Source organism: Coffea arabica, chromosome 7e (genome assembly GCF_036785885.1).
Source record: "Coffea arabica cultivar ET-39 chromosome 7e, Coffea Arabica ET-39 HiFi, whole genome shotgun sequence".
NCBI classification, from domain to species: domain Eukaryota; kingdom Viridiplantae; phylum Streptophyta; class Magnoliopsida; order Gentianales; family Rubiaceae; genus Coffea; species Coffea arabica.
In genome coordinates this window covers 4,798,532-4,938,573 of record NC_092323.1, presented here as the reverse complement: position 1 = coordinate 4,938,573, position 140,042 = coordinate 4,798,532, and the positions used below count along the sequence as shown (strand labels likewise).

General features: G+C 37.0%; 17 protein-coding genes and 1 non-coding gene across 28 annotated transcripts; 9 read left to right on the top strand and 9 right to left on the bottom strand.

Annotated features, from left to right (window-relative positions):
- Positions 1-5,527: 5,527 nt before the first annotated feature.
- Positions 5,528-8,007, bottom strand: LOC140011486 (lysM domain receptor-like kinase 4). The gene has a single exon (XM_072060462.1). The coding sequence runs from the start codon at positions 7,677-7,679 to the stop codon at positions 5,745-5,747; it is 1,935 nt and encodes a 644-aa protein (XP_071916563.1). The 5' UTR covers positions 7,680-8,007; the 3' UTR covers positions 5,528-5,744.
- A 2,960-nt stretch (positions 8,008-10,967) lies between these two features.
- On the bottom strand, positions 10,968-12,195 carry LOC113701597 (probable calcium-binding protein CML41). Its single transcript, XM_027222331.2, has one exon. It carries the CDS (start codon positions 11,853-11,855, stop codon positions 11,268-11,270), a length of 588 nt encoding a protein of 195 aa, XP_027078132.1. The 5' UTR covers positions 11,856-12,195; the 3' UTR covers positions 10,968-11,267.
- A 1,398-nt stretch (positions 12,196-13,593) lies between these two features.
- On the top strand, positions 13,594-17,904 carry LOC113701018 (uncharacterized). Of its 3 annotated transcripts, none has more exons than XM_027221458.2 (9): positions 13,594-13,848; positions 13,948-14,040; positions 14,424-14,502; positions 14,605-14,683; positions 14,822-14,861; positions 14,957-15,091; positions 15,236-15,373; positions 15,928-16,260; positions 16,779-17,904. In XM_027221458.2, the coding sequence occupies exons 1-8, from the start codon at positions 13,643-13,645 to the stop codon at positions 16,217-16,219; spliced, it is 1,062 nt and encodes a 353-aa protein (XP_027077259.1). In that variant the 5' UTR covers positions 13,594-13,642; the 3' UTR covers positions 16,220-16,260; positions 16,779-17,904. The 3 variants fall into 3 exon arrangements, with proteins under 3 accessions (XP_027077259.1, XP_027077258.1, XP_071916558.1); XM_027221457.2 differs by having other exon boundaries at positions 16,596-17,904; XM_072060457.1 differs by lacking the exon at positions 16,779-17,904 and having other exon boundaries at positions 15,928-16,546.
- A 517-nt stretch (positions 17,905-18,421) lies between these two features.
- Positions 18,422-22,267, top strand: LOC113701017 (vacuolar lysine transporter YPQ1-like). 3 transcript variants are annotated; one of them, XM_027221455.2, is made up of 12 exons: positions 18,423-18,975; positions 19,122-19,164; positions 19,382-19,408; positions 19,903-20,004; positions 20,178-20,299; positions 20,492-20,648; positions 21,002-21,103; positions 21,220-21,315; positions 21,434-21,454; positions 21,555-21,613; positions 21,764-21,854; positions 21,972-22,267. In XM_027221455.2, the coding sequence occupies exons 1-12, from the start codon at positions 18,734-18,736 to the stop codon at positions 22,056-22,058; spliced, it is 1,149 nt and encodes a 382-aa protein (XP_027077256.1). In that variant the 5' UTR covers positions 18,423-18,733; the 3' UTR covers positions 22,059-22,267. The 3 variants fall into 3 exon arrangements, with proteins under 3 accessions (XP_071914568.1, XP_027077256.1, XP_027077257.1); XM_072058467.1 differs by lacking the exon at positions 21,434-21,454 and having other exon boundaries at positions 18,422-18,975; XM_027221456.2 differs by lacking the exon at positions 19,382-19,408 and having other exon boundaries at positions 18,424-18,975.
- Positions 22,268-25,395: 3,128 nt separating this feature from the next.
- LOC113701405 (probable galacturonosyltransferase-like 1) lies at positions 25,396-27,031 on the bottom strand. The gene is made up of 2 exons (XM_027222038.2): positions 25,821-27,031; positions 25,396-25,691 (listed from the first exon to the last, which is right to left on the bottom strand). Exon 1 carries the CDS (start codon positions 26,878-26,880, stop codon positions 25,822-25,824), a length of 1,059 nt encoding a protein of 352 aa, XP_027077839.1. The 5' UTR covers positions 26,881-27,031; the 3' UTR covers positions 25,396-25,691; position 25,821.
- Positions 27,032-34,998: 7,967 nt separating this feature from the next.
- Positions 34,999-36,592, bottom strand: LOC113701030 (uncharacterized). 3 transcript variants are annotated; one of them, XM_027221478.2, is made up of 3 exons: positions 36,326-36,592; positions 36,007-36,085; positions 34,999-35,875 (listed from the first exon to the last, which is right to left on the bottom strand). In XM_027221478.2, the coding sequence occupies exon 3, from the start codon at positions 35,824-35,826 to the stop codon at positions 35,122-35,124; it is 705 nt and encodes a 234-aa protein (XP_027077279.1). In that variant the 5' UTR covers positions 35,827-35,875; positions 36,007-36,085; positions 36,326-36,592; the 3' UTR covers positions 34,999-35,121. The 3 variants fall into 3 exon arrangements, with proteins under 3 accessions (XP_027077279.1, XP_027077280.1, XP_027077278.1); XM_027221479.2 differs by lacking the exon at positions 36,007-36,085 and having other exon boundaries at positions 34,999-35,945; XM_027221477.2 differs by lacking the exon at positions 36,007-36,085 and having other exon boundaries at positions 36,326-36,591.
- Positions 36,593-46,435: 9,843 nt separating this feature from the next.
- Positions 46,436-48,281, top strand: LOC113700993 (fatty acid elongase 3-like). Its single transcript, XM_027221423.2, has one exon. The coding sequence runs from the start codon at positions 46,948-46,950 to the stop codon at positions 47,878-47,880; it is 933 nt and encodes a 310-aa protein (XP_027077224.1). The 5' UTR covers positions 46,436-46,947; the 3' UTR covers positions 47,881-48,281.
- A 6,104-nt stretch (positions 48,282-54,385) lies between these two features.
- On the bottom strand, positions 54,386-56,734 carry LOC113701334 (calcium uniporter protein 2, mitochondrial-like). Its single transcript, XM_027221934.2, has 2 exons — positions 55,862-56,734; positions 54,386-55,112 (listed from the first exon to the last, which is right to left on the bottom strand). The coding sequence occupies exons 1-2, from the start codon at positions 56,429-56,431 to the stop codon at positions 54,600-54,602; spliced, it is 1,083 nt and encodes a 360-aa protein (XP_027077735.1). The 5' UTR covers positions 56,432-56,734; the 3' UTR covers positions 54,386-54,599.
- Positions 56,735-61,828: 5,094 nt separating this feature from the next.
- On the bottom strand, positions 61,829-64,994 carry LOC113701442 (pentatricopeptide repeat-containing protein At2g01390-like). The gene is made up of 2 exons (XM_027222101.2): positions 63,530-64,994; positions 61,829-62,925 (listed from the first exon to the last, which is right to left on the bottom strand). Exons 1-2 carry the CDS (start codon positions 64,299-64,301, stop codon positions 61,922-61,924), a joined length of 1,776 nt encoding a protein of 591 aa, XP_027077902.1. The 5' UTR covers positions 64,302-64,994; the 3' UTR covers positions 61,829-61,921.
- Positions 64,995-73,328: 8,334 nt separating this feature from the next.
- LOC113701932 (UPF0496 protein 1-like) lies at positions 73,329-74,886 on the bottom strand. The gene has a single exon (XM_027222844.2). The coding sequence runs from the start codon at positions 74,695-74,697 to the stop codon at positions 73,462-73,464; it is 1,236 nt and encodes a 411-aa protein (XP_027078645.1). The 5' UTR covers positions 74,698-74,886; the 3' UTR covers positions 73,329-73,461.
- Positions 74,887-77,862: 2,976 nt separating this feature from the next.
- TRNAD-GUC (transfer RNA aspartic acid (anticodon GUC)) lies at positions 77,863-77,934 on the top strand. The gene has a single exon. It is a non-coding gene; the product is annotated as a tRNA-Asp (tRNA).
- Positions 77,935-80,165: 2,231 nt separating this feature from the next.
- On the top strand, positions 80,166-80,687 carry LOC113702371 (small polypeptide DEVIL 4-like). The gene has a single exon (XM_027223549.2). The coding sequence runs from the start codon at positions 80,302-80,304 to the stop codon at positions 80,452-80,454; it is 153 nt and encodes a 50-aa protein (XP_027079350.1). The 5' UTR covers positions 80,166-80,301; the 3' UTR covers positions 80,455-80,687.
- Positions 80,688-95,554: 14,867 nt separating this feature from the next.
- On the top strand, positions 95,555-99,230 carry LOC113701936 (uncharacterized). Of its 2 annotated transcripts, none has more exons than XM_072059945.1 (3): positions 95,555-96,817; positions 96,925-97,006; positions 98,893-99,230. In XM_072059945.1, the coding sequence occupies exons 1-3, from the start codon at positions 95,671-95,673 to the stop codon at positions 98,897-98,899; spliced, it is 1,236 nt and encodes a 411-aa protein (XP_071916046.1). In that variant the 5' UTR covers positions 95,555-95,670; the 3' UTR covers positions 98,900-99,230. The 2 variants fall into 2 exon arrangements, with proteins under 2 accessions (XP_071916046.1, XP_071916047.1); XM_072059946.1 differs by lacking the exon at positions 98,893-99,230 and adding an exon at positions 98,568-98,710.
- Positions 99,231-104,173: 4,943 nt separating this feature from the next.
- On the top strand, positions 104,174-106,561 carry LOC140004043 (cyclin-B1-2-like). Its single transcript, XM_027221516.2, has 4 exons — positions 104,174-104,396; positions 104,537-104,637; positions 105,909-106,009; positions 106,283-106,561. The coding sequence occupies exons 1-4, from the start codon at positions 104,268-104,270 to the stop codon at positions 106,381-106,383; spliced, it is 432 nt and encodes a 143-aa protein (XP_027077317.1). The 5' UTR covers positions 104,174-104,267; the 3' UTR covers positions 106,384-106,561.
- Positions 106,562-106,703: 142 nt separating this feature from the next.
- Positions 106,704-111,210, top strand: LOC113701057 (uncharacterized). Of its 2 annotated transcripts, XR_003450798.2 has the most exons (8): positions 106,704-107,782; positions 107,955-108,104; positions 108,759-109,123; positions 109,391-109,891; positions 109,986-110,135; positions 110,238-110,334; positions 110,459-110,513; positions 110,855-111,210. XR_003450798.2 is itself a non-coding variant. In XM_027221515.2 (7 exons), exons 1-7 carry the CDS (start codon positions 107,287-107,289, stop codon positions 110,915-110,917), a joined length of 1,971 nt encoding a protein of 656 aa, XP_027077316.1. In that variant the 5' UTR covers positions 106,704-107,286; the 3' UTR covers positions 110,918-111,210. The 2 variants fall into 2 exon arrangements, 1 of the variants encoding a protein (XP_027077316.1); XM_027221515.2 differs by having other exon boundaries at positions 109,391-110,135.
- Positions 111,211-111,789: 579 nt separating this feature from the next.
- LOC113701058 (transmembrane ascorbate ferrireductase 2-like) lies at positions 111,790-114,399 on the bottom strand. Its single transcript, XM_027221518.2, has 4 exons — positions 113,942-114,399; positions 113,644-113,692; positions 112,424-112,623; positions 111,790-112,255 (listed from the first exon to the last, which is right to left on the bottom strand). Exons 1-4 carry the CDS (start codon positions 114,083-114,085, stop codon positions 111,950-111,952), a joined length of 699 nt encoding a protein of 232 aa, XP_027077319.1. The 5' UTR covers positions 114,086-114,399; the 3' UTR covers positions 111,790-111,949.
- Positions 114,400-117,115: 2,716 nt separating this feature from the next.
- LOC113701919 (nuclear matrix constituent protein 1) lies at positions 117,116-123,513 on the top strand. 2 transcript variants are annotated; one of them, XM_027222825.2, is made up of 8 exons: positions 117,116-117,706; positions 118,235-118,444; positions 118,728-118,981; positions 119,125-119,395; positions 119,476-119,559; positions 120,014-122,061; positions 122,330-122,594; positions 123,034-123,513. In XM_027222825.2, exons 1-8 carry the CDS (start codon positions 117,461-117,463, stop codon positions 123,256-123,258), a joined length of 3,603 nt encoding a protein of 1,200 aa, XP_027078626.1. In that variant the 5' UTR covers positions 117,116-117,460; the 3' UTR covers positions 123,259-123,513. The 2 variants fall into 2 exon arrangements, with proteins under 2 accessions (XP_027078626.1, XP_027078627.1); XM_027222826.2 differs by lacking the exon at positions 123,034-123,513 and having other exon boundaries at positions 122,335-122,597.
- Positions 123,514-125,492: 1,979 nt separating this feature from the next.
- LOC113701918 (histone acetyltransferase HAC1) lies at positions 125,493-136,093 on the bottom strand. Of its 2 annotated transcripts, XM_027222823.2 has the most exons (16): positions 135,968-136,093; positions 135,357-135,551; positions 134,796-135,036; positions 134,310-134,705; positions 132,500-133,863; positions 131,956-132,258; positions 131,587-131,859; positions 130,841-130,969; positions 130,214-130,414; positions 129,961-130,103; positions 129,219-129,516; positions 128,236-128,375; positions 127,378-127,456; positions 126,863-127,234; positions 126,232-126,455; positions 125,493-126,138 (listed from the first exon to the last, which is right to left on the bottom strand). In XM_027222823.2, exons 2-16 carry the CDS (start codon positions 135,402-135,404, stop codon positions 126,036-126,038), a joined length of 4,314 nt encoding a protein of 1,437 aa, XP_027078624.2. In that variant the 5' UTR covers positions 135,405-135,551; positions 135,968-136,093; the 3' UTR covers positions 125,493-126,035. The 2 variants fall into 2 exon arrangements, with proteins under 2 accessions (XP_027078624.2, XP_027078625.2); XM_027222824.2 differs by lacking the exon at positions 135,357-135,551 and having other exon boundaries at positions 135,968-136,087.
- Between the last annotated feature and the right edge of the window lie 3,949 nt (positions 136,094-140,042).

Below are 140,042 nucleotides of genomic sequence, written 5' to 3'. Positions count from 1 at the left end.
AGGAGATGATCCCTCTTCAGAGCCCTTGGCCTTTTTTCCAATGGGGAATCGACCTGTTGGGTCCATTTCCCCGAGCTCCAGGGGGCTATGAGCATGTGGTTGTGGCTGTAGACTATTTCACCAAATGGGTGGAGGCCGAGCCCCTTATCACCATTAGCAGCAGGTCGGTGCAGAAGTTCCTCTGGAAAAACATCGTTTGCCGATTTGGTATACCCCATGTCCTGGTCTCGGACAATGGACGCCAGTTCGCTGACGTTGCTCTTCAAGGTTGGTGCACGGAGCTCGGAATCCGGCAGCACTTCACCTCGGTAGGCCACCCTCAGGCAAACGGCCAGGTCGAAAACGTCAACAGGACCATACTGCACGGCTTAAAGACACGGATGGAGTCCGCCCGAACTGGGTGGTTGGACGAACTGCCGACCATATTGTGGGCTTACCGAACCACTCCCCGAACTGCTACGCAGGAGACTCCTTTCGTGCTGACCTATGGAGCGGAGGCGGTGATCTCGGCGGAGATAGGTGTTCCTTCGAACAGAGTTCAGAACTTCATAGCTCGGGACAATGAAGAGGAGCTGCGTCTTAACCTGGACTTGCTGGAAGGGAGGAGAGAAGAAGCAGCTATACGCATGGCCAAGTATAAGGGACAGATCGCGCGACACTACAATGCTAGGGTAAAGCCTCTGGCTTTTAAGCAAGGGGACCTGGTCCTGAGGAAGAACAGCGTAAGTCGGCTTCAGGGCACTGGTAAGCTGGGTCCAAATTGGGAAGGACCCTATGTGGTGAAAGAAGCAGACCGTGCTGGATACTGCAGGTTAGCTCACCTCAGCGGGGAAGAGGTCCCTCGTACTTGGCACAATTCCAACCTGAGGATTTTTCGTTAGGCTCGCACACGACAGTTCGTCTCAAGGTCAAGACTTTGATTAATGCTAGTGTATTTGACTAATAAGCTGTTTTCATCTTAGGGAATAGCTCACTTATGTCGGCATAAGGCCGAACTGATATGTCTTGTTGTGAGAAACTTTGCAAATGCGATTAAGTATAAGACAAAAGGAAGGCTGTTCATTTCATTCAATAAAAACTGTACAATGAAGAGCAGAGTTCATACAAAACGAACTACCGATAGTTCGGGTTCTACCCTAAGCCCTATTCTAGTTTTCACCCTCCTCCTCCTCCTGCTCGGATTCAGGAGTGGTCACTGGCAGCAGGGGGTCGGCAACCAGGTCGACCAGCTTCCGCCCGTGCATATAGCCCTCCACCAGGCGGTCGAGCTGCTCCACAGCTAGGGGATTGTAGCTGGGAAAGTTTCCCAGGTCAAACCCGGGTAGCCCTAGCCCCTGCACTTCCTGCAGGGCCTGGGAATACCCGTGCTGCAGAACGGGGGTATTCAGGATGGCCAGGTCGCCCCTGAACTCCTCGGACCTCAGGAAGGTCCGCACACCCTCCTGGCTTCCCTCAGCCCTAGCTGCCTCTGCCTGAGCAGACAACCCAGCTGCCTTTTTCTGTTCCTCTTTCAGCTGTGAGGTTAGATCGGCGTTTTTCTTCAGTTCTAGCTCGAAGTTTGTGTGGACTTGCGCGAGCTGCTTCTTCAGGCCTTCAGCTTCGGCCACAGCTGCTGCGTTCTGGCTGAGCAACTTCTCGTTGGCCGCCTTCGTTTCAGTCAGCAGGGGGAGCAGGCCCTCGTAACGCTTGGCCAGTTCGGGCCCGACCACGTTCATCTGTCAGGACAAGTGTGGAGGCGTCAAAATCATGACAAGAGTAACCTCCTACCTATAGCAAAGAAATGGGAGAATACCGACCTGTGCTGCTCCCGTGTAATAGTAATTGAGGAGATCGGACGAATCCATGGTCTTGACTAGGTTGAAGTCGCGTGGAAGGATGGCGCCCTGGATAAGCTCCCGAGCTGCGTCTGGGAACTGAGCTCGGTCGTTTATGGATAGCTTCCACTGGGGGCAGAAGTGCATAGGGTGTTGGTGCGTCGTCAGCTGCGTCTGGGGGTCGAAGAGCAGGGAGCTTTGGCGTTGCCACAGGTTTGGAGGAGCTTCAGCGCGGGCTTGCTCTTCGACGGTGTTCACGCCGTAGTGGCCGCTTTGGGCGGGCTCGGGTGTTGGCCTCTCCTCCCGAGCTGGGGACGAGGGCGTTTCCACCCTGGCTCTCTTAGCAGTGGTTTTCTTTTTCTTTTTCTTCCCAGCCTCAACCGCCTTGGAGGATTGGGCGGGAGCTGGCTGAGGTACGGGAGCAGGCACCGAGCTGGCTGGGATGGCCGACGGAGTCTGAGTAGCGGCGCCCGAGTTGCTGCTACCGCCAATGGATAGAAGTGAGGAAAACCGTTTCACTGCACAAACAGAAGGCCAAGAGGTCAGCGGTTCAAAAAAAAAAAATATATATATATATAATGATGATGATGGAGGGGCAGGATAGTTACAGGCGTCCAGCTCGTCTGTCGAGAGTGGCCTATCCTCTAAGGAAGGATCCGAGGAGCTAGCTCGGATCAGCCCCGCCGCCCAAAGCTGGCCATTGCTGAACTCCTTCACGTCCAGCTTCGTGTCCGAGCTGAGTAGGCGGCTCAGCTCGGACACGGGGAGCGGGGACGGAATGGGATCTGAGACTTGAGTCTCTGCTCTCCAGGTAAGGGGAGGAAAACCTAGGTTCTTCACAAAGAAGAACTGAGGCTTCCAGTCCTTGATGGAGGAAGGTGCCCCCGTAAACACCTCGCGGGTGGAGGTTTTCGTTCCACTTCGTCGGGCGAAATAGAACCACCCAGGCACCTTCCCGCTGACCTTCATCTGGAAGAAGGCTCGAAATAGGTCAAGAGAAAAAGGGATTTCGAGTGCTCGGCAGAGGATGAAAAAGCCTATGATAGAGCGAACAGCGTTGGGGATGACCTGGGTTATGCGAATACCCCAGAAGGTAAGAATGAAGAAGAGGAAGTTGGGGATGGGCAGACGGAGGCCAGCCATCAGTTGGTCCCTGTAGATCGCCACGAAGCCAGGGGGAGGTCGGCTGGCGACCTCCCCTGGACGGGCGGCCCTGGGCTCGAACTGGGCCGGAATTTCGTATTTTTCCGCCAGCTCGTCAACATCTTTTTGAGCCAGGGCTGGGGGAATAGTGTCGACCTCTCCAAAGTCGCCCCTCAGCGCCCCTGAGGTCCCTGCTGCCATCTGATCCGGAGCAGCCTGTTCGGCTGCTCCTACTATAGGCTGGGCAGGTCGCTCAGCTGGGCTCATTACTCTAACTGGGGACAGGTTAGGCGAGGCTACTGGTCTCGGTCCAAATGAAATAGAAGGAGAAGAGCTAAAGGAATCGGAAGAGCTGCTATCTAAGAGTATGGGGCTGGCTGCTCTGTGCCTATGGGCTGAACTGGTAACGTCAGAACTATCCGAACTGTAAGAAGACATAAAAGGAAAGGGGGACTTACTGGTGAAAGGATGATCTAAGGATTGCCCGGGCTGACTCTGGGCTCTTAAGGCGGGGCGACCCGATGTGTTCTTGAAGAGAAAGGAATGAAGCAGCGAACTGGGGAGTGAAGGAGCGAACTGAAGAAATGAGAGGAGGAGAGTGAAAATGACGCTTGGAGGACCCTATTTATAGGCAGCGACAGCGCGGGAAAACGAAGAGGCGCGCATTTATTAAAGCAGTTATGGGGAACCGTTCCTAACCGCCATAATTGGCCGAGGCGACGATTGAGGTGACCGACGCGAACTGACGCGACGGTTGCTTGCACCACTCTCTGACGGCGGGTCCCACAAGGAGCTGACATGACCTCCTAGAATTCGGCCTAGATTCACGCGCACGATCGATGACTCTAGACTTGAGGGGGGGCTAGTGTAGTGGGGCCCACGAACACGTCGGCCTGGCCCATAAGCTCGGCTGGTAGGAGGTTCCCGGCCCAGCAGGTCGGCTTGGATGGGCCGCGCGGGCTGCAGAGCCCAAGCACGCCCTAACTAAGCTATGGAGCCCTAGGGAGAGTTATGCTCCCATAAGGACTCCCTGTTCTACTAGGAGACTACTACCTGTGACTCTATAAATACCATGCGTGGGGGAAAACACAAGGTACGCTATTCATAGCACAATCTCTACTCTTTCACTTACAAATCTTCCTCTGACTTGATCGTCGGAGTTGCTACAGGGGACCCAGCCCCGCAGCTCGCCCGCGCGCAGGTCGGACGACTCCGCTCGCTCCCTAGGCACCCGGTCAGGTCGGACCTTCACTTCAGCAGTCGCATCAGTACCTATTGACTAGAACTTTTAGAAGTCGAGCGGATGAAAACTGGTAAGGGACCAGTTGAACATCTTGCAGGTGGGGAGTTTATACTCTGAAAGGAAAAGCTATTACTACTATTTGGTATCATTTTCTACGGCAACTCAAACATGATTAAACAACATGATAGAGCGCATTTACTCGCAAGGCAACTCGATTTTAGCGCACAAAAGTGACCTTTTGAAGTTTAAATCAACTAGTGTATTTGAAGACATAAGCATTTGATTCACCAGATGCAACTGGTTATCACACACACCTTCTTGACATGAAAAAGACCTTCCTACTTAAAAATCAGAGGAATGTTTCAAAGTATTCATTCGTGCAATAACAACATTGGCTAATGGTTTTCTGACACCAGCTGTTGAGCCATGTTATTCAAACTTCAGAGCAGGGGAAGGAAATGGTTATGGACTGAATTACCAAAAGGAAAGGAACAAAACAAGAAAATAATTATATAAAAAGAAATGCTTTTGACACTGGCTTATTAATTAGTGTAAACGAGCTTTCAAACACCATGCAATCTCAAAGTTGTTGTGTTGTATCACGCGGTTGCATATTTAACGGACGTGACTTGTTTCTTCAACCTTTGCCTGGTGTGGAAGCTATTCAAGTTTCCATTCATCTGTTGAAAGAAATTTGAATGGTCACTTTTTTATACCACACGTTGTCATTAACAAATTAAATAATCAGTCTGCGATCAAGGTCTAATCTTTGTGTTGCTTGCTACCGTGGTTGTGTGGGTATTTTATGAGATCCTTCTCTAATCTTCTTGTGCACCCCAAACACAGAAAAAGGGCTGGAAAGATATTAGTAAGGGATGTTCTGCCTTTCTCACATGTTGAGCAACTAATGGTTGCAAAATCATTTCTTGCTTAAGTGGTAGAGTTCTGAATATTTCAAGCTATTCTGTATATGCTCCAACGTCCTTGCTAATTCTTGTCAGCAGGTCAGGTCTCCAAGTTCCTTCCTACTCCTAGCTTGCCTGGATGCACATAATTATATGGCCCCTTTCAAAGCCCTCTTGCTGCAAATTTATGCAGAAAGTTTACTGGTCGGTAGGTTCACGAAAATTTGAAATGCCTACCAGCCGACCCATATTTGTTTAATGAGGGCTGCTCAAGGGTGGTTCTTATTTTATTATTCCTCATTCTGGCCCATGAACACGAGAATATCTGGTAGTCTGATTTGAATTGGAGAAAAACCAGAGTAATGCCAAATAGATATTGCTGGCATGTGTGAAAGGAAATTTGTGTCAACAAGCATAAACAATTGTGGAATTAAAACGTTTCACATTATGGAGTAAAAAGAGGATCAGCACTCAGCAGTGACAGAAACAATAATCTTGAATCCATCAAGTGGGAATGATCTATGGCTCTCTCTATCAGTACAAATATTTCTTGAATCAATATGTACAGATCAGGAATAATAGACAAAAAGATGAAGCTACAAAACTCCAAAACAACTCATGTATCCGAAGGCATATGCTTTAGGCACTTTGTTTGGAATGCCAAGATGTTGTGGCAGTGACGGATGTGGACAGAGTCTGGACAATCTCATGCATGGTTGGGCGGGCAGATGGATCTTTCTTTAAGCAACTAGCAATCAATCTGATGAGCAAAATTGCAAGTTCGGAAGGATAATTTCCTCCGAGAGAAGAATCCATGATCTGGCTCAAGTTCTCGATCCCGTCTTTCTCGTCAAGCACAGGGCTCAGAATCTCTGCCAAGTTCACATTCACAGCTTCATACAAGACAGCGACTTCTTTGCCAGTGAAAATCTCCAGCAGGAGAACCCCAAATGAATAAACATCAAGCATTGTGGATACCAGACCATTCTCCAAATACTCAGGAGCCATGAAACCTTTCGTCCCAATAATGTGCCTGGTCAAGGCAAACTGGCCTCCTTGCCCATCTGCTGATCTTGCTAGCCCAAAATTACTGATCTTCGCCCTGAAATCAGCATCAAGAAGAACATTGCTGCTTTTTAGATTTTTGTGCACGTGGGGAGGGGAAGTGTAGCTATGAAGATAATTAAGCCCCGTGGCCACATCCAAGCAAATCTGTAATCTCTGCTTCCAATCCAAACACTTTTTCTTTTGTGTGCCCTGGTTTTCATAGAGCCAATCACTCAATGCTCCATTGGCAGCATACTCGTAAACAAGATACCAATACCCATCGCTGAAACAAACCCCGGAAAGCCGGATAAGATTCAAATGGCTGATCTTGTTCAGTAGATTAATTTCCTCAGACACATCTCCGCTCATTTTCTTAACGGCAGCATAATCCCCTTTGATCGTACCACGGTAAACCGATCCACCAATCAAACTACTAGGACTAAAATTCTGTGTTGCCAATTTAATTTCTTCATAGGTGTATAGTTGAAGAGAATGAGCAAAACTAGGTAAACTATCCCAGAAATTCTGAGACATGTCTTCTTCCTCCAACTTCTTCCTCTTCTCGAGTGGTTTCTCGATTGATTCAAAGCTTTCTGATGCAATAAATGAATCCTTTTCTTTCTTCTTTCTTTTAGCAAAACGAAACCAGAATATAAGCAGCCCAAATACGGCTATTAGAGCTAACCCGCCAAGAGTTCCAACGAGAGCATATACCCAGGTTTTTCTTGAGCTACTGTTTGGAGGAGGGGCAATTAAAGTTGGCGGTGACTGCTGCGACGGTGGCGGAGGCGGCTCCACAGTTTGGGAACTGGATGGCGAGTTCTGAAGCGGAACTAAGAGAGTCGTAAAGGGATAAATATTAAAATTTTGTTCAGACAATCCATTGGCTTGGAGAGTTTTCCCAGTATCCACTCCAAACATTGAGCTAATCGCAGAAACGTATTGACCCCAAGTGACTAAATAACTCAACAGATATTTGACGCCGTCGTCGGCTTGATTCTTAGTCGGGCAAGCACATCTTAGCGGAACTCTAATCCTGGTACCCACAATCAAGTTCCCAGTACTAAGATTGGCATTTTGTGCTTGTAGAGCTTGACAGGTGGACAAGCCTTGGAAAGTGCTATTGGCAATTGAGAAGTAGGTGTTGCCGTGCTGAATAACGTAAGATGTGTTGAATTGATAGTGCGAACCTGAACAGGAGCAGTTGACGGGAACAAGCACGGTCCTGTTAGTCTCGAATGTTGCGTCTTGAGAAACTTTGTTGAGCTGGGAGAGGTGGGATGGATCAGCTGCTAAGAGGGATGAGATGGAAGAAACGGAGTTGAAAGGTGGTAGAGATCTGAAGGTGAGATAGGCTTGGCAACTTTGGGTCACGCCATTGCAACTATAGCCCAGAACAGATGTGGAATTATCGGCGCTGTCGCATCTGTTTGTGGCCTTTCCGATGTACGGCTGCTGGGATTCGATCAAAGAACAGTTACAGATTAGAAAGATGAAAAGAGCCAAATGAAGATGCAAACGATCCATATTTCATCACAGGTTCCAACTATTACTGGCGCAAAAATTTTGCGTCTGAGAAATGTGATGCGGTCAGCGTATTATGAGAGTATTTGTTTTTTGGGGAGGGAGGCGGCGGAACGCGCACAGAATTGGCTTATCTCTAGAAAGTAAGAAAGAAGACGCAGTCCAAAAGCATCAATTCTGATCGTCTCCCCCTCCATAGTTGGCTTTGGGAGTTTCTTTGACTTGAAAGGTTTTCTGAGTTTCCGCGAATTTGATCCAATTTTAAAAATTATGAAGAGTAGCAGGTCCACCGCCCGCCAACTAAAACGGAGTCCTATCAATTTCGTTGGCCATGTGTGAGCAAGCCTTATAAATGAACAGCTGCTCCATTGACTCCATTCATTCAAAGAAAAATTTTTTTAAAAATTTTATTTTTGGGTTTTTGGGGTTTGGGATGTAACCGGTCTAATTAATTTTTTTTTGCGTTGAAATTTTAAGAAACACAAAAAGGAGAATTTCTATAACTAATTGATGCATGGAAGCATCAATTGTATCATACCAATGCCAACACTTTGATAAAAGGAAAATTTGTACGTTCATTATAATACATGTGTATGGTCTATTATTATTAACCCATCAATCAAATAGGAAGCGTTGCACTGTCCGGGTTTGTTTGAATAGGGTATTATTTGGAATAATTAATGTAGCATTTTTTTGTGATGTGACGTATGTAAGATAAAAAGTTGGTTGAAAATATAAAAAAATAAATTGAAAAATGTGTTTATGATACAAGCGAAATATTATTTGAGATAAGTTCACTGTCCAAATTATTTGAACAAATAATTCTTTTCACGGGCTTGAGCCCTCGTGGTACAAATGTGATCTTACATATTTCTCGCTTTTCCATCTTTGGTTGTGCCGTCCACAACGAGATTCATAAAAGGAACAAGTATGTAACACAAAAAAGATGAACTAATTCATGATCCGAGAAAGTCGGAAAACGACCAGGTCAAAGTTTGACCAACTCATCGCGGCTTTGGACAGGGTTGGCTGCTACTTGCTAGTTATCACCGACCCCCGCCCCTCCCGGCCGCCAACTTCCCGCCAGCAAAGTCCAAAGCGGAATAACGTTCGAGTTCAAAGGCCCGGCGAATATCATAGTAGCGTCATCCAATAGAATTGAGGATCCGCTCTGTAATTCTGCATTCCCACAATGAGACGGAGAAACGAGGAGTAGGACTGTAGATGAATTGAGGATCTATCTTTCTTTTTAAAGTTATCGATTGATTTGATTCAAGCGTGTTTGGATGAGAGATTATTTGGGGTAATTTCTTTGAAAAAAAAGTGATAAAAATGAAATTAAAAAAATATATATAATGCAAGTAAATAAATTTGTGTAACTAATTTGCTATCCAAACACAAAAATTTCACTCAACTTTGAATTTGTATTTGAATACTATACAAGTTTAAAATTTAAGATCGAGATTGATTTGATTTAATCTCTAATAGGTTTGACCTAGATTTGAAAGTTCATAAGTTTTTTTTTATTGTTTTAATGTTTATAATGTTTGTTTTTAATAATACATATAAATTTTAGGGGTAATTTTAGAAACCTCTCTTGAGGTTTCTAACCATTTCACTTAGCTCTCTTGATATTTTAAAAATTACATTTACCTTTCTTGATTTGATATTTTGGTAACCAAACCTTAAAATGGGGTCAAATTTTTAATGAATATCCTAAAATACCCTTATGTTATAAAGTTTAATTTGTTTTTGTAAAAAATTATAAAGTAATTTGACACACACACACACACATATAAAGAGTGTTAAGTTTTTCATGCCAATATCTATTATTTGATAATCAACTATAACAATTAATCTTTTGCTATTTTTCATAATGCTTTATTGGGGATATTGATTTTTTCTAAGATAAAGAAGAAAGTGTTATCTTATTTTTCTTAAAGTTTATGAACTAGTTTACTGATGGAATTACTATAGTTTGGTAGTGATTTTGGGTCATTTGTTTATAATTATTTTTTTATTTATTCTTGATCTTGATACCAAAAAAAAGTTACAAAAAAATTGGATGATATTGAAAGTTATTAAAAAATATTATTAGTTTAACATTTGATCTGGATAGATATTAGCGACAACATTAATGGTTCTTCTATACTTCTATAAGAGAAATGAATAAAAAGAAAAAAATATATAAAATCCATCTTTTGTATAAACATGGTAGCAAGGGAGTTTTATTAAAATATAAATGTTACTATTGTCATTTCAAATGGGTAAGGGAGGTGGGTGTAATTTTTGTAACCTTAGGGGAGCTAAGTGAATTTATGAGAAATCTCAGGGGTGGTTTCTTAAAATTATCCCTAAATTTTATACAATAAATAATAATATCTAATTTCTCAACTATTAGTACATATATAAAAAACATAAAAGAGTATTCCAACCTTAACGAACCGCATTGTTACAAGTTCAAATCTAATTCCATAGTTTAATTGAATCTTCATTTTTATCCAAATTTGAGTACGCGCGAACACAATAAAGTCTTAATAAATCAAGCCCAAACTATTTATTAAGGTTCCCTTCGTATAAAACACCAGCATTAGGGTGAAGGGGGAAAATATTACAAGTTATTTTTTCCCATGCATCCCCGATAAGGTACCAAGTCGAATAATTGACGTTGTCCCCAGGTGCTAGTCGACTACTATAGCATGGAAAGAAAGGGAAAGTGAAGCCTTGTTCTTCAGCTACAAGAACAGTAAAGTTTATCAAAATCTTAGACGGATCCTAGAGTACTTTATCATCGTTCTTTTGTTTATTTATTTATTTTTAACTCTATGGACTCAATCTAATTTTAGTGTTAGCACAAAACAGCCATGCAATGAAAGTAAATACATCATCTCTAAATTAGATCATGAATAATTGATAAATCAATAAACAAACTCACAATTAATCAATCAAGCGAATGAACTTTGATTAGTCACAAAAACATGGAGCAAAAGAGTTAAGAGTGATTCTACACGGTTGATGATCATAAAAGCAAGAACGAAGGTATGGGGGAATTGGAGAATACTAAACTGTCTTGTAGATATGCCTTGGTAATGATTAAGAATCGAAGAAATGGAGGAAAAAAAAGTTAGTACAATTAGTTACTGTCGAAGCCTGTCTGGAATTGATTTACATTCCCAGAAGAAGTAAACGTAGGTTCGCAGCTCTTGCTCTTCGGCGAATTAATTTCGTAAATTGCATTGCTCGATGAAACTTAGCCAACATATGTAAAACAAGAATACGGGAAAATCCAGATTCGACCAAACCTCTTTATCAACGCAGCAGGAGTATATATATATATAGCATGACCCGACAAACTTAAAAAGTGCAATCAGCACTGAAACAGCAATCACATTACATTTGGAGTTTTGTTCGAGTTTCTAGCTAGCTAGATTCGTGTTTTGCACATGATTCGATTTTTTTTTTTTTTTGGGGCGTTCATTGTTTTATTTCTTAGATCGCGATTCAGGACACCCCGTCCCTGAACCAGCATGTTTTGTGGAGAATAAAGAACTAGGGGGGACTTGAAGCCAAAAAGATCAAAGATGATTGAAGTTAAGCCATCATCATTTGCTGGAACTCCTGAAAATGGAGTTCGCCCTTGCCATCAGTGTCATGAACTTCGATCATTTCAACACACTCGTCGTAGGATTTGGCATCCCCTAAGCGACTCAATACTTTCTGCAAGCTCTTGGGCGTTATCCTCCCAGACCCTTTCTGGAATTCAAACATTTCGAAGGCCGCCTTCAAGTCCTCATCCTCTGAACCTTCCTTCTTCATCAACCTCAGAAAATCTTGAAAGTCGATGAGGCTGTCTCCATCGGTGTCCGCATCACGGATCACGGTTTCAGCATCCTCGTGGGACATGTACTCTCCCACCGAACCAAAATAAGCCCTCAACTCCACTGCTGAGATTCTTCCATCGTTGTCGTTGTCGAAACGGCGAAAAACTTCTCGATACTCGTCTTCCTTGGACTGCGTACTGGAACTGGTGCTTTTGCGTGGGGTGACGGAGGGTGATTTGGGAGTTCTTGGGCTGGAGGTCGAGCTGGAGGCAGACTTGGATCTGGACCGGCTTAAGCTCAACTTGAGATTTCGGTGCGGAAGACAACCAAAAGATTTGGGAACTCTTTCGGGTTCCATATTGATTTTGATGCTGAAATTTTATTAGGGGGACGGATTGATAATTGATAACGAAAAAGGGTCTGAAGGAGACGAATTACTCGTTACACTTTATAGAGTGGTTTGCAAGAGTGCGAATTTTTTAAATTTTTACTGGGGAAGGGCGGAGCAAAGGAATAAACTAGTAGCTTGTTTGATACATGTCCGGGGGAAGTTAGAAGAAGAGAGGTGGTGTTGAGCTTGAACTGCGAAGGGGAGTTAGTTTAGTCATTAGTGATTGATTACGTGAAGTTTTGGTGGGAGGAACCTGCATGGCAGCTTCCTTCGGGCCCGAAAGAATTGACGCTAAAACTTTTAGTTGTTGGCATAGTATTATGCTTGCCCCCAGCCAACGTACAGAGGCGTGGAATAAAAGCATTCTTTTTCATGGGTATCTATCTATGAGGTTTGCTCCCTAACGAATCTAAACGGGAAGCTTTAATACTACCACTTCAAAAATTATTAGTTTCTCCATTTCTAATTTCATATTGGGCATAAGACGTACACATGCAGACAGTTTGGCTGCATTTGTTAATTTGACGTTCGTGTTCATCTCTTGAAAGTATAGTGGCTGAATTTTTCTAACCCCCAAAAAACGCAAACCAAAAAGAAAGAAAGAAAAGAGACGACCATGATGTTAATGTTTGGTGGTAGTTTATATTGACTTTTGGTGAAAATCGTCAACTATTAAATATCAAATCATTATGGCCGGCGATTATTAAGAAATAAATTAACAGCAAATTGCGAAAGCGTACTTGAATTCATATTGACAAACTGATACTTGAATTTCTAAAGATTTTACGAGCGCGGTTGGATTACAAATTTACTTTTGGTCAGCCAAAGTGAGAAAAAACAATTTGCAACCAAACTACCAGCACTTACATTACATGGGCTTTGTGGCTTTGGGGAGCTTTAATTAAATTAAAGGCCAATGTAACATTGCCTAACACGGTCCTGGGTAGCAGCTTCCGTGAAGAATGCACTCACCATAAAAAAAAAAAAAAAAAAAAAAACATACCAAAACTAATAATACTAACAATAAGACTAACAAATTAAAAGAACGCACTGTTTCACGTTTGTGTGCGCGTGTGTTTTTTCAGCTTCGTCACCTCACCCGTGACATGGATTGGTTGGGCGGAAGGAACCGACCATGCCAAATTGCCAAATAGCCAAATAGCCAATTGCCAATTGATTGACATCAGCAGCACTCCATTCCAAAGTCGATGATGCAATACAATTGCATTTCTCTTTATTATTGTGGTGGTGGCGCAATTGTTATCTCTATTCATTCTGGATTAAAACGTTGGCTCCTCCTCCTTCTACCTTTGAGCTTAAATTGTGATATGAAATATATGTAGCTGGTGTAATAACAAATCGATCATGTGGCGATTTGTTTACTAATATTTTGCTTAACAACGAGGCAAACTTGTTCTGCTAGCCAACAAGCTGATTGATTTTCCTTGACCCAATTCTTCCCACCCCAACCTGCCAAATTACTTCAACATACGCTTCTTTTTTTTTTTTTTTTTAAATGAAATTTGCACTTGCAATTACGGATCATTTACCTCAATAATAAATAAAGGGCTTGTGTGAAGATAAAATACATATATTTTTCCAGCGGGATAATAACGGTGGGCCTCCTGAAATTCAAAGGGTGTTGCAGTCCAATAAAGTTGACGAAGCCCAATTGGAACAGGCTTACAGAGTTAAAAGACAGAACTTCCAGCTGCTGAGGCCCTTTCAACTTCAACGTCGAGTGCAGTAGTGGCATGGCCCTGGCGCGGTCGCCGGCAATTTCCCCCCGCTTTGCTCACACAATCTCGACTCCGACGGCTTCGTCTTACCTCCGTCTGAGATGCAATCTGCAGGATAACTCCGGAAGTCCTATACCAAATTCCCAGAATCTGCAGATGTTTATTCTGGGCATGGGTTTCGTGGGACAATTCTTTGCTGCTGATTTGAAGAACAAAGGATGGTAATATCACTTGTAAATTTGGAACCAAAGCTTCCTGTTTGTGGGGCATTTTATTTGAAGTTTTTCATTTCATTTCTGCTAGTATATAACTGTACGCAGGGTGGTGAGTGGGACCTGTACCAGCATTCCTAAGAAAACGAAACTCGAACAAATGGGATTTGATGCCTACATCTTTGACGCAAATGACCCTGAGTAAGTTAGTAGTAGTAGTAGTAGTAGTAAGTAACTTTCTATTGGATTTGTATACCTTTTATGAATCTCCTTGAAATTTATCACAAATAACTGCTTTAGACATTGAAGCCTGTACGGACATGTTAATTGATATGCTCAGGAACAATGCTGATGTACTATGCTGTTCCTGTTAGTTATTGTTACCTGGGTCTTGTCAAGTATTTGTTAGTTAAAATTTTGCAACTATCTGGAATTTAACGTTATCATGTTTCCGTAAAGAGTTTTGTTTATTTTTCACAATTAAATGTTAATCTTGGAAATAATCCTTTTACATTTTTTGAACACCCGTTGCTTAAGCCAAAAAAAAAACTTGAAGAGTTGTTTCTTCTTTGCTGTATTTGCAGCCCGGAAGTTCTTGATGTCATACAACATCACAGTCATCTCGTTATATCAATTCCTCCTGTTGCGGGTCTTGGTGATCCTGTGAGTATATGCTAAATTGGACAGTCAAAGGAATAATGCTTCTGAAAACATTTTGTTTTACTTGTATCTCTGCCTCCATTAATTGTCTTACCATTATTGCAGATGCTTCATCATAAAGGGCTATTGAAAAGTAAACTAAAACAAGGCAATGTTAGGTGGCTTAGTTACTTGTCATCAACTCGTAAGTTCTCTTATCATAAAATGCTATCTGTTTGCACGTATGCGATGACCTAGCATACATGAACATGACTGCCCTTACAACTTTTGGGGTCAATTCTGTGTCTGACTGATATCTGAAATTCTGGGATTTGACATGCAGGTGTATATGGAGATAGTTGTGGTGCATGGGTGGATGAAGAGTAAGTTTGCATTGACCAACGACTTTGTTTTTAACAATATTGAATGATATTTGAATAGCTGGCAGGCTCACAAGCAATGCATTTTTCCCTGCCAGTCATCCGATCATTCCCACTAATGAGTTGGCTAGAGCTAGATTAGCTGCTGAGGAAGGATGGTTAAGGTTTGGTCGTGATCTGGACGTGGCAGTACAAATATTTCGACTCGGAGGTATCTATGGCCCTGGCAGAAGGTTATAGTGTCTGATCGATCTCCTAAATATAATTGCCACATTGTTATCTCTCAATCTCCATAAGTCTGCCATCTGAATATGCATTCATTTGTCGCAAGCTTATTTCCATCAGCTTGATTTTCTGTTAATGTTTTTGCTACGCAGTGCCATTGATACCATAATTAAGCAGGAGCCACTGTCCACAAGTCAGAGAATGCGATCATCGAGGCGTTACACATCCAGGATCCATGTTGCTGACATCTGCCAAGCACTCAATGCCAGCATAGAGAAGCCATCTGGAGGGTAAACTGAATTTCATAGATCTTTTTGCCTGCATGGCCCAGACCATGAGGTTTTATATTATGAAAGAGAGAATGAAAATATAGAACCGTGAATTTCTTATTTTAACATTTTAAAGTGCGAATTAGGGATGATTCGATTTCTTCTAATGTATAACCTTTGGTGTCCTGAAGCTTTGTATTGGTTCAGCTACCTGTTTAATGCAGGATGAATCCTTTTCTCAAAATTCTCGATTTCTAGTTTGAAATGTTTTGCGTTGTGAGTACAATGCGTTTGTGATGCGATAGAAATGGTTTCAGATGATTCAGTGTTGGTTCAAGGCTGCAAGCATGTTAGAGTCAAAAAAGCCTAATTGCGAACAATTGATGTGCATACTGGGAAATATCACTGGGACATTTAATGGGTGAATGCATCTGAGTGGCTCGGTGCTGCTGTTCTAAGATGGACGAACACGCTTATAATGCATTATAGTTCTGTGCTTAAATGACCTCTGAAATGTTGTATTAATTATTCTTCTTTTATTTTCTTTTTGTCATTTCCGTATGGTTCTCTGTCAGGAAAATATACAACATTGTTGATGATGACCCTGCCCCACGAGTGGAAGTCTTTACATTTGCACAGAATTTGGTGAAGAGCAAGTGGCCAGACCATGGACAACCACTCATCAATCCTCTAATAACAGACTCCCTCATCCCAGAGGGGGGCTACAGTGAGGAGAAGCGAGTCTCAAATAGCCGTATGAAGGAAGAGCTGGGAGTGAAGCTGCTTCATCCTACTTATAGGTCTGGATTGCAGGATATAATTCGCCATGTTGAGAGTCCATTCGTCCACAATCCGCCAAGTCCATGAGATTCTGTTGTTAATAGCTGAAGAGATTTGGCAGAGGCCAGGTAATATTCATACAACTTCTGTACTGCTAACTTGCAAATGGATTAGAATACCAGGAGCACTTGTTGCCGATGCAACTGGAGCTGCTTTTAACAAGAGTATTCTATGCCATTGTATGAGAAGAACAAAAACTTCTCTTGCTTGCAGCTGACAGAGCTTGATCCAATTTCAAGAATGTTTTGATTAGTTCATGATCATGTGTCACATGAGTTTGATGCAAGAAATTTCACTAATTTTCATCGCTAAATTAAGGCTAGGTTGGAGCCCATTTATGGTTGACCCGCATAATATATTTTTAGTTGCTTGCTTAAAACTTTACTACCATCCAACCATGCAGCTGCAGGTAATTGAATAGATGGTGACTTTTAAATAGCGTACTGCATTTCCATTGAACATGCTGACTAGCTTAGTAGTCCCTAGAGCTGGCATTGATGCATTTGGGGAGGCCGATATGATGACTGAGGACTGGGAAGGATAACCTGAAATGGCGTAAACATGTTTGAAAATCCAACTTGTGCAGGGCATTGGTTTGTGGTAATAGAACCAACTGGCGTTGAGAGGTAGTTAGGAAGCTGCAAAAAGCGACGATAGAAAGCGATGGAAAAGAGGTGCGGCGGGCAGCTTCCAGAACCGCTAAACGGAATAATGGCCAATGGCGTGCCCGACAAAAGCACAGGAATGGAGAACATGGACGAGTTTCGACGGCTTCTGAGTTCTCAGGATAATCTTCCTTTGTTTTGCTGACAAGTGTTTACAAATGAGTACACGTGTACCACATTCTCCTCCAGCTTGCAGCGCACCGTCGCTGCTTAGAAACGGCAAAAGTGTAGCACGAGCCGTCTATAAAACCGTGAGTCCGTGACAGCAAGAAGAGAACTGGAAGTGACCTCTAGAACCTTTCCATCCTTATCCTCGCTGTTAATGAAAACTCATTTCTATCCACAAAAAGAAACACTAGGGACATGCTCGATGGGAATAGAATATTGGACGAGGATTGTGCAAATGTAGTGAGCTCCTCCCGGGATTGAATGCGGATTACCGTCCGGGTCAAATTCCAACAACTTGATGCCTAACCCACCCCCGATGTTTTCTTCCTCTATTGATTTGCCTAATATTCTTGAACGTGGCCTATCTTGTTTAGCTGTTTCTGTCCATACTCCATACTCAACTCTGTCAAATGATGCTGTCTCCAGTTTTGTTTCTTCATTATGTTTAATGGATGGGAATGTCAGGAGTAGGACCCGGTAATTAGCAGTAATAGGACAAACGTTCTGCGTAAGAAAACATACATTTACTCCAAAGAATAGTCCAGTCGCATAGCCCCTCGGGGTCAGCCGGTGAGGCCATGGGGTAATTCTCACGGTGGCACAAGTTCGAGTCTGACTTCACATACCGCTTGGGTGCTCTTGGAGGCGGGGTACTTCAGGCGCAGGGGATTAGTCGGGCCCCGTAAGGATTGACCCGAACATCCCTGTGTTGACAAAAAAAAAAAAAATAGTCCAGTCACATGATTTGTCAAATCTAAGAGATGTCATATATAGACACACCCCACCAAGGAGATTGTGTGTTTTTGGCTTGATTCTTCCCGGTTGATTCGAACTTGGAGGCGCCAATTCCTCAACTATAAAAGTAGGCGATTTTCCCCCCCTTCTTTTTTCCTTGTATTTTTGTCCTCTTCCCTGCTGTTTGAAGATGCTGATCGTAGGCTGATGAATTTCTAAAACTCTTGAACATCTAAATCTGAAGTTAATGAGATGATTCTCGTATGATGAAATATGAATATGTAAATTGAACGAAAATCATACGCACTTTATGGCTTTCCAATTCTTGAATTTTCCAAAAAAGAGAGACTACAAGATCTTCGATGATTGATTCAATATCCATATTCTCCAACGTATCCTCAGTTTTAGAATAATAAATCACTCGAATTTGACGGACTAACTGACGCAAAATAAAAAAGTATATTTGATATTGTAGAGACCCATTGTGGATTTGTCCACCGCGGCAACCCCGTCACCTCGGCAACCGTCTTGGGGAGCAGGAACGACCTGGACTCCCTGGTGGTCAAGAGGGTGTTGGGATGTACCGGGAGGGGCCTCCCCAGGGATTCGAACCCTTGACCTGGAGGCTCCTCCCGGTACATCCCAACACCCTCTTGACCACCAGGGAGTCCAGGTCGTTCCTGCTCCCCAAGAAGGTTGCCGAGGTGACGGGGTTGCCGCGGTGGACAAATCCACAATGGGTCTCTACAGATATGATGCCATGTATAGTTATTAGGTTAAAAAGAGGGAGGAGGAGTTTGGAGTTTGGACGGGCACGGTCTAGGGTAGAAGGGTCAAAACACTGATATCTCAGCAGCATTTGCCCTGCGATTTAAGGTGAACGAGATGGGAGTCCTTATTTAGTCCTGCCTGCTACATGCCGTTCTCATCATATCACTCGACAACAAACACTAACGAGATATAGGAGAAAAATATGAAGGGTTTAGTGCAGAAATCAATTTCTTACTGTGTAAAAGAGCAAAAACCATGCGTTGGATGGGTTAACAGGTACTTCAAGGATTGCCTATGCAACTTCAGAGATGATTCGTCTTTCGCATTGGGTCTTGTTAGCCTCCTCTGTTGGGGAGTGGCCGAAATCCCTCAAATCGTCACCAACTTCCGCACCAAGTCCAGCCATGGCATTTCTCCATTGTTTCTTTTCACATGGGTTGCCGGGTATGTATCATTGTCTTCCGTTTTGAATCAGACATGATCGAGCTTCTTCACGTATTGGTGGAGATTTTCACTTCAAAGACGGCGATCTGAATCGTTAAAATCGATGCCCGTATAACCATTCTGTATTTTTTTCTTTCTTGATGCAGTGACATATTTAATCTATTCGGATGCCTTCTCGAACCTGCAACGGTAAGGCTCTTGTTTGCCCTTGCTTTTAGGACTACTATTTATTACTCCATGTAGTATAATTTTTTATATGATAAAATATAAAAACAAAGACCAAGAAGAAAGAAAACTGGGGTGCGGTTCTTATACAGCAAAGATCAGCATTTATGTCTCTGGTTGAGAATCGTATCTGTCGTCTCTCTCCCTCACTCGCTGACCATTCATTTTCTTGATGGCGCAGTTGCCAACACAATTTTACACCGCTCTGGTAAGTAGTGTTAAATGTACAGATTGGTTATTATATACTCCCTCCCTTTTTTTATAACTGACGTTTAAGGTTTTGCACACCAATTAAGAAAAGTTTTTCATTGTTTAAATCTATACACTACTTTCCTTTTGTACCCTCATTAATTGTCGAATTCATCCATGTTTTTTCTCACTAGAGTACTAAATGGTGCTGTTTTACTAGGCCAAAAGCAATGCAAACTAACTAGGAGTAGTAATTAAGAACCCTGTATTGAAAAAGAGAGATAAAAGGGTAAAATTGTGAAAAAATAATTAATGCTGCATGGGGATAGTAAAACGACAGATAAAAGTACTTAAGAGTAAATTTCTTAAACGTCAGTTATAAAAAAAGGGAGGGAGTATATATCACATTGATTAGTGTTTATATGTGTGCCGTCACAGCTCACCACCATCTTGAAGTTGAACTGATTAGATACTCTCTTTTTTTTTTTTTGTCGTCAAAATTGCTGGGGGCAGCTTTATTCGACGACTACTGTGCTATTAGTATTGCAGAGCTTGTACTATGATCACATATACGGGTGGTGGAAATCTCGAAGGAACAGTACCTCTAGACAAGAGGTACCTTATATCCAATTGGTTTTTTTTCTCCTAATGGAACAGTACTTCTGAGCAACTGTACCAGCTTGTGCTGCATATTTATACTTGCTTCTTCTTCTTCTTTTTTTTTCCAATACTACAACGTGATATATGATTTACTGCATTAATATTTAGTATTTCTCATGGTGTATCAGAGTCATGAAGACTTGAAAAAGCCTCTGAGGCCGCATAAGCAGAGACAGAGGTCGACCGATTCAGGAATTCCGATACCTACCGCCGCTACCAAAACTCCTCAGCGTAGAGATTACTACTACACGTGCGTATTTGTCTTCTTCTGAATGCATTTGATTTATTTATTTCTTTATCCTTTTGACAAGGTTTGTATGATACCCAGTAGTAGTAATTGATAGCTAGCTTCTGTGATGAAAACAAATTAACTCTATATATATTAAAACAAAAATGGTAGATGCAATTGTGCACTTATACGTATTCGACGGAGGTTCTGCAGGTCAGCCAGATCTTTGGCCGGCAGCGCCACTCCTCCCATTCGTTCGTCGATATGGCCAGTGAGAAGTGGTCCTTCAGCTATCGGCCTGGAGGATGGCTCTTCGTCAGAGGATGAGGCAACCCAGAGCGCTACGAGCAGACCCATCCTCCCCCGATCCGTAAGTGTCTCGTCGTAAATGATAAAGCACGCACTCACTCTTCCTGGAATGTTCTCTTCATTCATTGTTAGTGCGAAATGACATCCTATCTTGATTAATGCTTTTACCAGATTTCTCCTTTCCTTTGACTTTGTTTGAACTCACTCGCAATCTGCCACTAAAACTTGAAACTGGGTGACCATGAAAACGGCTCGGTTTGGAACGAAAATAATTTTAAAAGCGCAAATAACCTCCTCAACAAAGGGGATAAAAGGCATATTACCTCGAGATTAGCACATAACCATTCAGAAATTGTTGTGTTACTTAACACTAACGCCAAATTTGTTTGACTGCAAAACATGACTTATTCGCAGGCTGGTTATGGTGCTTTTGTAGCGACGTCGATGAGCATGCCTACACAAACCAAGGCTATGATGCAAGCATCCATTGGATTCAGTGGGAGGAAACTATTACAAGTACTCTATGATTTTTTTTAGCTGAAATTTCAACTCCTCCTCCTTGCTTGGAGTTCACATGCTTTGTTTCGTTTCGTGATAAGAAGAGTTGATGAAGTTATGTATGGCAACAACAGGAGCACGGAATGGGAAGCAATGCAGTTGGGCAATGGTTGGGATGGATGATGGCTGCCATATACATGGGCGGTCGACTTCCTCAAATATGGTTAAACGTAAGTTCTTCTCTGCCCAGATGATTACTATCGGGTTTAAAATGAGTTCTTGCGCCTTCCATGACGGTTTTCTTCTGAGTATTGGTTTTGTTTTTTTTCCTTTGTTCTGCTTTATCAGATCAAAAGAGGAAGCGTGGAGGTATGGCACTAAAAACCTTTTCTGACTCCATTTTTAAGTCTTTACACTTTTTTCAATAGCTTCCCTCAATCATAAGATGTCTTCTTTTCAAACTTTACAGGGCCTAAATCCTTTGATGTTTATCTTTGCGCTGATTGCAAATGCCGCTTATGTGGGCAGGTATGCATATGTAAAGTGTGTAAATAATTGAAATAATTGTTAATGAGGAGCAAATCTGCACTCCTCACAAACGAAAAATACTGATAATAATAATAAACACAAAGGACTTTTAATTACTGGTCGGATTTGTTTACTAATTAATGGATGCAGTATTCTGGTGAGAAACACGGAGTGGGACAAAATTAAGGCCAACATGCCGTGGTTGCTAGATGCCGTTGCCTGTGTGTTGCTGGACTTATTTGTATCCTTATCTCAAATATTTTTTTTTTAAAAAAAAAAAAAAAATCCTTTTTACTTCTAGTCCTCTTTCCATGGTATCAATCATTTGGATGCTTCGCCTTAATGGACGTAACCGCAGATAATATTACAGTACGTATACTACAAATATTTGCGCAACAGAGACGACAGAGGTCATGACTACTTGGTGGAGGCAAACAAGGAATGAGCACCATCTTCATCAAGTTTGAAGCTTTAACGAGCTAGAGATGACAGAATTGCGTTCTCCGGTTAGTGCGCGGTTTTGAAGTGTGATCGAATTAATGTAAGTTCTTTTAATGTTGAGAGCTGACTCTTGTTTTGGAGGAACTTTTGCAAGTTCATTTTTTTCCCCCACTTTGGAGGTTTGATTATTTAGATGTTGAACCGATTTTTTTATCCCCTCATTTTGTCCCTTGTGGAGGTTTGATCCTGCAAAAGCTCGACCCACTATTTTCCCTTGATCTGACATCAATAGGGATGGCAACGGGGCGGGTTCCCCCGCCCCCGCCCCCGCCCCATTGCCTATTAGTTTCGCCCGTCCCTCGTTTCCCGCTCCCCCCGCCTCCGCCCCGCCTTGCCTCGCTTTCCCCGTGGGATTAATAAAATTTTATTATAATTACATTTTAATAAATAATCAAGTACCTAAAATATCAACACATCACCAAATTATTATTCATTGTAATTTTACAATTGAAACTCATAAAAACAATCAAACAGAAGTTATTTGAATACAATCCAATATGATGAAATAAATATAACTAAAATAGTCAAGTTTTCACTTTTAGTACAAATGCAATCACTAATTCTTTATTGTGTTTGTACTTTTTTTTGAAAAAAAAGTGTTATTCTATTAAGTGTAATTAGAAATTTAGTATAAATGTATTAGTAAATTTAGTATAACTAATTAATAAATTCTATTAGTAGACATGCATAATTATTCATATAATTGATAATATCAATTATATTACATAAACTAATATACATTATATAATACATCTAACTAATAATATCATTATCATAAGTTTATAACTAATTAACTTACATATTATATATATTTATATATATATTTTTTTTTTTTTTTTGTTTTGCGGGTGACGGGGCGTGGGTATACTTCCCCACCCCCCGCCCCGAGAGCCCCCCGTGGGGCGGGTGCCCCCATTGCCATCCCTAGACATCAATCAAACAGATTCTATTTGGCAAAATTGATTTGGGTGGGTCCTGGGTACAATCTTGGATTGAGTTTTGCGCAAGATTGTCTGCTCACTGCAGGCCCATGCAACATCTGTCCATTTCATATTTCGTCGTGAAATGTCTTCTGTCGTATCCGATACCCATTCACGGCCCAATTCTAGCCCTGATCTTTCTCAATGTCTTATCTACAAGGAGCGTTTTTTCTGAGTGATTAAAACAACTGGTGATTTGGATCTTAAACCATATTGGTCTTCAAATTGGACTTTGTAATACCCCTACAAAAATTGAGGTATTTAATAATTAAAATATCAGAAAGTTGAAACCTCATATTGGAATACCAGAAAAGAAGTCATTTATTGGATGAAGCAGATATTTACTTTTTTTTTTTTTTTTTTAAAAAAGGTAGTATTAATTTCAAGCGTAATATATATGGAGAAAAAAAGTATCATGAGCTGTTACATCTTAGTGATTAAAGGTGTTAATTTCAAAATTTGAGGTGTTTAGCAATTAAAATCTGAGAGATTTAAGGCTTAGAAAGTTGATTAATCAAAAACCTCAAATGAGTCCATAATATTCAGCTACATGAATTGAAAGGAACGTAATAGTACTAACACTTTTGATTCAAAAAGGAAAGAAAAAGGAAAAAATGACCTAGCATACATTTCCAGTCCAATTTTCTGGGTTGTAAACGTTATCTTTTTTTTTTTTTTTATCGACACGATAGAATTCCTATAACCTAAACTAGCCTATTCTGTAAACGTTATTTTTAAAGAAGTCTGATTAGGACATTACTACTTATAACCCCACAAAAAAAAAATTATTAGTAATTGACATTGGTCGTCCTTGTCCAAAGGGTGCTTTAGTTTAGGACCCACTTAGAACATCAACTGCAATCTTTTTCTCATTAAGAATCCAATCAGACGGCTGCATGGTGATGAAGGCCTCGCTTTTCATTGTTCTCCCATGTGCTTCTCAGATCGAAGTCGTCAAATATTTCAAACAAAAGCATTTGCCGGTCTCCCCCCCAGCCCGAAGAAGGATGGCACCGACACTCTCAAGTCTTCGTACAAGTTTCCCACTTAATTCTTATCGTCCGGGCTATTGGAGGAGGTCTCTTTCTTGTTTCTCAAGTCAAATTACGCAGTTAATCAAATCTATGAACATTATTCGTTGGTACCATTCAGCTATTAAAAGAATATTCTCTCTAATCGAAGAAAAAAAATGTAAAGTTGGTTGTAATTGTTGTACAATCAGCGAGAGAACCTTGAAATATTTACGTAGTAGCCAAGTGTCATGAGAGCAATTTGGGCAAGCCATAGGTCAACTAATTTTGAATCGGTTGGTAATTAAAGTCGAATCACTTTTTTTTTTATAGATGATCCTGTGTTTGAATTCCGTTGTGAATACGAGACTAGTATTAGTGGGTGATATTCTGGAAACATAACCTAAATTTTGGTGGTGATCGAAATTGAATTCAATCCAAAAAACAAAAAAAAATTTACCAAAAGATTAACTATATTTGGCGTTATTCTGCCTCGACAAGCCTCAAACAAAGAGGGGGAAAAGGCCTCAAATGAAATAAAATCAAGTAATTCAACAAGATGAGGGTAGCTATCCCTATCGGGAATCGGATCATGTCATTTATCAGCCACTAGTTATCCCGTGGTTAGTGTTCATAATAATAGCTGGAAAAACCAAAGTCGCCCCTGGACTTTACTGTATCATACAAAAAGCATAACATGTATGCTTACGGGATCGTACCACACTTTCCATCTTCATATTATGCTCAAGCAAAAATTTTCTCGTCCAACTAATGCCTCATTTGAACTTAATTCTTCTAGTTTGGCTTATGTCATCGGTGTTGATCTTCAAATAAGTACCGAGATGATCGCATCGACTTTGAAAGAAGCAAAAATGCAAATGAAGTATGGCTAAGGAGGGAAGGATTCAGATTAGTTTCTTGTTGCACATGATCAAAAGGATGGTCTTTTTAATTAATAGGACTCAAGTGAGGTGGTAGGATATTAGTCGGCCACCATGTGTCGTATGCTCTTAAAATATTCTATTTGACTTTCTTATTAAGTTTAGAATTTCTCTTAAATAAATTTAAAAAAAAAGTATCTTTTATTTTTATCAAAAAATTTACCATAGCCATTGTTGTGAAAATATTTATTTACAAAGCGATCCACTTAAAATTTCAGTCCTACAATACTACGAGGGAATCGGAATCTCGGTGGATTTTTTTTGCAGCAAACGCAATAGGCAATAGCACATTCAAGTTCTGGACAACAAACTTCGAGCAAGGTAATTAACTGCCGCAAAAGGAGATCCTCTGGATAACTAAGTCTGTACTTTTGTTAAAGTTTGTTCCGCTGTACTCAAACCTGTTCTCAGCCTCTCAGGCGGCAGGCACGTATACACAGCCAAAAACTCAAGAAATCTAGTACTACATGTATAATATACAAACAGCCATCATCATCATCATCAGTAAGCTGGCGAACTTACGGAACTGAAATACTATATATATATATGTATATTTGTGTAGGAAAATTCACTCACAAAGGAGGAGGATCTCTAGCCACGGATCTCTGCCTTCTTTTGTAATTCAATCTACATGCTAGTAACACCCCTGTAATAATTAGGAAACACAATATAAATTACGCGACCAAATGAATTTACTAGTGATCCATTTCCTGATCTGAAAATAATGGGCAGAAAACAAAAAAAAAGGAAGAAAGAATATGCAATCATCGATTACCTCAAGATTCAAGAAGAAATGGCGTTTGCAAGAGATCATAAGGTGCCCAAAGGGCATCAAGAGGACATGGCCGGTTGGCATCCAGTCGAGCCCATGGCTTCCCCTTTCCGCTCCAATGCAGTAGGCTAACCGGGCCAGGATGTAAATCCCGGCATAGGCCCCTAAAATTATCTCCTCCAAGACCATGTTGGTTCCATCTATGATCCACGGGGGCTATGTTTCCGGCGAAAACAAGCAAAAAAGGAGGCAAAGAACCTAATTCATAGATTCTCATTCTCTTCTGGAGCTCCATCCACTCTATTATCTTTGTGGTGTAATCTCCAGCTCTCCATCTCTCCACGTCAATCACCATCACTCCCGTGTTGAAGTAGCAAGGTTTACGATTGGCAAACGTTAAAGAAAGTGAAGGGTTGGACCAAAACGTAGGCGTAAAGTAGGAGGTGAAGTTGGCATTGCAATACTCAGGTGCAGCTAAAACTGCTCGAACACCTAACGGAGTGGCAACTAGTTTTGCAATGTCATCGACCAGGACTAAATCAGAATCCAGATAAACTACTCTTCCAACGCACGAAGGAAGGAGATCGGCCAGGTAGTTACGCGCATAGTTTAAAGGGCAATCCAAAGCAGCCCGGATTGAGGTTGATATTAATCCTGCCACGGCCGAATCATCGAAGGGATAGATTGTGAAGCTAAGATACGGAAATGACTCGGCTATAGTGAGGTTCAGGTGGCTAATATCTGCGGAAGCGGAAGCAACAAAATGGAAGATTACGTTTTCCGGGCAAGAAGTGTGCTGAAGAACCGAGAGAATCACAGCCATTGATCCCCTGAGGTAGGCTACATCCAGGGTCATGGCTACGTGCACTGCATTATCTGAGCAGGCGGTGTAGCTTAGGTGATGGCAAGCATGAGAGTTGTAGAATTGTGGTGCTTCTCTGAACTTGAATTGTAGGTGGTTGATTTTGGTAGTTGCATTGATAGCGGTCGGAGCAGTAGAGATGAACCACAGGAGGAGAGAAATAATCTTGACAGGGCTAACTGATGAAGAAAATCTTGACATCGTATGGAGCAAATACAAGTGGCGACGGAATGAATTATGGGAAAAAGAAGATGATGAGAAGGGGAGAGTGGAGAGAGGAAGACTCTCTCTCTCTTTTCTTTGTGTTGGAAGTCCGGTTGTGTGTTTCTCTCTTATTATTTCCTTTCTGTCTGTCCTTCACTAGTTATTGCCCAAAGCCGTGGAGTTAATAGAATTTCTGAGTTCAATGTGTGATATTTAAGCAGCAGCAACTTTGAGCGTAATTAATAATGTGACCCTCTTTTGATGTCAGTCGATTCGATGATATTTGAGTAAAATTTGGAGGATGACTAGATTGACGCTACAGACTACTATAGAGTACAGAGAATACCTCTGTAGTTTTGCTGGGTGAGGTAAAGTCCAAGGAGAGTGAATCTTTCCAGTTCCATTGTCGTCCCCAGCGACGGAAATTTAGCGTACAAAGTTGACAAACAAAATCATCCTGTCTTTCATAATTTGTACTTAAGTAAAGCCCAAAAAGAAAAAAGTTCTAAAACTGCTCTAAGTCTTTTAAAAAAGAATAAAAAGGTAAATTGACATTAAAAAAGAAGTACCTAATGTCAAGTGAAAATTTCTCTCTCTTTTTTTAACTCCCACCCCCAACTATTAGACTCGCTTGAACTTGGCAGCATAAGTACTCTGAGAGTTCTCCGCTGATCACTGAACTACTGAGATAACCTCCGTGGCCAAAGGAGTGCTCTTAGAATTCTCTTCATTATCAGGTTCAGTGTTTAAATCCTGAACGTGACGACGATTGGAAATAGGAAAGATATGGGGAGGAGTAGGAGGGTAATAGGAAAAAATTGTAAAAGTGAAAAAAGTTGGTGAACTATGGACAAGTAAAGATTAGGTGTTAAACTTCTCATTCATATTTGAAAGATTCAATCAAAACAATACTAGGGATTCACCCTTTTTTTTTTTTTTTTGGTGGAAAGGAATTCAATGGTACTGGCAGGTTGTTGTCAACTTTTGCTCCGGGGACCTGGCATGGCAACGTAAGTATGCTACTTTCTAATTAAAATACCGCTATGCTCCAATTCTGGCTCTCCTAATTCCTCTATTTCATTTGGTTGAGCCATCCACGTCGTGGACGGTTCTAGCAGATCTGTCACGTCTTCTGTGTAACATTTCAGCTGGATATTTGCGGAGCATCCCTAAGCTAAATCGTTGCGGCATTAGCTTAGGAACAAATTATGCTGACAACAACCTTATATAGGATCAGAAATTCACCCAACTGAACGAAAAATTTAACCCCAACAAAAAAAAAAAAAAAAAAAAGGAAGACAGAGAAGAAAAGATGAGAGATAATCTGAGTAACTACATGTGAGTCTTCTACCGATAACAGGTGGCAGATTCAAGGAGTCCAAACTAAGGTGCAACAGAAAAGATGTACGGAGAAAGCAGACCCACATTGCTGGTTTAACTTGAAAGGAAAACTCAAATCCCAACTGATAAAACAAGGACAAGTTAGTGAGCATTGCAACTGATTCATCGCTTATTTTGTTCCGTATAGTAAGTGCAACATTAAATTCCGGAGCCTACTTTCGAGCCCGTGTCTCCAGGCCATCGTCAATTCATAATAATTCACGCAGGCATATATGCCTACCACCATCATTACTGGATCTTCTAAAACCCTCTACGTCTACGATCACATTTCACAAAACTTGAACTCAATCATCAGTTTTAAAACGAAGCACTGACAGATGATGTAAGAACTTTTCAGCCAAATTTACTTATTAATTGCTCAAACTTGTGTATAAAGATTTAGGATGCATTTGATAAAATTGAAGTATGAAACCCGAGGTTTAAATCCATTAAGTTATTGAATTGTTAAATATTAAATTTAATACATTTGAGTGCATATCACGTTCAAGTGATAAGTGTATAATTTATCACTTAATTTTGGGAACAAGTTTTGTCTAGAAAATTCAGTGTCACTTAATTAATTCAAAGGTTCAATTTTTTATTATCAAACGACTTGGATATATTAAAATCTGAATCCATTAAATTTAACTGTTGTTGCAAGTAAACGGTTACATAATACAAAATATAGGACAACTACAACAACGAGCCAGCAAGGACCTCTTTTTTTCATTTTTTTTTTATTTTTTGCCTTTTCACCCCTCTTCACACCTTTCTCATCCCTAATTATCATGTATAGGATTCGAACCCTGAATTAAAGAATTCTAAAAGTTCTCTTCTGATCAATAGGCTTATCCCAGTGACCTAATGGTTATTAAAAAAAAAAAAGGCCTTTACTCCACTAGTTTGCTGGCACATTCTTGCTTTTTTTTCATATATATATATATATTTTTTAAGCCGGGGGTAAGGACTAAGGACCTTCATCTTCTTGGTTATTCAGTTCCAGTTTATTCGGGGTGTGTGTGTCTATCTCTCTCTCCTTTCTGTTGTTTTGGCCAATAATTTACGCTGAAGACTTAATTGCAGACTGCAATCACGACTGGAAAATTGCCACACACCCACCCGACTGCTTGCTCTCAGGAGCCATGTGGGCCGAGCGTAGATGAAGATAATGAAAGCTCCATCGATCGGAAATTTGAATGAATAGACTGCTGAACTAGAAACTGGTGAAAAAGGCCGTCCCAATTGCGACATGTTTGCCTTTTCAACCTTGTGATGGCTTCGCTTTACCATTAATATGCTCGAAATAGTAAAAAAATCTTCGCCAAAGAAGATGCTTGACCGGGTGCAAAGCCTTATACGCTGTCCTTGCCCGAAACACTCGCTCGGTCTTAGATAGAGGCGAAGCCAAGACCCTAAGGGTCTGTTTGATAACATAAAAAAGTGCTGAATCTGAATTTTTTCAGACATTCAAATGTTTTGAGTGTTTGATAAATAAAAATCCATTTGCTGAATTTGTTAAGCAGTGCTGAACCTGTGTGTATTTTTTTCAGCATAAGAATCCTAACTGAATGCTTAATTCTGATAAAAATCAATAGAATTACTTCAACTACCTTATCTTATCTACCAAATCTACCCTTATTTGTTAATTATGTTCAAAATTCTTATCTAATTAAACAATCTAATATTCTCTATCTAATGATTTTTAGTTTCTCTTTTCTCCTTTTTTAATGACTTTCACATTTTCTCCATACTCTTCATATAATATATTTCATCTTTTATATTAATTTGATTTAAAAATAAATATTGTCATTTCATGCCTAACAATTTTAAACTAATTAAATCATAGATTCTATTTCTTTTTTGAATGAAAGGATATAAGGGCAAAATTGTCAAATTAAACTTATTAAGCATTCAGTTATAAATATTTATCAAACAGTATAAATAGGTTTAGCATTAAAATTCAGACATTCATATATTTTTTTCAGTGATTAAAATTCAGCAAATTAACTGTTTCAGTATTCAGATTTCAGAATTCAGACTTCAGCATTCAGATTCAGTTTTATCAAACGGAACCTAAGAATAAGATTAGAAGGGTCAATCTGTGACAGCGTGTAAAATGCAGTAATAATGAATTAAATTAAATAAAATTCTATGCAAAACATACATCTTCTTCCTATGTAAAATATGTTTTTAAGTTCGAATTATACTCAAATTTAGCAATAAAAATCACTACCAATTTGTGTTTAGAAACATCAACAAAGTTTATACTTGGATTAATATGGATGTTTTTAACACTCTTGTGAAAGGTAACAATAATGAAATTTTTAACATTTTGAGGTCGAGGGAAGGGGGCCAATGCACTAGAAAAGAGAAATTATTAGATTTTGGGGTAAATGTACTTAGAAAAGAAAACTTCATAGATTTTAAGGAGGCAAATAGGAAGCAATTTTAAAATTTTCTACATTTGTAAGCCTAAAAAATAATTTTCTCAAAATTGAGGGGGGCAATTGCCAACCCTCAACAACACGTGGCTCCGCCACTGGGACAAGAAATTTAAAAAGACGATGGGCGATGCTCTACCCCAACATTTAAAAAAAATTGATGAACTATTTTTTTTTTCTCACAAAAAGACGAGAATTTTTTTTTTTAATAAAAAAAAGGGCATAATAAAGGAGTATTAGCTGTTAGGATGCAGATCAGTTAGGGGCGTAATAAGGGGATAAGTACACAGCTAGCTCGATATAATTGGAATCAACGCGAACATGCCGATCTCATCTGGTTTTGAATACTTTATTACGCTTGCAGGGTGTCACATTTCTTGATTCACACTATCATAAATGTGGCCTTTGTCATTTCATTAATGAATATCGGTGAGAATAATAATCTCCTAATTAATAACCATTTGTAAATGGTAAATGATCGGACAAATATCAACTGAATACATGGCGTGATCGCTCATTCACGCCTCTACTCTTCTTAATTTTGTTAGAGGTGTTTTCACTTAATGACGATTGCCAAACATTTAACCAAGAATTAGTCAGTTCATGTGCGAAATCCTGGTCATACCTCAGCTATTTCACAATTTTGTTTTTCTCTTTTATCTTTTGGGATGAGATAGACGTTCATTTTTGGTTTGCAGTCTTTTGATTTTGGAAACAAATGAAACACCAATTTCCAAACTCTTTGTGTTGATATTATTGTACAGTACTATGCACTGCTCCTCCGTCCCATATATTTAGTCATATTTGGAGATATATATTTTTTTATGTATAGTACACTTCGTCAAGAAATTTTTTCTTTTATTTCACTTTTACCCTTAATCATGTATTGGTTAAAGTAAAAAATAGAAAGCAATCTCGTCACAGTTGTCTTTATGGATCATTAGCGAAGAACAAAAATTAGTTAGAAATGTCAAACATGACAAGCATTTTGGAACAGTAAAAAAAGTAAGATATGACACTTTCAATAGGACGGAAGGAGTGCGACACAATTGCTATCATATTACTCCCGTCAACAAATGCAGATTCGTAAATAACAGAAGATTAGATGCTGTTACAGCACCCACTGGAGCGGACATTGCGGGTAATTTCTTCTTCGTTAGAGTTCGTTTGGAATGAAGAGCCCTCTTGTACTGCATCAATAAGTATACAGTCGGATATGGTTGGCACAGTTCAGAGTTGAATCGCGAGAAAATGTTGAAAGAAAGGAAAGAAAAGTACGAGTACCATAAACTCAATTGATAGTATACTACTACTAATTATAGTATCTGAGTTAACGTAGTATGGTATACTACCAAATGCATGTGCAGCTGCTCAAATGCGACGATGTTATGGCGTTGTCATCCCTTGGCCGTCTCATGCTTCATTATTAGTGCCCTCCTCAATCAACGTACTTTCTAATGCATGTTCTCCACATGTCATATACTAACTCATCGGTCCTCATTCATCCATGTTTCTACTTCCTTCTCTTTTCTTCTTTTCCTTTTTGGTCTCCTCCCTCCTATACATGATTTAATTGTACGTTTTTCTGCTCCGTAAAAATGTGCCTTTCCATGCAACAGCAATGTGGGCTTTTGTTTTCACACCGTCAAAAAAATTTGAGAAATTTTTTGAGAAGCAGAGGCCGCAAATCTCCAACTAATGAACAGAACTGCAGGCAAACCTCCTAGCAAAGATTAATTGCTCGAGTCGTCCTTGGTACTTTGTGGTTTTCCTTTGGCCAAGTTAACGTAAGTAGTAGCAGCTCTAATGTACGTGTACCGCGGCCACCGACACCACCGGTGGGTGGTGGGCAATGGTGAGATCAAGACCACCGCCTCAAAGTCGGCCCCGGGAATGATTGAAGATCTGCCGTTTACGTCCCATACATATATGCGCTAGACCAGGGCATTATTTATTACCACTATTCAGTATGACTTAATCGTTTTGTCGTTTTTTTAAAAAAAAAAAATAATAATAATCGTTTTGTCGTGCCTGCCCGGAATACTTCTCCCAAACAGGTTTTCAAGCAAACTTCTCGTTTGTACGAAGAAAAACAAATACCACCGTCAACCTGATTCCACCTCTCCATCAAGAAAGAGGAAAAGGAATAACGTATTGATCAACGAATGGTTAGAAAATCCTCTTGTAACTGTAGATACTTCTACATTTGGTTAATAACGGTATATACATATATATATATATATATATATATATATATATATATATATATATCTTTCTTTCTATATATAAACTTTGAGCACCTTTTAGTGCTAAAATTTTGCGTCTCTTTATAGAATATAGAAAGCATCCCTCATTTCCCCTTTTTTCTTCTATCCACTTCTCCTTTCGCCCACAATGACATTCAATTCAATGGAAATAACAGCATCACTATGACTAATTCAATTCCTTCAAAATTAACTTTAAACTTAGCTACTTCATTATATGTTGCCAATATAACTACAATAGTACCATAACTATCAAACAAACTATTATAATCTCATACAAAAAATAGTTAAAAGATCAAATTTTTTAATACGAAAAATTAAGTTTAATTCATATATAAGTAATGTGTTTTTAAAATTGTATACACATTGGATGTGCCATTAAAACTAATATATATAACCCTTATCCATGTCTATGTTTTAGTTACGCCTTCGTTAAAATGATTAACATGGATGCACCATAGGACCCTCTCTGGTAGGCGAATTAAGCATTACACTGCAAAATTTAGAAAAGATTTGGCTAATAATTGTAAGAGATCGGTTCAATTCGCAGATTTTTTTCTGAACTCTTATTTTTAAAATGACTGGAAGTCTTTCTTTTCTGTTTTTTTTTTTTTTTGAAGGAAAAATGACTGGAAGTCTACCACAGCTTTAGAATATCGTCAATTGCAATATTAGCATTTGTTCTCATCTTCTCGTAATTATATCTCTGTTATCACTTATTTCTTGCTTTCAGCTAAGTTGCGCAAACTCTTTCCGTCTGGATTGTAATTTTTTGAAATTTTCGTAAAAAAAAAAAATATACTGTAATGATGTGATGTATGAAAAATAAAAGGGTGATCAGAAAATATAATAAGAGAAATATTTTAAAATTATCTATAGAAAATTGCAATCCAAACGCAACCCATCATCATCCTAGGATTATCAGCACACAAATAATTCAAAATTTTCAATTACCTCACACTAAGCAAGTAATTATTGCGCCACTCAGTTTTTCTGATTGTCTTATTTTTGCAGCACGTACACTCTTTCTTGCATATATGATATAACCCATGCCGCATGAAAATTTCTCAGGATACAGAGGCAAGTCACTGAAATTATTTCTACCGCGCAACCAAATGGTTCGCCGGGGGGCAAAGCTCCGCCAGGGGCTGGGCTGTGTGTATGCAATTGGAAAGTCAGAGAGAAGACAATGGCGCCACACAAGATCAGAATAACTCTGTATTGAAGTACAACTGGTGATGAGTGACTAATCAATGCTAGTGCTCTGTTATACGTTCTTGCATCTGCAGTAATCTACAAAGTAAATTAGATGCAAAATACATCCTTGAACTTCTAATTTGGTTCGCAAGTGCCCTCTGAACTATTAATTTTTGGTGATGCACCCCAATCAACTCCCCATGGAGGGAATTTAATGAGTTAACGCCTTCGATTTTATTTTCTTTGAGAGTTTCCTTTTAAGTACTTAAATTAAATCATATTTTCGATAAAGCAAAGCACAGATTTTACTTTCCTTTTTTTTTATGAGTACCTTTTACTATGAAAGTTCTACAATTTTTTCTTTTTGAGGCAGACGAAACAGTTACCATTAGAACTTTGTCATTACATATAATTGTAGAAAAGTCCTCCTGACTTTCAACAGAATTTCCTTCTCCATTTCGCAATGTCCTGACTTTGTACTTCGTCTTTAATATCCACAGTTCACACGACGCAAAAATGCGTACTGCATCGCTGCGAATGCTTCCCCATTCCAACAAAGTACCGATTGCATCACAGCATCAGAAAAACGTGTTACCACATCTATGTGCCAAAGAGGAAAAGAGCAGTGTACAGACGGGAGATCTCCAACTCAACTCGAGCAAGGCAAATCATCTCCTGGCACTGGCAGCTGCGTCCTTTCACTGTGATTTAACTATTACCGCTCCACAGCTCCTCCCTCTATTTTCCATTGAATAGGTAGTAAACATGAACTCAGAAGGTTGAACTTCGTTTAGAGAAGAGCGTTATATGCCAAATGTGAACCTCACCAAGAATGCAAAAAAGGGACAGAGATGTTATCAAGATTCAAATTTAACAGTCAGCATGCAGGGCTGGCAAAGCCTCGCAACATTTACAAAATGGTAAGACTGAAAACTATAATGCGTATTTATCACTCATCACCATATGAAGGAAAGAACAACCAGACTGAGAATTATAAGGAGAAGGATCAGTAGCTTGTTATCTTCAGCCTGTGAACCTTGAGGAGTCATTGGAGCTCTGGGAACATTAGCACCATGATAATAACCGCCAGGATAAGTATGTGGATATCCTGAACCCGTGCCATATACAGGTGCGGTTGGAAATCCGTGAATCTGAAAGCTGAACATCGACGGCAAAATCCCACCAAAACCAGCCAACATGGAAAAGTTACCAAACCCTGCAGTCATCACCGGTAGAAATCCTCCAGCAAGCCCCAAACCAAAATTCGGAAAGTTAGCTGAATCGGGATGAGGATGAGGAGGAGGAGCTGTCTGGGGTCTCTGCCCTGCAGGTCGATCAGGAATTTCTACACCAGGGACAGGTTTTGACCTAGGATCAGTCGCAGTCCTTCCTCGCCCGTACAGAGGAACTAACTTCTCCTCCTGTATCAGGGCCTTACAAACAGGGCACTCATGTGAGTGCGAGTGGTGGCGCAACCATCTAAAGAGACAAGGCCAACAGTACAAGTGACCGCAAAGGGTGACGATGGGATCCTGAGCTATATCAAAGCAAATGTTGCATTCAAAATCACTAGCATCCCCATCACCAGTTCCTGAAGAAGAAAGGTTCTCGGTCCCAGCAGGCATAGTAGCAGTAGCAGATTTCCCAATATCACTTGCCATCAAAAACCATAAACCACCAATTCAAACAGCAACTAATAGTCGGATTGAACTGAAGACGAAATGAACAACCTTGATTAAAGCCAACGAATATAATTGCCAATAGCAAAAAGCATCCTAAACTGCCAAAAACACCAAAGAGGCAAAAAAAAAAAAAATTTACTAATTGAGAAGCAATGTAACTGGTACACAATTGAGGATCAAAGTCAGCGACCACATCCTGTAATTCTACCCAACTCCTCATTAACCTAAAGCCCATAACCTGCAAATGATATACACGCCAATTTCTAAAATCGAGTAAGGATTTGTAATTTGAGAACGCTTCAATTCGATGAATAACAAGATGTCATAACAAACCCTAAATCCTTAACCAACCCTTAAAATTCGAGCCCTTATTCACCAAAGCATGAGACAGAACAGATAACGAAACAAAAACAAAATGATTTCAAAAGGACTGCATATACAAAAGTTGAAAGATCCACAGAAAATTAAGAAAAATTACCTAAATTGGGGTGGAGATGAGGAAAGTCGGAAAGGCGATATTAATGGCTCGGCTTCGACCGTCCCCTGCTGAAAGATAAAACGCGACGGAGACGGCGGCCGTTGACCCGCTTCCTTAAACAGAAAACAAATTTCAGAGGCGTAACTAATACTTTAGAACATTCCAGTCCTTCTTTCCAATGTAAGCAGAGAGAAATAACAGAAAGGTACCGTTTGGTTAGCACTTTTGGAATCTGATTCGGATTTGGGATTGTTCATTTTAGATTTGAAATAGAGTTAGTTATTCCAATAGATCTGTTTGGTTCAATACCACAAATATATATCATTACTATAATTGATGTTTGACTCGTTGATTCTTTTGAAATGGGATATAAAATATTTTTCTAATTAAAAGTATTAGTAAGTTTAGTATAACTAATTAACAACTTTTATTATCAATTATATTACATATACTAAAATACATTATATAATACATATATGTATCATTATTACAAGTTTTAAATTAAATATTATATATAATTAAATATAATTATACTAATATTATAATATATATATTTAAAATTATATATAATATATATAAATATTAATTATACTAATAAATTATATATTAAATATATATTTATAATGTATATTATATAATTATAATTATATTTAATTAAATATTATAATTATAATATATATTTAATTACATATATGTATATAATTATATATTAACTTTTTTTAACGGGTGGCGGGCGGGTGCTCCCATTGTCATCTCTAGTTTTAAATAAATTAGATAGAAATTAGATTTGAATTTTGTCCAAAACCTTCCAAGTTACTAGGAAATTGAAGAATTTCAAATTTTTAGATATGATTCCAAAATCTCAATTTCGATAATAGTAATCCAAATAATAATTATAAATTTTATTCAAATTCTTCGTTTCGAAACCTTTTACCAAACGCCACCAAAGTGCAGAACATTCCAGTCCTTTCTTTCCATCGTAAGCAGGCAGGGAGAAATAACAGTCGTCTGGCTCTTCTCACCTGGCATTTAAATTCTCCTTTAATTCGGTAGTCAACCCCCCAGAAATCGAAATGGTCACTGGGCTTGAACCAATTAATATACATTTATTGGGCTAATTGGGCCAGCTTTTTTTCATCTTATTGACATTCTTTAGATGAATTGGTCCAGTTATAGATACTCTGACAAACCCCAGTTGAAAAATCTTACAGCTCCTTCCCAAATGTCTTGCCCATAAAGAGTAATGCAGGAAAAAGTTGTTTGTTTTCCACTTAGCGTCCGTTTGGTTGGACTGAAAATATTTTGCATCGAAGTTATTTTCCTGGAAAATCACTTCCTTTCCCATAATTTTCCACTGTTTGGTTATTAAGTGAAAATATTTTCCAAATTCCTTTTTCATAATTTTTTGGTGTTTGGTTTGTCAATGAAAATTTTTTCTGATATGTTTGTGGATATGTTGCAAATATTTTTCTACTCTCAAAACATCCATTTCATTACAAGCTAATTTTAGGTTCTACCCATTATATTATCATTTCTATAAAATATTTATTCATATTACACCATGAATTCTTAAATGGAATTATTAATGGAATCTTGGATTTATTCATAATTTGTTAATTCTTGCTGCCGACCAATGGATCTTTCGATTAGCAAAGTCCAAGGTCAAGCATATGAGTATTTGACAGATAACAGCAAACTCGGTTAGAAAATTCATAGCCCTGTCTTTCTAGATATCGTTTAAAATTCCCTTTCAAGACTAAAACCTTTGCCCATCCCTCATTTCCATTTCCATTTCCATTTCCCCACCCCTCCCCCTCCCCCTCCCCCTCCCAAAAACCAAAACACTGAACGCCAAGACACAAAGCACTTGCAGAAAACAGAGGATATATGGGTACAGAACCAGTTGTTATTACTTCTCAACTCAAGGTTCTCATGTTTCCATGGCTGGCTTATGGCCATATATCTCCCAGCCTAGAACTAGCCAAGAGACTAATGGATAGAGATTTTCCATGTACACCTGTGCCATAGCTTGTTAAGATTCAACCCTCTCCCAAAACAGCAATGCATACTACTATTGCAGATCCTAGACTATGCAGATCCTAGATTGGACCTCATAATGCCACACCATATCTGTTAAAGGCCATAAACAAATATTGTCCAATAACTTCTTCCTAAAGAAAACAAAATTCAGTTACATGCACTTCAGATTGCATGCTAAACCCATGTACCGGGGGATCACAAAATTCAAGTATGAACTGAAATTCACAAACAATATTCAGTTACATGCACCGAATAAGCATGCTTGCTACAGAATATACAAAACTTTGCTAAACTGATTGGAAAAATTGCTCTCTTATTAACATATGAATGGTAGGTTGTAATAATCCTCTAATGGTGAAAGTATTTAGTAATTGGAAAAATATAGTTTGGCTCATTCTAATTTGGTCTATACAATAGGAACTACTTCCATATAATATTGCTATCCATGTAATGCTCTTTAGCTCGCTCCCTATTGACATAAGGTGGTTTAGGTATAACAACTGGAGTTTTATAGATTTCAAGAGCTGCATATCCTGCTGTTATGGCTGAAGTGGCAGCACCAATTACAATAGCATCCTCATCATCATCACTACCAGGATCCATCTATGAAAATTCACGTAGCAGTAGACTATTAGTAGTGTACCAGAAAAAGTCAGAGTGATGCAACAGAACTTGATCAGTAGGATAACATATGATGTTTATTAATAAGGTTTTTCCGCTTCTATTTTTTAGGTTCATGATAAACAAAAAAATGGTGACTTTATGCCCCTTGTCGCTGGGGCAAAGTGATAATTAGCTACTAATCAAGTAACCAACCAAGCAGGCCTTGCCTCTTGAGTCTTGACTATATTAGTAGTCCAAAAAATCTGATTTATGGGATCTCATGACTTGGGAAGGATGGACTGGAGACTGTAGTTGGTAAATTAGAAACACAGCAGAGAGAAGTGTTTTGGAATCTCATGACTTTGGAAGCTGCCCTGCTTGTGTTTCATTTCGTTTGAGGAAAAATTTCAGTATATTAAGCTCTTGAGATAAAGGCTAATTTTTCTATTTCACACAATTTGTGGTCTTACAAACTGTCATAATGGATTTAAGCAGCTAATAGTTGAGTCGTGGAAGAGACATGTAATTTTTTTTATAAAAAGTTTACTGCTCTCTGGGATGAACACAAGCAAACTGTTTTCCTCCCTAATCAGATTTTGTCAACTATTTACAAATGGTCTCACCAGATTGTAAGAAAAACACTACCATCAATCGAAGAATAAAGTCTCAAAAAATCAGAGAAGAATTCACAAGAGAAGAATAGACAAATGAAATTATACAGAAAAGGCTGCACTTCAAGCTCGACCAAAAGGAATCCAAGACAGAATTCCTCCATATCCCAATCAGCAACATGAAACACAATCATCACTAGGGCAAATGGGAAGTAAATAATGTCACTTGTTATCAGCGGGTGTTTACCCAAAAGCAGCAAACTCAAACTAGTTATTGAAATCAATCTGATTCCAACATCAAAAAGGGTACAGGAACTTCAACCAAAAAAGAAAAAGAAAGTATCCAATTGTCTTCTGGTGGTACCCCATCGAAATCTTGTCATAAATGGTCTTACCAGATTGTAAGAAAAATACTACCGTACCCTACCCGGATTCTGATTCCAAGAATCATAAAACCCCCAAAACTTAGCAGCCAAATTAATTATTTAGCATCAATCAAATCAGATTTAACTCTAATCAGGTAAGAACAAACTAAAACAAAAGCAACCCATAAAAATTCATTCAAATCCAACTTCGAAAGGAAACAAATGAAATTTGTGTGCAATTGTATATACAGACGCAGTGAAGGTGTTTGTGCGTGAAGACGAGAAACTGAGAGTTAAAAAAACCTGCCGAATGAAGATGGCTTGTGAGTATATAGATTATGTGGTGGTAGCCGCCAGATAGTGTCGCTGGAGGAGGTGATCGCCACCGAGGACTGACGCCAGAGGAAGCGGAAATGGGGGTTCTTCAGGAATGAAAGGAAAAAAAATGAGAGAGAGAGAGACAGAGACAGAGACAGAGAGATGCCGGAGTAGTTTATCTGATGAGATGCCGGGAATGAAAGGTATTTTCCCTTGGATTTGTTTGCTGATATCGAAAATCCTTGCGAGACTGTGAAAAGAAGGCTGAGGAAAATAACTTCACAATAATAGATAAGGAAGTTATTTTCCTCCCACGGATGTAACTTATTTTCTATCAGAAATTATTTTTTCAAATTAATTGATAACCAAACAACAGAAAATATGAAAAATGTTTTCCGGAAAACCTTTTCCACCCAAACAAACAGACCCTTAAACTCGAAGTGTTATTTCCTTCATAAAATGCTGTATGGCTTTCCTCTACAGCATCTGGGGCCCGCCAAGGATATTTTCATCAACAGGCTTTCCCCTGTGATTGAACATCAGTGAAACGCATTTGAGGCACTACTGTTAATTTCTTAAGACCCGTTGGATGAAATGAAAATTTTAGAGTTGCTATCAAATTTGGTTACTTGGAATGAATATCAAATGTTATGATTTTTCAACACAAATTTGATTGCCCTCGCTTTACTTTGCAATAGTTAATAACGTTTTAGCAATATGAAAAAAAAGAGAACTCTTTAGGAATTATGGAATTAGTAATTTCTTAAATGTTTAATGTTTAGTCTGATTTCTGTTCCAGTACTGAAATTACAAACCAAACGCAAACGTCAACTGGTTTGGAAGCTGGGAAAATGCGTATGCTTCACTTCATGACCCAAAATAGAATCCAGGTGTAAAATTCGTTCCCTCTCTCTGGTTACGTAGACGGAGATTAAATCGTTTCTGCACCTGTCCTTTGTTTCAATCTTTTTTTTTTTCAAAATTTGTTTGTTGTTGGGGGGGAAGAAGAATCGAACGAGTATCTAACCAACAGTGCGGAGAAAATTCTGCTGAGTTAGTTGCATAAACGAGCTTGAAATACGAGTCAGAAGTCACCACTCAACAAATGCCTTGAGTTAAAGGTTTTGCACGTAGCTCAAACGAAGAAAAAAAAAATTAGAAGTCTCTCTTTTCTTCTTCTTATTTTTTGAGGGAAATAAGTGAGAGAAGGGGTTGTTTTGATGGATAGGACTGGGTTGTGCTTTGATTGATTTGTGGTGGAATTGTTGAAGCGATTGCTGGATGACAGACACCTTATCCTTATGGGGACCATAAATTCTTTTGAGGAGCTTCCTGGAAAGCTCCCACGGCTGATTCTGATTGACATTTTGCTAGTCAAGGATAGGTTGTTGTCCGGCCAAAGCAAAACATGCATGCTTCCTTTCGAGCTGTGGATTTCAATCCATCATCATATCACCAAAAAGAAAGAGAGAAAGAAAGAAAAAACGATGAAATAATAATAATGAGTCGGTCATTGAATGAATGCTGTACAAATCATCAACACAGTTTAGATAGAAGTCGAAAGTTAGAAAGCTTTCTCTCCTATATGCTTCCGTCGCAATCATATTCACGTGGATTGATTCTCGATTTTCCATGAAGAATGGAAAATGTCGCTCCGCCTTTTGTATTTTTTGCTATTTACATCTACCCTCATATTAAAGTCAGCAACGCGTACACTACTCATTCACCGCAATCCTCAGAATCAAAGAACTAAGCGCTTATGGACCGTCAGGTGAGGCCGAATCTGCTGCATGTTTCTTTTTTTTCTTCCATTGGTAATCAATCATGTTTAATTCCTCATCGTAAGTTTAATCTCCACGTGCTCTCTAGGCTTTTTACTCGCAACGGATCTTCTGTTTCACGCTCTGTGCTATTCTGTGTTCTATTTTTTATTATATTACTATTTTTCCTACATAAACATCATGTTTTAGTTCTTTTTTTGTTTCCTTAAAATTCAATAACTATTAATTGAATAAAAAATAAATACAACAGTTTCAAAAAAATAATATATAATAGAAAATTAAAAAATACAGCGAAAAATTCGTAAAAATCTCATTTTTTATGCATTTTGAATTTTTGAGTTTGTTAAATTTTGTATATTATTCAGTTAATAGTTATTGGATCTTAAGGAAACAAACAAGAACTAAAATATGGTGTTTATGTATGAGAAATATCAAGATAATAAAAAATAAGACAGAGAAGACACAACATTTGGGACAGAAGATCCGTTGCGCTTCTTACTCCTATTTCATTTCTCACGCATAATTTTTAGTTTACTTTGGGAGCTTCCCCTGCCCCGGAAATTGTACAGAGTTTGTTAACCTGTTATATTAGGATGATGCACGCGAGAAAATACCAACTACCATATATCAATGTTTATGGGAGCGAACGTGGGAGAGATTTTATACTTAAAATATCTTCACTTATCCCAAAAAAAAAAAAAAAAGGGTCAAAGGGCCTGTGCCTCACAGGGCTAATTAAATTAAGCAGATAATAGTTGAAAGAAGTTACTTGAAGGGAAAAAAATTTAGCACAACATTAATCATTCATGCACGCAGCATTTTCATGGTGAAACCTTTATGCATTCACCTACTGCAGTACCGATAAGATGCATCTGTATACTCACATTTCAACCCGACATAATAAAATAAAGGTAAACAAACCAAAAGGAGGGAGAGGACGAAAGATGTCAATTTCAAAGTGACGCTAACTCGTTCACAACCTGCCAATGTCATGAAAAGCCTATCACCACCTAAATCACGTGTCCACGACTCTTTGACCCCCCAATCATATAAGCACAAAATGTGTTCTCCCAACAAAAAAAAAAAAATTAGAGAGAGTGGTTCTTTTTTTTTTAAAAAAGGAGGAAACTGTTCAGTAGGGAATCTTCTTCTAGATTATGCTGTTCTTCAGCTGCTCAGTGGTAGGTAGCAAGTAGCACTCACAACTTAATCCTTAAACACGATGCACCCCACCCAAAAAAAAAAAAAAAAAAAAAAAAAAAAATATATATATATATATATATATATATATATATATCCTTAAACACGACCCGAGGAAGAGTTTAACGGAACGTCAAAGACCAACTGAAATTCTAATTCAATCAATTTGTTACTTATATACATATTTCTGGAATGTGTACGTATATACAATAATAGGATACTAAAGTCGGTTTTTAAAGATTTGACGACAATAGTGTTTTGATGACTTCAAACCCACCGAACGTCTTCCTTTTTCCTTGTTTAAGTGATTTGTTAGGTGTACTTTAATCTACCCCGACCCAACCAAAAAGGTTATCCGTAAATTGCTTGCTCTTCAGTTACATCTCAAAAAACAGTAGCGGTATCTGCCAATTTGTCTTGTATGCCTCGCGATTTGGCGTGCTTCCAACCATATATTTTTATATATATACATAGAAATTCTCCAACAATTTAGAGCCGAACTTGAGACGCGAACCACAAGTTAGACGTACCAACCATCGGATCGATTCAATTGCAAGTCCACCCCACCATCATCATTGACTGCGCACTTCGCCGTCACGGGGTGCGTAGCAGCATAACATAAAAATAAAGGCTTGATTATTTACACGAGGCAGTTTCAGTTTTCACAGGGAGGTGCTGAAATATGTGCATCGTTTCCCAGGCTGCGAGGAGTAATCGTGGGAACCGAAGATTGGACACATGGTTAAGTACACATGACGAAACTATAATTGCCCCTTTCGAATATCGCGCTGTTCATGGTGCAGGAAACAGAAAACAGTTCCCTCGGCTAGTCTCCATCTAATTGGGGGTGGGGAAAAAAACAAAAACAATCAGTGGGAAGAAAAAAAAAAGGGACGGATAATTACTGAAGATTCCGCGCCACACTCCTTTTCAACGTGGAAAAGGTGTATGCTTTTCGTGCAGGGTCCGAAAGTTAGACGACAAGAAACGCTATGCTAGATTTTTTTTCCGATTGCCCACAATAAATACTGGATAATGCACACAATTTGTTGCTCCTTCAATCAATGTACGTATTCAAATCATTGCTCTCATTATATTTAAGCACTTTTTATATCTAATTTTATAATTTTTGCCCACAATTTTTGATATCACACGCATTTTCTTTTAGGCTGTGCTACATGCTCTAGATTTTTCATTGAGGTTATTAAATGCAACAAATGGTGGACATGCGTCATCAAAACACACACATACATTTAATATTTTCACCTCTTTTTATTTCTTAAAATAGAAAAAATTAGAAGGTTTATCCAATAGATGTTTACTTGGCATTATTTAAAGACATTTTTTTCCTATTTGCTACCTTAACAATTCACGATAAAACACATCAAAAAAGTGAATCTATTGTCAAACTTTAAAAATAATCAACCTATCTCTGAATTGAAATTAGGGTCAATTAAAATTAGAATATATTATCTTTTACCCCCCCTTATTATTTGGTACTATAGCACATAACCTCCCTATAATTTAAAAATTTATATATAACCCTCTCGTAATTTGAATCAAATTGTTACTGCTAGTTTTTTCGTTAAAACTAATGGTAGATAGCAAAGAGTTAAAATCAAACTAATAAATTGACAAATTTGCTTTTTTACTATTTTTTTAAAAAAATTTCCCCCCTCTCTCTCTCTCTCTCTCGGGAAGAGAAGATATGATTTTGAAAATCCATATTTTAGTCTAAAAATCTCAATTTTCTCCAAATACAAAAGAGATTGAAGGAAAATAAAAAATAAATAAAAAATAAACAAAAGATATCAATCTTTTTTTACAACAAATATCATTATAGGTCTTTAATTTTATTTTCTAATTCTTATTTATCTATTTTTTATTTCAATTTCTTCATTTTTTGTGTTTGGAGAAAACAAGAAGTAATAAAGGGGTAAATTTGTTAATTTATTAGTTTGATTTTGACTTGTTACTAGTGACCATTAGTTTTAACGAAAAAAAATTAATAGTGACACTTTAATCCAAATAATAAGAGGGTTATATATAAATTTTTAAACCATATGGAGTTACATGAGTGTGTTTGGATTGCCAAATTATTCCAAATAATATTTCGTTTGCATCATAAACACATTTCCCAATTCACCTTTTTATATTCCCAACTACTTTTTATCTCACATACATAAGGATTAAAAGATAATTTACCCTTGAAATTAACATTATGAAGACTTCTTATTGTATGATTTTAGGTAGAGGTGTCAAAATGGGTGACTTGGGCGGGTTTGAATTGGATAAAATGGGTAATGGGTATAAGTGAGTCAACCCATTTATATCCATTTTATTAGATGGTACCCAATTACCCATTTATAACCCATTTATTTTAACTTTTTGTAAACTCATTTAAATTTATTTTTGCAAACTAAGTTATTAATTTATACCGCTCTTTGTACCCATCATTAGTTTTAAATGTTTACTTATAATGCTCAATAAGCCTAATTACCATTTTTTTTCATTTATACTCTATGTCGTAAAATTACATATTATTTAATAATTGAATAATAAGAATATAAAAATTTGAACTAAGTACTATAAAAGTTAATATAAAAACTTAATCCAAAAATTTTAAACCCCTAACATTTTTTTCATATATAAATTTAAAATTCCATTTTAGAAAGATAAGAAAGAGGCTAAAACTTATCATAAATTGGTAGTGCTGAAAAATGAGCAAATTAACAAACTAAGGGAAAATAAAATAATAAAATATAACCAACAAATAATAATAATAATGAAACAAAAGTAGTTAACATCATGACAAAATGAAAAATCTAAAAAAAAAAATGGGTGGGAGAAGAGAATTCTAAATGGGTTAATTGGGTTTGATGGGTTACCCAATAATACCCATCCATACCCATCTATTCCTGGGCGGATATGGGTAAATTTAGTTAAGTGGGTTGGTTTGCCACCTATAATTTTAGGTAACCAAATACACTAATCTCTGCTGTAATTAAAGAGATTGTTGGTACTAATTTTTAGAAAATTGATGCTAAACAAAAAACGTGAGTGGAATAAATGTGAATGGCACTTATTTACATGGTAAATTAGCTAGTATAAATTAGGTAACATATAATTAACTGAAGATGAAAAATGTCCAGAGAGAGAGCGCGAGAGAGAAAGGGAAAGCACTATAAGGCCCTTTGTATTCCCCGTATCCGCCCTCCAATAAAAAATGGTCCGTGTCATGCACCGGAGTCCCCGTGGCCCAACTCTTTCTCACCAGTCACCACCATCCACCAGTCATTTATAAATTTTACTAATGGTTGCCTTGCCCCTCTTCAAACCATACTCAACCTCCCCGTCTCCGAATTCAACAGAACAGCTCAAAGCCCCCCCATCCCCTTCTAAATGCTCAAACCCACCATATTTTGACATTTTTACTCCGCCGTTTGGAAGGCTGACTGAACACTTCCAACAATTCAGTTTCTCCGTATCACATTTTGGTATCCTACGTGAAAAAGGAGAAGCAGATAGGAGAAATTTACAAAAGGATATCTCTTTCGACAACTTAGCAGAATCCCAAGGCCCCAAAAGCTAAAATTCGTTTGTTGGGCAATCTCTGAGGTCACAAAAAGCAAAAAAAAGAAAAGAAAAAGAGGAACGACGGGGACGACGGCAACAACGTTCGTCTGAGTCTCGTCACGTGAACGATGACTCTGATTCAGAACGTAAGATATTATCTGTCGGAACATCCTTCAATCGTTAAATTCCGGTGGAGCAACACGGAGTTGTGGGGATCCACCTGGTCCTTCCTCTTCACCTCCATCGCCGCTTACGTGGTTTTCTCCGTCTTCCTCCACCTCCTCCTCAACATCCTGATTTTCCGCCGCAACCACCACCGACCCCTCCCTCTGGGGCCCCTCCCGGCCCTCCATTCCCTCTCCATGGCCCTCATCTCCGCCACCATCTTCTCCGGGATCCTCCTCTCCACCGCCGCCGAGATCCGCGACACCCGTTGGTTCTGGCGCCGCTCCAAAACCACCACTTTCCAGTGGCTGCTTTGCTTCCCTCTGGGCACGCGCCCCTCGGGCCGCGTCTTCTTCTGGTCCTACATTTACTACCTCTCCCGCTTCCTCCACAGCCTCCGCACCTGTTTCACAATCCTCCGGCGCAGAAAACTCTCCGTCTTCCAAATATTCAACCACTCCATCCTAATCTTCGCGTCATTTTTGTGGCTGGAATTCTCTCAATCGTTCCAAGTCCTGGCCATCCTGCTGACGACTTCCATATACGCCGTGGTCTACGGGTACAGATTCTGGACCGCAATTGGGCTGCCGAGCGCGTGTTTCCCCTTCGTGGTGAACTGTCAGATGGTTTTGTTGGGGTGCAATCTGGCGTGCCACATCGGGGTGCTTCTGCTGCACCTAATAAAGGGTGGCTGTAACGGAATGAACGCGTGGACATTCAATTCGGTGCTGAACGGGGCAATTCTTTTGCTGTCGTTGAATTTCTACGTGAAAACGCATCTGCGGACGAGAAGAAAAAAACAGGCCGTCGGCGTTGAATGTGAGAATCTGCATTCCTCGATGAATGGGAAAGAGGCTGACAACAATTTGGACGCAGTCAAAGATAAAGATCTTTGAGAGGTCTGTTTGTCTCTGTTCCGGGAATCCCCTTGATATATATATATATATATTTTATATATCTAAATTTGTGTACTTTTTTTTTTACCACGGTGCTGAAAATTATAAAGGGGGTTAAAATTAAATGAACGTCTACGGACCCCGCACTGCCCCCGTTCTGCTTCTGCAGCCTGCAGAGTTATGTATGTATCTACATAAGAAGAGAATAAAAGATGGGGCTGCAGATTTTTCCTGCGGCTGTGGGCAAAATGGACGCTGTAAAAAGTTTTTGTTGCCATGATGGTCTCTTTTTTTAAAGTACTACTCCACTATATAGATTTATTAACTCTGCTTCATAATCATCAATGAAATGGAGTGAGAATGGTCAATGTTGACATATTATTGTCACTACTATTTTCTTAGATCCTGGCTTTCAAATGTTGGGGTACTTTATAGTAGTGAATAATCCCCGACCCCGAGTATAATATACGCAGATTTTGTTCATATTCATCGGTCGTTCTATAATAAGTCAGTCTACTGCTGAGTATGACTGGGCTGGTCCAGAAGTGGGTGAAGTTTCTTCTGCAAATATTTGCAGTCCCTTGGCGGTGGTGAAGTAAACGGTGGGAAAAAATTGTAGTACTAGTGTAGTAAATGTGATCCAGCAATGATTTGTCGTTTTCAGGACCCAATAATTTCTCTTTGCTGCAGAGTCGTGCATCTTTGACAGGAAGGAAGGAATATCGGCCATTGGGAATGTTGGAATTAATCGCGTCTTCTCTGGTGTATCAGTCATGGGATCAAACTAATCAGTTTTAGACTAATTGAATAATCGAATAAACTCCTACTTCAAGGTGGGTCTGCTCTGCTTGTAAATCATTAAGAGTCTGTGTCTGTCTTCATGGACTCCGCTCATATGCGACCCCTCTCAGTCTCCTCTCCCTGTCGTGAACGGAGATTCTGACCGAGGAAATTAATGTGCTAGGAAAACATGACCAAATAATTAATGAATTACACCCATTCCAAGAGGATGAATGGTCCTGTAAATACCACCTTGAAGATAACGCTCTCACAGCCAACCAAGGGGATGAAAACGTTTATTTAACACCGCTAATTTACCATATGCTTACTACTCGTGTGTGCGTACAAATTTTGTGTGTTCATGGTGCTGAATTCATTTGTAAAACTGACATGCTCAACCATCTACGTCTTGTTCTAAACCTTTGGTAGCGACAAACAGCTTTTCGGAAGTTTCCCGGAATCTTGCCCGAAGACCACCCCAAAAAAAAAAAAAAAAAAAAAAAAAGTTTCTGTGTCCCTAAAAAAGTGGGGAAATTTTTTATGAGGCCTCTCCGCTGTAGTCTCAATCCACTCAATAGTTCACTACTTCAACAGTTAAACCCAAAAACCGAGAGATCAAAGCGTGTTCAATTGCGTCCAATTTCTGAAACATTCGACAGTGACCTTTGGTTACCATAATGATCCAACTGAGGCTTTTGGCACGACTGCAGAAGAACATAACACAGAAAGACAGGTGATTAAAGAGGCGTTTCGTCCTAGTTTGCTACTAGCTTCTCCTCCTCGTCAAATCGCCATCCATCCTACTAGCACTACCAGACACGGTACTGCACCTTCTTGGACTGGAATTTTAGCCAACACTCAACATCGAGCGCGGCCAATCTGCGATTGTTTTTGTATAACTCTGTTGTCGAACTCGGATTTCAAGTGCTTGTGAATTGTGATTAATAATCTGCTTTCATAGGATTGCAATTGATTTGTCTTTTTCTTCTGGTTTTCCTTCGCAAAGTTTGAACCATACGAATGCATTATTGTCAAAGTCAGGACCACAAACAAGCAAGTTTACGTAGTCTTGCTCACAAGATTTTAGTATAGCGGCAAACCATATGAGATTTTCTCGAGTATTTTGTCTGCTTCGCTGTCAATCGTTAAAAATACTCCCCAAAAGTACCTTTGGTCTGTGCTTCATGGGCTTACTTTACTTTTCCATGATGATCCATGATTCGGGGATTCTCGGCTCGTTGACGGCCTTTAGAGTGCGGCCCTTGCCATTCGCTAATTCTTGAGCTACCCAGTTTATAAGGCCCACTGCTTTGGTTGTTGTCCACCTATTCCGCTGCAGAAACCTCACGACAATAGTAGATTTTAGCTCTGTATTGCGTATCATTGCGATCCATGGTTCGAAGTCTAATGTCGTTTCTTTTATTTTTCTTAAAGTTCTCCTTATATTTCAAAAAAAAAAAGAGTATCGATTGTTTCAATGGCACACAATTTGTGTTCACTGATATGAGTCATATGACCCCCTCTCTCTAAATGATCTAGTGTTAAGACAATAGAGGTTAAAGACAGCAAATAAGAATTTGTACCCAAAGTATAAAGACGTGCCTTTATATTGTTAAGTTAAAAGTAAAAAAACAAACAAACACACATATACACACAGGCATATCAATGAACAAAATTTGGATTGGATCGTTTTGATTCGAATCCAAACCCAAGTCCAGACTCTTATGGATATAAAAATGCAAATCCAAACTCTAATCTTTCATTGGTTTGGTATTTAATGAGCATTTGTGGGCATTTATTTAAGCATGCAGTGAAGAATTAAAATAAATATATTTTAAAAATATATAGGGTTCAAAAATAACATAAACATCATCCAATTTATGTTTTCAAATATTAAAATTGATATTCAAGAAGTTGAATGCAATATTATGAGTTCAAAGAAAGAATCATTATCAACTACTTGTATTTATTTTCAAAGTTTCATCTGCATTCACATCTAATCTTTCATTTATTTGCCTTCACATTTTCTTCTTTGGATCTGAATTTGAATGTGAATAATAGAAAGTCAGAAACTATCCAAACTCGTGACTCTCTTATTGGATTTGGATCTAAGCATAATTTGAGTTTGAAAAAGTAAACCCAAATCTTATTCAAATATATTGAGTCTAGGTTGAATCCTAATAATATCCAACCCATTAATATACCTACACACACATTACTTAGTGAAGACCCGCCAGTAAGAGGTTATAATCTGCAAAATGTCCTGCCTCAAAAACCATCATCGAGATTTGACCCCACCAAGTCGTCTAACGATGTACTGGAAGAGACCAAATTTACTTCTTTGTTGAATAGGTAACGTTATGAGTCTACCATTGTCGCCGGTCAGCTACCAACCTATGTTGACAACCTTTGCCAGGTGAAACAGCAAACTAAAATACAAACACTTGTTTTACCATGTAAAGTCTTTATCCTTTGACAAAAACTTGGTAGACCTAATTTTGTGATCGCGTGTTACTCAAATTTCGACACATCTTCACGTTTTGAATTAATGTTGTGGTATAATAAATTTTGGGTCACATGATTTAAATAAACCTGGGTGCTTTATCTCTTTAGTTTTGTGATTTGTATCCCTCCAAAGATATAATAGTAATGCATAGCCGACTATTTGGGCGTCAAAAAATGGAGCACGTCAAAAAGTTCTTACAATTTTCCTAACTCTTATTCTTATGAAAAAAAATTCCATCATGGATTATTAGCTATTCAAATGCTTATCCTTCATTTCAAGCCCGAAGCAATATTGTGATACGGCATTCAAAATCTACAAGTTGGCGCCTCTACACAAAAAAAAAAAAAAGAAGTCCGGAATGGATATGGTTTCAAGATGAGCATAATTAGCTAAGCAACTGCTGCCAAAGATAAGAATAATGAATTCATTCACAGAAGAATTCGTAAGCACCCTGATCCACACTTTCATATATACTAGCAGTTTTGTCCTATGACCTATAGAGCAATAAAATGTTTTTTTAAAAAATTCAGAAAATTGATCCATTTTGACAAGAGCATTAACAGGAATGGAACAACCCTGGATTGTGGCTGTTTATCACGGAGCATTTTGTCATATTGAGTCACATTATTAATATTCCCCAGCGAATCATGCAAGCCTTTTTCTATACATCGGGCTCTCTTTCTCAAGCTCAACGCTATCCATACAGCTAATATCAGATAAGAGCCATACATTAATTAAACCTTACCTGCCATACATAAATGCTTACTTCACTTAATTCAAAAGAAAAAAAAAATTGCTTACTTCACTGATTAGGGCTGCATACTTGGCAAGAAGGCGTTGGATAAACAAATGTCCTTTCTTTTTTCTTTTTAATCACCTTACTAGTTTCAATCGTATGGTAAACGACGCTAAAAACTTGAGATGAATATAGCTCGAAACGACAGAATGTTATAATTTGTAGAGACGACAAGAACTATAATTTTGGCTATAACTTAAGATTGGATATGCGTGCTTTTACGATTCTCCAGAATGGGGACATCTGTCTGGGCGGCGTCGGCGGTTTCTGGATATTCGAAAATTTTTTCCATTTTGCAAGTTAGCAGTACCAAACTTCTATTAAAATAAATAAAAAAAAAACTTTTTGGCCATAACAGAAGATTAAATGGCAGTAATATTTAGTTTAGTTTGGTTTATTAAACAGGGGCAAGGCAAACCAAGCCCCCTTGATCAAAGCGCCCCTTCCAAGCACTAAAAAGCCATAAATGGCCCTGAAGATCCTCTTATCTCATCCGATAAGTAATAAGATCATCTTGCCAATTGCGTCTGACGAGGTTCATAGAAGACGGACATCAACTCAATAGTACTTGTATATAATTCTACATTCATAATCGCTTTTGAGGATTGTTCGGGGATTAGATTTATTTGCGAAATTCTTGTGGCTTCATAAGAAGATGAAAGAAAAAAACATTACAGGGGGCTTCTGGAGTTGGTGGGGGTTCTTTAACACTTAGCAGCAGCCGCCCTACAAGCTGTTCCTGTGGGGTTTCTATCCCACATCGCTCTTGGGGGTTGGGGGGGTTTGGTAGATAAGTCCCCTGGACGTCCTCACAAGGTGCCGGCTTTTGAGGATTGTTCGGGGATTAGGTTTATTTGTGAAATTCTTGTGGCTTCGTGAGAAGATGAAAGAAAAAGAATGGGAACTTGAAGGCTTTTTCTTTTCCTTTCTTCATTTCTTTTTCTTTTTGTGTGAACAGATCATGTAGCATACCATTTAGTATATAATAGGGTCATGCGGTCAGCCGCCCAAGTTTGAGCATGCTGACTTTTTCTTGGGTAAATGTTGGAAATTCCTTCGAGGTCCAGGACGTGTGTCCCTGGATCCGCCTGTACCAGTAGCACTTTCCCCTGGCAGTCCAAACCGCTTTGGTATTTAGACACATTTAAAATACACAGTTGGAAGCTCAAAGGAAAACCCCCCAAGCAGCTGCTCATTCGATCCCATGCATTAATATCCATGATGCTACGAGGCCCTTTCTTTTCATTCATTTATTTAGCCCACACGAGCATTTGAATTCCTTCTTAAACAACAACATCGAACTAAGCCATTGTCTTCTGAAGACTTTACCTCCTCAATTGTTAATCAACTCTAACATTGCACGACGAAAATGTCAAAAAGGCATAATTGATAGCCCGAATGATTAATTGCACTAAATTCCCTTAAGATATAGATTAGTCTTTTCTACACTGACAGTGTATACACTTTTAGCATTGGATGAATGACAACTATGCAAAATTTCAATTTGAAATTCAACTTTTGCACACATGTCATGAATCTAACGATGATAGTGTATACACTGTCAGTCAGTGTATATAAGATTTACTCTTAAGATATAGTACATTTTACACTTTATCTTCTAATATCATTTTTTTCTTAATTTATCTATTTGTTTCTTAAACCGTTAATCAACTCCAATATTTTGTTCTACTCAAGATACATAATGTTTAAAAAATCTCTTTTCACTAACATAATAATAGAAATTATTATAGATATCTCTTTTCACTTTTGAAATTCCACGCTTTTCTTGCTCGACAACAAAAAGGTTTAAATTTGTGCTTGCTTAACTTGAGCCCCGAATTCAAATGAGAAGTCTTCAGGTGGGGTATAGGTGGAGTCCCACTTAATATTTTTCAAAGAAAAAGATTCTGCAAGAGTTAATTATTTTACTTCCATGCTCCAAGGATTTAAGACTGATCCAAACAAGGCCTAAAACTACCGACAGATGTATTTCGGGCGGGGGCACTATAATATGACCTAGTATGTGCAGGCCATTTGTAACAAAATATCTGTACAAGTTGTACGTCTATCATTTTCCCTTTCTTTTTTACATCCCGAATTATCTTTTCTTATGGCCACAAATTGTTAACCTGTTTGATGCCATTTGTAAATTTGCCTCGACTTGATGAAACACCAGATTCAATCGAGATGATGATGTGCAACACTATTAATACAAGGCCATCGGGCCGACCTTTGTCCTTTATCAGCGTCGGATTCTAATTGATTGATTTTTTTGGTTTTAGTTGATTGATGCCACTAATTTGCAATGGCTACTATAAAGGCAAGCAGTGGATTAGGGCAACTACAAATTAATTATTCGGGACACGGAAACTAGAAATCAATTCGCAGCTGCTGTCTCGATTAATTCTGCTTGCCAACAAGGAAACAACAAAAACTTTTTTCTGTTGATTGGATATTAAAGAATTTGTTTTCTTAGCCTACACCTCTTCTTCGCTCGCTCTTACAATGGCCGTTACAGAAAATATAACTAGGTGATGGTAAACAAGAAAGGCAATAGAAAGAAAGGTTGCAACCTATACAGTAGTCCTAGCCCCCAAAAAAATAGTAGTTTTTTTTTTTTACATTTTTGCTTCATGCCTATGTTGGAACTCTCATCTTCTCGGCGTCGTTATTGGTCCATGAAGTCAATGAGATGGGATTCGGCGGGGCTGCCGGCTGCGATGACCGAGGACAGAAACCTTTTCGGAGCTCATTATACTTTTCTAGGTCAAAATTGTTAAGCTTCATTAATCGCTTCTGCTTGGAACTAAATCGGCTCTGAAAGAAACCTTCGAAGGAAGGCTCTTTGGATGTCCTTAGGAAGAAGGCATACCCAGCCATGCAGTAAATGGATGTGACGTAGAAGCAAATAGGCTCCATTACGTCCCAGGAAAGTTCCCAGAACGTCAATCTCATGAAGGCAGCTGTTTGGAGGACCATGTAGGCGAGCCCAAGCCAGAGCTCCCTACGGACCATCAGGTCTGCCTTTTGGTCAATGGCTGCCTTCTGCTCCTCCATTGCTTCCAGTTCCTCCTTCAATCTTGGATCGGTCGGGTGGGGTTCTGGTACTGATACAGATGCAGGCATTAGGCCCTGGATGGCTTTCACAACCTGTAACCAAAAAATTGTACAAAAAACATTTGTGTAAAAAGATGCCTCCACCTCATCCATTTCTAGATGAAGCATGGAATTATTAAATCATCATCTATTTCTTCCCAGATTGCTCCCAAGGTCCCAGGGGGAAAAAAATAAAAAAGAGGTCAATTATTATTTTAGTCCAGCCAGAAACCCCCTGCCCCCAAGAATACTGGCACTCTTCCTTGTCTATAATTCTCTCCTTGTCCGAACCTCACCCAATACTGAAATACGTGAAATATTTCCCCAAGATCAAATTCGCAAGAGTACTATTAAATACCATGTTTCTCTGAATTTTTATTTTTTTTTTTAATAAGGGGTTTGAGGTGAGGGGAGGAATTGAAGAGAGTATTTTCTCTTCGGGAATTATAAGAAAGAGTTCCACAGGGAACAGTAGTGATCCATTGTTCCCAAACAAATGTGTCACCATCTGGTTTTAGAGACCCGAGCGTAACATTGTTTCACTTTCCTGTCCAAGAAAACATGGAGAAAAACCCCCACATGATGAAAAAAACACTCATCAGATTTCGGTAGTCCTCAACAAGAAAAAAATTGAATCAAACAGTAGAAAAACAACAGAAATTGCTTAATCTGTTTGCCACACCACTGGACGGCCATGTTTCGTCAAATGCGTAAAACCTTTTACTAACCACAAATATCAAATATGCATAAACATTGTTGGAATTACATCGGACAGTAACAAAGTACTAGGAAGGGAAACCAACCTGTTGAGGTCTGAGAAACACGACATTTCCTAGCACGATAACCGTGCCGGATTCATCGAGCATCTTTGCGAACTGTTTGGCCTGTTCACTACCCCAACACCCGTCCTCGCAGATCTCCAGAAATTCCTCCTGCGAGATGCAGTTCTTCTCAATCTGCGTCAGCCTCGCCTTCACCGTTTCCAGCTGCGACAGTCTTAGCAGCTTCCTCGCGTCCTCCACCGTTATCTTCCCCTGCTCCTCCTCCTCCTGCTGCTGCGGCTGCGGCGGCCTCAGTCCGTCGAGCCTTATTCTATCTCTGGCGATGTCCATTCCCCTCAACTTCTCTATCAATCCCTCCCCGGTCGGCAGCGACCGGAGCCCCGGCGAGATCCCCATCGGTAGGCGGTGGAAGAACCTCCGGAAAGTCCCGTCATCTCCAGGATCCGGAGCGATTTTGTCGGGGCTCCGTGGGCCCAAGGCCTTATTAAGCGCCGCCGTCGTTGATGAAGTAATCCGGCAACTCGCTAGAGATGGATTGGTTATTCTGTAAATACTGAATAGACGCTGAGCCAGGGTTTTCTTTAACGCCATTGATAAATAACGGTTATAATAATACAGTAAGGATCTTATTGCGCGAAAGTACGGAGAGGACTGCTATGGTTTGCTTCAACAATGGAGAACCGAGTTGGCTCGAAATTCCTATTTATAGGTCGCTCTGGTGGGGACGACGGATCCACTAAAGCAATGAACTTTTAACCATGAGAATAATAAAATTATCGCGAGAAATTGGGTTGGTCGCAATGGAATGGAATATGCTGACGAATTTGGGATATGTTCTTCAGAGAAAGTAAAATACACGCGCAATTAATTTAATTGAAAGAGAGAAATAATTGGGGAGCGACTCGTGAGAAGGAGGGGGATTATACAGCATTTACGTTGGGAAGAAATTACAGCCTGAGTCACGGGGTTCGTATATCTTCTGAGGCACAGGTAATATGCTAGGAATCACCGCACACGTGGCTGGTAAATGGTTACGGGTCCGGCGCCGTCCGATTATAACGAAAATTAATCAAGGAGTGGCCCGCTCCTGATGTGGACTACGGTCAGCAGAGCTGACTGGTCAACACTTTTGGCCATGTATAACTCGCGTGGCAGGAATAGAGGGCTGAAGGAGGGCGTTGGTCAACCTAACACATGTATGGGAGATGCAGAGGATAAAGTCCCTGAGAGAAAGCTCCGTGTGACGTGGCTGGATGGATGGCCTATACGAAAAATAAAAGGAAAGAGGAGAGCTGCAGGGCGTTTCAAGAGTTTCAGATGACGTTGTCGAGTGGTACTTAGTAGATGTTGCGTTGGATGGTAGATTATTTTAGATAATTTTTTTTTGTAAAGAATGATGTAGTATTTTTTTTAAGGATTAATATTATATATATTGTCAGTGCATGTACTGTCACCATTAGATATACGACATATGTATAAAATTTGAATTTAAAATTTAAAATTTATTTATGTATGTCATCCATCTAACTGTGATAATATATACGCTGATAATACATATAAAATTTATTTTTTTTAATGCGATATATGTAAAATAAAAAATAGACAATTAGAGAATGTGTTGATGGTGTAAATAAATAAAAAATAATAAATAATCCAACATTTAAAAAAAAAGGTGATTGAGTAGGGTTAACGCAATCGCGTCGCCACATATCTAAAGACGTGGAGTTAATTGTTGAATCGTGAATGGAGATTGTCCCGTGTCGCCGCATATTATTATCCCCTGGTGTGGTGGAGCTTCTTTTCTCGTATTGGATCTGGATTGGAATTTGTCTATGGGTTTGTTGAGACATGAGAGAGAGAAGAAGTTAGTAAAAAACTTGCCGCGTGCGTAGAAATGTGCTGTGAGTTGATGATCATCTGTTAGCAGCCTGGCATTCATACGCAGACCAACGCATTTTAAGCCGGACGTTAAACCTCAATTAGACCAGTTGTCTAATCCTAACCAATGCTAAATTCTTTATTAGTATTGAATGCGAATGGGGTTTGAAGAGACGTATTATTCGAGAAACATACTCCAATACACGCTGGTGGGTTCAAATATCACGACCCAAGTTTAGGGTGGGCAGGGTGCGTTGGTATCCATTAGCACCATTACGCTGCTTTGTGAGTTTATAACAAACAAAAGAAAGAAAAAAAAAAAAAAAAAGACACGTACCATATTCACTAAATTGGCTTATTGGTCAGAGATTATTTGCTTACATTATCAACACATTTTCTTAACCATTTTTTTTTATCTAACATACATCATATCCAAAAAGTGTTATAGTAATTTTTCACAAAATTATCCCAAATAATCTAATATCCAGACATTTACATTTTTTCCCTAAGTTTAGGATGGGTTCGAGCTTGAAGTTCTTCCCTAGAATGTTGGTCAAAGTTCGAACCCTGCCAACATCATTTCCACCAAGGAGTAGTAATAGGCTGGTACGCCACAGGACAACAATAGAAGGCTCCCTGTTTCCTCCCGCCATCCCCTTCTTCGAGATCACTCCTTATAATAAAATAGGATTTCAAAAGAAAGAAAAGACTTGAGTTGTTAAAATAGGAAAAGATGTAAAAGTTGAGTTTTAAAAACTTGAAAGAGTTGTTTGTCACAAGCAGGATAGTGATAATACTTTTGGGACTATTTTTAGTGATAACGTAAAAGATGCCCGCTCCCTTGATTTTAAAATTTTCATATTTGTTTGGCAATGTCCGATTTATTGTGAGTGGACAAAATCCTATATGTCCTTGATTTTTGAAATTCCATATTTGTTTCTATTGCTTACAAATATCTTGCTTTTCAATCTTTTTTTTTTGCAGGTGTACTCTTTTTCAAATTAACATTTGTTAGTGAAACCCTACACATAACATTTTATTATTTTAACATATATAACTGTCATAATATCCAACATTAAAAGCCACCAAACAACTCTATTCATCATCATTCTTTTGTTTGCTTTCTAATTTGCTTAATAAATGTAATTATGAGATAGAGTTATCTTCTTCCTTTTCAATTTGGAATACATTTTGAATTCCTATGGGTTTGCAAGTTTAGAGTTATATTTTTCTTTTTTCTACAAATTTTTAATGTGTGTAGCGACTAGAGCATACTATATTGGATAAAATTGTTGGCGAGTAGAATTCTATGTTAACCAATCTAGTCATAATAAAATGTTGTCATTTCTTATCAAACAACAAGCAAAAAAAATAAAAATAAAAATATATATAAGTAGAATTTCAAGCGAGTCATAAATGAGTAATTAGGTATATCATAATCCTTTATTAAATGGGTATAAACGAGTTGACTCAATCGTCCGCATTGCCCAATTATGACCCCTCAAAATCCATCAAAGTCATCCATTTTAACATCTCTATTGCAGACACATGGAACTACTATGTGTGGCTCTTTCTTGTTCATCGCCTCTAATTTACTAGGAATTTGATATTCAATTGACATTCTCAGTAAATCACCTAGTATTCCGCCTAAGATAAGAAAAGAAAGAAAAAAAAAAAAAAGAGTAAAGACTGCAAATGCTATGCATTCAATCATTGAGGCATAGGGTTCTGCATTAATAACTTGCATGATCAGAATTTGGATAATTTCAACGTATTTTAGGCAAGAGTGAAACTCGAAGAATCGAGTTCCTAGGCCAGAAAATGTAAATGAGAAGAATTTCAGCCTTTCTCTTTGTTGAGGAGTAATAATTTAAGAGGATTGGATGCTTCTCTTTGATCCGTCAAAATCAAAGTTGTGCAACTTTTGCGAATCGGCCAAGTTGTTCAAATCATGGAAATACTAGTCTATTTGAAATGGCCGCCTTCCAAAGAGAGGAGAAAAATCGATAAAACACTTCTGTTGACTTCATCCCACAAGATAATCGCAAGTGCATTCATCATTCAGTTTCTTTTCCTGTACTTTGTGAATTTATGCTGAATGAGATGATTTTGTCCATACTTCATAGCGTAAGAATGCGCCCTTGTAGTTGTTGTCAGCTTAGAGGTGACATCACGCGCAACCAACTTACTTCTTGAATGTATATTTGGCGCGAACGACATTACCCCTTTTATTTAGTCTTTTCAACAATTAAAACTCTATTAAAGAAAAAATGCTGCAATTAAATCACCCCTTTCATCTCTTGAAAATGACATCTGGGTCCGGTCAATCAAAGGAAAGCGGGGATTTTCTGATCAGAAGGGTCAACAGCTAAAGGCGTAAATCAGCATAAACCCGACAAAAAAAAAAAAAAAAAGTTAAACCCGACAAAAAGAAAAAGGGAAAGAAGAAGCACCGGTAGGTTATGAATGTATACAAGAAAGATACGTGAGAGACGGTGGATAACAAAATATGATGAGGATCACAGAAAGAGAATTTGAGCGATTATCAGGCGAAAAAAGAAGTAAAGAAAATTTGAGTGATCGGGATGAGATTGAATGACAGTAGTCAATTCTTTTTCCCATCTACTAGATTATCAGTGGATGGTTGACAGTAGTACATGAGATGCCGCACTTGAGCAGTCTGCAGCGTTTATAGTTCGGTAGATTATGATCAGGGAGCTTGAAAGGCGTCGCGTGGCCACCACCTGAAAAATCTTGCCATTTTCTAAGCAGAGCTGTTAAAACCGTGGTCTTTGCCATTTTCGAAGACTAATTCTTCCAGAAGATCTCAGCATCACACAAACTATAGTCAAGTGAAGTAGGAAAATATGGATCATGAGCAAGTTTTTTATACAACGGATAAGCCGAATTCAGCATATGCCCTTTCTTTTTCAAGATAAATATATAAAGCCCACATCGTGAGGCTGCTGATCTGCTCGCAACCAACAGCATCTGAGATCATGGAACAAGTGAATCGAATTTGCAATCTCTAAAGAACCTTAGCCTACTAGTGTCCATACAACAGCAATCTAGCGAGTTACAAGGTTATCTATCAACCGGACGGCAAAAGTTCCTAGAAGGGAATGAATTCTTCGAAATAATAACTGAATTCTAAAATATCTCCAAACAAGAGGCTCTACATAATTATGCCTAAAGCAGTCATTTCTCTTGTCAGTCACACTGATTATTCCATAAAAAAGAATACCATTCTGCTTTGACGGAAGCAATTCACAATATCAAAATTTAATACTGCTATAGCTACAACCTTGCAAGCAATCATGTCAGACCAGACGAGCATGAATACGCAGAAGACGTTCCTATTCTTGTCTTGGCATCTGCTCAACATCAATCAATGCATTCTGAATCCTACTAATCCAAGAATTTAACAAAGAACACCACAGCAAATGCAGAGATGAGCTGCTATAATGGAGGACATCCAGAAAATGACCTTATGGTTTCGAATGTGCTCTTTTGTTAGGTTGAAGTAGAATACTGATAGCCTGTGCTACAGCTTGAGCAAAATTGCTCTTTTGAACTTTTGTGACATGGAGCGGAACTACTCCACCCCATAGTGCTAAACGCACTCTTGTAAAGATAGGAGCCCTTGCTCCAAAACTGTATAGTTTTGTGATGATATAAAATTCCTACCGTTTCGGGAAAAAAAAAATGCAGAGATGAGCACTTGGACATAAGAAGAACACCTCAGATACGAACCAGGTTTTAATCCCACGCTACCATACCCATAACTTGGAGTTGGAGAAGCATCACATGATTAAGCAGTTAGCACTTACGTAGTATTGAACAAGTCATCATACACCTTTCCAACCAAAAATGGATGTATGAGCAACCCATTCTATCAGCAATAATTGTTTGTGCTGCCAGCTATTTGGCAGTAATTCTTTGATTTGTTCGACCTGTTATGATGCGTTTGCAAGAGTCACGATCCATGAATTACTTTATCAGAGTAAAAACAAATCATCCAGAAACTATATGCATCGCAAGCACAATGACTTGATCAATCTGTATTCAAAACTAGTGCCAATCTATTACGATTGGCAATTGCAACATGAATCACACGAAAAATGCTCGACGGCTGGAAATAGATAAACTCAATGCTCCATTAAAGTCGTAACATTCAGACCATCTATTTGGTTTTCCTCCATGTCAAACTAGAAAATCACCAGCAAATAGAAGGTTACATATCATTTCCTCACTTGAAACGTCTTGGGGACAGCTTCTGCCCTGCAGGATTTTCTTCTCCTTCCTATAAGTGTCCAACTTGTGAACTTGGCCACTTTTTTCAAGGCCAGTTATGAGCACACGGTATGTCCCCAGTGCAACATTAATTTGCAGCCTTTTCATGGTTTCAAAGGCTTTCAGCCCCTTGTCAACATCACCAGCGGAGAAGTAGGCAGCAATTAGTGCAGTATATGTAGTAGTACTTCTTTGTTCATCAGGCAATAAACCAAATACTTTTACAGCACAACCAAGCTCTCTGGCGCAGCCAAGACGATATATAACCAGAGCACTTAGGTGAGTACCAAGGGATACTCCTGTTCTAGCCATTACATAAACAACATCCACAACATTTGCAAGGGAATTTGTTCTAATAAGTAAACCTAATAAAACTAGATATGCAGTTCTTTCAACTTCTATGTCTAGTTCTACACTGTATTCTAATGCTGTCAAAGCTCCAACCTGTCTGCAATGAGAGCAATTTACTTCTATAATCAAGGAAATTACTCCAGAGTCCAATTTGATACTCTTGCCTCTCAAGTCAGCTAGCAAGCAGTCAATAGCTACAAGATTTTGCTTGCTTGATAAGTGCAAAACAAGTGCTCTATCCAGAGAAGATATATTGTCCCCAGTGAAACCTACAAATTTATTGTTCTCTACATTTTCAATGTTTTCCACAGATAAATGGTTATTAACTTGTTTAAGGAGCATATCATTCTCTCCAGCAGCCATCAAAGTTTCAAGAGCTTCACGATAAACACCAATACGAAGGACAAGAGCCTTTTCTCTCATGTACTGGAGGATTTGCTGCATTGTCTCTATGTTTTTTGCACTGCAACATTTTCGAACCAAAATATTGCAAGTAGCTTTGTCAGGTGGTACCCCTGCTTTCTGCATGTTGCTAAAGATCTCCATAACTTCTTTGAATCTCCCTGAAGTCAATTAAGAAAACTTTACAGCATGAATATAAAGTCCATCCACAGCCCAGTACAGTTAGCAAATCTACAGCATTATTGTGCAGTCAATTGTAGCTAAGATGAAGGGAAATGAGCATTATGTGTTTTGATGTTCAGTGAAATAAATGAAAACTAAGAATAAGTAGCTTTATTTAAAGAAAACGGAAATATAGTAGGAAAGATAAAAACGAAATTAAATTCATGGCAAAGGGCCATATAGGCTAACCATTCCTAAGAAAAGGAACGGGTTAATATTCAGCTCACTGCACAAGGTTCCCAGCATGTCACTCTAACAATGGCTAGTTATTAAGTACGGTCATTCTAATGGAAATTAAACTACAATCTCTAAAGCTAAGCCCCAAAGAAAAGCTAAGGCAAAACTGTAAAAAAAAGTAAAATGCAGTTCCCAGACTTAAATGTAATGTAACAGTACAGGAACCCATATGTAAAATTCACCAATCTGAGCACGACAATAAGGAATAAAACAGAATTAAAAACGAAGAAATAAGAAAAGTGGTACAAAAACACAAATACAGCAAAAGCAAAAAGTTTGAAAGACGTTCAGAAGTTTAACTCCCACCAGCATTGGCAAGATGTTCCATCAGAACCGTATATGTGTGACAGTTGGGCTTACAACCAGCTTGAAGCATCTCCTTGTATACCTCGACGCCTTCCTTAACTCTGTTGTGATCAAACAAGATCTTCATATATGCAGTGTAGGACACCACTGTTGGATGACATCCTTTTGCTCTCATCTCCAGCCACAAGTTAATTGCCCCATCGACGTCCCCATCATTAGACAGCCAATGTAAAAGAGAGGTATAAGTAACTACATCAATCTTTATTCCCTTTTCCTGCATTTGCTGAAATACATACTTCATTGATGACAGCCTCCCGGCTTCCCCGAAAATGTCCAGCATAGTCGTATAAGTAAAACGATCGTGCTTAAACCCTTTTAGCCCGGCGGCCCAATTGAAAAACAACCAAGTCTTCTCCATTGGTGGATGGGTCTTGAGAGCTTGATTAACAGTGAAAGAATCCCACTTTATAGCAAGCCCCTCTAGCTGGTCTTTAGCCGAATCCCATGTTGAATACCGCAATATATTGGATATTTTGGTGATGGTGTCCCTCATATATGTTTTAGGCTCTGCATCTCGTTTATTAATTAATCTGGAAGATTTCTTCGTCTTTGGGGAGTTTTGTCGAACAGGTTCCGGGTGTTCGTGTTTTGGAGAGGAATACATACAATCGGTGGTAATCTTGCAATACCCACCATTAGGCCTATCAAGGCGTACAACGACGAAGCACTGGAACTTTCTAAGAAATCTACTGCTGCCATGTGAAGTAAACATAGATCAAATTTTTCATTGGAAAATATGACACAGCTAGGCAGCAGCTGCAGGATCAACTACTCTGTGTGTTGCTACGTAAAATCTTTTCCACCAAGAAGAAAGTTCGTTGGAAAATAAACAGATTAAGCAATGGCGGTGCCAAATTTTAGCTTTCTTCTTCTTTTTTCTCCCTTCTGGTTTTCTTCGGATTTCTCACATATCATGGAGTGCTGTCCATGTTCACATTTATCTCAACTGAAGCTGCTTCAATTCTTTATTTGATCCCTCGACTAATTAAATATAGTGGACCTGTACAATCATTAAGCCTGTGCAAGCCCACACTCCTCCAGGTCCGGAGCTAACGAAGGCACAAGTATACGAGGGTGCAATACAGAAAAGTCTCGTGTATTAAGCTAACCTACAGGAGATTTATCTAAACTACTTAAAGCCGCGAAGCCTGATGAATAGTTGATTGTGCCGGTTTTGCTGTGGTTTCACGGCTCATTTTGTCCTTTTTGGTCCTTTCGCAGCTCCCCTACAGCCGTTTTGGCTGCTGCGGCTTTTTTGCTCATTTCTGCTTTTGTTTTCTTCTTCCAATTCTGCCCTTCTCTTGGTTTCTTTGTAATTTTGTGTTCAATTTTGTCCTTTTGTTTGCTGCCCATCCTTTGTTGGTTCAATTGTTATCCGAGGCTTTTGTTTGCTGTTCATCTTTCGTTCCTGCAATTGTTATCTGGCACTATTGACAAAAATTTGCCGCTCCAACTGTTATCTGATCGTTTTGTTTCCTGTGCATCGTTCGTTGCTCCAATCTTTGTCGGGCTCTATTCACAAAAATTACAGATACTAATTTATGAATTTTATTAATTAACTTCCTTCAGCATATATAATTTCTTTCTTTAACTTTGTATTAATCTTTCCTTTTTCAAAATATAATTTCTTTTGCTCTTTTATATACTAAGAAAGATATTAATTTTCAAAAAATTATGCAAATCAATAAAAATTCTATATCCACCTAATATATACACAACAGTATAACTTTTATGTATTACATTATTTATTTGTTGGCTTTTACTATGATATTGATTAATCGATAAATAAATTACTTCATCATCAAATAAGTATTTATTCATATATGCTATTCAATGAAACATTATTAATTCTTGATATCAATGACAAAACCGGCTCTCCAAAATTGTGTTATCTTTAAATTTTATAATCTTATTAATTGCCAAAAGATTAATGCAAGTATTATCTTTTCCAAGAACATTTACTTACAAATCAATCGATCTAATACTCATTGAATATATATCCATATATATAAATCGATTATGGTGTTTTGTATTAATGCAGATCAATGAAAATCATATATGTTTAGCATGCATCTAATATATATAAATTAATAATACTACTTTGTATTAACATATAATAAGTGTTATTTATGTGAAATAATTATAATTTCGACACTATTTCTATGTTTATAATTTTCCATCCTTCTTTATATTTATCCGCTTATTTATTAACTTACTTATTTATTAACTTTGTCAAAAGTGTGTGTATTGAAAAAAAATATTAAATATCAAAAAATTATGCAGGTTACTAAAAATCCTATGTATATCTAATACATACTAACGAATAAAAATTCTATATGTATCTAATTAATATATATAAATCGATTATGCTGTTTTGTATTAATGCAGATCAATGAAAATTATATGTGCTTAACCTATATCTAATATATATATATTAATAATACTGCCTTGTATTAACATATAATAAGTGTTATTTATATCAAATAATTATAATTTTGAGACTATTTGTATATTTATAATTTTCTCTCCTTCTTTATATTTATCCGCTTATTTATTAATTTTGTCGAAAGTGTGTGTATTGACAAAAATATTAACTATTAAAAAAATACGTAAATCACTAAAAATGCTATGCACGTCTAATACATAAAATAGCCTTCTTTTTATGCTTATTCGCTTATTTATTAATTTTCCCCAAAATATATATATTAGCAAAAATATTAAATATGAAAAAAAAATGCAAATTCCTAAAAATCCTACGTACATCTAATATATGCAAATGAATAAAAATTCTAGGTGTATCCAATCAGTATATAAATCAATTATACTGTTTCGTATTAATACAAACCAATGAAAATCGTATGTACTTAATATGTATCTAATGTATATAAATTTAATTAATTTTCTCCAAAATGTATATATTAGCAAAAATATTAAATATGAAAAAAATATGCAAATCGCTAAAAATCCTACGTGCATCTCTAAAATGTGTATATTAACAAACATATTAAATATCAAAAAACATGCACGTTGCTATATACACAAACATATTAATCAATATATATCAATATATATAAATCGATTATGGTGTTTTGTATTAATGCAGATCAATGAAAATCATATATGTTTAGCATGCGTCTAATATATATAAATTAATAATACTACTTTGTATTAACATATAATAAGTGTTATTTATGTGAAATAATTATAATTTCGACACTATTTCTATGTTTATAATTTTCCATCCTTCTTTATATTTATCCGCTTATTTATTAACTTACTTATTTATTAACTTTGTCAAAAGTGTGTGTATTGAAAAAAAATATTAAATATCAAAAAATTATGCAGGTTACTAAAAATCCTATGTATATCTAATACATACTAACGAATAAAAATTCTATATGTATCTAATTAATATATATAAATCGATTATGCTGTTTTGTATTAATGCAGATCAATGAAAATTATATGTGCTTAACCTATATCTAATATATATATATTAATAATACTGCCTTGTATTAACATATAATAAGTGTTATTTATATCAAATAATTATAATTTTGAGACTATTTGTATATTTATAATTTTCTCTCCTTCTTTATATTTATCCGCTTATTTATTAATTTTGTCGAAAGTGTGTATATTGACAAAAATATTAACTATTAAAAAAATATGCAAATCACTAAAAATGGTATACATGTCTAATACATAAAATAACCTTCATTTTATGTTTATTCGCTTATTTATTAATTTTCCCCAAAATATATATATTAGCAAAAATATTAAATATGAAAAAAATGCAAATTCCTAAAATTCCTACGTACACCTAATATATGCAAATGAATAAAAATTCTAGGTGTATCCAATCAGTATATATAAATCAATTATACTATTTCGTATTAATACAAATCAATGAAAATTGTATGTACTTAATATGTATCTAATGTATATAAATTTTATTAATTTTCTCCAAAATGTATATATTAGCAAAAATATTAAATATGAAAAAAATATGCAAATCGCTAAAAATCCTATGTGCATCTCTAAAATGTGTATATTAACAAACATATTAAATATCAAAAAAACATGCAGGTTGCTATATACACAAACATATTAATCAATATATATCAATCGATTATGGTGTTTTGTATTAATGCAGATCAATGAAAATCATATATGTTTAGCATGCATCTAATATATAGAAATTAATAATAGTACTTTGTATTAACATATAATAAGTGTTATTTATGTGAAATAATTATAATTTTGACACTATTTCTATGTTTATAATTTTCCATCCTTCTTTATATTTACCCGCTTATTTATTAACTCACTTATTTATTAACTTTGTCAAAAGTGTGTGTATTGAAAAAAATATTAACTATCAAAAAATTACGCAGGTCACTAAAAATCCTATGTATATCTAATACATACTAACGAATAAAAATTCTATATGTATCTAATCAATATATATAAATCGATTATGTTGTTTTGTATTAATGCATATCAATGAAAATTATATGTGTTTAACGCATATCTAATATATATAAATTAATAATAGTACCTTGTATGAATGTATAATAAGTGTTATTTATATCAAATAATTATAATTTTGAGACTATTTGTATATTTATAATTTTCCTTCCTTCTTTGTATTTATCCGCTTATTTATTAACACGCTTATTTATTAATTTTGTCGAAAGTGTGTATATTGACAAAAATATTAACAGTTAAAAAATTACGCAAATCACTAAAAATGCTATGCACATCTAATACATAAAATAGCCTTCTTTTTATATTTATTCACTTATTTATTAATTTTCTCCAAAATATATATATTAGAAAAACTATTAAATATGAAAAAATATGCAAATTCCTAAAAATCCTACGTACATCTAATATATGCAGATGAATAAAAATTCTATGTGTATCCAATCAGTATATATAAATTAATTATACTGTTTCGTATTAATACAAATCAATGAAAATCATATGTACTTAACATGTATCTAATATATATAAATTTAATTAATTTTCTCCAAAATGTATATATTAGCAAAAATATTAAATATGAAAAAATATGCAAATCGCTAAAAATCCTACGTGCATCTAATATATGCAAATGAATACAAATTCTATGTGTATGCAGTCAATATATATAAATTGATTATACTATTTCATATTAATACAAATGAATGAAAATCATATGTACTTGACATGTATCTAATATATATAAACTTAAAATTAAATCAATCCAATATTTATTGATTCAAAAAACAATTATTCGATCAATAAATACAAATATATGATTCTAAATTTATAATTTCAAATTGTTAAAAATCATTAATTTGTATATATTATATTTATGAATTTATATTCTTCACTATATTTCTTTTCTTTTAGTTTTTCAATACTAAACTCTTCCACTATCTAACACACGATCTTGAATCTTTGGTGAGTTTCATACAAATTACATTCCAATCAATATAATTCATGCACTACATTGCTACTCTCATTTCATAATACAACTACATTTTTTTCCCTATTTTCTATCTCAGGTACTCATTGGTGATATACCCTCGCATATACAAACAAACAACATAGGAGTTATCAATTGCTATCATGCTAAAACTCGATGGATCTTTCAGCTAGAAGGAATAGAAATAACAGAAGGTTGGCCAATATTCGCACAAAAACACTTCTTACATAAAGGAAGTGTCATCCTGTTCACTCTACTCAATGAAAACAATTATCATCTGCAGCTCTTCAGCAGAGACTTTATCCAACAATCATAATTAAACATGTCCACTATAACTTCTTGCACATAGCAATTATCTATTCCCTAAATTTTCTTTATTCTACTTCCACTTATATTTAACAATATAAAAATAAACATATCGAAATTATTTCGAATTATTAATTTATCTCAACTATGAAAAAATGATTTACATTCCATTAATTTAAATAATATTTACATCCTGTTACTCTTAAAAAATTAAATACAAATCACAACAATATTACTATATCTATTTATAAATATATTAATCCAATATATTGTTCCTCTATTTATTATTCCAACTCTACTATCATATAAAACACTCTAAACATTAATTATTAAATAAATCTTCCATTATCCTTAAACAAAACAATCAATAATGGGCACCCCGCGAAACTCGCGGGGCACAATGCCTAGTATACTTTCAAATCATATACTCTGGAACCTCCTGGTTTGAATTAATATAAGATAATGACGAACATCGGCAAAAGTAAGAAAGCAAATAAAATGATACAATTACTTTAATATATACAAGTAAAAAAAAGCCTTCTAACAACCACTTTAGTTAAGCAAATTTGTATTAAAAAAAAAAACCTTTGTAATTAAGCCAACTCGCGAGAAAAGCCTCCTATAGTTACCAATTGCTGTCACTAGTCTTCGCTTTCAACTACCATTCTTCTTTCTCTCTCCTTTCCCTATCTCTACCTCAATAGCGTAGTCAAGACCTTAAAGTTAAATGGGTCAATTTTCAACATCACATCAAATATAATTTTAGTAAATTTACAATCAAAAAGCGCTTATATTTAGCATATTTTTTCTGTTATTTCAATTATACTTTGACGTCTAAATTATGTTATAATATAGAGTGGTAGTTTAGCAACGTCAAAAGAGATTTTTTTTATTTATGTCTATAATTTACCTTAATTAGATCTAACACTTTTATGAAGCATAAGAATTAAGAATTCTTAATTTATTAAGGGAGGCCAATGTAAATAAGAAAGACATGTTAAAAATTTTTAAATGGACAATATCTATGAGAAAGAGAATTTCAAAAATATTGAGAAGTAAAGTTGATAAGCATAAAAATTTCAAATATTTTAGGAGGGACAAATAAAGAAGTAACCATCACTTTTTCAAATTAGTTCAAATTACAAAATACCGATACGTAGTTTTAAAATTATAGGGATTTTTTTTGTGTGTTCACTTAATCACGGGGGCTTTTCTTACATTTTACCTTTAAAGGATATAATAAATATATCAACTAAAATTTTACTTGTTTCCAATACAAATACTCGCGAAAGAGGCGCGTGTATCTCAAACTCATACATTCAGACGTTTTTCATTACATTTTCAAATTAGTTTAAGTTACGAGATACCTAAAGGAGGTATTTTTGTAAGTTTGTTTAACCACATGGGCCTTTTGTGCATTTTACCCAATTTATAATTATCTTCAAGAATGATAGTCTGATGTCACAATTTTGTTTGCTAAATGTACGAGCGGGCTATAATTTGCTTATTTAGCTCGATTGACGAACCCTAATCTGTTCTGCTTAAGTCATTCATATTTTTTTTTTTCCTCCATTGGTGATGCTCTTACTTTGCAAGTCACGGTCGCATCAGTCATGTCTTGCAATTGAATTTGTAGTAAGCATCCCCTTAGTGTTAAATTTGGAAAAATTATAGTAAACAACATTATCATATACTCCCTCCATACTTTATAAATTATTCGTCGCATTTTTTACTTCTAACTTATTAATAGTGGCGTGATTGTAGTGTTAATAAATTTATTTTCAAGATTGCCCTCTAAAATTCAAAATTCAAATTTTAATTTAGTATAAAATATAGATAAGATAGGGATAATTTTTGATAAATACAAATATTTTGACATATCTCAAAATAAAAAGCACAACAATTTCAATGGAGAGAAAAAGTATTACACCACTGTATATAGCGTCACGGTCCATTATCAACATTTATGACACTCTCCCCGCTCATTCCAGCTCTGCACATTGCATTTTAAGACAAAAAATTATGGCCTTTGTAGCAATTGAATATTGGACGCTATCTGTCATGCTTACATTCAAGTAAACCCAATTTTCAAAGACTTAATTGATCCATATTTTGCCACACCACTTGATGATCATCAGATCCCTCAATTAACAAGTTGAACTGGTTAAATCGTGAACCGAAACTCATCCAATTCACTTAGCGATTCAGGATTAGTTCCTTTCTCCACCCTAACTACGTTTGTTAGTTTATCTACGACTTAGTACAAACATAGAGATGGAGAGAGATGATCAAGTAATGGCTGAGTACTTGGACGTTTAAGGTATGCCCTAAATTTATTAAGGTATACCATAAATTTATTACCTATGTTCACAACAACTACTTGGTGCTGACGTTTGTGGGGGTGGCTAGCCAGGAGACATTAGTCTCTCCCTGCTAACCAAAAAAGGGGAAGAAAAATAAAGAACCGGATGCTGCGTTAATTTGAAAAGTTTCAAGAGATGAGCAAATGATCCGAGATATGAAGAAACAAACCGGAGTTGCAGTTCCAAAGACAAGATGCCGGTTGTGATTTAGCTCAACCAGCCAGCAGTTAATTACCTGCACTGACGCCGGAGACTTCTTATTTGATTGTCCTTACAAGACATACGGATTTTAGACGAGAACCTTTTTCACATCTTTGACCAAAATGGCATCGACACCACCACAATAGGTAAAACTTAAAAAGTCGCATCCTTCAATTTTGTTTGCAATGGAATTGTAGTAGCATTCTCAGAGTGGGAAAAAATCATGCTCACTTCTTTCTTTACATGCTTCATCAACTTAGAAATCTGATGCTCACAAAACCCATATCCACAAATCTCAATCCTGGAACTTCACTATCTGAGCCACCAACAAAATATTCATTTTTCATGCTCTCACATGCCTCGAGAGAGTGAGCATTTTCAATTGGAGCCTCGATGTTTATATGGATGGCTGTGATAAATTTGTTCCTGAACGCTAAACTAACATATAAGGTACCCTCAAATGTGGTAATTGATGATGGTCTACCGTACCAGGAGGAGGAAAACACATGCATTTCTTTCTCAGTCACACAGAGTCAAATGGATCTAAACTCCTTTAGTTGTCAAACGGAGTCAAATAGATCTAAACTGCACGATCTTTTTTTTTCTTATTTTCCCAAATAAAAGCTACAACGTTCAGGCTCACCATAATGCATTTGGTTTCAACTGAACCAGAAAAATGGAAATATGGGCTTATTGCTCATTTCTTTTGCTGTTCAAAACAGTGGAGAACTTCTTTCCAAAATACAAAACTAAGACCTTGTTTGATAATTCAGTTCAGTACTTAAAGTTAATGGGTTCATATCTTAATGTATTCAAACAGTTTAATAACCAAAAATTGAGCATCTGAATTAATTAAATGGCACTGAATTTCCTAGACAAAACTTACTCCCAAAATTAAGTGATAAACTATTCACTTATCACTGAATATGATATGCACTCAAATGTATTAGATTTAATACTTAACAATTCAATAACTTAATAGATTCAGACTTCAGATTTCATACTTCAGTTTTATCAAACGCACCCTAAGTGGGAGCTCCTTCGAAATTAGCAAAGCAGACAACCAAACCTTTCTGAGAAACAAGCCTGTACAAGACATCCTTTATCCTGAGAATATATGGTCACCAAAAATGTCACACACACCCACACGCACATGCGCGCGCGCGCACACACAGAGAGTTAGCTTCTCGTTTAGGTAACACCAGTAAACACTCATTCAGACACAATGCTCCGCTAATATTTTCTAGAAACAAATGCTCCGCTACAATATCAGGCAGAACTAAAACTTAAACCAGCGGAAACATACAAAAGCAAAAAGCTACTAACGTCCATAAGCTCTGATAAGAAATAGAACATGTTTGAAAAAAAATGTAAACTGCTAGGTATCCTCAACTGTGGAAGATTAATGATTTTTTATCATTATTGATACTGGGTTCGAAAAAAAAATTATAGACCCAATGTGCATATCAGCAAAATACTTTACAGAGTTCACGAGTTGAATGGAACTGACAGTCAACATAACACAGTCATGACAAAAACGGCATACCGTTGCTCTGATCTGAGCCACTGGGATAATTGATAATCCTCCTCAAAATCACTGCCCTCGCTCTCCTAATATCCCTGCTACACTTGTCAGCATGATCATTCAAATCCTGAATGGTTTTCATAAACCCATTCACCTTCTTCTTTATCTCAGTCACGGCGATCACCACAGCCTCATCTTCCCTCATGGCAAAATCAGCTGTCTGCAGCAATGCCTCAATCTCAATCTGCAGCTTATCCACAAGCACCCTAATGCTATCCAAGTCCTTAATCACTACGTAATTCCCAATCTGCATCGAGCAAATAACCTCCCTCTGCCCTTTCAAATCCCTCTCGCACTTACTCCAAATAGAATTCAACCATTTACCCATCGACCCCAATGGCACCGCTGCTGCCGCAGCCAATGCCGTCACCACCGGCGGAGCCGTGACGGCCGCAGCCACGACGGAGCAAATCAAAACAGACACAAAAGCTGCTATGAAAATAACATTAGACACCTTCCTCCAACCCTTCATTGACTTCAATTTCTTGTCAAGCTTCCTCTTTTTAGCTTGCAGTTTCTCTAACATCAAAACTTGCTGCTTATAGACATCTTGAAACAAGGAAAAGAACTCCTGAGTAAAAGGGTCGCCGGTGGCCTTAAAATTGGACAACTCCTGTAAGGTTTTCGGATAAGGATTGACGGATTCTTCTTGGGAATGGGCTTGGGCATTTTCATTTTCCTCCTCGAATTTCTGCAAGGCGAGGAGAACAATGGATTGGGTGTGGAGGGCACGCTTGAGGCAAGCTTCGAGGGCAGTACAAAAGTCCAAACTTTGAAGGCTATTCTCGAAGTAATCGTTGACCAGATCGTATAGGTCTTGGTCTTTCCAGATATCTTTCTTGCATTGGAGGATGACGTTGACTACTTCTTGATTCATTTCCAGCAAGCATTCGGTGACTTCCCGGAGGGAGTCGAGGGAGAGGGCCCTGAAGTCGAGGCCTACCGCTATAGAGTTGATGGCTCGGCTGGTGCGTTCCTGGAGAGTGGCGTCTAAAGACCGGAGCTGTGGATCGGCTTGGCAGGCGGCTTCGTAGGAGCTCAGATCAGCTTCGGAGGCGACATCCTCAGCTTTTTCCCCATTACTACTACTATGGTTGCTGTGACTGGAGTTGCTGCCCTGTCGATGCGGTGGGGTGAGCGTGCTCTGTCCCTTGGTTTTGCTAAATTGACTACCCATTTGAAAAACTGGAGAAATCCCAACTCCGAATCAGCTGTTTTTGTGTCTGTGGAGGTGTTTCACTGCTGTTTTTGGGTGGGTTATCTAGGGAAGCTGACTACTGACTGCGGAGAAAGAGCGAAAGAGGGGGACTTTGGGCAGGCCCTCCAAAGAGGAGGGGGGAAGGAAAGGAGGGTCGAAACTGGGGAGCTGTGGTTTTTGACTCTATGATGACATGGTGGGGTCTAGTCCGCTGACAAGGAGATACAGGGACAGAAAAATGGACAGGAAAAATTGGCGAGAAGCTCAAAGCCGCAAGCTGACTGGTTGTTTATTCGGATAGTTTTTCTTTCTTTCTTTTTTTTTCTCCGTGACAAAACTTTCTGAATCTTCACGTACAAGGAATTGGTGAAGCAGTTTCAAAGAGTTCTATCTTGGTTCCGTTCCATATAATGAAGAGATTTATTGAGAGGCTTCTTTTTTTTTTTTTTTTTTTTTAAAGTTGTTTGATGCGCTTTCCTCGTCGTTGCGGAATAAGTTGGGACTTGGGAGTGATACTTCATCAATCATCATCATTGTGATGGACTGCAGGATTGGTGAAGTGTTATATATACGGATTCCTAGTTTGACTCAAGAAACTGACTCGACGCTCTAGTATCTTTCTTCAGCTAACGCAAAATTAGGTCCATTGCCAGAAATTTAGTCGAACATGAAATATCAAAATATTTTGGCATATGATGAATGAATAGAAATATAGGAGAAAATTTGAGTATCAAAATAATTAAAATTGATAAATATTATTTGAACTCACATTTTTGTTAATCACACTTTTATTATTATTTTATCATATAGTTTTTATCTATTGTAAGAATACAATTAACAAAATATGGAGTATAAATAAAATTTTTCTTAAAATTTGTTATGAAAAAAATTCCATCTATGAAATCAACCCCCTATTTATTGTGATTTGAATAAAGATTTTTGAACCACTATTATGATGATACCCAAAAAGAAAAGAGAATAAACACAATATAAGTGCATTGCTATATTAATAGCAGTTTTAGTTGTAACTAAACCAAAAGCAGTCATAATACTTCCAGTACTTTAATAATGAAAAAAAGTTTAGAAAGCCACTAAGACATGGCACAATCTATAATATAAATAGCAAGTTTAGATAAAAATAGGAATTGCTACGTTTCATGATCTACATATACAAATTAGAACCGAGTCATTTTTTTATTACAAAAACATCTTCCTAATCAAAATTGAATTTTCTAACAATTTTTTTTATAAAGTCACGCTCTAAGCTAAAAGTCTCAATTATGACTTCCACCACCAATTACAATCCTTGTATGCTAACCCAATTGATACTACATCACTCGAGTAATTAAAAAACAAAAAAAAAATTAACATTAGTTTAAATACATACAAAATCTTATTGCATCCTTCAATTAAATTGAATAGACCATAAAGTAATTGCAAAAATGGGAGGAAAAGAAAGAAACAAAGAAAAACAGAGGTAAAGAATGCCTAGTTAGATTTATCCTAGTGGAAACATCGTTCGATATATCTTTTCTCCTAAAAAAATACACAAAATTGTAGATAATTACAAAATGTAACCAAAAAACAAAGAGAAGGGAAAAATGTGAAGTAAGAAATCAAATCCTGGGAAGAGAAAAGAAAAAAATGAATTTTTATTTTATTCTTCATAGAAGATGACCAATGGTATAAAATGAATTCTAAGATCTTTTTACATAATTGAACATTTTACCTTTTTATCCATAATGAAATACCAAATTACAACGTCATCCTACAAATTTAACAAACAAATGCCAGTTAACTATAACACTATGATCGAAGAATGGAGCAAACATGAGACATTAGTGATGAAGAAAAAAAAGGCAGAAAAGAAAATGTAAAATGGGATAAAAAAATAATAAAGACTTTTCTTTGCTAAGTAGTTAATCATTTCAAAGGGGAAAAAAAAAAGAACATGGCACCAATTTTAGTTAGATTAGTTTTTAAAAATAGAAATAAAAAAAAGCAAGGGATAACAGCAGCTGCTGCAAGATGAAGAAGAAGAGATGGAGTTGATTTTCTGAAGGGAAAAAATATTTTAATCATTTTGGCCAAATTGAATCAAAAAAGTGAAGGAAAATTTTAGCTAAAATGACCAAAATTCTAGTTGTAAAAAATATGTGCAATATATAAAAGTGAAGGAAAATTTTAGCTAAAATGACCAAAATTCTAGTTGTAAAAAATATGTGCAATATATATATATATATATATATATATATATATCAAAAAGATGGGCTGTTATAGTAACTTGGCTTTCTTCTTATATAGAAGGTAGATGTTATTGCAAATTCTCTATTTTCTTGACAACAATAATGTCGATGCAATTTGGAAAAGGAAAAAGTTGCCAACAAAAGTTGGATGGCACCCTTAAGCTCGAAATCTGCTGCAATTTAAGTCCTATTGATAGGTAATTTCTTAAAAGTACTTGAACCTTTGGAGGCTGATGGATTGCCTTAGTTTTGAAATGGCTTAACCTCCCTTAAACTTATAGCCCGGTTAGACTGCATTTTTTTGTGAAGTTTTTGAAGAAAAATTATTGAACTAACAAAATTTTTTTAAGATGTGATGTATACGAAGTAAAAAAGTGATTAAAAAATATATAAAAAGAGTACTCATAAAAAAATGAAATGAAGATCCTTCAAAATATAACAATCCAAACAAGAATTTTTCTATCCCAAAAATTGATAATAAAAATAACATACTATCCTGACGATTATATACAAATACCCATATCCAAAATTATTAACTTTGATGTCTAGTACTATAAGATGACGGCAGAATCTTTCAATAGTCTACACTACATTAAATCTTGAATAAAATTTTAGCAGATCAAAACCTGCGAGTAAACGATTCCTTTCTACAATTAATTAACTTTCGGAAAGATAATAGTAAGTCGGGGAAATTTCACGGACTCTTCCAAACGAGCCTTGAAAAATGTTTATAGGAAAGAAACACGGAGACGGAATGGAGCACAGTAATGTATTTGACCGAAGGATGACTTTTGACCTTTTTTTCTTTTTCGTGAAGTAGAAGCTCCAAGGTTCTAACTTGTTAAACAGGCTTTCTTCTCGTTCCTATGCATTGCATTGTGATGGTGGACATCAACTTGTCGTTGTAGTATAGTGGTGAGTATCCCCGCCTGTCACGCGGGAGACCCGGGTTCGATCCCCGGCAACGGCGAAAAGTTTTTGGATTCCCTTTTTCTGCTGATTTCTACGCACTGCTCCTTGCCCAGCCCAACCAACATTAGGCCCAAATAACAGCATCTCAACGACGAAGGATGCTAGACGTTAGCCTGGCCACTAGTATCACGTTTCTGGCACATGGTCGACCCTATTCGCATTAGGCCCAACAAGAGAATATTCACATAAATAAGTCACTTTTTGTTTATTTTATAAACCTTAAAGAAGGAAATAAACAAATACTAAGCGGTCGTAGCTCCGCTACAAGATTCGTCCACCCGAGTACTGATAGCCATTGGTCAAATGAGATGGATCCTGCTCAGCTACAAATCCTACAATCGCCAATTAATTATATATTGCAGTACTCGAATCTCATAAGAGGGGAAGATACTCGGCAATTTGTGAAAGGGAAGCTGGGAAGGCGGCAAGTATGAAGATTGTTTATCCGATTAAATGAACTTGACAGTCATTCATTTCCAGGAACTTCATTTTATGGACCAGTCCAGATACGGAATCTCTTGATCTAATCAAAACAGAGGTTTTGCAAATCGTTTCACTTCTTACTAAGACGATCCTGGTGTCTGCAATTTATGTAAGACGCGGAAGTATTAGCAAAAGTCATCTAACGAGGGTCGAAGAACACCAAAAAAAAAAAAATTCCAGGTTGCTTTAGCTTTTCGAAACGCAGCAGGCAGGAGACCATATCTGTCACGGGAGTATCAGTGCCAATGGTCCTCCTTGTGCTGTACAACGCTGTCTTTTTCTACTCTCAGATTATATATTACACTCAAAATTAGCAAGAACCAATTCGGCCCACCCTCTGTTAGTAATTCTCAGCGGTTTAAATAATGTTGTTATTTATCTACTCTTGCTTTATATACAAATACGTAGTATAAAATTTAATTTTTAACTCTTCATTGTCTCCTTTGATGATCAAGGTTCCTTCTCTCGCCTCCTTTCCTTTACCATGCTTTTCTGTTATGGTGGTGAATATATTTCACTGACGAGTAACGCAGCTGACCTGTTTCTGCACAACAGATTGTAGTACTGAATTTTCTGGGGGCGAAAGCAACTAGTCGTTACAACATCTTACTAATACTATTGAACTACAGGGGACCAAATATTGCTCTGGTATTTAATATCAACAATCATAAATACGTTAGAATTACTGAATAAGATGGTGGTCAAACTTGATAGCCCAGTACCTAAATGTATTGCACTTCTCTTGCTATAAAAGCTGACAACAATTACTTATGAATTGTTGGCACTGGGCAAGACATGTAAGGGGTTGCCATGGTTTAATTAAACAGCTTGCTGACTTGGTTGAATAAAAGCAACCCTCCTGATTAATAATTGTAATGCTTATTTGTTTCAGCTAATGATCATATTTTATGATCCTAAATGTCATGTCTCCAGGCTGTCCCTCTTCAAGAGTCCCTTTCTCAAATGTGAACTATTGTGGCAGGGGATGGATATGCGGCAGTGACTTAGATTCTCGATCGTTGAATAACTTGCTCGTGCACAACTGCATGTTAGACCATACCAATCCTGGACGAGCTGAAAAGAGAGGTGAAAGCACGAGGACACTGCAGAAACACACCCCTCTCTCGCTCCCGTCAAAAATAAAAGAGAAGAAGCGACAAGAGATAAATTAAGCGTTTTGCTTGCAAGACGAACTCTGTTTAGTCTTTTGCAGCGTCTTGATTCCAGTATTAGTTAAAGACAGTAAAATCCTTAATTCTCTTATTAATTCAAGAATGCAGAAAGATTGTGGTCGTGTTTGCCTTTGCCGATAGCCGGGGCGCACACATGATTCTGTAGTCATAATTATTTTTTTTTTACTACTGAGCTGCCAGTAAACGTTGAAACCAATTTTTTTTTTTTTGGGTGTTTTTTGGAGCCAAATGAAACTTTGAAGACAGGGCTACTTAAATTAATATTAGGATGTTATCCCTATGTCATTTATGGCCGACCAACCATCTCGTGGGATGATGTCCAAATTAATCTTCTTGTCAGATTAATAATCAATCTTGAACCAGAGGTTGAGGATGTGGCAGAGAGAGAGGAGAAGGAGATTCCAATTTCCAAGTGTTGTCATGTAGACGGGGCCCCTACAGGAATGCCTTGTTGCTTTGGACCACCCGGCCATCCTCTCCAGTCTCCTCTTCCTCTTCTATAAGAAGAAGGGCCATTTTGCCCACACCTCTGAAACACGACTGCTCGCCCCCCACCCTTTCATTCTCTCGAGTGTTTCTTGTATATTCTGCTAAAACAAAGATCATTGCACATTATCGATTCCTTAGTCTTTTTAATCCTTTACTTTCCATATTCACATTTCGATCAAGAAAGTCGTAGCCCATCAAATATGGATGCCAAGATCAGCAAAGCAGCCGCTGGAGGATCTAAGAAGAAGTGGTCAAACACTCGCAGAAGACTTGGAAGATTTCTCAAAGAACAGAGAGGAAGGCTTTACATAGTGAGAAGATGCGTTGTCATGCTTCTATGCTGGCATGAGTGAAGTTCCTGAAGATTGAAGAGGGATCTCATGGTCTCTTTCACTGACAAACATTCTTCATCCAAAATTGACTGTAAATACTTACTGGCAAATAGACTCCATCTTCTAGAGTTGTACGTTAAGCTAATCTAGCCTTTAGGCATTAGTATAGATGCTACCTTACTTTAGCTTGTCGTAACTTGCATGGAGAACAGGGAGAGTTTTCAAGACTCTTACTCTTAACCGATTGACATTAAGATTATGTCAAGCAGAGATGCGAGAAAGCACCAATTGGAGTCTTCTTTTCTTATCCTTTTCCTGGCTCCATGCAACTTGCAAGCAGATTAAGCTGTACAGAGAAATGTATTAATTAGTACACCTAGTCTTGAAGTCCACGAGGCATTATTATTGTTATTATTATTATTGTTACTACTGCTTGCATATATGATAAAAAAAAAAAAAGTTTCGATTTTTGTGCCTATTTTTCTGTAGGTTTCAAGTTTTGTAGTTTTTATTTTTATTGTTTTGGTTTTACTTTTTCCTTCTAGTGAGTCTTTCTTTTGGTGAAGAGAGGAGAGCTGAGAAGGGTTATATTATTCATGGAATGACTCTTGTAAAAGTACAGTGATACGTACAATTGCAAGACTGTTGAATTACTTTTCGAAGCATGGCTACTTACTGCGGAAGCAGTGTGAATAGTAGTGTAGTACAATTACTCCACAGAAAAACAATAATGAAGTACTTGTCCCGTATAGATTTATATTCATATTTTCTGTTCCCCTAATTAATTTCGCGACTTCTTTTATTTTTTCTCCATCCTCAGCTCTATTGCGGGATACGGGTAAGAATTCCAGAACACCTGCAAGAGTGGCCTGTGCTGTTGATCTTTTCATGCAGCAATCCATGATCAACCATCACTGCTAGCTTTACTTAGTCTGTCATTTCCTGACTGGCTAAGGAGGACGCCTGCATCCTATTCCACTTGCAGAGCCACTAGAAAAAATTTGCCAATATTATTGTGAAGGATACCACCATAATCAACGAAAATGGACACTGCTTGTGAATTTGGATTTGCTCAAGTTTTGTTATTCTTCTCCATGACTACAGGCCAAGAAGCTCAACCTACTCGAGTTTTAATCTTCCGTATTATGATTGAGAAGGCGTGTCTGAATTAATTCATTTGTTGGACTTAGAATCCTAATCGCACCCAAGTGTACTAAAAAAGTGTCACTTACTGCAGTATTTCCAACCTTCACTGTTCACCTGGCTGCGAGTAAGTTTGAAAAGTCATTTTTTATCAATATTTTTTATAAATATATTGTTTTAATCATCATTTTATTTCACATGTATCGAATTATTACATTATTTTTTTAAAAAAAATTCAAAAAATTGCAATGCAGACGGGAGTATTGCTGAGGGTTTGTCTATCCCCTGGGCTAGTGTTAGTAACACAAACAATTTTCCGTGAACTGGAAGTGGCTATTCTTGACTAGACTGGCCACCGCTCTGAGATGTGATGATGGTACGCCAATCATTTATTAGTTCTTAGTTCTCCCTTCTCACCCGGAAAACTTAAAAGAGAAATAAAATAAAAATCATTTTTTAGTGAGACCAGAATTAATGATCATTTGTGTGAAGAGTCGTCGGCGTGGGTCAGCTCTCCAAGACTCCCCAAAAGCTTTAGAGCACGTGTGAGTAGTCGTGGACGATGATCATGTCACTGACGAGACTGAATCCTACTAGTAGTAGCACTACTATTTCGATTAGGTACTCTCCAAAAGATAAAATGACAAATCGAAACCGAATCTTTGAGCTCAAAATTAGCTGGAAATGATCTTATTGATCGCGATGGGGTAAAACTGGCTTATCTTCCGCATGGGGATTTCGGCTCCAGTCGTGCACTTTCTTATCTCTCAGTATACACCTTCCGCAAAATTTTAGTAGGCATTTGGAGCCAGGGAGATGGCAAAAAAATTTGAAATTCTCTCAAATTTCTCTAGGTTGTATAAGTGAGCTAGGAAGTATTTAGAGTTGTAATTCACCACTTATTTGTGTTCATACGTATTCAGATAATTAGTGGACTGAAGAACTAAATACCTTCTAAATAATTCAAATAATCTAAGAAAAATTATCGAGAAAACCTTGATCTAATGATTAAGGTTGAAATTCTAAAAATCAGAGATATTAGATTTTAATCCCTCTGCAGCCTCTTCGCTTCTTAAATTTAACATGTGCTGAAATTTTTTTTTTAAAGAATCTAAAAAAAGTTCTAAAATTTTCAAAAATTCGGCCTAATTTCTTAATCCAAACACCGCCTAGCATTTTGAAGTTCGTTAGATGCCCTATGGGCCTTCGAAAAGTTTTGAAACTTCTCTAGTATAATTCTAGGTTTGGTATTCAGTGTTGTTAGCTGATCGGGTAATTCCCAAACTAGAAGGTTCAAATTCTGCTCACACTTTTATATGAGTTTTAGGTTCACATCGAGTTCAACATAAACTCATAATTGAGTTCACAATTATAGATGATATGTATTTAATAATTATGAATTACTATAAAATTATATATATAAAAATTATTAATCTTTTATGTTATAATTTGTACACTTGTAAGTTTTATATACACACATATAATTATACTTATATACATGCGGGAGTATAAACCTAGTAAGGTTTGAACTTGATTCATATTTAATTCAAATCAATATTCATATCCCAAACTCTGCCCAACTCAATTAAAAATTAGATTTAGTGGACTTTTTTCTCAGACCGAACACGCCAGGGTCACAGGATGGTTCAACCCCATTGATAGTCCTCATTCAAGAAAGTGAAGTGCAAATGATACTCACATTGGGGCGCAAAATGTAGGGCCTGTTTGGCGCTTGAGTTTTTACTCAAGTTTGTCTTATACTAGTTTTTTACTAACTTTATCTACAATAACCTAAAAAAATTTCTCATGAGAAGTTTTTTACCTACACACTTCAAAATAAAAAAAATAAAAAAAAATTTCTCTTCCCCTTTTCTTCTTCTTCCTCCCCCATCCAAACCCACCACCACCTCCGCTGTCGGTTTCGGCACTGATAACCTCTTTCGGTGCCGGTTTTATTTTTTTTTTTTCCTTTCTCCCTCTTCCCCTCTTCCTCCCCCACCATCCTTCCCTTTTTTTTTCTCCCACTTCCTCTCCCACCACCCTTCCTTTCTCTCTCTGGCCGATCTGGTCGCGAGACCAGATCACACCGCGGGAGGGTGAGGGTGGCGGGGGAAGGGGAGGAGAGGGGGAGAGGGAAAATTGCAAAAAAAAAAAAAAAGTTTCTGTTGCTGCTTTGTTTGGCAAGAGAAGGAGAGGAAAGGGAAAGGAAAAATTGGAAAAAAAAAGTTTCTGTTGTTGCTTCATTTGCCGGGGGGACGGAGAGTTGGCGGGTGAGGGAAGGGGAAGGGGATGGGGAGAGGGAGAATAGGGGTAGCAGGGGAAGGAAGGGGAAGGAAGGGGAAGGGGAGAGGAGAGGAGAGGGGGAGAGGGAGAAGAGCGGTGGCAGGGGAGGGAGAGGGAGAGGTGGCGGGCAGGAGAGGGGGAGAGAAAAAAAGGGAAAAAAAAGTTTTCTTTTGCTGCTTCAATGACAGTTTCAGGAGAGGGAAAGGGGAGGGGGCGGGAGAAGAAGCAGGAAAGGAGGAAAGAAAAGAAAAAAGAGAATGAAAGAAAGAAAATAAAAAGGATAAAAAAAAATTCATCTTACAAAAATTTTTCTATAACTTTTACAGTGAATTACAGTAAAATTTTAGATAAACACTAAAAAAACTTATTTGCTAAACCGGCGTAGTTAGACCAAACAAAAAAAATATCATTCTGATTTAAGTATTTAACCTCCGGTGCCAACTTAGTTGCCACCAGATGTTTTGGGGAAAAAAAGGTTTTGACGGTCAATGGAAGCTTTATCTGCAATCACGTGCGCAAGGCCCACCATGAATTTGACGTTTCACGTAATCTCCAAGCAAAGCGTGAGACAATGGGACCTTTCACTTGGCCCATATTTGAAATGTTTGGGCTTAAGCCCGTAAGCACAAAGTCCCACAAATCACTATCTCCTGCTCCATTTCATGCGCACATGAGATCAACGCGTCCGCACCGTCCATCACTCCCTCACGTTAAGACTAGTGAATTAAGTCCAGTTGTATTTACCCAAAGCAAAAAGGGGGAAAAAAAGGTTAATTGTTAATTAACTTTAGTTCTCATAAAAATACAACTATGACCAACACAAAACAAGCTTGCATTATTTTACGTATGCATTCCTAGACAAAAGAAAGCAAATACTCCCAGTTTGGGAGTTTTTTTTTTAACTAAGTTTTGGGAATTCTTTCATTTTTTTGGGGGAGGACTTGAAGAAAAATGATATGAGTTTTTGAATCCTTTCTAATTTCTAAGATGGAGTCCTTTTCATGTTCCCAGCCTTCGAATTTAAATCCAAGTCCGAGAGAAGCATGGATGCCACGTTTTTCCATGCAAAAGTTGTTACTTAGTTCAATTCTTCAAATAAATTCTATGTTGAAGCACCCACTATGTGGGAAAAAAAATGCAAAGTAGTGGTCATATCGACCTCTTATAAAGTCTTGTCCATATTTCTTTTTTCCAAAAAAAAAAAAGAAAAAGACAAAAGAAGGAATATACATATTTTCTTATTTAATGACCCACAACTCATCATTGGCTATAAATACGTTATTATGGTATCCGAAGGACCTTACAAACTTTTAGTTAATCATGTTCTAAGTATACATACATACATATATATATATATATATATTGTCCCCTTCACGACACGTACTTGGGGCGGGGGTTGCAAGGTGGAAGGTAAGTTAAAAAAAAAAAAAATCAATCATTTGTAACCACAGCAGAGGTCTAACCCAATTGAAGTAGTACCGGCTACAGAATGGGTTTCTGGTCTGCGCTTGGGTTAGCAATTGTTTCTACTTATTTGAGGCCCAAGATGCTGACAGTGTTGGTCAGATGCCCATTTCATACCAGGCAGCCCAAAGTTGGAAAATGTGACAGTACAAATCTCCAATCTTTATTTTGCGGGATAATTGCAGAAACCTCCTCTAAGGTTTCTAACACTTGCACTGACCTTCCCTGTGGTTTGAAAAATTGCACTGACCTCTCCTGAACTTACTAATCCTTTGCAAATTCAGTCCAAATTATTAAAATATTGTTTTAGAGAGGGAAATTAGAATTTTGTATCAGATTTGCCCTTTGTGCTACATGTCCAATGAATGACAAAATGAGCGCTTACCTAATCCACTGAATATTCACACCTATATATGTCATGCTATCATACAAATTTTCAATTACGTGAAAGCCCTTTATTTTACATATACCGTATTTTCTTCTAAAAATGAAATGGGTTCTTAATTTTTAGGTTACTTGGATTTTAATTTAAAAATGTGGAAGAAAAATTCTCTTTTTGGTAAAGAATTGAGCCTTTAAACCAACTAATCAATATTGAGAGGAAAAAAAAATTCAAACATCTTTGATTGTGTGTGTAACTGTTACCACAAAACTGATACGAAAAAATAAATTGGTGCACTATTCATCGGTCAAAGGTCTAAAAATTAATTTGAGGTTCTCTCCCTAATGGAAAGAAGAAGGGAAATTGCTCCTGAAGAAATCGAAGCCTCACTGCCCGTCATTGTTTTATTTTACCAAAGCAGGAACTATAGTCATCCTATAGCATGAACTATTTCCCGCTAATTGTAGTGGGCTTCTGAAATTGGGCGAGAAGTTTGAAAGTCCTTTGCTTGATTATACACTCTACCGATAAATTTTGGAGTCCTCGCTGAAAGTTTCATAGCTATTGCTCAATTTTTGTTGCAGTGCATAATATGAAAAGTACTTTTGAATTCAAATGAAATTGTTAAATTAACACTACGTCAAGGATGCTTCTATGGTCTTAATAAGGTATGATAATGCTAATTTATTACTCCCTCCATCTAGGCATGGCTATGGTTGTGATAGCCCCACCTTCCCCTAAGGCGAACTAAAGGGGTTAGCGGACTGCCTGCTCAACTCTCGCCAGGACTAACGGTGCAGTTTAGAGCGATCTATCGCGTTCCGGAACTTATAAACGCGCGTAAACAAGTCAAAATGTCAAAATAAAAAAAATAAAAGAAATGAAATCCGAAGTCGGCCATGAATAGTAACCGACCCGTCAGAACCCAACCAAATATCAAGCAAACATTCACATCTTGAAACTTAGCATTGACAAGCCAAAGTGGCATACAAAAATATTCAAAAGTGGATACATGTCTGGTTGCCAAATCAAAAGAGAAACGGTCCCAAAAGTATATTTAGGGTTTCAATAAATGAGCTATACAAAAGATATGTCCAACTAGCTCATTTCAGCAACCAATTATCAATTGCAGTCCAAAAGTATTTATTTTCCTGTAAGGAAAACAAAAGGAATAGAGTGAGCTAATTGCCCAGTGAGATAATACTACTCAAGCAACCAAGTTCATATAAGCATCAAGCTTTTCATTTCAATACATCAAAAGTAAACAAAGGCACACATGAATGGTGGTGACAAAAGGATACGGGCGGCTCTCAAGAGCCCTTTTCCTCGTTTGCATTCTTGATCGAAACTCATTGACTCTCCGTCAATGTTTAAAAGTAACCAACCGTAGACTTCACTTTACTTCCATTCCTTCCACCTAACATCCCCCTACCGGGCCCGAACTCCAAATACTTGCGCTGTAGTATTACTCGAGTATACCGGAATCGAGAGTCTCTCATACTACAATATTCCATATAACATTTCCCCAAGGATCATTAATTGGCACGACCAAACCCTCGCCGGCTCGATTCAATCAACTACCAATGGGGTTGAGCTCAATGATAACAATTGTAGTCGTTGGATACTCGTCCAATCGACACCAAGTCAAGTACTTTCATTTCATGTAACATTTCATGTAACATTCCAATAACATGATAAACAATAAGTGAGAGTGATAAAGTACGCTCTCACTTCAATCAATTAACATTCAACTCATCAAGTTCAAGTATCAAAGCTATATAGTAACACACAAGTGAGTAGTACACTCACCAAGCTTGCAAATGGTGTTTCATGCACTTCCGTCAAAAGAACGTCGTGAACCACCGTCACGCCCTAAAACATGCAAACAAGTACAATGAGACTCGATAACGAGCCATAAACCAATGCCAAACACGACCCCAATAGGGTTCCATAAGCATATACAAGCATTAGGGGAAAACCAGAAAATCCGGAAATGGAATTAGCTTTAGCCCTGAAAAAAATAGTTTTTGACCTCATTTTCCGGTAATGGTGCCAATGGCACTACGCTTATCGAATTAAGGTGCAAGACCCACCGTTTCGAAGCTAAGAGATAGGGCTACAATGTTCCAGAAGGCAACTCTATCCAGTTTCGAGTGTAACAAGGTCAAAAATGCAAGATACTACACCAGAACCGGAAAAACAGATTCACTAAACGCATTCTGGTTTAAACATCATAAATAAGCCTACCTAAGTCCAAATCCAGAAATTTCAAAACCGGCTGAAAGGTAAGAAACAGGGCTACATTTCATCAGAAGACCTCAACAACCAATTCGCAAGCATTCCTAACCAAAATAACCAATTACAGAAGCAATTCCCAAATTCGGGTAAAACCAGGACAGCAAAGGTAATTTCGACTTTTCTCAAGCTACGCTACTCCGATTGACCTAAAATTTTGCAGGACCCTCTAAAATATCATTCCCTACAACTTTCATGTTTTAATCCAAGGCCAATTCGGCCCATAGATATGAGCTACAGTACCGGGCAGAATGAAGAACATCAAACCCTAATTTTTTCAATTTTCTTCCAAAACAAAAATTGCTTGCAATTATCCACTTTTTCCACCTCCTATATCCCTTACATACCATTTCCAATCATCATACATAGCCACACAATCATATTCATATTAAAACAGAAAAATCCCCAATAATTACAAAAGTTCACCAATTCAACCAAAAATCACAATATAATCCATAAAGTTGCATCTTATTCCACCACTAAGCATAAATTAAGCATCATTAGAGGGAGGAGAGGGGTTCTTCACAACTCACCTTAGAAACAAAAGAGAGAGAGCAACTAGTCCTCTTAGCTTTCCAAATAACTCCACACAACACCTCACTATCACTCCCTTAAGTGATTTTATGGAGCAAAAACAAGATTGGATGGTTGAGTGAGTTGATTGAAGCAAGATTGAAACCAAAAACTTGAAGAGTTTTCTTTCTTTTGTTGCTTGAAGAGCTCGGCCAAGAGGAAGAGAAAATGGTGAATTTTTGGTATTTTTTTGATTTATTTGGTCAATGGTAAGAAAATGAATAGTAGTCTTACAAGTCCCTCCAATCAAATGGTGACACTTGTCACTTATTTAATGCAAGTCTATCACTTTGTTTCCTCTCACACCAATCCAAATTGTAACATCTACTTATCTCTTAACACCCGGTAAACTAATTTCAATATCCAAAAGTTAACCTAGATTGCCGAATTTTTTCGAACTTTTCGCACTAGTGGGTCCCACGTCCGGTATACGCTCTTAATTTCTCAAAACCTATTCGATACTAGAAAAATCATCTCAAAACTATATCTGCTCCTTAAAAGTATCTAGAATTTTTCCTAATCACGAAAATGCAGAAAACAAGCCATGAAAGATAATAAAACCTAGAAAATGAGAAAAATACGGGTTCTTACAATGGTTCTATTTGGAACCGGGAACCGAACCGGAACCGGACCGTTTGGAACCGGACCAGAACCGGAACCAGAACTGTGGTAGAACCTTGGATAAAGGTTCCGATTCTGGTTCTATAAAAAATAGAACCAGAACCAGAACCGTCGGTTTCAGAACCGTTAAAAATAATTAATATAAGTAGTGAGATAATTAAAAAAAAATAGTTGTTTTTAATAGGTTTTAAGAAAGTTTAAATTTTATGGACTTTCTATATATTTTATTAATTATTTAATTCTTTCTATTCATCTAATATGTATCATTATATTTTGTAAGTATTAAATTATTACTTACAATTTTCTTTTTGCTTATTTGCTATCAAATGATAAGTTTTGATGGTAGTAGCTCATCTTCAAAATCAAGCAAGCAAAAAAATATTTTTTGTAATATTTCTTCAAATGGAATCTTCAACATTGATGATTGTCCAACTCAAGAAAGTCAACACATAACAACCATTTGATAGTGTAATGTATTTTTAAATTTGACAATGTAATGTACTTTTCATAAAATTTATATTATCTATTTATTACTTCTTACTTTGTAGAATAATAATAAAATTAAAATATGATCTTTATTTTGTATTTATTTTTTTACATTTTATTTGAAATTTTAAATATATTGTTATATTCGTATTAAAATTAGTAAGGATAAGAAATTAAATAAAATTGTATACAACCATACGGAACCGGAAACCAGAACCATAAGGAACCAAAATCAGAACTATGCGATTCTGGTTCTACCTCTTTGAAGAACCAGAATCGAAGGTTCTGGAACCAGAACCATCTTATATGGTGCGGTTTTAGTTCTACCTCTTTGAAGAACCAGAACCGACGGTTCCTGAACCGTGGCCGTGCCTACTTCCATCTCATTGAAAGTGTCATATTTTCGATTTTGGGATATCTCAAAAGATTTGTCTCAAATCTTTGTATTCTCAAATATTTAATTTTTGTTAAATACAAAACCTACTAGTTTCCCTTCCGTAAAAATATTAATGTAACACTTTTTCAATTTTAGTTACAAACATTTATGTATTTAACATAAATTAAATGATTCAGAATAAAATGTCCATAAAAAGCTAATACTTTACTCATCTAATGGATGAAAACCATAAAGAATTAATACTTTATGGGCCTTTTTTTAAATATTTAATTTATATTAAATAGATAACCTACCGATTTCCTTTTTGTAAGAATATTTCTGTAACACTTTTTGAATTTTACTTACAAACATTGATATATTTATCATAAATTAAATATTTGAAAGTAAAATACCCATAAAGAGTTGGTATTTTAAATAGGTAATGCGTATTTGCCCATAAACTACACCCCTTAAAGTTTATTAATTGTTAATTGATTTGTAGTATTTTGTCATTCATTGGACATGTAGCACAAAGGGCAAATCTGGTACAAAATTCTAATTTTTCTCCCTAAAACAATATTTTAATCGTTTGGACTGAATTTGCAAAGGATTAGTAAGTTCAGGAGATGTTAGTGCAATTTTTCAAACCATAGGGGAGGTTTCTGCAATTATCCCTTATTTTGCTGGGATAAAGAAGTGGAAATTAAATGATTGTAAAATGTCAGGAATTTTCTTTTTGGTAATAATAAAATGTCAGGAATTCAAGATAAGTGGATAAACTCGTCAACAGGAGACCACCAAAAAAATGTTTGAACTACACAGAAATGTTACATACAATTAACTCATCGTGTAAATCATTAGGGCTAGTAAGTACAATTGAGGAGGAACGAAAAGGGCGTGAAAAGGGGTGGGGGATTGGGTGCAAGTTGGGGCTTATTGCCCCGTAACTAGAATCTTTATGCCTAGTAGCATCTTGGCAGCGAACGAACCAACTTAAGATTAGAAAGTAATGGTATTGAACAGGGATAATTTCATAAAGCTCCCTTGAGGTTTTTGACTATTTCACTGATCTTCCTTTAAATTTTAAAAATTATACTAATCTCCCTTAAATTTTATTATCTTGTAACATCTAAATCTAACCAACAATTTAAAAGCAATATTAGAATAGAAAAGATAATATAATTTCACCATTACCCTTCATCTATTAGATTATTTAATTAATCTAATATCTGTTCAAACATTAAAAAACACTAGCATTTATTATTTATCATCGGAGATAAAATCACATATGGTATCAAAACTAGTATATTATTTTACATATTTTACTTAATGTAAGATCTAGATTGCTTTTTTAGTTACAAACTCATTGGCAAACGTGATCAACGACAAATAATCAAAAAACCTGTAACCAAAATATTACAAAGCATGAATTTTAATACCATAAAAATCTCAACAATTAATTTTAATATGTTGACAAGAATATTTATGATGTTAAAGTTTGTTCTCTGTAATATTTTGATTGCAAATTTTTTGATTATTTGTTGTTGATTACGTTTGATAATGGGTATGTAACTAACAAGAGTAATTTGAATATTGTATTAAGTGACAAAAATAAAATGATAAAGTACTATTTTTTGATGCTATATTAGATTTGATCCTTAATGACAAACATTAATTTTAGTGCGTTTCTTTAATATGTGGTTTAAGATTAAATTAATTAAATAATGTAATATATGAGAGACAATAATGGAATCATATGAGTGTGTTTGGATAACCATGATTTGAAAAAAAAATTATTTATTTATATCACAAACACAATTTCCAATATATCTTTTTATCTTCTCAATCATCTTATTATCTTATATACATCGTATCACAAAAAGCGTTACAATAATTATTTCAAATAATCTTCTATCCAAACACACTCTCTCCTAATATCAATTTTCAATTATCAACTGCACCTAAATGTTACAAGATAATTAATCACAAGGGAAGTTAGTGTAATTCTTGAAATTCGAAGGGATGCCAGTAAAATAGTCAAAAACCTCATGGGAGGTTTTTGAAATTATCCCTATTCCAAATAGTGTAGTGAAATAATGATGGTTCTAAAGACGCAAGGATAACGAGCCTCTGTTAGTGGAGGGAAAGAATGATGGTACTAGCTAACAAATAGTAGTATAAGTAAAGACATAAAGATAATGAGCCTCCTATTGGGGTAGTGAAATAATGATGGTACTAGATATAAGTAAAGACATAAAGCTAATGAGCAGGTCCAGCTTGACTTTGAACGGTGGAATGACTCTTCTGGAGCAGCTGACACATTTTTCCTACTACTGCTGTACTGTATGACAATTGCTGATCGTTTATTTTATTTTATTTTCACAACACTCCGCAAGGTTAGACGTCTGAGAATTGTTCTGGTAAATCAAACAGGTTGGCGATTTCCAGATTCCCGTAATGTCCTTCTCGTTCGTAGGCTATTACGTTAACCTGAGGGCTGAGCCGCTGAGGGATCTCATTTTAGACAAGACGAGATACACCACAACGCACAGGAAACTCGGTAAAAAGAAAGTCCAAATATTTGTCCAACGCTTCCTCTTTTTAAACCTTTGGACGTTAGCTAGGGTTTATGGAACAAGGCTGCGGTGACATACAACATGGTAAGGACTAATGCGCAATATACAAAGTTGTTATATTGAAAATCCAATCAGGTTTTCGGAAGTATGAGAAGTTTTAGAATTTGTTCTTACTATCAGCTGCTAAAAACTCCTTTTTTTTTTTTTCTTGGTTTAATCGTTTCTGACCAACTCTGGAAGATGTCGTTCAAAATGGCATATAATAGCTACATATTTTTCCTCAAAAAAAAAAAAAAAAAACTACTTATCATCAGATCAACTTCGTCTCCTCCAATACTGGGAAGCAAATAAAAATTGAGACTAACGATGACAATCGCCTACGAGTATCTTCAAGGTCCCTAAATGATCACAAAGTTGTTTATAGCAGTGCGCCACAGCTTAGACAGTAGCCGAAAAAGTCTTGATAGCAGTGCACCACAATTTAGACGGTAGCCCAAAAAAGTTTTGATCTAATGGTTAAAATTGGGATCTAAAAGATTAGGATTCTATGTTCAAATCCTCTTTTTGTTCCCCGCTTGTTAAATTCCTAAAATGACTTGCAGAAAGTTGTTCATTTAGCAAGATTCGAGAAACTATCAAGTCACACCTGGTTAACGGGACTAGGAAGGCCAGAATATATGCTAATCTTAATAAGGAGGTTGCAAGCGTTGGGTATTGTTTTGAAAATGTGAAATTTAACTAAACCAATGAGTGCTGCTGTTAGAAAAATTCATGCAAAATTACCAAGTATCAACCTGAAAACCATTCTTATTGGAAAACGTCAAAACGCATCCCACTTTTGGGTCGAAAGGTATAGGTGTTTGTCCTCGGTTAAGAACTACTAAGAGATATCTCTATTTGATAGGGTACATCATATATGGACTACCAGTAATATCCAAGACTCCAAATACTCCATCAAGATAATACAAGCTAGCTCTTAGCTTACCTGTACGGAAAGACACGACGGCTCACTCACTTAAGGTCTCAGGTCTTACATATTGATAGATGAGTACATGAAAAAGGAGAGAAAAAGACCTGTATGCCAGTTCAAACAGGAATTAATTACAGAAGATGTGTCAAAGCATATCGCTAAAGCAGAAAACAGCAGCGGTTGTGAAGATGTTGAATGATTCAGAAGGCAATACTTTATGAAGATGTTGAATGCTTCCGAAGGCAACGGACAAGTAGTAATTTGTCGTTTGCTTTGAGATCTTCGACAATACGTGGAGCCTCCTTGCACAGTTACAGGAACAGCCCCAGGATTGTGCCTTGTACTGTTGATGCATGGTCGACCGTCAGGCCCACGACGTACAGCTCAAGGACATGGAAACCCTACGAGGACCATTTGTTGTTGGTGCACGTTTACTGTTAAGATATGTATCTTGTATATTAGGAGTCAACATGGTGATATTTACCTTGACTGACTCAATCAATTAGTGATTAGATCAGATTAGATTAGACATTAGTTGTGTATATTTTGTAAAAATATCTGCGTTCATTGTATCTTTATTATGTTCCTTTCTGTTCTTGTGTATTATTATGTATCTGTTGTATATCTGTGTGTTTTTTTTTCCTTTTTAACTATTGTCATCTAAGAGGTTTGGATTTAAACCCACTTTTCTGTTTTTTTTTTTAAAATTTTTCTTGACATTCTTGTTTTCTTCGCTAGAGTTTCTTGTTCCGAAGTGACACAGGACCTTGTAGTGATTTGGATTTTGCGCTCCCACTCATCTGCATGCAACACAGATTATACACAGGGGAAGTAGCCATTTTTCTGCAATTGAAGAAATTACATACATATGGCGAAGTAATATTATGTGTCAAAGAAAATTCTATGACAAAATTTGGACTCAAGCATTAAGAAGCTGGTCTTGATATTGAGAAACAATAATATTGAATATGACAAAAGCGAAGAGACCATTTGTTTGCGTACTCAACTATGATAAATTTCTTTCCTGTCTATAGCCATTTGCGTAATCATCTTTTTTTTTTATTCTTTTTTGGGGCAAATTTTCTCTTCTCATTGATCAGCAAATTGAGTGCATACAAGGAATACAAAGACTTCAAACACTACATCAGGATGGAACTATACCATACACATATTATATTGATCAGTATTCTATACAACAGTCATCATCTGAAGCAACTATGATGCAGGTCAAGCTCCTTGACTAAGTCCCAATTTGCTCTCTGTTTATATGAATCTTCCTCCATCCAGCAATGAAATCATCACAAGGCACCAGTTAATCATAGGTAAGGTTCGATTTATTGTGCAGTTAAATTTTCATAAATATATAGAAACACCAGGATCCACTATTAAACTTCGGACATTCTTTGAAAACGAATTGAATTTCATTTGTACATACATATTTTTTTTAAAAAATTGATCCATATCTGTCAACACAATTGAATTCGACTATATAAATCTTCAACAAATAATTGACCATCTATAATAATCACACGTGATTCAGAAAGGAAAATATTATTTATACTCCCATTTTTGTTATTCACACTCCTACTATCATTTTAGTCATATATTTTTTATTTATCAAACTATAGGATGAGATACAAAAAAAAAAAATAGTGTGCAATTATGCTAAAATAGGGTACAAAAATATTTCCCATCTAGAAATTGGTCGGAAATTTTGCTAAAAACAGAACGGAAGGAAAAATTGCTAATTGCCCCTATTTTATTCCCCAAATGGAATCACTTATCAACGTGACAGGCGACACTGACCCCTCTCCAACACTTCCCACTCAGCACATGGATTCTGAATCCCCTTTCCGTCATTTGCCTTCAATAATACCACTTTCCTAACCCTAGCCCTAGACAAAAAACAGATTTCTAACACAGATATGTATTCTCAAGCTGATGAATGCCTAAGTTCATGGAGCCTGCTAATCATAAGTATTGTATCTCTGAGAATCTTGAGGTGACTGTTGAGTGTTGGTAGGATTGCTAGCTAACTGATCGCCCAATACTAAAAAGAAACAAAAAAATGTTCTCTTCTGGCAGTGAGATTACACATTTTGCACAGCTTTCACCATACCTGTACCCTCCCTCCTCCACCACCTCCTCCTCTACTTCCAGTACCCTCGGCCTCAATGGCAATAATGAAGCATTTCTTCTTCTTCATCACCAGGATCTGCTCTCTCATTACCTTGCTGTAGCGCCCATGATCGAAACTGCCAACACGATGACGACTCCCACTTCAACCAAGAAGACAACTACTGCATCGACCAACAACCCACAAATATCTAGTGCTACTCCTCTCCACACACGTTATAGAAGGAAGCAACCGGCGAAAAGGGATCGGCACAGCAAGATTTGTACAGCCCAAGGTCCAAGGGATAGGAGAGTTAGGCTGTCCATGGACATTGCACGAAAGTTTTTCGGTCTTCAAGACTTGCTAGGCTATGATAAAGCAAGCCAAACTCTAGATTGGCTGCTCACCAAGTCAAAAGCTGCCATTAAGGAACTACTAGACATGAAGGATACTGATCATGATGCAAATGCAAAGTGTCTATGCTTTTGGTCTGAAGCAGGCAATGTTGTGGCTGCAGGAACAAACACTAAAGAAGATGAATCAAAGAAGACAGCTTCCAAGAGGAAGAGAAAGAAGACTAATCAAGCAAAAAATCCAAAGATGGTTGCATTAAGTAAACTTGTAAAAGAGTCTAGGGCAAAGGCGAGAGCAAGAGCTAGGGAAAGAACAAGAGAAAAAATTTCCCTGAGGAAGCTGAGTATTGACCAGAAGTCACCTGATCTAATCCCCCTCAGTCCAGACCATACAAAGCCTGCAGCTTGGAGCCAAATTGGCACTTGCAAAACTAAAGACTCCAGCATGCTTGGTACGATCTCCTCCTTGAAGTTGAATGCAAGTATCCAAGAGGATGATGGATTTTTCTGTTTTAATCCTCGAGCCGGCGCAATAGGCGCGGAAGAAATATCTCAAGACTCCCCAAGGATCATAAGAAAGCCGAAGCCTTCTTCGATCCTAGGTTTTCAGAGAAACCTCATTCTCTCCAAAGAAGCAAGTCCAAATTTCGACAGCTGGTCACTTGTTACGAATGGAAATTGGGGCATTAGTAGCAGCATGACATCTTCTAGCTTATGTGCTGTTACCAACACGAGTTCAACAAAAGGTAACTCAGAATACCCATTAAGAATAATATGGAAGTAAAGTTGTGTACACACTCAATTACCACTTTAATGTTGATCTTTTCCTTCATCCCCATAAATCTCTTTGTAGTACTTCAATTTTGCGGGAAGCCTTCCGAGGACAAAAGCAACAACAATCAAGTTCCATGTGGCAGGCAGATTCATAGATCCACGTAAGTCTTGTAATTCTCCTTCAATTTATATTTTGGGGGGTTCAGTTTGAAACTCCAGAACCCTGTAATCTTGAAGGTGAAATTTTCTTTTGATCTTCTTTGTATTCCTGAGCGGATATTTCTTTGTCTGTACTGCACGTTCATGATCCGTTTCTCCATATCTGGAAATTTTTTTCCTAATTTTTTCTTGTTTTCTTTTTTTTTTTTTTGGGATATAATTTGCTATGTGAAAGTAGCCAGTCTAAACATGGAAAGTTTTGTTACCACGTCAATTCAGAACTTCCTTTTCCTTTTAATGAGCATTTAACTAATTTGGCCAACCTTTGTTTGTCATCGGAATCACATCACCTAATTCTGCCAAAAATTGAAGTTGTTGCGGGCATCCCTCTTTCACAAATATAACTCAATAAGCTAATCCATCAACATATATAACTCATGTTTTGATTGATGAAGCAGAAGTTGAGCTATTTGACACCCCCAACTATTTTCTGAACTTTCATAACTGTGACTGGCTTTCATGTTATCCACAAGTTTCCGTGTAAATACGAGTTTATACTAAAAGAAGCTCAAAGAATTTGGCCATAAGTCTTATAAAGTGAAATGTAAGTTTTTCCTTTCTTTGACTTGTTATTTAGAACTTCTCCTTTAATGTTCATTTTCTACACCAAAAAAAATTTATAAAAAAAAAAAGATGCCAGAAATCGCTAGATGTGCGTGATATAGTATATGGGCAAGGGCATTATTTTGTCTTCATTTTTGTATTCCCGGACACTTGTACAGGGATGGCTCAAAAATTGTATTTCGGCTTGGGAGTATATCCTAATTTGAACTTCACGAATCCTGGTGTTGGAATTTGGTTGTACCAGTATTATCTCCTTTCTTTTTATTTTGTCTTCATATCCCAAGCTCTTCTAGAATTTTATGCTGATTTAGTAGTATAGGGTTGTGCAACGTAATCAAAAGCAGAAAGCTACCAATCCAGGTTGAAAACCTAAATCTGATTTTTTTTTTTGGTGAAAACCTAAATGTGATGTGGTTTTTCAAACTAAATTTCGGGGAAAAAAAAAACGAGTCTCTGTGTGTGCGTGTAGACACGTATACATGCTACAAACAAGTACTAGGAAAAATTGTCTAACGAAAATTATGCCAGGGAGGAAAAACTTGTTTACAATCTTAAATTTATGCAAACTTTTGCTAGAATTTGTTGCTTTCAAGGAAGAACGTTTCATAGAGTGCAATGGTTGAATATCACATTTTTTCTACCGTACTTGCTAGTTTATCTAAAAACCTGCATGATGACATCTGAAAATTTGACACCATAGCAATAGGCTATCAACGTTTACCTCTGGTGAAGAAACTATTGATGTAATTTATCTCCTTTTTTTTTTTTTTTCTACTTTGTTTTTGGTGTTGCCTTTTTCTGCATTAGAGAAAGAGAAATTAGAAATGCGGCCTGTCAAGCGTTTAATACCCATGTTATTAGAAAGTGAACTTTTAGGTTTTAGTAATTCTCCCCCCTGTAAACTCTTTCAATTCACAAATAAATTTCTTCGTTTTTCAGGTAGCTAGATGTCCAAGTTTGCACCCGGTAGTTCTTCTCTATGGCATTTAATTTTAAAATCAGATTTGGGGTTTTTTCTTGTTTACATTTTTTACTTCTCTTCTTTTTAAGTTTTAACTCTTTTTTTTTTTTATTGAGAAGTCAGATTCTCAAAAACAGCTATAGCCACTGGCAACTGGCAAGAACAGTGTCTGAATTTACAAAACTTATAGACAAAAACACCATGTCAATAGCTAAACAACTTTTTAAAATGATCATTTTTTCTTGTAGCCCTTAAAAAGCGGAATTAAATGACAATAGGCCCTAATTAGTATCCGTCTTGTAGATTTTGAATGAACGGAAATGAGAACGTGATCCAACATTGATTGAGGATTAAACTTCCAAGCATGCTGGAGCAACCACAAGACACCATATTTCGTGAGTTCTGAGATTACTCTTTATCAAGTTCTCGGACATTCAAGATTCCTGTTACTTCTTAACCATGTAAAAGAAGCTTCCACCAAGAAATCCTGTGGATACTATATAGCATGTCAAGCCATCTGCTAAACCCTAGAAAAAGGAGCGGTGAAAACTTAGTATATCTTTTGATATATCTACAAGTCCCTGTCTATGGATGCTTCTGCCTTTGATAAAACAGCACCGGAAAGGGTTTAATCCCGCACAACGTATTTAGTCGATTAATGGTCAAATTAATGTTTGCGTGTGGTTGTCGAGTTTGGTACTACAGAAATTCACATACTATGAAGAATATACACTGATAAAATATTCTTGCAGTCAAAGGTTTCCTGGACAGCTGGGCTTGATAGTTGAGATCCATTTGCAGAGACATCACAAACATCCGGGCAATGTACTCAAATACAACTAAACAAAGCTTCAACAAGGAAACCTAGAAACATCTAACTAAATGCAAGCAAACCATACTGTGACCAATCTTGAGAAGAAATCACGTTAGCTAAGGAAAATCGATCCAAAAGAAATCTGAGATAAAGTTCAACTTACGCGGAGTTGGAAAGGTATTGTCATGCATCCGAGATCAATATGTCAAATGCAGTGTTGATCTCGACGGCTCAGCAAGATACTGTGCAGCCAATAGTACTGCTGTTGTGGAGTCCGCCGGGAGAACACGGAATTGTAGACGCTTTTTTTCTTATAATATGTGAAACTAGTACTGAGAAGATGAAACTAAAGAAGGAACATCTGTAACAACAGAATTCGAAGCTGTCTAGGGTAGTAACAGTAACTTCACCGCCGTAAAACCTTATAAGTACCATCGCACCCTGTCCAATTATATATATAAGCTTCAACAAGATTTAATGCAGCTGATGAGTAGTGAAGGTGAATAGACATGTATTGAGAAATAGACAAGTCTTCAAATATGGAAAGAACAAATGCTGCTTTCAAAATTGACTATTCGTGGTGAATGCTAATAGTAACAGACAGCAAAAGCCCACAAGAGATCTCTCTCTAGTTGTCTGATGTTGAGGGTAGTAGAACTTCTTTTTTCTCCTTCTTCTTTATTTTTTAAAAAAATTTGTATTTCCAAGTATAGTGAGATGTTGGATCGTTTTCAGAGTAGTTACTATGTACTGGTAGTATTGGTTACCTGGAAACAAGTGCGAAATCAGAGGTGTGGCTACTGGCAGGCAACTGGCTAGGTTTCTTTTCTTTCTTTGTTTGCGTGATGGAGTGGAGTTGAACAGTAGGAAGTCGCAGTATCATCAGCCCATATCAGTATGGTGATAATGGTACTTCGACTCGGACAAACTCCCTGTTTTTGCTGTGATTCATTAACACAACTAAGTCTATAATACTGCTACTGGTAAGTGGTAACCAGTATCAACATAAGGAAATGTATTACCAGTACTCCTTGCCAGTATCAACATAAAAGAAATGTATCAACCACTTACCAGTATCAACATAAAGAAATGTATTACCAGTGCTCCTTTTGTCCCAGTTATTTTGTCAAATTTCACGAATCCACTTTTTTAAAAAACAATGGTTTGATTGTAATGTTTGTACTTCATTTTATAATCTTATCCCGACAAATTCAAAATTTGAATTTGAATGGTAGTATACATATTATTAAAGGAGAGACAATATTGGAAGAAGAGACTAAAAGGTGCTTTAATTTTCTCAATATGACAAATATTTTGGGACATTTCAAATTAGAAAGTGCGATATTTTAAATTGGATGGAAGGAGCACTATATTTTATATATAATACTACAACTTTTCCTATTTTTTATATGGGACGAAAGGAGTACTATATTTTATATATAATAATACTACTTTTTCTATTCTTTTTTTTTTTTGTCGATACGATAGTTTCCTATACTATGGGGAGGGGGAGGGCCTGAAAAGGTCCTGGGGTAATTCGGAGGGGACTGAACCACCACCGGATTAGACAGATGCACTACGTACCGGCCTGAATTTTTTAAGCAAAGCACATTTAATTGTGGCAAATTGTGGGAGGCAAGGGTTTACCCACCAAGTCTTAATGCATTGGTGGTGGCTCGTGGTTGCTACTTTTCCTATTCTGCTAAAGAAAAAATTCAGGCCTTATTTGGATTGTAGTTTTTCACAGAAAAATTTTTACATTTTTCATGAACACGTTTTTTAATTATTTTTTATCTTACATATATAAAATTGCTACAGTACATTTTTTTTTAAATAAAAATTCCTAAAAATGGCAATCTAAAGGGAACATCAGTATTCGTGCAGCATTACACACATTTTCTTAAGCAACAGCAACAAGAATAATTGGGGAAGGTGGGGACACAAGATCCAGTGTTTCCTTCCATACATCTATAATTATCTATTATGCACGAACTAGCAATATTGTACTTCTGGCTTCACATACCAAAACAAGAAGGAAAAAAAATGAAAATATGGTTTGAGCTTTTACTGAGTTGTATATTTAAGAGTTTTGTTTTTCTCTAGGTATTAATAAAACTTTAAACTTGTCCCATACCAATTGTATAGGTCATTTAATCAATTGACCAATTTGTTTCGCAAATGTAATATTGTGGTTGAAAGTGCCAACTGACCTTTAAGCACCAAGCAATAGTGAGTATGTTTGAATATAATTTTTTTTTAAATATTCTTTTATTTACATCATAAATATTGTATTTCAATCACTTTTTATATTTCTAACTATTTTTTCGTCATATCGTATATATTACATTATAAAGAGTGTTACAATATTTATTCTAAATAATTTTTCAAATAATACTCTATTCAAACACACCCAGTATGATTACGTTTCGTTTATTTAAACATTGAAGATAGAAAACCCCAAGAACAAAATAAAGAAAAGTAAGAGAATTAAGGAGATGACTCATGTATAAAAAACTGATAGTTTTGTAACATTCGTATGTACCAACGACACTTCAAGCAATGGAGACGTAAATACAATAACAAAAAAACTTAACAAATGCCAACCTCATAACATATATTCATGTGTTTGGATAGTTGATTATTTGAGATAACTTTTTTAAAAAATATTGTATTATTTTTTAATGTGATATATGTAAAATAAAATGGTTGTTAAAAAATGTATTGATGATACAAATAAATAAAATTTTGCAAATAAATCACTATCCAAACTAGCCAAATAATATGAATATTGTTTAGATAGTTGAAAAATGTGCTGATTATTATTTTTTCAGACAACGATAATATTTGTATAACCTAATCTATCATATTCTATATGGAGGAGGAGTTTCAAGAGACTGTGTAAGAGTCTAACAGATATACAAACCTGATTAGATTAAACAGGTGTTCTAATATCTCTTTTGAATTTTTTTCAAAAGCAAGTGGTGCCAATGTACAGTTGCACTGGTCAGTAGACAACGATGAATATTGGTCAGTACTGAGAACTTGAAGATCGAAGGATACACATTCCGATGGAACAAGAAGATGTCATTCCCGGACCAACTTTGCTCACGTTTGAAGCGCATATTTCTCGTTTCCAGACGAAATTGAATTTTTCTAAGCAGCACCAGTAACTTATATGTTTCCTTAAAAAAATCTAAAAATTAAGTAATTACCTGCATAGGAATACAATTTTTGGTCCCGTGCAAGCTGCAATGTCAGAATGTACTTGTGAAGTAGAACAGAGATCAAATCAAATCTCTTATTTTATGCAATGGTGTCGGTACGGAAGGATTTAAATTAAATAGCAAGGCACATAGCTCTTCTGAGTTCTGACGGAGTATGTTTCCTTTACTAGCTTATTGACCTGGGCTAATAGAAGATACTGCATTTTTTTTTTACGAAAAAAAAAAAAAGAAGATGCTTCATCACTTAGTATCATTAAGTTGATCTTATTGAACTAGCTTTTTTTTTTTCCTTTTTTTTTAAACCCCCCACCTTTTCCCGCGCCTTTTTCACCTTCAACTATAAGACGTAAAAGCCCCCGCGTGAATGGTCCAACGGTAGCACCTCCCAACGGTGACCAATAGGTCCCAAGTTCGAGTCTCTGCTCCGCTGGATTCCTCCGCGCACATATCGTGCTTGGGCTGGGTTGGAGCGCCTGGCCGGACCGCAGGGGATTAGTCGGGCCCCGTAAGGATTGATCGGGACACCCCTGTGTAAACAAAAAAAAAAAAAAAAAAAAACTACAAGACGTAAAATTCGAAATTTGAACTTGATGGTAGAAAAAAACTCTAAAAATCCTTGTCTGACCATTGGATTTATCAAACTGGCCTTAAAAAGTATGCGTTAAAACTTAAAATTGTAGCTACATTATTGCCCGTGATAGAGCCACATTCAAGTGTAGGTAGGCAATTGCACCCTCCCCAACTTTGAAGAAATTTCAAAATTGACTTGAAAACAAATTTTAAATTTTCAACCTTGTCCTAAAATTTCACCCTTTAAATTTCTGAAAATTCCCATGTTCATTTACTTTATCCCCTGAGTTGTTAAAGTCTACAATCATCACTTAGTTTATATATGATCCCATATTTCAAATGAAGCCAAGTACTACTTGAAAATATAGGGAAAAAAAGGAATTTTAAAACTTTCGTCATCTGGTTGTTATTGTTGTAATATAATTTTAACAAAATTCACACAAACTGTCATATTGGTTATTAAATTTTTTTCATTCTTGCCTTAATCAAAGTAATTCCCCCGCCCCCCGCCCGCTCCTCTCCCCAACTTGGGTCTTAACTTTGGATTTAAATAACCCATATGAAAATGAGACCGAAGAGGAATGCAGCAAGAGGACAAAGTTGATTTAATATTTGCCAGAATATTTTCCAATGTTATTCTTTGCGGGTCCAATATTTAAGGGATAATCTATTCTGGATTGGCCCAAATATTGGTGTCGGGAAAACGAAGGACAACACATCTACAAGAAAGGAGCAGGTTAGTTCATGGGTGCAATGCGTAATCTGTTCGGGTTGAACAGGTATTATACACTTCTATGAAAACGAGTGTCTCAAGCCCATTAAAAATTGGGCTTTAATTTCTTAGGGCCTTATATAAACGGGCCTCATGATCATACACAAGAGTCATTCAAAATGGCCGAAATCACCTAAAGAACGACGCCGTATTACTCTGCCCACCGACCCTTTCTTGTTTACAAAGTTTTCCTCCTAATCTCTCCTCTTTGAAATACCCTTAGCTGCTGACATGTATTAAAGAAACTGAAAGGAGACGCAGAAAAACCAAGCAAAGAAAAAGGGAGGAAAAAGCAAATATGGAAGAGCAGTTGAAGACTATCACTCAGGAAATCGGGGAACCCAAATTCGATACGCTCCGATTCGGACTCCAAAGCGTCAAAGGAGAAATCGTTGGATCGCATCCCCTTGAATCTGCTTATCATACTGTACTATTCCTCTCTATCCTTGTTCAATTACCAATTGTTTTGTGTATTATTGCTTTTTAAGTATTTTATTTTCATCGAGCTTTTTATATATGGATTGGATGCCATTTTTTTTTTTTTTTTGTGTATTTCAATGACATTAGACGCACGTGAGGCAGCAGCAGATGAAGAGGCAGATTCTGGCCAGAGCTTACGGGTCGGCTTTCCCTTTGAAGATGGAATTCGATCGAGAAATCCTCTCCAAGTTTGTGTTTTTCTCATCTCTTTTTTGCTTTTTTTTGGCTGAAAGTTACAGTCTTGTTATATAGTGGCTGTGATTAATGGGTTTTATTGATGATTTAGGGCTTCTTTACAATTTAGGTTTTTCCCTTTTCTTTCAGTATTATTTGTGTCATTTATGCTCGTTAATAAGTTGCTAGCTTGACGGTGTTTTTCTTTGCTTTATACCTTAAAATTCGAATAGAAATTGGGGCGATGAACTTTATGATATCTAATGTTTGAATTGGATCTGGTCTTAGTGAGTAGCGTGTCTCAATCTATACGGTTCTATTGTGTGGCAGTATGAATTTAAACTGTTGAAGGTTACAAAAATTTAGAAAGGAGGGTTTTTGGAGGGAATAAGGAATTAATGTTGATGGTTTGTGCAGGAACGAGATCATTAATCCTGGATCCTTTTGACATAAACAAACCAATTGAGGGGGTTTTTTTTTTTTGGGTCCCCTGTTCAGCTTCCTCTTATTGCTTTTCTTTATGCCATAATGTTCCTTTTTGCCATGCTACTTAACTGCACACATGAAATGTCTAGAGTTGGAAAAAGTGACTTTTCTAACGTTGGTTCTATCTCAGGCTGTGAAATTGCATCTTCAATTGTTTCTTGCAACATCTACATTCTTCTTGTTGATGGCTCACTTTAACTATTCAGCTCTTACCATCTTGTGCCCGTGCTTATTGAATATTAGTGGGAGAAGCACACTATGTCTGTGCATATTTTAACCAAAATTAATAGATGATTTTGAAGAAAGATCTTCAAGTTATTGGTAGTCATGACTTTGGAAATAATTTGAAAAATATGAGTGTTGCTGTGATAGTTTCATAGTGGTTTAGTGGTTCACCATATGGGGGTAGAATATGCAAAACATAATGTGACAGCTTCTTTTAACATCAGGCTGGTGCTTTATATATATTAGTCTCAATATGAAAGTAATAGTTTATCTATTTCTATCTTGCGTGTATGATGTATATTTGAGGTGATTGATGTTCGAGAGATTTTCTCTTAACTGTTTTTGGGGCACTATAAGTTGCGTGTGTTGTATGATTCTTTTGTATCAACTTCAGCAACTTGGATAGTCTTCCAAAGCCTTCTCGTGTTATGTATTCTTTATTCTGTGGAAACGATGAAACATACAAGAAAACAACAGAGTTCAAAGGAAGCATCCTTGTATTTTTATATATATGATTAGACCATTTTAATGGGAACTTTGAAGCTCATTTTGTCTTTTCATAATCTCTGTTCAGGAGATTTCAAAGACCAGCTGGTGCGATTCCATCATCATATTTGGGGTTAGAGGCTATGACTGGGGCTTTGGAAGATTTTGGCTTCGAGGATTATCTCAATGGTAACGAACAGCAACTGGATTAGTTTTTTTTTTTAACTCTTTAGACAAGTTTGTTCTAAAATATTTGTGGATCTTTCTTGTTATTTTTCCCCTTCCAAACTCCAAAAACAAAGTTGGATGTTATAACTGAAAATTTTGACTTGATTTCCAACGGGTTCATTGGGATTTCAGTGTGAAATATTTCAAAGTTGTGTGGAATGATTAGTATGAGATTGTGATTGTGGCTTCTTATTGGTTCATATTGCTTACTAGTCACCCTAATGTTCGTGGCAGATCCAAGGGATTCTGAAAGTTTCACTCCGGCTGACATGCATCATGGAATGGAAGTGCGTCTTGGAATTTCCAAGGGACCAGTCTGCCGCAGTTTCACATGAAACAGTTAGCTGGAATTATTGGAAGACGATTGTTGATTTCTGTACTACTATTATTCATGTAGTGAAGCTGCTGCTTTCTTTTCATGTCATGGCTTGCTTGTACGCTAGTCCGTGGAATTTTTAACATATTCGACGTTGCAATGATGAACAATTCGGTCCTAAGTTATGGCTTTCCTTATTGCTGAGGTCTCTCTGGGTCATGGTAATCTCCCAGACCTAGTTTGGATGGTGATTGGAAAAAAAAAAAAAAAAAAATCAGTACCAGCATTGGATTGGATTGGACACTTGCAGCAGCCTTGTTCGCGAGTCTCTCAACTCAAAGTCAGAAAAAGAAAAAGAAACCATGTTCTCTTTTCCCCTCGCAAATGCGACGAGAAAGTGATAGGAAGTCTTTTAAAATTTGCAATCCGACCCACTCTGCAACTGCTAGAATCTCAAAAGCGATCATCAATCGTAAATATTGACTGTTGTCTCTTTTCTTCTTCATTTTTTTTATGTCCGGATGCGCCTCTGTGTGCTTGCTTACCAAACATCTGAACTTAAAAAATTTTGGATTCATATTTTCCTTCGCCTTTTAAATTCCACCGTTCTCCTGTTAAATTTTAAGAAGTAAATTACAAAAACTCTCAAACCAGGCGTTGTTCAAGTCATGAATAAGTGAATCACTCATCACCATTGAATTTTTTTTTTTAATTTACAGTTCACTTTTCTTCCTCCCAAGTCCCAATTCCTAACTTTGAGTAATCAACTGCTACTTGTCATCCTGATCCAAAAAAGCATAGCAATCTCCTCTAAATGTTCCTTCCACCTGAAAAGCCACTCTGCCACTTCCTCCACCTCCACTGACCTAAACCTTAGATGTCCAGCTCCTACGCAGTAATAGCAAAACCCTAAACCGCAGAGATGGAAACTCGCCGAGTCCCGCGGGCCGTGAGCGACCCCAAGGTCAGACAAGTCGGGTTTTTCGCGCCCGGGGCACCACCCGACCGGTCCCAATCTGGTCCACCCCATCCGGCCTCCTCCTCCCCTCCTGTCTCTGAAATCTCCCCCTCCGGCAACTCTCTGTCCCCGGTGATGATTCCTCCGCCGCGTCACCTTTCCGCCGACCTTGCTCGCGGGCCCCATTTCTCTCCTGCTGCCCCGCTCTCCCCTATGCGGGCCGCCCGCGACTCTATCCCCGTCGGCAGCTACAATCCCTCCGAGTTTGTCGCTCCCACGGCCTCAGAGTTCACTGACGATGCTCTCTCCCCTAATTGGACTGCTCGCCGGAGCAATTCTGGTAAATTTGCTTCCTCCCTGCCAGCTGGTGGATTTGATATGTCATCCCTTAAGCAGAATAATTTCCCGGCTAGTAGTTTAACCACCGTCTCCATTGTCAACATGCCCCCTGGCATAACAGGTAAATTATCTCCTCTATCCTTGCAAATATTTTCTCATCTTCTCCTCCCATTGATATACTGGATTTCACCATTATTCTTCAAGCTTCGGCACGGTTTTTGGGCATCTATGGCCTTGCCTTATCTTTTTCCGTGGGTGGTTGATGCTATAATTTTTTTTTGGACGAAATATAGAAAAAGATGGCGGAGCTGGTGTTGAAGTGCAGAAGGAGCGATCGAAGACGGGATCCAAGGCCAGTTTGAAGCCACTGAAAGAGCAGACCACAAAAGCAGAAAGGCGTGCAATTCAAGAAGCTCAACGAGCAGCAAAGGCTGCAACTAAAGGTCATATCAAGTTCCAGTTTGATTTTTTTCTTCCGAGTCCTGTCAAAGGTTTCCGTGTACACGAGTGAATGCATTTCGATAGTCCCATATTTAGTAATTCCCGAACTCTTTCTTCTATATCGAGGATCGTAGAGTGCTTTTTCGATCTCTTAACTTTCTTTGGAAAGTACATTTTCTAATGCAGTTTCCTGGTTAATTCAAAGAGTGTGCCTTTACTAAGCTAATGATACTGAGCTTCTTTTTTTTTTTCCAAGCTAAAAAGAGCTTCTTTTTTTTTTTTCCAAGCTAAATAGAACCTTGACTGTTGTTTCGGGAAGTAGCTTCCCCTCCACCTGAGAACTTTAATGAATTCTGTTGTTGTACTCTGATAGAATTCTTATTGACACCAGTGATGAGACATTTATTCATTAATTAGTGACTCAAGTACTCAATAGCTGTCATTGTGTGCTTAATTTTTCGAGGTGATCTTATAAACTGTCATTAGTATCAGCTTTATATTGTCCAAACCAATATCACTGCTCATCATAGCATAGTATTTTTGGGCCATTGTTGTGTTCAAGTATAATAAAATCATCCTTTTCTTGGTATATACATTGCCTTTGTGCTCCGTGAAGGCAATTGCATAATTTTTTTTTTTTGGTAATTATTGGGCAGGTGATGGTAGTAAGACACCAGCTGCTTCATCTGGTTTGGGTTCTTCAGCAAATGCAAACCCAGGGAAGGCTGCAAAGGCTTCTCCACAGAAGAAGGATAACTCTCCTGTTGCAGCTTCTGAAAAAAGAGGCAGTGATCGTCCACAAGACAAAGACAGGAAGAAGGATGTCCCTCACCCCCGTATGCAGTTTGATGATAAGAGCCGAGTTGAGAAGGCAAAGAAACGATCTGTTGTTAAGCAGACCGAAGCAAAGAACAGGGTTGAACTGTTTAGGCATTTACCTCAGTATGAACATGGAACAAGGCTCCCTGAACTTGAATCGAAGCTGTTTCAACTAGATCCTGTTCATCCTGCTGTTTATAAGGTGAGGCTAAAGAACTTATCTTTTGTGGATACTAATACCATGAAGTTTATTTTTTTTTTTTTTTTTGGGGGGGGGGGGGTGGGGTGTGGAAATATTTATGTTTGAAAGTTTTTGGCTAAATATTCACATTTTAATCTGATGTGGTCCATTAGAGAGGCAGCAACTGTTATCAACTCTGATGTGTAATACAATTTTCAAATTTTCTTTTTCCTATTTTCGTTGGGATCTTGACCTGACACTAGTTGTGATTTATGTACCTATAATCAGGTTGGTCTGAGGTATCTAGCTGGTGATATATCTGGTGGCAATGCGCGCTGTATTGCTATGCTTCAAGCATTTCAAGAGTCAATTAAAGACTACTCAACACCGCCTGAAAAAGCTCTTATTAGGGACTTGACTTCGAAAATAAATTCTTATGTATCTTTTCTGATTGAGTGCAGACCCCTTTCAATCAGTATGGGCAATGCTATTAGATTTCTTAAATCAAAAATTGCCAAATTATCTTTGGCCTTGTCTGAATCAGAGGCAAAAGCAATTCTTTTGTCAGATATTGATCGATTTATCAATGAGAAGATAATTCTAGCTGATAAGGTAATAGTCAGACATGCTGTAACAAAGATTAGGGATGGCGATGTTCTTCTCACATATGGATCATCCTCTGCTGTTGAGTTGTTGTTGATACACGCCCATGAGCTTGGCAAAAATTTCCGTGTTGTGGTAGTCGATTCACGTCCAAAGCTTGAAGGGAAGCTGTTACTTCGCAGATTGGTAGGAAAGGGTATTAGCTGTACATACACTCACATAAATGCTGTTTCTTATATAATGCATGAAGTTACTCGAGTATTTTTGGGTGCTTCCTCAGTATTGTCTAATGGAACGGTTTACTCGAGGGTTGGCACTGCTTGTGTTGCAATGGTTGCTCACCAGTTCCGAGTTCCAGTACTTATATGTTGTGAAGCCTATAAGTTTCATGAAAGGGTGCAGCTCGATTCAATTTGCTCTAATGAACTTGGTATGCATTTACTTTTGCAAATCATATGGAATCCGTTTAAAATGTAATATGGCTGTGTGTCATCATTTTTCTTACTATTCAGCTGCCCTTATAACACTGCAGGTGATCCAGACATGATTGCAAAGGTTCCTGGTAGGAAAGAAATTGACTCTTTGGATGATTGGGCCAATAGTGATAATTTGCAGCTTTTGAACCTCATGTAAGTGAGGGTTCTTTTTTTTGGGGGGGGTGGGGTGGGGTGCGTGTGTGTGTGGTTATCGCATGGATTTCGGGTACCATATCCATAACCTATGTATGCTCATTGTTTAATTTTATTGTAACAGTTATGATGCAACACCATCAGATTATGTTTCGATGATCATCACAGATTATGGTATGGTAAGTGTTAGTAAGTTTTATAATAGATTTACTAGAAAGAAAAGAGTACTTGTTATCTTCCCTGATTGCTTATAATATGACTGGGGTACATGCTTGCAATAACTCAATTGAGAACCATGTGCTGCACCACAGTGTTTGTGTATGCAGTCAAGGAAGTCTACTCTGGCCCCGTTTCCTTTATTATCTTGTCCTGTGTCCTTACGTGGGCATATCCTGGTGTTTTTTCCTTGATGCCCCCCTTCCCTCCGCTCTCTATATCCTCATCTTAGTGGCATTGTGCATGTTTGCACCAAATGGCGTTTTGCCTTAATTTGCTAACCGTAATCTTTAAACATTTCCAGATACCTCCCACTAGCGTACCTGTCATTGTTCGAGAATACCGCAGAGAACATCTATGGACATAGCGGAATATAACACCTACTATACATTTATTTGAAGCTTCAGTGGTGGTTCTTGAGGATGACAGAGAGATATTGACAATCTTCAGCAACTTCAAATTAGTTTCTCCTTGATTTCTTTTTTGGAATAATGAGTTGTCTTTTCCATGTACGTTATGTTTTTGGTTTGATTCTATTTTCACCTGACTCTGTGAAGAGTGCGTTTCGTCCGCCTCTCCGAGCAGTTTTAGGAAAATATGTACGTTGTTATGAGCTTTCTAGCCCTCTTAAGGAAATTTGCAATTTTTGCTCTCCATAAAGTCGTTAGTTTAACATTCTATCCGCCGCTAGACTATTTCCGGGGCACCTCACTTTTTTGTAGATTTGAGATACGTCGCTGAGTTTAACCACGGAAAGACTGCAACATCCTGCCTATTTTTGGTGTTTTAAAATGTACGAGAGTTTTTTTTGAAAAAATAAAAAAATCGCCGGAGCATACTTACAAAGTTTCATCAAGCACAAAAAGGAGTGGACGATTTAATATATTGTTCCGATGAAAAAAATACACTACATTTTTCGATCTATCTTGAATTTGGAACTATCAAAAAATTAGTAATATCATCAAAAAAATAAAGAGGATGCTGCAGCTATTTTTCAATAATATATCAATTTTGAACCATGCAATTGCCCTGTCAAAAAAGTCAAATCCCATGACAAGTTTGGTACCTCTTTAAGGCAAAAAATGGACGCTGGAAACCGTAGAAGTAGAGGCAAGGAAACCAGGTGCACTTGTGTCGAAGGTCATGCATGAAGGTACACCTGCCTGATACGGGCAAAGAAAGGGTGCGGAATGCGGAGGCGTGAAGCTTGCTGGAATCTCAGTGCAGTGAGTACATGGCTTGGCAGAACTCAATCCTGTATTTAATACCATCGGCTTGGCAGCCGATGAAATGTTTATTGCAATATCAACCCTGAAAACTTTCTATTCTTTACAAATTCACCCCAAAGGCATGAAGCAGGTTAAACCTCAAAAGGTTTCAAAAGCATTCCAGTCAATGCTTACTCCACTGTGCTTTTTGTAACATCACTTTTACCGTTAGCAGGTGAGATGACAGCAAGAATTACAAAACCACCCAAAGCAACAATCAAGATCCCTAAAGAGTTTACCAACAATGCCTCTTTGGAGTAGCGTGACATGATCTGGTTGGTTTGAAGAAATGTAGCCTTCTCTAGAATACCAGTAGTGCAAGTGGCAATAGCAAGCGCATATATATAGACGCCAAAGAACACGTGCCATGGCAGCAGACTAGCTCTGCTGTTCCTTGAACCACCTGGATACCAAAACGTTACAAATCCAGCAGCCCACTGCACTACAGAACGTAATAATTTAATATGCGGTCATGAAATACTAATCCATCAACAATCATGGTGCAAATTTTAGGAGAACATAAAGGAGGAAACAGATGTGGACTTGGGTTGGGGGGTGAGAGGGTGGGTGAATGGGAAGGCAAAACAAAAAGCTCCTAGAAGCACCTGAATGGCAAACAAGAAAAGGCAAGCTAAACCCAGCCACGAGTGAAGACTGTAGAAGTTGTCGATTCCTTTGTCATTGTGAAACTTCCATGCAGCCCATAAGCCAATTACACTAAAAGAGAGGGCCAAGAATTGCAGGAGGAGGTGAACTAATTTTTTGAAGCTTTTTGTTCCGGGGACTGTCTTGTATGCCAGCATAGCTGCAAGAATTGACAAAGTAATTAAAAACCACATTTCTGACAACATCAGCTACGTAGACTACATTAAGAAGTATTACAAGCCAACACATTTGAAAAAGCGATATCCATCACCAGATTAACAGACAAGCCTCGAGAATATTCATGACAACTGACATAAATATAGATATCTGACAAACTGGGAATAGTTCTTATAAAGTTCTTAGCAGTTTCTTTAATAACTTGATGATATAGCTGCGTGTAAATTTCTGAAACTTCTGAGAAAAACTATTACTTATCACGGAAAAGATTGCCTTAATGGTTCAGGAAGTTAGTTATCCATATGAAAAACACAAACATTAAAACTAGAAAAACAGAATTTGATGCAGATTGACAGAGATTAGCAAAAGACATGGTATGGGTGTCCAAATTAGGCTTTTGATGATGTACATTGCGTACCAAGCCTGTTCTACGACACCTATTTGGGGTTCATAACTTAACTCCCAAAAATGACCCATTGGGAAATGACAATGCAAGTCATCCAGGTGCCAACTTGTAGCCCGGATATCACCACAGATACAGCACATTCCTTATCAGGCCTCGACTACAAATGCTATCTGGACTTCATCTTTTAGCTGGGAGACTGTAATATCGGTGAATGACTCAACAAACTTAAGAAATAGAAATGCAAATCAACCAGCCGTAAGTCTAGGCATTAGGCAGCCTCCAACATTGCAACAAATTAGACGTGTTCAGGATTAATGTGATTACCAGTTACCAAATTTTTCTTAGATTGAAGATTCAATAAAATTAAACATTAGCCTTTCGATTTAAGGTGTTGATCTGACAGCTAATAGGCCTCCACAAATGATGAAAACTAAACCTCAAGAAACCAATTACTTACGAAGATATCAGAAAGCAATACAGATGCGTGCTCCTGAATACATGATGAATGAAATGAATCAATAATGAACAAATCAGGATAGGATTAATATGGGAGAGGTCGATTACTCCTTAGTTCAGTACTCAAACGAAGATTCTCACCTTCACCATTTAGAAGTACCAGGCCAATCACCATCAAAACTGGATGAACCTGAACAAAACATGAAAAACCAAAATTCAATAAACAATCCGGAACAATCCATAGAGGACAAAACTCAATGCTAAAACCCCTCAAAGCCCAAAAGAAACAATAAAAGGATCCACCGGTGCTTGATTCATAGAATGCAGGTGGCAAATAAGTCGATAATTGGAAGAAAGAAATAATTGAAATTTTCGGGAATTCCCCATAAAAGGAAAAGGAAAAGGAAAAAACAATAGATAGAAGTGGAATAGTAATTACATTAAAGATGAGGTCTTTATTGGTGGAGACGAGGGCCAATCCTCCTCTGTAATGAACCGTCCACGTTAGCACTGTTACTGTCACTGCTATCCCCAGTATCCTCACCACTCCGTATATCGGAAATCTCACAACCGGTACCGCCATTTTCCCGTATTAAACTAAAGAGTTGAATATGAATTTTCTGTTGCCTATTGCAGATTTTTACAGAGACTAGGGTTTTCACAAAAAAAAAAAAGCAAAAAAGCTCTGAGAATTAGTAGGACAACAAATTTTTCACGAGAACTGATCTTCTATTGAAGAAAAGAATATACAGGATGTGGTCACCACGTCTCTCTCTGGATTTCCAAGAGTCTTTTGTTCTTCATAGTAGCAACGAGGAAGCATCAGTTTTAGACTTTCATGTGCCACGCTGGACTCCAAAAAAAGTCCACTCTACCTTACGTCTCTTGTCGTAAGCTCTTAACCCTGCTCAACGTCGGCTGAGTTTAATCCTATGCGTTGTCGGTCGTCTGGGCCATTGCACATGGACATGCATATCGGGCTTTCGTGAAGTCAGCCCAATGACATCCCAACCCCACGCCACAGTGGATTGTGCATGTAATCCTTTACCTATGAAATCAGCCCATTTGGAGTGTTACCCTTTTAGAAAAGTGATATATATATATACATATATATATGTATATATTATGTATTTGGGGTCAATCAGCAACTCCTACTCCTAATTTATCCTATACTAAAAAGGGCCTAATTGGATCAAAAAGGGCTGAAGGGAGAGAATCCTATTTAGACCGAACGGGTGATGCATATCCTTTGTATTTCACTTGTACTTTATATTTCACCTAGTGAGCAACTCGGAGTTGGTTAGAGAAGTAACATTATTAGGGGCAATTAATTAGTGGTTTGTATATTCAATGGACAATCCCTTAGGGTGCTCAATTGTTAGTTTTTAGGGCAAAAAGTCTCGCTAACCCTTAAACTTTTAGTTGCATAAAGTTTTAACCCTCCAATAATTATTATGAAACTTTTGATTCTCAATATATCAAAAGTGAAAATCGTTGATCCTTCTGTTGATTTGAACAGTCATGTTTGACGGAAACACCATCAAATGCGACATGACAACATAAAATCAAGGGCCAATGAGAGACATTTTGTCTTGACGCTCTCTCACTCACTCTTCTTTTCATATTTTTTTCTTCCTCTGTTTTCTAAATTTTTTGTTATCTTTTATCTTTTTTTTTTGTCTTTCTCTTTTTGTAAAACCCTTAACTCGTTGTTGTGCTTAAAGGCTACACCTTCTGCAATTTTATCTAGATTTTTTTTTCTTTTCAAGGATAAGATCTTTTAATTTAGATGTTTCTGGAAGAATTCTTTAGTTCTTGATTTAAGGGAATGAATTATCTGTGGTATCATTAAAACATTACAGGATGGTTTTGGTACATATTGCTTTGTTGGAGATATTTCAAGGGTTTCCTCTATCTAGGATGCCATAACGAAGTTGATGATGTTTGCTTTTTTTTTTTTTGTTAAAAAAAAGGGTAGATTCAACTCCGGTCACTGACTCGGCCTCTAGGACCATAAGTCACTTATAGAGGTACTTATAGATCGTCCATCAACACAGTTCTCACATCAGCAGCGGAATTCGAACACATGATATTTTATAAAGAAGTAACTTATTCTTGCCAACTGAACCAACTTGTGTTGGTTGATAATGTTCACTGCTCCTCTTTGGATTGCGGTTTTGGTTAAGGCTTGGGTGGGCTGGACATGGAAGCCCATGTGGGCTAATTTAAACAGCAGCTTTCTGGTTTTTGCAAAAATTTCCTCCAACTCCTCTATTTGTTAGGTTTCATTTCGAGATTCAACTCAGAAAGAGAGTTGGAAAAGAGAGATAGAGAGAGAGATATATTATATTGTTCTTGATTTTCCTCGTCCATCGCACTTGATAGTGTTTTCGTCAAAGATAACAGTTGAAATTTGAGGGATCAATGGTTTGCACATTTGATAGATCATAGGTCAAAAATTTCATAATTATTGTTCAAGAGCTAAAACTTTACGCACTAAAAGTTCAAGGGTCATCAAGACTTCTTAGCCTCGTTTTTATGATGTGGTGCATATTGCACTTGGTTATATATCTAATTAAGAGTTTAATAAAATGATATTGTATTGGAGATCATTAAGAGGAATCTCATCTCATGTGTTAATTTTTTTTTTGATAAAAATAAACTTAATTTGATTAAAAGGAGGCCTCGATCTATTTAAGTTGGAGTTAATGTTAGTCACCCTTTATGGGTGACAGCTCATAATCTGTTCCAACTAAAAAAAAAAGAGGGAACTCTTCTATGCTCAAACTTCTTCAAATGTAGAGTTAATAAATTAACACTTCCGATGGTCCAATCTAATCACAATTCATTACAACTGAGTTATCATAGAACAGACATAATTGGTACTTGCTTCACAATAATTTATTTTGCTGATTTCGACTAGAATTCATTATTTAATTATTCCTTGATCCCCAAGCCATAAAAGATATGACTCATTTAAAGTCTTATTAATGAAAAAGACAGTAACAACCTTAAAAAAAAAAAGACAGAAACAAGAAATGAGCAAAGGGGCTTACAGACAAAAAAATAAATAAATAAAGAAGAGAAAGAAATGAGCATAGAGAAAAACAGGAAGTTCCCAGCCCAGCCCAGCCCGGCCCCATCACGAACCCCCATTGAAGCCACATGGGACACAGGAGATTAGATTACCGATTACTTGTAAGAAGAAAGAAAGAATGAGGTACTTATCCCCGCTTTTGCTTTTCTGCAGCGTAAGCCAGGCGCCTCATTCCCAAAGCTCCTGACCTGATCCAACCAGCACATCAACACCTTGGCATTTCAATTCAGTATATTCCTTTTCCTTCAATGACCATCTCATCCCCGCAGTTCCCCAAATTTACCATCCCCCGTTTCAGTAGTGACTTGAACAATCCGGGGACCCTTTCGTCACTATACGAGGAAACTGTCGGAACCCACGTTGTAACCGAAAGGCGGCCGAGCGAATTCCCAAAAATATCCCTGATTAACGGATAAAAGACCGCATAAAATGAGGAGAGCGGAGGTAAATTCACATATCGGAGTTGCTGTCGGGCCATCAAGAGGACTTAAAAAACAAAGCAAAAATAAAAAAGGGAAAGAACGTGAGGCATCCGCGCACACCACAAAGGTGGCTCTGGAAAAAAAGGCGGAGGGATAGAGAGAGAAAGTAAGAGTGGAAGTTGGTTTTGAGACGTTATCGGGTTTCACCCCTTTCATATTGGCCGGAGTTTGGGAACTCTGTTCACGTCCGGCTAGGGTTTTTTGTGTTGTTTACTTCACAATTTAAGGGTTTTTCCTTTCCCTTTCATCCTTGCTGATACTAACAGACTGTCGAATTTACTGTAAAAACTCAGACTTTGTTCTTCTTATGAAGTTGTTCCTGAATTCCGCGATCTGGAGTTTGAGGAATTCCAGAGGATCAATTTCGGAAATTTAAGCGATGTTTACGCCGCAGAGGAAGCCATGGTCAGGGTGGTCGCTCAATCCGAGGAGGGAACAGAATGGGTCGGCAATTGCGTCTGGTTCTGCACCGGGCAATTCCAGCCCTAGAAATGGGGAGACTACTGTTGGGAAGGACAAAGGGTTGCTTTTTATTGAATCTACTCCCGACAGTTTGGCTGCTGAAAAGTATGCGGAGTTGGATAAGGAAGCGGTTTGCGACAAGCTTAGCAAGCTTGAAAATGAGGTGAGTAAGAACATTTACTTCACCAGCAAATGCAAATTTACTTCTTTTTTTTGTTCTTTTTTTCTTGTTGGGTTAGAGTGATTTGCTTTGAGTTTTTGTGCGATTTACCGATAGTTTAATGATCTTGTGACCTTCTTGGTTTTTTTTTTTTTTAGTGCAATTGGCTTTATCTTAATGTGTTAGATAAAAATGATTAACTATGTGACTGTTGTAGGACCAATGTTCTAGTAGTATTTGAGTTCCTTAATGGTGCAGAGCTTCGTTTTGATGCACCTGCACTCTACGTTGTATTACCTTGTAGGAGTTATCTCCAGTGACTAGATGCTGTGATTTTATGCCAGTTATGGTTTTAAACCTGCAATTCGTATGCTCCTGATTCTGCATTTGATTCCGTCTGTATATTTGTTTACTGCCATCTGGTTATGCACATTAAGTTTCTTTTAGGCTGTCCTGGGAGATTAAAAAGGAACCTTGATTGTGTTATATACCCTTTTTTTTTTTCGGCCTGACTGGTGGATTTGTTCACAGCTTTTGGAATACCAGTACAATATGGGCCTCCTATTGATTGAAAAAAAGGAGTGGACTTGCAAGTATGAAGAACTAAAGCGAGCTTTAGCAGATTTGGATGATGCATATAAAAGAGAGAAATCTGCACATTTCATTGCCATCACTGAAGTGGAGAAGCGTGAAGAGAATTTGAGGAATGCATTGGGTATTGAAAAGCAGTGTGTGCTTGATGTATGATTTCTTCTTTGCTATTTCATTTGTAATTGATATCTTCTTCTTTCCTTTTTGAAGAATTTTCTACTAGTCCATGCTGATTTTTTTTGCCTTCAGAAGATTATTTTCTTTGACACTTTTTTCAGTAGTTTGGCGACACTTTGGGGAAGTTTTATACATTTTTGACCACCTATTTTCATGCTTAACTACAAAAGATTAGGAAGCGATATTAAGTTTATGCTTTCATTTAAGTACATGGTTATTCTTAGTCAAGGTTATTGTTGGTTGTTAATTACTGCAGTTAGAGAAAGCCCTACGCGAGATGCGTTCGGAATATGCTGAAATTAAATTCACAGCTGATTCAAAATTGGCTGAAGCAGAATCTTTGGTTGCTAGCATTGAACAGAAATCTTTGGAGGTAGAAGCGAAATTGCATGCAACAGATGCCAAGTTTGCTGAGGTGAACAGAAAGAGTTCAGAAATTGAAAGGAAGTCTCAGGAATTGGTGGCTCAAGAAATTGCACTTCGACGGGAGCGGTCATCATTTGCTGCAGAGTATGTTTCACTGTTTACAAATGCTTCATTTCCTTTATCTTTGTGTCTCGTGAATCTGTTCGGGTTCTCTTAATTGACTGGTGAATTCCTTACGTTGACAATAATATGTTGTTTCTCACTGATAATTTCTCCTCTTTTTCCAGGCGTGACATGCATGAGTCATCTTTGTCCAAACAAAGGGAAGACTTGCGAGAGTGGGAACAAAAGTTACAGGAGGGAGAAGAAAGACTTGCTGAACTTCGAAGGTTGCTTCATCAGAGAGAGAAGAGGGCAAATGAGTATGATAATCTGTGGAAGCAGAAACAGAAAGAACTTGAAGATGTGCAGAAGAAGGTTGATGTAGCCAATTTAAGTCTGAAGGAAAAAGAGGAAGACATGAGCTGCCGCCAAGCAAGTCTGTCTTCGATGGAGAAGGTAAGTTTCTTTCTCGTCTTGCCTACTCTTAAATCCTTAATTGGTCCTTTTTTGTTTTATCTGTGTTTACTTTGTTGCAGGAAGCTGATACAACGAGAAATAGCTTGGAATTGAAGGAGAAGCAATTGATTGAACTAGAGGAAAAGCTAAATATGAGAGAGAAAGTGAGTACTTGTACTTTGTTTATTTGTTTACCTGATTGCCTTTGCCAGTTTAACATTGAGACATTTGATGGTAGGACATACTCTTATCTTTGTTTTACTGCTGTGGCTTTGTGTAGTTTAAGTAGTTTGTAAATAGATAGTGATTTTTAGCACCAAAGCTTTTCATGCTTTTAGTCATGTTTGTTTGTTCAATACTCTTTCAAAATTGATCCTTGGAGTTGGTTCAGTTTTGGAACATGTAAATTTTGAACTCTGTTGTTTTCTTTATTAAATCTTTTCCTGGACCATTGTAGAAACTGATCTAGTATGATTAGGGTTCTAATGCAATTATAATGTTTGTAGACCTTATTTTGCTTCCTCTTGCTTCTTTTGGTACTGCCTGCTGGAAAGTATTTTCTTATGTATGCCATAGTCATGCTTTTGACTTTTTCTTTTACCATGGGTGTGTCTTCAGGTGGAAATTCAGAAACTGTTAGATGAACACAAGACAACCTTGGATACAAAGGAAAAGGAGTTTGAATTGGAGATGGAACAGAGAAGGAAATCTTTGTATCTGGACATGGAAAATAAGGCAGCTGAAGTGCTCAAGAAGGAAGCTGAACTTAAACACATGGAAGAGAAAATCAGGAAAAGAGAACAGGCTTTGGAGAAGAAATCAGAGAAAGTGAGAGAGAGAGAGAATGAACTTGAATTGAAGTTAAAAGCTTTGAAAGAAAGGGAGAAGTCCTTGAAAGTTGAGGAAAAGGACATGGAGACTGAGAGGAAGCAAACTCTTGCTGAAAAAGAGAGTTTGCTTGTTCTCAAGATTGAGCTTGAGAAAACAAGATCTGATATAGAAAACCAGCAATTGAAGATTCGTGAAGAAATGGAGCAGCTGAAAGTAACTGTAGATGAAAGATCTGAACATGCTCGGCTACAGTTAGAACTCAAACAAGAGATAGACAAATGTAGGCTCCAAAGTGAATTGCTGCTAAAGGAGGCTGAGGATTTGAAGCAGGAAAGATTAAGATTTGAGAAAGACTGGGAAGAGCTGGATGTGAAACAAACTGAGGTTAAGAAAGAACTTGCTGATTTTGCCGAACAGAAAAACTACTTTGAAAAAATGAGATGGGCTGAAGAGGAAAGGTTGAAAAATGAGAAATTGGAAACTGAGAATTATGTTAGAAGAGAGTTGGAATCTCTTGAAGTGGCTAGGCATTCATTTGCTGCCACAATGGAGCATGAAAGGACTATACTAGCTGAAAAAACTGAAAGTCAGAGAAGCAAAATGCTGGATGATTTTGAAATCCGGAAAAGGGAACTTGAGTCTGATATGCAGAAGAAGCAGGAAGAGATGGAGAATCAACTGCATGAGATGAAGAATTTTTTTGAACAAGACAGAGAAAGGGAACTTAACAACATCAATAATCTCAAGAATGCAATCCATCAAGAAATGGAAGAGTTGAAGGTCAAAAGACATGCCTTAGAGAATGAAAAGCAGGAAATTTTTGCAAACAAGAAGCAGCTTGAGGTGCAGCATGGTGAAATGCGCAAGGATATTGATGAGCTTGTTGTTCTTAGTAAGAAGTTGAAAGATCAGAGAGAACAACTTGTCAAAGAAAGAGAAAGATTTGTTGCTTTTGTTGACAAGCAGAAGAGTTGCGAAAGTTGTGCAGAATTAGTTCGTGAGTTTGTGACATCTGATCTTCAATCTTTGGATGGGATCAACAATCTAGAGGCACCTGTGCTGCCAAAAATAGCTGAGAATTATTTGAGGGGGGCTGCTCATGGCAATTCTGAGACAGAAAATATAGAGATATCCCCCAGCGCAGTTGAATTAGGTTCCCCAGCTTCTGGTGGGACTATATCATGGCTTCGAAAGTGTACTTCAAGCATATTCAGATTCTCGCCCGGCAAAAAGATTGAATTTACTGCTGCTCGAGGTCTGACTGACGGAGCTTCCTTGCCTGGGAGTCTTGTTAATGTAGAATCACGAAAAACATTGCCGAGCAGTGAAAATGAACCGAAAATTTCTTTTGGAGTTGCAGAAGATTCTCTTGATATCCAAAGAATTCAGTCTGACAACAGCACCAGGGAGTTCGAAGCTGGTCCAGATCCATCAGTTAATGACCGTAGGTCCCAGCATTCTAATCCAAAGGTACAGAAGAGGAGACATGGTAAGAGAGGGAGGCCTAAAATTAATAGAGAAGGGTCTGGGAAGGTGTCTGTTGCAGACCGCCGCAGGGTTATTGATGAGGATGCTTTTGTTGAGAGCGATGGTCAGCGTGTTAATGGCAATATTTTTGTTAACGAAGAAAGTCGTGGAGAATCAGGAGCAGCGGTAAACGGAAGAAAGAGAAACCTCACACAAACATCACAAGCAACCCCCAGCGAGCATGATGGTGAATATAGTGGATATTCTGGTAGCGTCACCGGTGAAGGGCACCGGAAAAGGAGACGAAGAGTAGCACCACCTGTTCAAACTCTTGGTGAAAAACGATACAATCTCCGGCGACCTAGAAGGTATGTTGCTTTATTTGAACGTATAGTATTTATTTGTGTCTGGTTTGTGACCTTTTGAAAACTAAATTAGACTCCAGATGCTACAGGAATTCCAGATCCTGTTTTTTGGACCACCAGTTTTCATTCACGAGTTTAATTTAATGACAAATAACATCTCTTTGCCATCTTTCTTATTTCACATGCATTGTGTTACACCCCATCCCCTGCCTTTTGTTTCATCCTTCAACCATCAATCTTAAATACTGAAAAGGCATTTGTTGTGGTCCAGTGCAGCTGCAGCAGCTGCTAATGGAGTCTTGTCTGATCCCAGCAAGGAGAAAGATAGAGAAATTGGTGGCCATAGTAGTCATGTAGAACAAATAACTGGTTCTAAAGCCACACGTTCCAATAATGTTGAAGTTGCTGGGATTTCGGTGGAAGAAATTCGAGATTCTGATGCTGCAGGCTCTGCTTCTGAGGGTGCTAAAGGAGATGGTGGTGAGATAAAAAGCATCCCTACTGCCCATGAGTTTTCAGCAGACAGTCCTGTTATGGTACCCCCCTCTCTCTCTCTCTCTCTCACACACACACACACACGTGTGCGCGTGACCCATTACTCTTGCTGAGCATTAGATTATGTATTTGAAGCCTTGAGATGGTTTGCCATGAACTGGAAATTCTGTTTGGTGTTGATGCCGGAAATGTTTGGAGTGCCGATAGGCTTTAGAGAAAATGGAAATTGGCAGCCCTAATCCCTTCTGGAGTAGGGAACTGAATGATAAGGATTTTGTTTATACTTTTCTATGCACACCTTCTTCTGTAGGCACTTGTCCAGGCTCTCCATCATTTTTCTTTCAATATGTTTCTTGTAGCAATGGTAAGAGGGGTATTGAGGAACCCTGATGAAAATCGATTTGATCATGTGGAGGATCACATGCAGTTTGTAGTTACGTTTATTGCTAACACTGATCCATTTCTACCCTCTTGTGACAGTTAAAAGATGCAACAGTTGCTCAAGATGGTGTCAGTGACACTGTTGAAGTTGAGTTTGATACGAGGGATGAGGTAAATGGGACCCCAGAAAGGGCGAGAGAGGACAGATATGTGGAGAACAAAGGTCAACCTCTCGAATACGAAGAGGATGATGAGGTGGACGAGTTTGATCACCCTGGTGAAGTATCCGTTGCGAAGAAAGTGTGGAATTTCCTTACAACATGACAGTGCATGCCCTAAATGTTCCCTAGGAGTTCTCTACTTTTGCTGCCTAGAGGTCTCTTTTGTGTAGTAGTAGTAGTAGTGTGCATTATTTTAGGAGGTTAGTCAATGACGACAGCCAATTTAGATGAGAGTATTTTGGTTTTGCCCTTTTGTTATTATTAGGGATGTGGGGGCCTCTATTGATTGACAATTGAAATGTCGATAACTGTAGTGATCATGGCCACTATATACAAACAGTGAACTGGTGTTTCTTAACTCTGATTTCATGATTTACTTAATTGTTTGTGTCAAAGGCTTGCTTAGGCCCGTCTCACTTTTGTACTTTTTGATACGTAACCTTTATGATACTTGCGCCTATCGAGGACCCAAATGTGTAGATGGACTCCTAAATATTTGGTGGTCGTAAATTAGATCTTGCCATCTATTTGGAGCGAATTGGCCTCCCACAGCCAAAAATTTGCATCGTCCCAAAACTATTATATGTTCTTGATTGTACAGGTGGTATAGGGTTTGTTTTTTTCTGCAGTAGCATTTTCGTGGCACCTGTATCGGGCATCTCTCTTCTAGTTATGACACTATATACTTGGGCAGCTCAAGAGCTAGCACAATAGATACTGTTAGACGTTAAAGCAACAAATGTTGACAATAAAAGAACAAATTGCAAAAACATGACAAATTTTATCACTTTTTGAAAATAGTGTTCAACATCTAGTCCTAATCATCTAAATTCAAATTTGTCCATTTTTTACCATGAACTGCTGCACAGAGCATTTAGGCTATGTAGCCATTTACATGCTCATTGACTGTGATATTGTTCCCTACCAGACTCCTGGAAAGGCAAAAGATGATACAGAGCTAAGGCTGATTCGTTCATATATGAAATAAGCTCATTTTTCTGCAACCAAAAACCATTGGGTTTTCTTCTACATCTAACAATAGCTGCCACTCGTCTGGATGGAAGGATAGGGAGAGGAGAAATGGAGAAAGATTAGAATGTTTTCCTTTGAAAGTTTGATGAACTTTGGTTGAAGATCCAAGCTTCAGCCTTCACCATCAAATAGACTTCTCAATGCCAAGGATGCTCTGTTCTCGTATTTATTCTGGTCCTTGGTACAATTTATGTTCTGGTGTCAATGGTTGGTGCTGGACATTCTGGACGGATTCCAGGGACTTTTTATCTATTTGTCTTTTCACCTCCTCAAAGCCCCTCTAGCGAAACTTAAGAATCTAGTAAGAATTTGGTGAATCTCAAGGTATAGGAGTGTAAAGCCGCGCATGCGCACCAAAAAAAAAATATATATATATATATTTTTTTTTTCCTGGTCTGCTAACATTAACTTTTCGAGTTCAAACAACCAAATTCCCAAAATAGTAGTAATAAATTGCTGTGTTGCTGTTGTCCCGATTCTCCCGAATGAGAAAGAGGAGCTTCGTCTAAACCCAACTTATAACCGTTTCACATTCATGCGTGTAGTGATAAGCACATGTTCATATATATTTTTTTTTCCGGTCAATCAGCAACGGTGTAATCTATCGGTTCGACCTCGAACGTCACTTTACTTGAACTCGAACTCGATCCTCGATAGGTATGTACTCGAGTTCGAACTTATTGAACATGCATTTTTTTAACTCAAGCATATTTAAACTCGATCTTGAACTCAATCGAACACTCAATTTAGGTGAGATGATCTAAAAAAAATAGACAGTGAAAAAGAGGGTTTCTAAAGTGAAATGAGAGGTAGTGAGACTGACGATGGAAGCAAGCATGTTTTGTCGGGTTATTAATTTGATTGATTCTCTGACACTCCTAATTCTATACTATCCTATTTTTACAAGGAAAGAGAAACCAATTGAATTGTGTAAGAGACTAGAGGAGAGACACATTTATCTAGATCAAATGAACGTTTTAGCACATTTTCATACTTGAAAAAGAGTAATAAAAAGATAATAAAGAAAGGAAAATCAGATCCAGCTTGACCATCCGAAAAGTGTAGTTGTAATACTTTTTCTTAATTAGAGTCTCGACTGATTGTGTTTGTGGTGTGAGCACAAATTATTTAAAGTTATTTCACTTTGTATTTTTTAATGACTCAAGGCCGATTCAGATGGCAACATCAAGCAGATAATGAACAGCCAGCGATTTTCCTTTTAGGGGTATAACTATTCATCGCCATAACAAAACCATGATAAACAAATAAAGTCAAATTCTTATTCCCGAATATGGGAAGGAGACCTAAGATAATCTTTTATCTTTATTTGAAGAAATCATGCATACATACAGCTTCTGCTGCAATCTGTGTTCAAAAAAGAAAAAATAAAACTTTAATACATCAAATACCCATACATCCAGAATCATCTCGATGATGCCACTAGATAGAAGAAGAACTAGACAGCCGAGAAAGCTAACAGAATTATACAAATACAAATGTGAACCTACTTTATCAGGCCATATCGGACTCAAGCTGAAACTACTTTGTTCTGGATCACTTTTTACAGGTAAGTTTAATTATTAGAAGATTGTTACCTATGATATCCTAATCTATGTTATATACAGTTTCCTCTCGTTTATCTGTAAGCAAAATTGCCCAAGAATTTCTGAGCATAGTCTGCAAGCTAATGTGACTCTTATCCACCCATGACAGGGAGCAGCTTTGTCAACCAATAATGGACCAGATTCTTGAAACCTAGTTTCTGTTTATCACTACACAAAAAAGTCCTGTTACGGCCTTTGAACTGTTTTATAAGTAAGATGATTCTGCCACATGTACATCAGGCAATCAACTGTCGCATGAAACCTCAAGCAGTTTTAAACTTTTGACTGCAGCCCTTCTGCGCATCTCTGACTTCCTTGACCACATTTCAGTTTGCTCTTTAACATCCCTGGATAATGAGAAATGTGGGTCAAAAAAAGTTGCAACTTAGAAGCAAGAAAGTATAGGCTGCACCATATAGCATATAGCAAATGTAACGTACATGCATCGTGGCACTGGGCACCTGGAATCCTTGCACACCCTTGAGTGTGTACGTATCATGAACCATACTTTCCAACAGTACTGACAACCCCCTGCATGCCGAATTTTGCATTGACTTGAGTGATGAAAAAGCTTTCTAACTTGAAGACACCGAGGGTGTGAGCAAGGGCTGCTTCTTGTCACATGACATTGAGAGGCTTGATCTAATGCATTTAGAACTTCCACCTGCACCATGTACATGAATCGATAAAGAACGATATTATTTCTCCAAATCAACAAAATGGACCTAAGCAAAGTTAGAAACTTGTTTAGTTTCATTATAAAATACACAGATACCTACTCTCTTTTCTTTTTTTCATTCTTTTTTTTTTTTAACATATAGTGGTAAACCCTCAGCCACTACACTTTGGGTATGCAGCTGGTATACTGGCATGTGCAATAGGCAACAAACTCTACCAGCGAGATATTAGGTGTTTGGGCTAACTTGCAGGAAGGTTTCACCCAAATCCCAAAGGCAGCCATCCCTATGCCAGGCCACTCTGAGGGTTCACTATTCTTTTCTAGTTGTGCTATACATTATACTGATAACTAGAGAATTAGAAACCATCAAAATAGAAACTTCAGAGATATACCTGAAATGCTTTCTTCCGCTGTGCTTGATTTTTAGTCAAATGCCGGACCAACTTGTGGTTATGACAACCTTTGCCACTTTTATGGTAGCATGTAATACAAATGTCAAAGCTAGGACAACTCTCACAATGCCATCCTGCTCCAATCATGATATCTCTAAAGCAAATACTGCAGGTTGTCACCATAGTAAATGGCATCTGCTTGTGGAGATCATACAAGATCATCATTGACGAGTGCTTGGCACGGCGAAGAGTATTAAACTGGTAATGGTTTCCCTGACAGAAACTCAGGAAAGAGTGGCGATTTTCAAAGATATCATTATCTAAAATGACATCACTCTCTGCAGTATCGATAGGTATGTCATTAACCGTGACCTGCAAAGAGTAAGCATCCACAGACACAACATATTGAGAAGGCTAAAGTTTTCAACGTAAAAATGTAGAAAGGAGGTTAGACAGTAAATTTAATGCACAAAAAAAAAAGTTCTCTTCCTGCAATTTCAGAGGTAAGAAATAACCTGTGACAGGAAATGTTCTTCACCGCCAGAGGAAGTATGTGTTTTTGTCTCATTAGGAGTTTGCTCCACTTGAAGGCATCTGCAATAAACACGAGAAACAAGAACACACTTATTATTATGATTCTAGTTTTACTACTAGAATTATTATGCTATCTATACACATATTATGCTATCTATACACATATTATATTTTTGTCTGGGGGAGAACTTATTCTGAAAAACTCTCCACACATTTTCCAACCACCTTTCTGTTACACACAATTATACCAAAAAAAAAAAAAGCTATTGCAAACTCTTCCTAAAAACATGCATCCAAACAATTGCCTTGGTCAAACAACTTAATGATAAGTTATCTTGGTCAAAAAATTTTACAATCAATGCAGTTTATACAATATCGAATAAGTAATGCCACAATTTATTGTTGATTCACGCATGAACTAACAAACAGTTAAAAGTCCACCAATTTTTTCTGAAAAGAATTCCCTTGAAAAACTAGAAAAATGTCTTGGAGCATTGGCAAAAAGCACATTCTTTATCCTTTTCTTCCTTTCTTTTTCCTTTTCTTATTCCACAAAGGATGAGATGAATCCTTCAATTAAGTATTCTGTATTCAAACATCAATTTTTGACCTAAAACATAGCCATAAAAAATTGCTAATCTTAAAGTGCAAGTCAAAGCTTGTAAATACCATAAGAAACAATCAACAGCATGAGCCAAAGACAAACCAATATGAAGAAAAACACGTAATTAAAATAAAATCAAGTAGGTTAATAATCTTTAAGATACAAAGATTCATGAACAACAAAGAGGAGGAGGCAGAAGTACAAAATAAGCAAAAAACTTGAACTAGATAATCACCTTGAACATAAATAATAATTTTTGCATTGGTTACAAAACCAATGTGCACCAGATAGAATTAAGTTATGACAGTTCTTGCAAGTGAACTGCAGGTGGACGACTAGAAAGTCTTCCTTCAAAGGTAAGATGGTATGGCCCAGCTGTCAGTGAAAAAGAGAACGATTAAACAGCAATATTAAATAATTCAATTACATAAATAAGAAAGTTGCTGACTTAATACTTTTGGCTTCAGCCAGGATTCACTATCCCATGTTAATGATGCTAATAAGTAATTATAATTCCGAAAACCATGAATAGTAGCACATATCAAACTATAACCATGCAAAATATTGCTTACTAGTGCATACCGGTGACAAAAGCAAGTAATTAAACAAGGAGGTGATGGAAGAGGGGCTTGGGACTATTAAGCAGCTCCAACAGGGATCCAAGCAATGATTAACATGCTTTTCTCTCCTTTTTTTAATTCTATTCTTTCATTTTCAGTACAAGGGATGTTTTGTTCTCCTTCAAATCGCAACTTGAGAGGATGTAATTTCAATCAAGTCCAAAATGGAGAAAGTTAATGGACCACATATAGATAGACAAGCTGCTTACTGATAGTTATGTTTCTTCTTTTGGTATAGATTTGAAACCAAAAGCATGTAAATTGCATACATTTACAATAGCCATATATAACGAAATTTATTCCTTCATATTTTTGTTAGGTGGTTCTGATCCTTTTCTTTTGATAAGGGCCATGGTTGTAATACTAGAGCGTTAATCTGGAGTTAAAGTCATGCCTAAGCTCCTTGCAAGTTTTAAAAACTCAAGTGAGGTCTATATAGCTTGGCAAAACTGAGGGGTTGCCAGTTTAGTTGACCCAACATATCAAGGTCATGCTCATCAGAAGATCAGAATCCAGACCTATGCAAATGGTAACAAAATACTGCTATAAAATGCATTCTTGCAAATAAAGGACCCTTAACATGTTGAGCAGAAATTACCTTTTGCATCACCAGGATATCTTTTGTTGCATCATCAGTCAGATTGTCAAGTCCCATTGCTTTCAGAGATCGCTTTGTCAAATTTTTGACCTTCCCTCGTGCTTCTCCTTTTGGCTTTCTCATGTCCATTATCATCTCCTCAGCAGCCCCCGACCAATAGTCTCCATCAAAATATGGCAAACGAGCTGCTGTTATCTTGGTACCGCACTCCCCATTTGAAATAAAAAAACGATCATACATATTGGTGTAATCCACCACGATACCCTCTTGCACCGCTTTCTTAAGCATTGACTTGTACCTGCAAATGTAGTATTAGTAAAGCATGCAAAGGCACAAAAGAAGTTGCAAATAGATATTCAAAGTAAAAGAAGGTATCACACAAACAAATTATGGCATTGTTAACAACTACACACTGAATAACTTAAAGAGATCAAAACTGCCACTCAAGGATCCTGTAATTGGTGTACTGCAAAGGTCTAGGTTGATGTAACTCATAGAAAGGCAGTTTTTATGTAGTAAACGAGTGATGTCATAGATCACAGAAAAAGAACCTATGTATTGAGCCTAAGGAGGAACCTAACCAAATACAAAGATCCACTAGGTTGCAAGTCCAAGATCTCCAGTAGCATGACAAGCAATACTGATTTGCAAGCATGAGTGTGTCAAATGGTTTTCTGAGATAGTTGTAAACAGAAAAAAGAAAAAAAGAAGTGTCGCAGAAAACAGAGTCAGAAACATATACCACTGCCGCAACTTTTCTGGCTTTGGCGTTTTCTGAGTCTCGGGATGGCAGTACAGAATATAATCCTCCCCTTTTATTGGTGGGCAAGCCCATATATAGCAGGTTGCAAAGCCCAGTTTCTTGCAGTAATCAAGATAACCAATCTGCAACAATGACCAAGAAAAGCATAAAACCAGCATATAGGTAATATATATGAAAATTTTCACACAGCTAGGAGGAGTAGAAGAGAGTGATTTCGGAAAAGAGTAAGTACCAAAATTTCTTGATATACAAAGGTGCGAAGAGCTTCACCAGAAACAGTTTCTATTTCAGGCCTAAAGTACTTGACAGAATCCAGATATGAGATATAGAGGCAGCGCTGATTTGGTTGACCACATTCTGATCCAAACTCCTGGGCATACATACCAAATAGACATACATCTACGCCTTCAATTTTCTGGAACAATAGGATCACCTGTACACCAAGGATATATTAAGCATCCAGGATATCTCCATGTAAGAAAAAATAGAAACCAGAAAAGAAATATAAAACTCCTGATGTAGTATTGAGTTGGACATTTCCCCTTTTCTGAATTCTTTCCCCCACCTACTATTCTGAATACTATTTCATAGCACATATCAACATATTATTCATAAGAGGCAGCAATTGATAGGAAATATAGTTGCAAGGCATTGTCTTATTGGGGCCAACTTTAACTGTTATATGATATTACATTTTGACAATTAGCTTATGTTTAAGATTTGTATAAACAAGGATCAGATCAATTCCACTAAACAGTCCAATTACAGAAGCAAAATTACCAAAAATTACACTGAAACTATCAAAAACTAATGAGTTACAAGTACTGCTACATATCCTGATAAGAACTCAACCTCTTACCCTGGACTTATATGGGAACTCTTCTGGATAATCTTCATCAGGAAAAATATCCAAGAATTGCTGCTTCACTTGCAAAAGTTTGTTCATAGATAAGACCACACGAACAACGAGTTCTGCTGCTTCAGGTACCTAGTCACAAAAAGTATATCATACAACAAATAACACTGCTATGATTTTGCACTAGAAGAGTATAGGCTATCCAAATTCACAATTAATTTTTTTTCAGCCAGTCTTCCTTTTTCCTTTCATGATGGCAATGCAAAATGATGAGATCTTTCTAACTAGAAACAATTTGCAGCTAAGCAAGCAGCTATTTTTTCCTTTTAAAAGGGTGCCAATTCACTAGCGACCAAGTATTTCACAAAGGGACAACATTATGGTAGTACGCAAGTGATTAAAAGAAAAACATACATCTAAGAATTCACAAGGGGAAAAAAAAGTCAAAACCTCTAACATGGACAATTTGTCACATGTTGTAGGTAAGTTTAATTTATCTTAAATCAAGAAATTCAGTAAGAAAAAGTTCAGCTCAATATTTTACTAAATTAATGAAAGATACTGATCTCCCCCATAGTGTTAGCATTAATGGTTTGTCAACATGTGGATATTGTACATAAATCATCCTGTTATCGAACTAGACTTTCTATTAGCCAAGTTCAAACAGTAAAATTTGTTTAACAACTGTCACACGTCCAGGAAAAAAAAACAACAAAATGGTTTACAACCAAGTTCTATAGATAACTTACCTCATCAAGATCTTTACCCAGAAACTTCGCCCTCTCTTCTCTTTCTCTCTTGAGTTTCCCAAACAGTCTCTGCTCAATATGATCACTTAGTTTTGTACGCGGAAGATCTTTTGCCCCAAAAGCAGCAGGTAGAGGCACATGCTCACCAATTTCAATCTCTTTTAAGCGGCAATATGGACAAATATACTTGGCCTTTCCCTCTGCATCTCTTTTGGCATTATACAAACCACAGATCTGATGTTGCCAGCAACCACACTTGTCACATTGCACCCACTGAACATAGAAGAGATGTCATAGACATTGAACACAAAGACTTTAATTGAGAGGGGAGGGGAAAAAGAAATAGTCTACACAGATGAGTGAGCTAACCGATTCTTCATTTTCCTCATTATTCCTTTCCTTCTGAAGTAGTGCCTTAGATACAGACATCCCCTGTTGTAATGTAATACTACCGCCACGGGACTCCTTAAAGCATCGTGTACAGAAACAATGCCTAGAACCCATTTCATCTAGTGTCCAATAATATATCAAATTGTGCTTGATGCGAAGATTGCAGGATGAACAATACATAGGTGTTGGGCTAAAGACAAGCTGATCCATGTTGCACAACTGGCACTTGTTTTCGGCAACACAACTTTCCATGAGGTTTTCTTTTGACTCCGTTGTAATGCCCTATTAGAAAAACAAAAAAAGCTATGATATTCATCATGGAAAGATGATTTACTTGAATTAATAGCACTAGAAATATTTGACCTGCACAGGAGAAAATGCAAGGACAAGTTCGAAACATCTACATGACACAAAAGGTAATCACAAAAACAAGAACAGGCAACAAAAACAAAACAAATGTCGCAGCAGCCTCTACTGCAGCTTTCAAACTAAAATGTTAATCTAATGGGTATGTTGCACAAACCTGAGCCACTGATTGACTGAGACTGCATATATGTTCATTTATTTCCACAGAACTGAGAAAGTCAACCAATGACACAGGTAGCTTCTTCACATCCTCCAAACTGGTCCCTGATTGATTATCAGTTGCAGCTTCTCTTGAGTCTGCTTTAGCTTTTGATTCAGGTTGGGTAGGCTTGGACAAATAATGTATCCCCCCCTTTTCTTGGACAACGTTTGGCTCCTCAAGAACAGGTAGAATGTCAGACTTCAAATCACCAGATTTGCTAGTCCCATAATTGAGCTTTCCACAAAGAAAGGGCCCATCACCATATGCCACTCCTTGACTATTTTCAGGGTTATGATTTGATGTTACAAAAGCTGTGTCTTCTGAAGAGTGTAACTTCTCTCTTTTCATATCTGGAATGGGATTCTCATGAAAGCATAAGTCTTCCATTTTTGTAACTTCTTGATTTTCATTATTACACAGAGGACTTTCAGACCAGCTTTTGCACTGTGAAGTCCCTCCAGATTTGAAAGATTCATCAACTGAATCAGCATCCGGAGAAGAAGAAACGTTCCCAGACAAAAAGCAATCCTCCAACCTCTTGCGTTTGGGAGGAGGTAGAGCAACTTCACCTATATAAGTGCCAGAGCCAGAACACTCTCTACCATGGACAGCCATCAATGGATCAGATCTTAAATCTCCCAACCCTGACTGAACTCTATCAGCAGAACACAACTCTCGGACAGGCTTGCAAATGCTACAAAAAAGGTAGCTACAGTTTTCATAATGGCAAATAAGTGCGCGGTCCCTGTCACACTTGCAGTCTTTGTCCTGGCATCGCATGTCATGCAATTTCTTCAAAAAGGTAGCTTGGTTCTTCCCTTTATTCTGAACATCATTACTGTGGTGAATATACTGAAGAAGAATGTCCTGAATCGACAAATTAGTTGAATCTGCAATCTTTGATACTCCAATTTGTTGCAAAATAGATGGCTGTTGTTGCTGGCTATGACATTCTTGCTCTACAGAAAATTGGCTCAGCTTCAAGGACCTTTCGTTAGAGGTATAATTGTCACACTGGCTTTCTGAATCAACCTCCCTGATGAGGGCCTTAGACAGCTCATCAAACTGCAATTGTCCAGGCAATTGATTCAATTGTGGAAGTTGATCTTGCAACAAGTCTTCATGAGTTGATATTGCATTACCAGCAATCTGACTGGCAAGAGAATTGGACCCCTGAGGAATCCTATCAAAAACCTGTTCCAAAATGCATGTGTTTGGATAAGGTATCTGCCCATGTTGAACAGATGGTATAGGAAGAACCTCATGATAAACATTCTGATTGGCCTCCATAAGTCTCTGATCTTCTAAGTCCAACTCCCCTACAAGAGAACAATTATCACAAGGCAACGTATAAGAAAACAATATGTACTAAGAAGCAATACAGAATGTAATAAACAATAAATGTTGGAGGTAAAGGCTGATAAAGAATATGTTCATAGTGATTGATCGTGCATATCAATTCAACAGAGGCATTAGGTCCTCCTATCTACTTTCTCGAAATGAATGGATCTTTTTAAACCTAGCTTTACATAGAGTGACACATTTTTCAACTCTCAACTCTCAATTTTCTCACATGTGCATCTCTTGTTCCATTATATCTTCTAGTTAGTCAGTACAAGAATTTATTGAGCAGCAGTATCATCACATAATGACGTCTTTCATAACCATCTCTGTTCAGACATATCAAAAAAAGACCAACCAAACCTGCACATGTGGCCATAGTTCATAGTTTAAATTTGGACAACCAAAACAATACCCTGATTACCTTGTTGCACCGGATTGCAACTTTGCGATGATGGCTTCGATAAGTAGTTTAATCTGATGGAAGGAAAAGTTGATCCTCCATCACAGTATTCACCATCAGAATGCAGGTCCACATCCGAGCATGCCGTGATTGAAGAGATCTGCTCTGGAGAAGTAATGATCTCAGGAGAAATTGACAGTTTTCCCAAAGGTGAAAACATGTTATCTCCATCAGGCGCGATAAATCTACAGGCAATATCCTGGTTGTTGAATCGATAACCTTCATTAATAAGAACTATATGCTCCGGAGAAGTAATGACCTCAGCAGAAATTGGGTTTTTTCCGAGAGAAGTAAACATGTTATTCCCGTCAGATGCAATAAATCTAGAGCTAGCACCCTGGTTACTGAAAGAAAAACCTGCATTTGCAATAATTGTCATGAGACAAAGTAGGGATGCACAAGCACACATATCCACTAAGTTCTACATCCATGCAGCTAAAAGAGTACCTTGAGGCAAATAGTCATGATATACATAGCCGGTACCGTTATGGTCGATACCCGTAGTCATCAAGTCGCCATACTGTGAACTTATACTGTGAAAATCAGGCATCCACCCAAGCCCAGGCGCAGCTATTTGTGAAGACTGATAAATGCTAGAAGCTTTATTAAGTGGATGAGCATCAAACGCCGGATGGGGGACCAAATTCTGGAATTGAGTGGATAACATCTCCGGGTTCGAATGACACCCCTAAAAATCATTCAACATTGCACAGATTAACTTAAATATGCCAAATTAGTTCCACGATGAAGCTGATTCAATGTAATTTATTTCCTTTTTTTTCCCTAATTAATTACCTTCCTAATTCCCAACTGACCCGTAACCAAAAGTCCGACAATTTAAAAGTACCAAAAATTTTCCTAATTGATCAAGGAAATAAAATAGGGTTTACGGCAAGTTCATCTAATTCGAATTTAGAAACCCCAATTTGGAATTAATCAATATACGAAAAAATTCGATTGTCAATAAACACAATAAGTCTGACGGGATTCTTCTGGGAAAATTCATACCTTATAATTAAAGATAGTATCCACGAAATTTTGGTATCTCGTTCCCATCTCACATGGTTAAGGTTAACGTTGGTATCTGGCTTTCCCTCGCAAAATACTGTTCTTTTTCTTACGTAAGATTTTCCCGCAACTGAAGCGAAATTCAAACAGCCGCAGACAGAATAAAATACTACTCAGGTCTTGGAAAAGTGCGCCCTAGAAAAAGACAAGAAAGAGGAAGGGAGAATGTAAAAACCAGTGGAATTTTAGTTGAAAAGACATCAATGTTGGAGAATTTAAAGAAAGATGTGATACATACTCCTGTTTAACCTAATCCGTTTTACTTACTGCTTAGGATAATCTCCAGACTGTAAGAATAAAACCCAAATTTCCATAAATTATTAATAGTATGTAATAATTCACGTCGTCAACCACGCAGCATTCATCTTAATTAAGACAATTTCAAAATTGCTCCATCAATATTCTCTCTTAATACTCGGATCATTGTACTTAATTTTCATTGTACTCAATTCTAACACATAAAAATACGTGGGAAGAGGAGGAGAACAAATACTCACTAATTTAATTAACTCGAAATTAAACAATAACAAATATCAAGCCATTGCACTTACCACAATTCACGAATCTCAATTATGAGATTTTCTCTTAAAGCTATTCTCAAGACTCTAACTCTTCCGAGTAATAACCTAGCACCACTGTTGGTATATATAGAAAGACTCGAGACCAAACCTAAATCAACTAGTATTCTTGACTGACTTAAACCACTCCTAGAAAGGAAAGTTGCAAAACCAAATACTTACTAATAGGACTAGACAACCTACACTGCAAGGAACCCGCACTTGCCAACCAAATCAGTTCGGGTCGGGACTCTTGGACACCCGACAAAGAAATAAAGAAAGCCTTACTTAGCACTAGAGGTGTCAAAATGGGTGACTTGGACGGGTTTGGGTTGGGTAAAATGAGTAATGGATATAAGTGAGTCAACTCATTTATATCCATTTAATTAGATGGGTATAAATGGGTAAGTCACAAAATGAATTGGGTAACATAATTACCCATTTATAACCCATTTATTTTAACTTTTTGCAAACTCATTTAAATTCATTTTTGCAAACTAAGTTATCAATTTATACCACTCTTTGTACCCATCATTAGTTTTAAATATTTACTTATATTGTTCAATAAACTTAATTACCAATTTTTTTTCATTTATACTCTATGTCACAAAATTACCTATTATTTAATAATTGAATAATAAGAATATAAAAATTTGAACTAAGTACTATAAAAATTAATATAAAAACTTAATCCAAAAATTTTGAACCCCTAACATTTTTTTCATATATAAATTTAAAATTTCATTTTATAAAGATAAGAAAATAGGCTAAAATTTATCATAAATTGGTAATGCTAAAAAATGAGCAAGTTAACAAACTAAGAGAAAATAAAATAATAAGATAAAACCAACAAATAATAATAATAATAATAATGAAACAAAAATAGTTAACATCATGACAAAATGAAAAATTTGAAAAAAAAAAGGTGGGGGAAAATAAGAGACTTGGGGGGAAGAGAATTCTAAATGGGTTCATTGGGTTTGATGGGTTATCCAATAATACCCATTTAAATAAATGGGTATTATTGGGTAATCCATTTATACCCATATACAAAAATTTAAAATACGCATACCCATCTATTCATGGGCGAGTATGGGTAAATTTAGTTAAGTGGGTTGATTTGCCACCTCTACTTAGCACGAGCTATGATCCCGTGCATCTTCCATAATTATAATTTTTACAATCATCCAAACTAAGTAACTAAATGATAATTAAATTACTAAATTAGCTTGGTTTAATTTCCGTCAGTAAAAAGATCTTTGCCCCTCATTCTTCAAGAGAATCAAAAAGATCATTTTCAATTTTGATTTTATTCATTTGGAATCGAGGTTCTTCTACTTCATTTTTATTTAAATTTAATAAATCCTCTCTTTATAGATATATATATCACTCCTTAAGCTTTATAGGCTTGATCTTGTATAATTTGACCCGTTTCTCATTGAACAATGAGCATGAAAATAGGTCAAATTGATTTTTCGATCAGAAGTATGATGTGAAATTTTCGACATTTCCTCTTTTTCTATCCCTATCCCATAGATATAGGTACAATGTTTGAATGAATAGATATTTTTTTTCCTTCTATATGAATCAATATTATTCCATACTAATTGAATTAGATCCCAAATTGATGGGTTAGTATGAATTTATTAATGTGGTTATGCACTAATAGGAGCCCATTTTCCAAAAGATCATAAGCTCCGTTTGGATTAGCTGTTTTTGGGGTTGTTTTTCAAAAACACCACTGTAGCATTTTGAATCTGAAAAACAAGTCCGTTTGGATTAGTTATTTTTTGGATTGTTTTTCAAAAACTATATGAAAAACTTTTACTGTAAATTTTTTTGGATTATTTTTAGAGGTATTTTTGAAACATATTTTTGAGTACTTTTAGAATATTATAATTTTTATATTTTTATATAAATATACATTTATGCATTTATATTTACAAATGTATAAATGTATATTATTATAAATGTATAAATTATAAATGAATATTATATAAATATATAAATGTATAAATTATAATTTTTATATAAATATACATTTATGCATTTATAATACATTTATAGATATTTATAAATAAATATATTTATATATTCATATAAAAATATATAAATGTATTATATATAATACATAATATAAATATATTTATAAATATATAAGTGTATATTATTATAAATGTATAAATTATAAATGAATATTATAAATATATTATTATAAATGTATAAATTATAAATGAATATTATAAATGCATAAATTAATATATTATAAATATATATTAGTATTATATAGAAATGTATTTATATAATTAATATAAATGTATATATGTATTAATACTATGTATATTAATATAAATGTATCATATTATATATAATACATAATATAAATGTATATTTAAATGTATAAGTTTATATTATTAAAAATGTATAAATTATAAATGAATATTATATAAATGTATAAATTAATATATTATAAATATGTTTTAATATTATGTTGAAATGTATTAATATAATTAATATAAATGTATACATGTATTAATATTATGTATAAATGTAAAATTAATATTATGTATATTAATATAAATGTATAAATATATTATATTATATATAATACATAATATAAATGTATATTATAAATATACATAAATATTTATATATTATGTATAAATGTACATTTATATAAATGTATAATATATTATATATTATATTATATATAATTTATATAACACATAATATTTATTTAAATATATTATAAATATATAAAAATATATTTTAAATAAAATAAAATATTTATAATATGTATGTATAAATATATAATATTAGAAATGTATAATATATATAATATACATTAATATTAATATAATTTTTATATAATATACATAATTGAAATATACATATTAATATATATTATAAAACAAAATTGCATAAATATATTTATAAATTTATATATAAATAAATGTATTTATATAAATATATAATATTTATTTCAATTGACATAATATATAATATTATACATAGTTGAAATAAATCAATTTATATTAATATAATATATATATAATATACATAATTGAAATATACATATTAAAATACATAATTGAAATATACATATTAAAATATATAATTAAAATATATTAAAATATAATTGAAATATACATATTAAAATACATAATTAAAATATACAAATTGAAATATACTTATTAAAATAGACAAATTAAATATGCATAATTGAAATATATTTGGAGTTATTTTTGATGTATTGTTTGGATATGGTGTTTTTGAAGTTGTTTTTGAAATACACATTTACTGTAGCATTTGGAATGTGAAAAACAGTTTTTCAAAAACAGGCTCAAAAACACCAATCCAAACGGACGCTTTTTCGTAGTTTGGTAGATTTTCAAAATCTTTTTCGTTGACCCATGTTGTGTTGAAAGAATATCTATATAATTCGATGAACATCCATCTGTTCTGAAAATAGGAGACTTGGGAGTAGACCCAAAGAATTTACAATTTAGTGACTGACTACTGTCCCTCTCATTTGAGTTGGAAACACGTCTAGTACGTACAAATTAAGTGAATATAGGGAAAAGCCAAAAAAAAAAAAAAAATTATCAATAGTGGTTAAGTGAATATATAGGAAATCCCATTGTAGTTTCAAAACATATAATATAACACTTCATAATTTAAATTAAGCTGAAAAGCAACGGAAATTATCAAAACTAATGTAGGTAAATGAAATGACAAAAATACCCTATTATATATAAGGGTAAACTGTAAAAAAAAAAAAAAAAAAACTCCCCGTGGTTTAATCAACTTACAGGAAAGCCCCTATGTGATTTCAAAAACTATAATATTCATCCATTTTACAAATAAAAACAGTTGTTCTAATTGGTTAATATCTATATATGAGATAATATAATGATTACAAAAAAACTCACAATCATCCATTGCACACACAAAGTACAACCATCTCTTTTGATGGTTTTTCGACTTCGACAATTTTACTTTCGCTTTTTGTGAATTTTATACAGGTATCGTAGGATCTAATTTTGCTATCCACTCGAGAGATTAAAAA

Bases quoted from the DNA above. Each gene is read 5' to 3' on its own strand.
- LOC140011486 (XM_072060462.1), bottom strand. From the start codon at position 7,679: ATGGATCGTTTGCATCTTCATTTGGCTCTTTTCATCTTTCTAATCTGT.
- LOC113701597 (XM_027222331.2), bottom strand. From the start codon at position 11,855: ATGGAACCCGAAAGAGTTCCCAAATCTTTTGGTTGTCTTCCGCACCGA.
- LOC113701018 (XM_027221458.2), top strand. From the start codon at position 13,643: ATGGCCCTGGCGCGGTCGCCGGCAATTTCCCCCCGCTTTGCTCACACA. The intron at 14,503-14,604 runs GTGAGTATATGC...CCATTATTGCAG, and splicing joins TTGCGGGTCTTGGTGATCCT to ATGCTTCATCATAAAGGGCT. The intron at 14,862-14,956 runs GTAAGTTTGCAT...TTTCCCTGCCAG, and splicing joins GGTGCATGGGTGGATGAAGA to TCATCCGATCATTCCCACTA.
- LOC113701017 (XM_027221455.2), top strand. From the start codon at position 18,734: ATGAAGGGTTTAGTGCAGAAATCAATTTCTTACTGTGTAAAAGAGCAA. The intron at 21,455-21,554 runs GTATGGCACTAA...CAAACTTTACAG, and splicing joins TCAAAAGAGGAAGCGTGGAG to GGCCTAAATCCTTTGATGTT. The intron at 21,614-21,763 runs GTATGCATATGT...TAATGGATGCAG, and splicing joins AATGCCGCTTATGTGGGCAG to TATTCTGGTGAGAAACACGG.
- LOC113701405 (XM_027222038.2), bottom strand. From the start codon at position 26,880: ATGTCAAGATTTTCTTCATCAGTTAGCCCTGTCAAGATTATTTCTCTC.
- LOC113701030 (XM_027221478.2), bottom strand. From the start codon at position 35,826: ATGGCAAGTGATATTGGGAAATCTGCTACTGCTACTATGCCTGCTGGG.
- LOC113700993 (XM_027221423.2), top strand. From the start codon at position 46,948: ATGACTCTGATTCAGAACGTAAGATATTATCTGTCGGAACATCCTTCA.
- LOC113701334 (XM_027221934.2), bottom strand. From the start codon at position 56,431: ATGGCGTTAAAGAAAACCCTGGCTCAGCGTCTATTCAGTATTTACAGA. The intron at 55,113-55,861 runs GTTGGTTTCCCT...TTTTGGTTACAG, and splicing joins TGTTTCTCAGACCTCAACAG to GTTGTGAAAGCCATCCAGGG.
- LOC113701442 (XM_027222101.2), bottom strand. From the start codon at position 64,301: ATGTTTACTTCACATGGCAGCAGTAGATTTCTTAGAAAGTTCCAGTGC. The intron at 62,926-63,529 runs GTGGGAGTTAAA...AATTGACTTCAG, and splicing joins GGAACATCTTGCCAATGCTG to GGAGATTCAAAGAAGTTATG.
- LOC113701932 (XM_027222844.2), bottom strand. From the start codon at position 74,697: ATGGGTAGTCAATTTAGCAAAACCAAGGGACAGAGCACGCTCACCCCA.
- LOC113702371 (XM_027223549.2), top strand. From the start codon at position 80,302: ATGGATGCCAAGATCAGCAAAGCAGCCGCTGGAGGATCTAAGAAGAAG.
- LOC113701936 (XM_072059945.1), top strand. From the start codon at position 95,671: ATGTTCTCTTCTGGCAGTGAGATTACACATTTTGCACAGCTTTCACCA. The intron at 96,818-96,924 runs GTAACTCAGAAT...ATCTCTTTGTAG, and splicing joins CAACACGAGTTCAACAAAAG to TACTTCAATTTTGCGGGAAG.
- LOC140004043 (XM_027221516.2), top strand. From the start codon at position 104,268: ATGGAAGAGCAGTTGAAGACTATCACTCAGGAAATCGGGGAACCCAAA. The intron at 104,397-104,536 runs GTACTATTCCTC...CAATGACATTAG, and splicing joins TTGAATCTGCTTATCATACT to ACGCACGTGAGGCAGCAGCA. The intron at 106,010-106,282 runs GTAACGAACAGC...TGTTCGTGGCAG, and splicing joins CTTCGAGGATTATCTCAATG to ATCCAAGGGATTCTGAAAGT.
- LOC113701057 (XM_027221515.2), top strand. From the start codon at position 107,287: ATGGAAACTCGCCGAGTCCCGCGGGCCGTGAGCGACCCCAAGGTCAGA. The intron at 108,105-108,758 runs GTCATATCAAGT...ATTATTGGGCAG, and splicing joins AGCAAAGGCTGCAACTAAAG to GTGATGGTAGTAAGACACCA. The intron at 109,124-109,390 runs GTGAGGCTAAAG...ACCTATAATCAG, and splicing joins TTCATCCTGCTGTTTATAAG to GTTGGTCTGAGGTATCTAGC.
- LOC113701058 (XM_027221518.2), bottom strand. From the start codon at position 114,085: ATGGCGGTACCGGTTGTGAGATTTCCGATATACGGAGTGGTGAGGATA. The intron at 113,693-113,941 runs GTAATTACTATT...TGTTTTGTTCAG, and splicing joins ATAAAGACCTCATCTTTAAT to GTTCATCCAGTTTTGATGGT. The intron at 112,256-112,423 runs GTGCTTCTAGGA...TCTGTAGTGCAG, and splicing joins TTTTCTTGTTTGCCATTCAG to TGGGCTGCTGGATTTGTAAC.
- LOC113701919 (XM_027222825.2), top strand. From the start codon at position 117,461: ATGTTTACGCCGCAGAGGAAGCCATGGTCAGGGTGGTCGCTCAATCCG. The intron at 119,560-120,013 runs GTGAGTACTTGT...GTGTGTCTTCAG, and splicing joins AGCTAAATATGAGAGAGAAA to GTGGAAATTCAGAAACTGTT. The intron at 122,595-123,033 runs GTACCCCCCTCT...CTCTTGTGACAG, and splicing joins CAGCAGACAGTCCTGTTATG to TTAAAAGATGCAACAGTTGC.
- LOC113701918 (XM_027222823.2), bottom strand. From the start codon at position 135,404: ATGGGAACGAGATACCAAAATTTCGTGGATACTATCTTTAATTATAAG. The intron at 130,415-130,840 runs GTAAGAGGTTGA...CTTGGTGTACAG, and splicing joins AGTTCCCATATAAGTCCAGG to GTGATCCTATTGTTCCAGAA. The intron at 130,104-130,213 runs GTACTTACTCTT...TCATTGTTGCAG, and splicing joins TTGTATATCAAGAAATTTTG to ATTGGTTATCTTGATTACTG.